This window comes from Thermothelomyces thermophilus, chromosome 3 (genome assembly GCF_000226095.1).
Source record: "Thermothelomyces thermophilus ATCC 42464 chromosome 3, complete sequence".
Classification (NCBI taxonomy): domain Eukaryota; kingdom Fungi; phylum Ascomycota; class Sordariomycetes; order Sordariales; family Chaetomiaceae; genus Thermothelomyces; species Thermothelomyces thermophilus.
This window is the reverse complement of record NC_016474.1, coordinates 332,931-434,971: the sequence shown is the minus strand read 5'-3', so window position 1 is coordinate 434,971 and position 102,041 is coordinate 332,931. Positions and strand designations below refer to the sequence as shown.

Below are 102,041 nucleotides of genomic sequence, written 5' to 3'. Positions count from 1 at the left end.
TTATATCTAGCTTATATAGTAAATCTTCAAGAACTTTAGTTATACTCCTTCCTTAAGCTTGATTTCGTAATCCTATAGGCCGTGTTCTAGTAATCCTTCTAGATACTTTGGTTCGAATGCTAGGTGTCCTTTGTATTCCTTCGGTACTTCCCTAGTCTTGTCTCGTCTCTTGGTTTTCTAATAGTATACGAACTTAGTTCCGTCTATAACGATACTAGCGATTTCTCCTGTCTTAACCTATTACTCTAATTGTAGTGCTCCGTATTTATCAACGGAAAGAATAGCTATTAGCAGTTTAGCTCGTTTCTCCTATCGTAACGTTAGTATCGTTATACCGCTTCTTCTAGAGTCTATAGTGGTCTACTTACTACTATCTATCTCTTATAGTAGATCTATGGGATATATCTTTCCCTAAGTATTATCTATTCGCGATCCTTATATACTCCCTATCTTACTAGTTAAATACGACTCCATTCGGGGTTATAGGTAGCTACTATTCTTCTAGCTAATATCTAGGTTGTAATCTTTATACTATAGTAACCCTAATATTATATCTTTATCATTGCCTATATCTATAATACTAAATATAACTACTATAGTCTTCCCTACTATAGTGATATCGATTAGTTTAGTCTCCCTATATACCTATTATATTAGAAATAGCCCTTTTAACTATACCATACTTCCGCTTTATTCTCTAAGGTATTTATAGCTAATTTATAAGCGTTAGCGAAATCAGGTTTATCTCTACTCTACTATCTACTAGTACAAGCATTTCGTGCTATTTCTATTGTACTATTATCCATAGTCGCTTGTCTTGCCGCCGTCGTCTAAAGATTATAGCGATTTCCTATGTTTCTGCTAGGAGGTCTCGATATAGTAGTCTCTTACGCTAGTTCCTCCTATACTATACTACTACTTGCTATTATATAGGCGTTAATGGTTTCTAGGCCCCTTAAAGGGCCCTGACCTGTTTCCTAGATTAGTACTAACCTCTTTAGTCATTTAGCTAATAGTAACTTTATCGATTATACTCATTTCTATAAGCTATTAAGTGCTTATAGCTTTTTACTATTAAATTCGTTCTAGTTTTCATCGTATATACTATAGCTTTATCTAAAGCTCCCGAATTTGTGATTTCTTTTTGTCCGCGTAATAGAGGTAGTCGTTACTCTAGCACAAGTTCTATATGTCTCGTCCTATTCCGTAATATCTAGGCTAGGCTCGTCTTAGAACTATTATAATGCCTTCTAGATCGCGGGCTTCGATCTTCCAAAGCAATTTGGCCACTCTATTTCCTATATCATAGACCTATTCCATAGGGCGTAAGCTTCTATCCTTATTCCCTTGTCAGGTCGGCCAGTGATTGTTTTTAAATTTGTTATAGAAGTAGTATTAGTATCTATATGCCATACACTAGAACTAGGGCACTTGTATATATGCCTCGTGTCAAAGGTACAATTACGTAGCGTTGCCTAGAAGGTATTAGAATTCTTTCTTAAATCCTTCCCATTGTATATAGACTGTAGGTACCCTAATGCTAAGGTAGGAATATTTCTTCTAATAGCTTTCCTATATATACTTATCTTTTCCGTAGTTCGCGTATATGAACTAGTATTCTAGGTTCTATATATTATTACTAAGTTACCAGTCATCAAGGTACTCGGTGTAGCTATTAGGCCTATTATATATTATAGGCTATTCTCCTTTGATAGTTTCTATAATATGTTAGAGTTCCTTCATTTTATCTCTTATCTTATTACTCTGCTAGGTAAGTCGAGTTAAGCGTCTATCCCGTTCGTATAGTTCCGTGTTAAGTCAGAAAACTTTATTACGGTACTATTCGATTTGTTCCTAGAGGAATAGAACATTAGGTCTAGGTCTTTCGATTCCTTAGGTATCGGTTATCTACGATCTATCCTACCTCTATATAACCGTGAAACCTTACTGCCTTAAGGCTAGGAGAATTGAAATTAGTGGTGTATATTCTCCTGCCATGTCCTATTCGGCAAGACCTATCTCTAGGTCTATAGTAACCAGTTTAGAGTATAGTGCTTATTTATCTTTATTATTGCTATCGTGTCTAAGACTATCTATATCATTGCCTTTGTCTTCATAGCCTATAGCCGCTACTTCGATAATATCTTTAGTAGTTTTGTTGATAGCCGTAATTTCCTTTCTAAGGACTGTCTTCTACTCTTTCTTTAGGCTTTGATATTCTCGCTTATAGTGCCCTTTCTTTCTATAGTTATAATAGGTAATATTAGACTTGTCTTTAGTCGTCTTCTTCCAGTCTTGCTTCTATGCTATATTTATATCTATAGCTCTAGGGTATATCCCATACGAGGTACTAACGTATGCTCGTTTTTTCTTATTATTGGCCTTAACTATAGTTCTATTTATTTAACCTTATTTTTACTACTCTTATATATAGAGTCGATTATTGATTTTGATAGCCTATATAATATATTTATCTAGGGTCTTAGGCCGATTATACTTATATAGCTTGTCTTTAACCTTTTCCTTTAAGCCGTTATAAAACAATTATATTAATACCTCATTATTAAGCTAAGACTTAAGTATATCTTATCTAAACTATATAGTATAGGAGGCTACTAACTTAGTCTATTAGAAATTAGTAAGTCTTTCTTATATATAAATCTTCTTATCTTTATCACCAAAAACCTTCTAAAGCTCTTCTTTGAAACGGTCGTAAGATTGAAAGACTACCTATATAAACGCGTCTTAGTTGTCTTTATCTTCCTTAGTAAGATAGTCATTCTATATAGGCTCGAACCATCTAAGTACCTTACCCTCTAATCTCGTAGCTATATAGAGGACTTTGGCTTTGTTATCTAGAAACTTATTATCATTAAGCTAGAAGTAGGATTAGAGGTTTGTTAGGAATCCTGTGAGGTCCTCTTTGGTTCCTCCGTATTTGCCAGGTAGTTCGACCTTAATACGGCTTGCTTTGGTACCCTCGAATGCCTTGATTTTGGTATAAGCCTCGTTAACTAGTTTCTACAAGTGCTTTTCGCTATTCTCGAGTTCCTTGATTCGAGCTTAAGTAGCCTTATCTCTCTAGTCTAACTCCTAGATTCGCTAATAGAGTTAACTAAGCTAGGTAAGTAGCTATTTAGCTATAACATTAGTAGCTATATCAATGTTAAGGTCAAAGTCACCTCTATTTTAAACTATAATAGAACAAAAGGAGTAATAATAATATATAACGAATCTAACTTAGACTTCTTCTAAAAGGGTTTAGATAAAGGTAGATTGAGTGGGACAAGTAGGCAGGTCGTCTAAGGGATTCGGTAAAGCTAAAGGGTTTATAACAATACTAGAGTCATCTTTTATAGTAATTAGCAATGCTTAGTATAAGTACTGTGATTATAATTGTTACTACTGGTAAACTCTTAGAGTCTACTTAACGAGTGACTGGCTAGCTATATATATATAATTGTCTGCCCCTCTTTAATAGTTATTACTAGTACTATTTCTTCTTTTACTCTATGATTCTGTGTTGTTGACGGTGATATGTTATTATTACTAGTGAAGACCTTAGTCTTGGTAGTAATAATCTTTTGATTGGTCTGTCAAGTGATTAGCTGTCGGAATGTCCCGTGTCCTGGCTGTAGCCTGCCAGGCCGTCTATGTGCTTATCTGTAACAACCTATTATATATAATAATGCTTAACAAAACTAGAAAAACAAAACTATACCCTATATCCCTCTAGTTATATTAAAAACTTCTAGCCCTAGTCTAATAGCCTTAATTTGAACCTTATTAAATATATATATTATTATTATTATTATTATTTGTCCTATACTATTATATAAATAAGTATACTGGAGCCTCTCTAATTATATATAAAGGAAACTATACCTAATAGGCTAAATAAAAACCTCTATCCTACCTTTAATGCCTAATCCTAAATACCAATATACTATAAAGAAAAGGAGAAGTAGCTAGAATAGCCCTATAGAGGCCTTACCTCCCAGTCTAGCCTCGTTATAAGGTGGTATTCTAGAAGCCTCCCTAGGTCTATTAGCCACTATAGAACCCTCCTTACCAAACGATGATTACAAGCCCCTATACCCTGTAAAATAAGGTCTAGGTCCCTTTATAACCGTATTTCCTAGGGTTCCTATATTCGACTTCTTAGTAGGTTTAGGCACTATATAACCAGGTACTCTATAGTCTCTCTCCCCTAGCTATAGGCATAGTAAGGGGTATTAACCCCCGGGACTTAAATCCTAAATAGGAAGTTATAGAGGCTAATAGCCCCTATATAGACCTATACTAGTAGGGAGCTCTAGGCCTTTGTTAGGCCCTGGTACCTCTATAGGCCTTCCCTTATAAAAACTAGGTATAGGGGGTCCTTGTCTGACACATGCTATATCCTCTTGCCAGCTTAGTCGGCCCTCTAGCGGTTGCTCTAGCTAGCTACTATAGCCAGTTCTATAGCCTATAGCCTCCTTTCTAAGGTCTGTAAGGGGGGGTTAACCCCCTTTATAGCCCTCCTAAACCTACTACTAGACTGTCGACCTTGCTACCTCTAGGGCTATAGGCCTTAGCTCCTGGCCCCTTGCCCTTGCCCTTCTCTTCTAGAACCTCTAGCTTAGCCTATTATAGGCCTGCTGGATAAGGGCCCTTATAGGGACCTAAGGGGCCCCTAGGCCTGCCCTAGTCTATAGGAGTAGCTAGTCGAGTTTAGTTTCGAAGTTGGCTAGCCTCTTGTTAAGATAGAGGTCGAGGGGCAGTACCTAGGCTTCCGTTTCGAGGCACCGGATAGGGGTAGCCTTATAGGCCCTGGTAACTACTTAAAGGGCCCTGTGTTAGGCCTTTAATAGTTCCTTAGCAGGGCCTTCCGGCTTACCCCCTGGCCTGGTAGGCTTGTAGAAGTTCGAGGCCCTATAAGCTAGGGCGCTATAGATATACTTGGTATAGACCTTGTAGGCCTGTAGGAGGCCAGGGCCCTAGGTCTTTATAGTAAGCCTAGTTAGGGTAAACTCCTAGGTTTCTAGCTTCTTAGCTATCTTTATATAGTAGGGGCCTTACTATAGCCTCTAGTCTAGCTAGACCCTAAGGAATCTAGCCTATTAAATATATATAAGCCTTTCTTAAATAGAGGCTATATATAATATTTCTAGATCTATAGAATTTAAGGTAAAATAGGCTAGATATTAAAGAGTTTATTAAATACCTATAGGAGGCGTAGTAGGCTATTAATTAGGGGCTAATTGACAAGCTAATCTAGGGAATACTACGTCGGCTGGCTATAGTTAAAAGAGCTAAGGGGTAGTTTATAAAATTTTAAAGCTTAGAACTAGGGCTACTATCTAATGTAAATAGTTTTCCTATATAATTTGTGGCTATTAAGATATCCTATATTAAAGTCTAGTGGTAAAAATGTAGATGGCTAGGGACAGGTAGGGTGGCATGAGACTTTTGACACCCCACTGTATATATTGCCTTACTGCAGTCTAGTTTAAGTACGTTTCTAAGTGACACCAAGTTCGTACCTCTATGTAATTACGTCGCACTGACTCGGGAGTCTACGTTAGTCAATGCACTGTAAGCCGTAATGCGTCTGACTGCGCGCCGAACTGCGTCAGAACTGCTACCACTCTTTGCCGCAATGGGTTTGGTAATCTTTACGCGATTTCAGTTATATGATAGGTGTTCCCATGGGTGTCTTTACACTTCAGAATCATAGCTTGCATATCTTCGCGCCAGCATTCTGTACGAATTCTTTTACGCTCCGCTCCGCATAGTGTACTGTGTACGGATTTCAGTGATTGGCCTGCGGGTCAGATGGAGCCACTACCATGCCGAGCATACGCCGTATTGCCGGATTCCCGACAAACCTGCGAGATGCGCCCTCTGAGACTTAAGTGTTCCTTAGTTAGCCACGAAAAAGCCCGTAAACTGACCCTGGCGGGGTGAGCTCATCCCGTAAGCAAATACGAATACTGCCCGGAAGAAACAGGCTTTAGAATTCTCGTCCTATGGAGCTGCTTTGAAAACTTTATTTGGACGGCTTGTTGGCGTCGAAACTTTTTGATTTCGGAACGGATGAAAGGCTTGGAGCAGCCACTCCCCAAGTTCCAGTGGCGTTAGCGTCAGATCGGGACGGGAAGGTGGGCAGCTCTTAGGGCCCCAGATTAGTGTAGCCGTGCCGGTTAGTGTGTACTCGCATGTAATCCGCACATTACACTGGTGTGGTGTGTGCCCAGCAGCGCCGACCTTCTGTAACAATGGCAACTGGGGTCCTGATAAGGGCAAGCCACTGTTAGATAGCAGGTGCCGATGGGTGCCATGTGGGTCTACCCCAGGAATTAGATCGAGATCTTGGCATGCTTCTTTCCACGTTACACACTCCGCTAGACTGGAAGGGGCGTTGAAGACGTCTTTTAAGCTTCTTTATTCCCAGAAACCGGGACAGCAACCTCAAAAACCACCTGAGACAGGTCACCAGCAACTTCTCGGCTCAGCCGCCTCCGCGGAAATATACGATTTCAAGCGTAACGGATCGCGCGGCTCCATGGTGCCCGACTTTTCGCAGGCTCCGGGCGCTATACTGCTTTGGGAATTTCTCTTAGCAAATCTGACGTAAATCCCGACGCCCCCGTTGGCTCGCTCATTCGAACAACTCCTGTCGCGCGTTTGCGTTTTTCTCTGCGTCGATGGCTCGACCATGTCGTGCAACCGCGCCGCCGGATGGCGGCATCTACCGAGGTGCCTGGGGGTTTCAATGGTCCTGTTCGGATCCATAATGAGGGACCGCGAGGGTCCCGGGTTAAAAACGAGATGCCTGGCCAAAGCTCCGAATTTAAGGTTTGCCTGTCGGGGCCGCTTCCCTTCCTTGCGTTCAACGACCGTCATTGAGCAGCGAGGTGGACGGGTGGCCTGGGGCCGACTACTCATTAGAACTGGCTCGGGTTCGGCATGCCGAACAGCTTCCCGGTTTCCCTTGCACCCGGTCTCCACCATTCCGGCATCATCACTACAGTACCTAGATTTAATGTATTAGGCCCTCTCCTCAGAACCGGAAACCCAAGGTCCTGACATCACAAACCTACCCTCTTTTCGAGTTCGTTGCCTTCTGCCTTTTTCATGGCATTATCATCGATTCGACGCCAGACGAGAGAGCATTCAACACACACATACACATAGACGCACGAGATAGACTGCCGCCACCATGATACCGCCATCCCGTCTCCGCCGGGGGCCAACCCGTTGGCACTTCGACATGGACAAGTATCTCAACCCCTTGCTCCCGCCCTCCTGCCTGCCCTACCTGCCCGCCCCGGTCGCCCACTTCCTCGGGTACCGCACCCGCCCGCCACGGCCGTTGGGCAACCTAGCCATGATCTTCTGGGCCGTCGTCGGCGTCTTTGCCAGCCTGGCCATCATCGGCGCCGTGGACCAGGCGATACCGGCTTTTCAGGCCCGGGGTGCGCCCATCATCATCGGCAGTTATGTACGTCCTCCGTCCGCACAAGATTTGTAGTCGATGGTGTCGAGACGACAATGCTGACCTTTGCTTCTTTTCACGCACGTCTCCAGGGCGCCGCAGCAGTCCTCGATTTCTACGCCATCGAGTCCCCGCTGGCCCAACCCCGCAACGCCGTCCTAGGCCAGATGGTCTCGGCTCTCACCGGCGTGGCCGTCTGCAAGCTGTTCGCCCTGTCGCCGCACTTTGAGGCCGTCCGCTGGTTGGGGGGTTCGCTGGCCTGCGCCTGCGCCACTGCCCTCATGGCCCTGACCGGCACCGTACACCCTCCAGCTGGCGCCACCGCCCTGATGGCGGTCCTGGACCCGAACGTAGCCGGCTTGGGCTGGTTCTTGTTCGTGCCCTTGATGCTCGGCTGCGCGCTGATGCTCGTGGTCGCCCTGCTTGTGAACAATATTCAGCGGCGGTTTCCGTACTACTGGTGGACTCCCGGGGAGACGGGCACGTTCTGGCACCGGCGGGAAGAACCGGGGGCGGAGAAGGAGAAGGAGGCCGAAGAGGAGAGGGAGGCGAGTCCGGAGCGGCAGAGGCAGCGTGGCGAGGAGTCGAGCGGGAGCAGCAGCTCCGGGGACCTGACCCAAACCGTGTCCCGGATCGTGACGGTCCTGAGCGGGAAGGAGGGAGAGATCGTCATTAAACGGGGGCGCGTGATGATCCCAGACGGGCTAGATCTTAGACAAGAGGAGATTTTGTCGTTAGAGACGCTAAGCGAGCGGCTGTGATAATTAGACAGGGCTCGGGACATGGATAGGCATCGATAGAGGCTAAAATAATGATTAATTATGATATTATGGCTTCTGAGAATACCAAGTGTGCTCGCAGCTTCCTTCCGATAAGTACGGCCACCACAGCTCCGTCCAGCCTTGGATTCTGCACACTGCGGCCTTGGCCGTCGTCAGCCCAATTCCACATCTTATTTAATGCTGACTGACTGGAGCTCTTATGGAGAGTCAAGTTGCTCCTGGGGCAGGGCGTTTCTCGTCCATCCCTTTGTCTTTTTCGGGTTTATGACTGTCCGATCCAACATCCAAACCACAAGATAACGAGGTATGACCGAGGAAAAAAATAAAAACGTAGTAATTAAATCATCAGGTAATTACAGCAGCCCACCCCAGCGGCCCTTTTACATTCTAATTTAAGGGTCTTTGTTGCCACACGATCCGGCCGGGCAACGTAATTAATTAGTCCCGGCCCGCCGGGCTCTGCTGCCTCTCGACACCCACACTCAGCTCACGCACGACATACACCTCGAACGGGTTGCCCTTGGGCCCCGTCGGCGCCAGCTCCACCTCATTGGTGGTTGACCTGGGCTATGCAAAGTGCCGCGGCCGTCTATCCGAGGAGTGAGCCTTGAGTCCCGAGACAGTAATTAATTAAATTTTCGGGCAAGGGGCTCCTAGCGATCTGAGGGTGACAAGCTCTCACAGCATTCATGTTTGACAATCTGTAATGTCCTGATAAGAGTAATATGGTGTTGAAGAAAGCCTATTAAACGTCAAACAGAAACAGGCCCGGGCGAACGGCCGAGAGGTCGAAACAGTTTCGTCGAGGAATGGTGCATTTCTGGAAGGCGTCGACCGGGAACAGCCACATGCCGACGGCCGTGCAGGGGACCTTCTCCATCATGTCGAACGTCTCCGGGTCCATCATGAAGCCGTGACTGAGCTGCTCGGGCCGAATGCCGTTGTCGAAGTGTAGGAAGTACCCGAGCTCTCTGAGCCACATGTCGGCCTCGTATTGCAGGTACTTTGCCAGTTCCTCCCGCCACCCCTCCCCCTCCTCCTCCTCCCCCTCCTCCTCTTCTTCTTCTTCTTCTTCTCCTTCCTCCTCCTCCTCTTCCTCCTCCTCCTCCTCCTCCTCCTCTTCCTCCCATGTAGGAAACTCATGCATCATGCTCGTCGTGAGTCGAGACCAGTCCAAGGTGGGGCAGATGTAGAAGCGCAACCCGGCGTTGTCGTCGTCGCCTCCGGTTTCTGGGGCTGCGCGCTGCTGCGCTCTCGTAATGCCGAAGGCGCGTTCCAGCTCCTCCCAGCTCCGCAACAGGTGGTGGGTGTCAACGAAAAGATCGAGAGGGACCTGACGGAGGTCGATCTCCACTCCCGGCCGCGGGTCGGCCCTGAGCCAGTGGAAAGCGCCCGTGGGATGGCCTCGTCTATAGAGGGGGAACGTCTGGGCGAAATGGAAGTGCCAGTCTTTGACCGGGAACTCGCCCAAGCCCCTCGTGGGATGCCGAAAGCCGACGACGCACAGCACGGAACGGAGACGGGTGCGGAGGATGTCGGCGAACGACTTTGCCGCGACTGGATGGAGAATCCCGGGGGTCACGGGTACGTGCTGCTGAAGCAAGAGGTCTACCCAATACTCTACGCTCAACGTGAGGTGGGCAACCCTATTGCCGGATGGTTATTAGATCACGGTGCCTTCCTAGGTAAGTGCCTTGCCTTGTAGTCAAGCAGATACTTCTTTACAGGCAAACACCTGTAATAACAAAAGAGATCATCAAGATTTGGGATCTGAGACGCAACGCACCCTTGATCCTTGCTGTCATGGGCCTTGATGTCGTGTAACACGTCGGCAAGGATGGTTGCGAGCCTCGGGAAGCCACCGCGGACGAAACGGACGCGCTCGGGCTGTTGAGGCCGTACATAGAGGACGTCGTAGTCTGAGTTCAGGTACAGTATCCGCTCCCCGTGCAGGCATTGTAAAGGGAGGCGGATGTGGTAGAAGCTGAGGGCGGCGCGGCGCGCTTCCTGACTGACCCAGAGGAGCGGGCTGAGAGATGCAGCGTAGGAGCCGCGGCCCTTGATGCTCAGCGTGTAGCCCCGGCCGCTGACAATTCTGTCCAGATGGTTGCGGCCCTTGTAATAGCGAGAATGCGGCGCCTCGCCCGGGTAGCTTGTCTCATCTTCGTCGGCGGGAAGGCCAATCTCCACCTCAATCATGCGGTGTTGCTGGAGGTAGGACAGCCAGATCTGGAGGCGCAGTTCTGTGGGGAGTCGGGGAAACGGAGCCCATGTGGCATGGAAGGGGGTTGGGCAGCCCCATCGACTCGAATACACATCGTTGAAGAGCCTAGGTGTTGGGTTCTCATCGGCCGTGCCGTCATTCCGCGTTGTAGTACCAGCTCGGTCCATGATAACAATAACAACAACAACAATAATAATAATAAGTCTGGAGGATGGCACTCAGATGGTCGACTACAACCTGTAATTAGCCCGTCCTCTGAATGGTGATTTGCGGTGATATACTGTCCACACCAACAGAAGAGGAATATAATTACTGGTACCTCGAGTAAGGCACCTTAAGTTACGGATACCTGACGGCTTTCGGCCCCCATTCCCCCGCCCCAACCCGCGAATCAGTTGCAGAATCACAATGAGCCACACTCCTTGGCGTCCTGCCAGAATTTGGTTGTGTCTTGAGCAGACTTTGAGCATATCCACAACTTAATTAATATGCGAAAAGTGAGGTCCAACTTGTCACAGAATAATTAAAAATGACCTAGATTCTGTACCCCCTACTGTCCCGTTCTTGCTTGAAATATCCTGAGTGCTTGTGCACTTCTATGCATCTGCCTGTAGAGTTGGCTGAGATCCTTTGGCATGCGATCCAGACGCCTCAGCAGATAGTTGACTTTGCTGCTGTGGCGGATGTCCGTGAGCAGAGAGCGGATGGCGAAGCGGGCCCATAGAAAGACCTTGTCCGAATCCTCGACCACGACCTGTCTTGATTTGCAGCGTTGACTGTTTTCAGAGCATCATCTCGGAGCCCAGTCAGTTTCTTCACCATATCACCATATCAGAAGCTTGCTGCTGTGACTGCGATCGCGCATCATTGAGCTGAAGCTGGATGGCAGCTTATCCTTGCTGCTTACCAGGTATTAATTTATAAGACCAGGCTTGATCAGCACTTCTGGCCAGAAACTGGATTATGAACTTGGGCTTACTGAAGCGGGAGGCAAGAGGACCTGTGAACGAAATTTTTCGAGCCTCTTCTCCAGGCGCGTGATAATATCTCCCCTTTTCCTCAAGGCGCGGAGAGCCACCTTGATGCTTTCCTATCTGGAACTCCCGACTTCGACCTTCAACTTGGTTAGAAGGCCACAGAGCTCATCTGAGATGGCTTAGCACTCCGATATGACATCGCCGAGGGTGATTCCGTGTTTTGAGCAGTTATTACATGACTTTGTCAAAACCCGTGCTGCACCAACGGGGCCCAGTCCATCGTGGGCCATACCTGCTGGCACTCCACGTCCACGAGCCCTATCCCCCCATCCCCCAGCAGCACGTCCATGTACGCTCCCGTGAACCCGTACCCCGCGGCGCTGTCGCCAGTGGTATTCACTATCCCCGTGTCCGTGTTGTTACACGAACCACCGGCAGCATTGCCACCATCACCGCCAATACTATTATTATTACCATTACTACCACCACCGCTGGGCAACCCGGACCCCCCTCCGCGTTCTTCGATACCCGCTCCCTCCTTCCCCAGCCTCTCCCTGAGACTGACCACGATCCGAGGGACAGCCTCCTCCACATCCCGGCTGTGGCCCGCCGCCGCGAAGGCGGCGGCCACGGCGTCCCAGGCGCCCAGCACGACCCTCGCGAACAGCACAAACAACGGGTGGCTGTCCTCGCCGGAGCCGGGGGTTGCCCCGTCCCTCCCACCCTCGTTCCTCTCTCTCTCTCTCTTGTTTTGGTCCTTCTCCTCGCTGGGGAAGGAGAAGAAGTCGGCGGCGCGGCGGGCATCGTAGTTGTCGCTCATGGCCGCCCAGGCTGCAGACACCACATCCGCGGCATTGTCGTTGTTGTTGTTGTTGTTGTTGTTGTTGTTGTTTCTCTCCTTGACGCCTGATTCGCCTGCCTCGGCGGCGGCGGTGGTGGCAGCCAGGGAGGGCAGGTACTGCGCCAGGTAGACGTAGGCGAGGAAGGGGAAGTGGGCATGCACGTACCAGAGGAAGCCCCTCGTCAGCGGCGACGCCAGCAACGCCGTATCGCACCGGAGCATAGTCACCGCGTAGCCGATGGCCGGGTCCGGCTCGTCTGGGTCTGGCTTGTCTGGAAGATCAGAGCCCAGTTGCTGCTGCTGCTGCTGTTGTTGTTGTTGGTGTTGCCGTCGCCGCCGCCTGAAGCAGTGCTCAAGCAGCATGTTTTTGGCCAGTATCCCTCGTGCGGTCCACATGGTCATATAGTGAAGCGGGTGGGCCGGATCGCAAAGGGACAAGGTTTTCTCGACGGTTTCCTGCAATTCACGGAGGTCATAGTGGCTGGTACCGCCGCCGGCGAGCGTGGCCAGGAAGGGATCGGTAGGCTCGAGGTGGAAGGGACAGTGGCGGATGAAGTCGCTGATCTGGCTGCGTACACACACAAACAGCGCCTCTGTAGGCTTGTCGTGGACAGGCGGGGCTGTTCTGGAGCCGGAAAGGAGCTCGAAGTCGTTGAAGTTCGAAGGTGTCCGGCAGTCCCACGTCGGGGCCATGGTTGCAGCCCTGTAGTTGAAGGTCTCGCAGACTCGGCTGTTGAGGATGACAAGGGACCACCACAGCCGCCGGCGCATCTCGGCCTCGAGGATGGGGTACTTCTCGTTGCTGGACTCCTTGTCGTAATTCATCCGCTGGGCTATGTGAATGGCAACGGCAAGCATCGACGACACAGACCGGGGATCTGTATCGGACTTGATGGACACCTACGCGACTGTTAGAACGCACGGCTCAAGAGACTGAAAAGAACATAATCAAGTTGACGACAATGTCCCCCTCCAGAAGACAACAACAAAAAGATGTCTGCTCGGGGATGCTAATTACCAGATACAGGAACAGCGCCACCAGACAGTCGTGGTCGCACGACTGTAGGAGGTTGGCGCTCGATAGTGCTTGTCGACAAGCAAATTGATAGCCCGTCAACAGGTTCCTCCTTGCCGACCCAAACAAGGTGCGGCACTGATCCTCGGAGAGGCTCATGATGGAGGTGCAGTAGATAGCGAAGAGTAACGCTTCCAGGGGCGCACTGATGTTTGCCAGATCGCCCATGGCGTCGATGATACGGGGCTGGAGACTCGGCGTGTGCGTGACTTTGAGTAAGGGGTTCACGTTGTCAAGATAGACCTGCCAGAGACGGAAGATGGTGGCCTGGTCTGGGTGCAAACTCGTCAGGGGGGTTGTGCTGGCTGGCGAGCCGAGCAGGAGCGGGCTGCTGCTTTCCATGCCGCTCCTGTACGCGCGATCGAATGCAGCCTTGATGACCTTCTCCATGTCCTCATTGTCGTATATGAAACCACCGCCAGGCTCATCAGCCTCAGAACCAGTATCACTGTCATCCTCGGTGTCTGCGTCCTGAATACTACATCAGCCGCACATTGAACTCCTGGATGAACTAATTAAAGAATGCAGTGATTGATTAGCAACACCAATCCAGCTCGGGCCACATACCGTTCGACGTAGCGCATGCCAGAGATTCCTGATTCAAAGGCAAATTAGTCGCGAGATGTGCAAACAACGGAGGCGGTGGTGTAATTACGTCGTTCTTGGTTTGACCCTCTTCCCCTGGCCGGATGGGGCCGAATCATCGATCCTCGGAGGTTCGGGCGTGCGGCCGTCGCGGGAAGATGGAGGACGCTCGGAGGGCACATCAACAGGGGTGTGCGGAGGATGCAAGGGGCGAAATGGAACGTGATGTTGGCGGAGCAATGTCTCGTACTGGCGGATACGCTCGAGCAGTTCCCGCTCGGGAAACCTGCGGCGGCGTTGACGCGGGACGAGAGCGGCAGGGACGCACTGAGCCCCCATGCGGGAGCATTGGGAGCAGGGGAACTTGCGATCGCACTTCACTTTGCGCTGTTGGCAGAGCTGGCAAGCCAACACCCGCTGGGGTTTAACCGCCCCGCTGCTCGGATCTGATTCTCTTGGGTTGCCCATCCGAAAGTGTCGCGATTTGATGTTTTCTGCTTCGGGTTCCGGATCGACGAAAGAGGTAACAACTGTTGGTGAATGATGGGGGTGGGGATTCGTAATACCCGATGACTTGGCGACAGCCCAACTCGGGCCCGAGAGATGATGAGAGGAGAAATTGCACTGTAGGCAGCGGAACTTCCTGGTATGAAGAAGCAAAAGAAAGCTAAGGGGAAAAAAAAGATAAGATTAAAGAAGAGAGACGGAATTCAAGTGACAGGATCTGACGACATCAACGATTAGCGATTGTGGCGGAACTACCTACCGTGGGTTATCGGTTTGGTGCTTCCCTTTCAAGCTCGGGGCTTAGCTTTTCCCGAGAGGTCCACCACTAGCCTCGGCCGTTAATTAGAAATCCCCGACAACTCAGACCGCAAGCATCAGAGTGCGTGCAACGGGAATATCAACCATGCAACAGTTCAACATGAGATTACGAGTGTTTTTTTCTAGATTATTTAAAGGCGGCATGGCCACTGCCAGGATCACTCCGGCCAATTCACGGCCAGCGCTCGCTCATCGTGACCCCTTACTTTAATAATATCATCATCGCCGTCAACCGTTTTGACCGACCATATTTTCATTTGTTTCTCAAGCAACTTCCACGCCCTTGATTGCTGCTCAAGGGCTGGAGGACGGACTCTATCGCATTCGAAATGGCCCTCAACCACCCAAGGTCCACCCCGGACAGCAGCGCCATGAAATCGGAAGAGTCGTCGCAGACAGGACCTGTCGACGAGCCAACCAACGCGCCCATGAATGGATCTACCAGCAAAGGAGGAGACAGCCCAGAGAACATGAACATGGCAACCAAAGCTCTCCTGATATTGTCGGTGTTTCTGAGCATGTTCCTGGTTGCTCTGGACCGGACCATCATATCAACAGTACGTACAAACCACCTCATCATTTTCGCTGCCCTTCACTTCCTTACCCTCCCGTTACCTTTTAACAGAGCTTCCGGGCGATGCTGACCCGTCCTGTTCCCGTACCAGGCCATCCCCGCAATAACCGATGACTTCAACTCGCTCAACGATGTCGGCTGGTACGGAAGCGCCTACTTGCTTTCCTCGTGCGCCTTCCAGCTCCTCTTCGGCAAGATCTACACCCTCTTCTCCGTCAAGCCCGTCTTCGTCGTCAGCACCCTGCTCTTCGAGATCGGCTCCGTCCTCTGCGGCGCGGCTCCCAGCTCCATCGTCTTCATTGTCGGGCGAGCCGTCTGTGGTGTCGGTGCTGCTGGGCTCTTTGCCGGAACCGTACGTCCAACACTCTCCCCCGCCTCCCCCTCCACCCTCTCCTCTCTCTCCACTCCCATCCTTCTTCTCGCCGTTGAGGGTCACTCTTGTCGACATGGCTGACCAGATAATCAACCAAAATGGCTCCGTTTTCTCAGGTCGTTTGCATCATCTACATCGTGCCGCTCCATCAGCGGCCCAAGGTTCAGGGCATGTTCGGCGCCATCTTCGGCATCGCCTCCATTGTCGGGCCCCTGCTCGGGGGCGCCTTCACGTCCAACGTGACCTGGCGTTGGTGCTTCTACATCAACCTGCCCATCGGGGGGGTATCCATGGCCGTCGTCGCCCTGTTCTTCCGGGTCCCCCAGCGGGAGTCGGACCAGCTGTCCCTGGCCGAGAAGATCCTGCGGCTCGACATCGCCGGGACCGCCGTGCTCGTCCCGGGCGTTGTGTGTCTGCTTCTCGCGCTTCAGTGGGGTGGACCCACCTATCCTGTGAGTTCAGACTGCCTTGGCCCCCTTTCTTTTCCTTTCCTTTCTCCTTTTCCCTCCCTCTCTCCGGTTCCTTCTCAGGTGCCCTTGTTTGTCTCATACGGACAGTATCCTGAAGTACCTATGCTAAACAAAGAGTCCTTTCCCCTTCGCAGTGGAACGACGGCCGCATCATTGCCCTCCTCGTCCTTGCCGGGATCCTGTCAGCGGCCTACGTAGCGGTGCAGGCAATCTTCACCGCGACCTCGACGATCCCCGGGCGCATCATCCGGCAGCGCAGCATCGCGTCGGGGCTGTGGGCGACCGTGTGCATCAACTCGGCCAGCTTCATCTTTGTCTACTTCCTGCCCGTCTGGTTCCAGGCCGTCCGCGGCGTCTCCCCCGTCGACTCGGGCATCCGCCTGCTGCCCATCATGCTCGCCACTGTCGTCGGCTCCATCCTCGGCGGCTTCCTCAACGCCCGCGTCGGGTACTACGCGCCCCTCGCCATCGTCGGCACCTGCGTCATGGCCGTCGGCGCCGGCCTGCTCACCACCCTGCAAGTCGACACGGGTCCCGGCGGCTGGATCGGCTACCAGGTTCTGTTCGGCCTCGGCATGGGCGGCTGCTTCCAGGCCCCGAACCTCGCCGTGCAGGCGGCCCTGCCGCAGGCAGACGTCCCCGTGGGCCTGGCCCTCATGACATTTGGCTCCTCCGTCGCCTCCGCCATCTTCGTCTCGGTCGGCCAGAACGTGCTGACCAACCAACTCGTCCGCCGTCTCTCCGGCCTTCCCGGTTTCGACGTCGGCCTGGTCACCTCCGGAGGCGCTACCGCCCTGCTCGATGCTCTGCCTGCCCGCTCCCGCGGGCCGGCCCTCGTGGCTTACAACGAGGCACTGAGGGAGGTGTTCCGCGTCGGGTTGATCCTTGCCTGTTTGACCATTTTTGGAACGGCCACGATGGAGTGGCTGAGCGTCAAGAAACCGCAGCCGGAGAAACCGGTCGCCGGGCTTGGTGGTAGTAAAACTGGGCAAGAGAAAGAAGAGATGAAAACCGGAAATATGAAGAAGTAGAAGCGAGTTGCCTAAGGATTCCCCAACCTGACACGAATACTCAGGAGGAGCACGCGAGGTACCTATGCAAGAGAGATTCAGGTTTGGAAAAGCTTGTTGAAACCATACCGGCTCAGATGCCGACTGTAGAATAATTTAAACATCTAATTCTTCAATCAGCATTGTAGAGTTTGGTAGGATAGTTAGAATAGAATTGATACCATGAAAATCATGGCATGAACATATTCAATAGCAGGACATATATTTGGATGTCACGTACCTGACCTTTGAAGATCGTTTGACTGGAGCTGAACGTCTCGGAGTTTATATGGCCATCCCCTGAATAACCTCCCTGACTACCTTATCTTTGTCATCTATCCTGCTGTTTTCTTGCCCCGTGCATTATCTTCTTGGGTGATGAAATACAACATTTACTGAATAGCACTGAATGGTTTGAAGGATAGTGGACACGCTTATTCCACTAGCATCAATCAAGGTTTCAGGTAATTAGTTGACTCGATCGGTAATATGCTAGGGATATCGAGAAATCCTGCCCTGATCACTCTTCGCTAATGAACTAATTAATACCAAACATTGTTCAACAGATAAGAACATAGAGTGATTCTAGTTGATTTTCACGTTCTACGTTGAATTCTATCCGCTTGTACCTATGAATTTCATCTACTTGATACTCGCAGGAAGGCACATGTCGAAGTCACTTCTAATTATATTTCTCGGTTGAACCAGGGTACTACATGTGAACACCGGCTACTTCCTCGTTGTCGATAATCCTGACGAGAGTTCATATGATAACGAAGATGACCAACGAATATCAAACAACTGTGTCTGAACATGACTCCTTGTTGTGAGAGCAAGCATACTATGTATGGTCGAAGAGAAGTATAGGGAGGGCGGGGTTCCTGCAACCAGGTGGCTACCAAGTCAAGTAATACCTCATGTACCTCACACATTTACTCCGTACACTACGCCAAGTGAAAAGCTCACTTGTTACCTCAGGCGAGGTGACCTCCTGACTGCTTCCAAGCTTCAACCGACTCCGCATACGACGTAAGGGAGCGGAGCATCGCTGCAGACCAAACTACCTACCTACCTAACCTTACCTAAGGTAGGAGGTGGTGTAATCCGAATTTTAGGAAGACATTCAGCTACAGATGAGACAGTTCCGAGCCCGTCTTCGGCCTTGAGAAGGGGTTGGTCTCAGGGATGGTCTCGAACGGAGCTCAGGTACCCGATTAAACAATAAATTTAAGAATCTGACCACCTCTACGAATTAAACTGGTCGCCATTGGTTCTCGGCCCGACTTAACGAAAAACCCGACAATAACCCGCATGAGCGCCGAGAGACAAACTTGCGGGCCACACGCATCTCAAACGTTCCAGCCACTGCCCCCGTCTAGTGTGGACGCATACGACATTCATGTAATCCGTATGTAACATAGTACTTTCAGAGCCACACGAAACGTTGAACTCCCGTGGCAGGCCAATCGTACCGCCCGGTAAACGTTGCATCCCAACGGTCCTGCGCAGACCGTGCTACCATCCGTTCCTGGCCGTTCCCGTCCGCGGTGTGGCACAGCAGATGCGTCCTGCACCCTGAGTCTTGCGGACACTGATCCGGAATTACAGGGTTGCGACGGGCGGGGCCCGCTTCTGCACGCGTGGTGAAAGTGCATGTACAGTACAATACCGTTTGTTATTTATACACGAGTTTTTTGGCAATTAATAACTAATAGTGTGAAAGGATTTAGTCCGGTCTAAGACATAATGTCCGAGGAGCAGACAGCAAAATTATCGTTCTTGCTTCGGTAGAACAGGCTATCGACTTACGGTAGGAAGGTTACATGTTCTATTATTATGCAATCCAGTCAATAATGTTGTCTCATAGTGCATGTTGGCATGACGCTCAACCTTGGTACGGAAGAGCCAACCTGATCAGCGAACGAGTGAGGACTCGCCGCTTAGGTTCTGCTGTATGGTTCTGACAGATCGTTTCAGGTCGTCACAAGTTCCACGGCTCTACTTGCTTTTTTTCCTCTCTCTCACAATAACGGTCCAATCCCTGCACCTATCCTTGTCAAAAAAAAAAAAAAAAAAGCCATAACATGCCATGATATGAACATCACGTGGTTGGTATTCTATCATATGACGGTCAACGTGCAGCCTTAATTAGAACCGGTTGATGACAGCTGGGAAAACCATGTGAAAGAGAGAACAGAACGCCAGCGCTTTTCCAGAACCCCAAATCTCTCCAGAATTAAACAGATTTTGCTACCACGTAGAAGCAGGCCCCCTAATACACGTAGCGGAACTTCTTGTTCTCCCTGTCCGTCATGTTGATCCAATGCTCCGGCGACAAGTAGGCTTCCTCCGTCTCGCCTTCAGACGTGCGCCTCTTGTTCTGCCAGACATAATACAAGAAAAGCAGAAAGGTGGTGAAGGCGCAGGCAGCCTGGGTAGCCATGACAGCAATCTTGGCCGGCCGGTACTCGGGCGCATCCCTCTGCTGGAAGGTCTGGGGTCCGATAATGTTGCCCAGCGAGAAGGAACCGCTAATGACGGCGGCAGCGAAGGCACGCTTCGTAGCGCCTCCGACGTTGGCCATGATCCACTGCAACCAAACAGGTTAACTTTAACAGCCGCATGCCATCACGAGCCGAGATGGACTCACGTTGTAGAAGATAGCGAGAGGAGCAACGACGGCGTTGACGAGATAGATACCAGCGAGGCAACCAGACCGGTTGGAGACGGGAAGGAAGGACATCAAGCCGCCGCCGAGAATCCTGGAGCCCCCAAGTCCGTCAGTTCAAGGAGCCCGCAAGGCAACGGTTCGCGGGTGAGTTGTGCTTAATACGTACGCAGGGATAACGCAGGCGATGATGAATGCCCAGCGGTGGGACTGCAGACGGATGCCGAATCCGACGAATAGGGTGAAGAAGATGCTCACAGCGCCGGACGGAGTGTTCATCAGAGCGGCTCGCTTCGGATCATACCCGAGATTCTTGATGAGGGTAGCAGAATAGCTCGTAACGACGCCGCTAGAGACGGACAGCTGGAAAGGCGCGTCAGCATGCGGCAGTGGCAAGCGGCATCGACTAAAAAAACCGTCATGACCAGCTATTACTTACCAGGACGACCGAGAGGAGCAACAGCCAGATCTGCGGGTCCAGCAGAGCCTCAACAATCTCCTTGGCGCGAAACTTGCGGTTCTGCACGCCCGTCTGGTTGACACTGACGTGCTTGAGCAGAGCCACCTTCTCCTTGTCCGAGAGCCAGCGCGCCTTCATGGGCGTGTCCGGGAGGAAGAGGATCACGGACAAGCCAACGAGCACGGTGACTACTCCAAGCACAACGAACATGGTCCGCCATCCCGTCAGCTGGGCACCCGGGCCCATGTGTTGGAAGCCAAAGGAGACCAGGCCACCAACGATCTGTCCAATGCCCAGGCCGGTGTACCAAAAGCAGAAGCGAGGAGCCTGCTCCGACTTGGTGTACCACTGGCTGCTAATGAGCATCAGCGAGGGGGCAATGGTGGCCTCGAAAATCCCGAGGAAGACCCGAGACACGAGAAGCGTCTGGTAGTTGTGGGCGGCAGCACCGGAAGCCGTGGCGACGCCCCAGAGGACGACGTTGGCGCCAAGCCATTTGGCGGCGGGGACCACCTGGAGAAAGTAGGCTGTGGCGTGCGTTCAAGGGTCAGCGACGGGGAGGGAGTGACACACCCACAGATGCACCTCCTACGCGATCGACGGGGTAGTGCGGCTTACTGTTGGGGACCTCGAAGCACAAAAGACCAACAAAGAGAAATGTCGCAATGTTCGAGAAGTCATTCCCTTCCAGCTTCAGGTCCGCATGCAGACCCATCACAGCAGCATACTGCGCGCAGGTGATGCATGTAGTATTAGCCGCCTGGTCATGCAATCTTCAGGGGGTGGGTGATGGGGGATGAACTCGGGATCGGCCTCTTACATTGAGGATAACTTTATCAAGGAACTGCAGCGTATAACACAAGAACATCAAGGGCACGATCCGCCAATCAATCTTGCGACGCAACGCCTTCAGATCAATCGACGCGCTGGCGTCGAGAGCATCCTGATCCCGATGAGCGTCAAGGTACTTCCAGGCGGAATCCAGCCCGCCCGAAGCGCCATTCGGCGTCGTCTCGTTGACGTCGACGCGCTCCTTCGCGCTGTTCTTCTCCGAAGTTGTCGACATGCTGACCGGCTGGAACGGTGAGGTCCGGGAGAGCGCAATGACCTCGCGGAAGGACACCAGCAATTAATTATGAACGAGCCGGCCGAGGGTTGAAGGCGGAGGGAGGAGATGAGAATGCGCGGGATGAGGAAAAAGCAGGAACGGGAACAACGGTAAAATGTGATCTCGCGAAAAGGACGGGGGAGGACGGTGCAAGTTGAGTGGGAGGAGATCGGCAGAGTTTGGGTCAGTGCCACGGGGCAACACCGCCGGGGAACACGGCGGGAGAAACGGGAGAAATTGAAAATCAGACTGGCAAGAAGAGATCTCAACCGCCAACATACATAAAGCAATGAAACGTGGCCCGACGTAGCACGGAAAACGGGCGAAACGAGGGGGAGGATTTTTTTGAAAGGGAGGCGGACGGGAAGCGAGACGAGGTTGCCGAGGCGGCATTGCATACTATAGTATGTTGTTGGTTCTCGCCATGATAGATTTTGGCCAGGGTTCAGGGACATCAGGCGCTAGTTTTGTCGGGGCACTTCCCAAAGAGACGGTTTTGGCAAGCCTGTACTCCGTACCCTTGCCTGCAACGCGGCCGATTCGATCAGACGCGACTGATTTGGAAACGACTGCAACCAAAGAACTTTGAACATACCACAGTACTATAGATCGAGCCCCGGCATTGCCAGGGGTCTGGAGCACGATCAGAAGCAGATGAGTTTGGCCCAAGGGGAGATGTCCGCCGGGATGTTGCGGGTCGCGGGCCACCCGACGGCGGTCCTTAAGGGGACAGGGTTGGCCGACCAGGGTGTGCGCAGCTGTATGGAGCGTAATTAGTGTACATAATCCGTATATAATCCGTACTGTATGTATGTATGTACTGTACACACCTCGGTAGCTTAATAAGTCCAGCCATCCACACAGTACCCTTTAACTAACTTACACTATTGCGTAGCATCGTTGGTATGCCAAGTAGTATCCCAAATGGGTAACAACGGCATGGATGCAACCCCACCTTCCCTTCATTGACCTTGTTCTGTGAGCACCTTCCTGGCCCGGCCTCGATCGTGTTCCCCCCCCCCACCACCCGCAGGAAGTACGCGGGACTGGCTTGTCAGTCCCGTTTTCTCCCATGTCCCCGCCTGCAAGTTCTGCGCGCCCAGATGGCGCGCGCAGCCCCAGATATTATTGCAAAGCAGGTCCCGATAATGGCCGCGAACCACTCTTGTACAGTACATACATACCTACCAATCCAGGCTACCGAGATTTTCGTTCTCGAGCATGAGCCGCCAGCGGGTCATCAGTTCCCGCCCCTCGGCCGTTTCTGGCTCTTCCTCTCACGGAACGCACAGTAATTACGAAGTAAGTGCGTAGAACGCAGTACTGCTTACAGTAAGGCGCCAATACGGGCAAGTCAAAGGGCGGGATATGTAGTGGTTAGATGGGGCGGCCAAAGGCGTCACTGAAGACACTTCGCGGCCTTTTTCAACAAAAGGCCACTTGTGGACTCGGGCGCAGCGATTTGCAAGAGGGAGGTGGCCCCAGTCGACATTGACGTTCTGCTATTGGTTTCCCTTGGCTCGGCACGCAAGACAATCGATGCAGCGAAAGCAGGGAACGGCTTCGATGGATCGATGCTGAGCAGGCATCCATTTTTTTTTTCCCGCGTGCTCATGCCTGCCAGGGTGTCGCATGCCGCCCTGATGTCTCATCACACACCTCGCCTGGAGCTTCGTTCAAACCCACACCCTCCCCCCTTGCCGGTTAGATCACTCATTGACCCTCAAATCGCTGGTCTCTGGGTGTGTGAATGGGAGTCCCCGTCCGCTTAACAACAATGAAAAGAGACACAGATACCCGAACAGCCCCGAGTCCAGACCGAATGATGTTGAAGCTGTGCCCCCAGGTTGGCGTGCATCGTTGATCTCCCGCCGAGTCCCATTCGCACCGTTTCCCACCACTCTTTGAAGCACGGAAGTGTACTTGCCGATCGGTTCCCCGACTTTCCTTCTTCAACGGGCTTGTCCCCCCCTTCCTCGCCCCAAACAGTCTTTCAAGTCCGAGTCCTTTACATACATACATACAAATCCGCACCAACGACGCCGACCAAAATCCGCCGTACCGGTGCACACCGGCGGCAGCGCACGATACCCGGTTTATTTACCATCAGTCTTTCAACATGGGCTGGGTCGAGAACGCAACGCCGGAGATCAACGCCAAATCTGAATGGCCAAAAATCATCGCGATATGCGTCGTCCTTTCGGTCTTTTCCATAGCCACTGTGTGTGCCCGGGTTTGGATTAGGTTCAAGAATCATGGGTTGGCGGCCGACGACTACATGGCGATGCTGTCGATGGTGTTCGCATTAGCATATGCGATTCTGTGCATCGTCCGTACGTGGGATTTCCAGCGCCGCCGAGACCTCGCCCTCCTGTCCGTGACTGACATGTTTGCTGCTCTCGTTGCGCAGAAACCAAGTACGGCCTCGGTCTTCCGCTCGCCTTGCGCCCTAAGGAGAGCCTCATTCCGTACACCCGCACCAACTACGCCGGCCGACCCATCTACCAGATGGGCATCAGCTTCTTCAAGGTTGCGCTGCTGATCAGCTACCTGCGGCTCTTCAAGGGGACAAACCATGTCATTTACCGCAGGGTCGTCTGGATCACCATGGCCGCCATCTTGGCCGGACACTTCGGTTGTTCGCTAACCCTCATCTTTGCGTGCCGTCCGGTAAGTCGGAGAGCCTGAGACACCACGCTCCGGCTGTGACACCGCGGTCTCCATCAGCTGCCTGCTTACACATTTTTTTTTGGGAACTTCTTCGTGTGTAGGTACACAAGTCCTGGGACCCGTTTGTGGAAGGCAAATGCCTGGCACCTGGCCCCTCGTTTACCGCTTATGCCATCGTGACCATTGTGTCCGACGTCGTGGTCGCCATCATCCCGATTCCCGTGCTGCTCAAGCTCAAGGTCCACACCGCCAAGAAGATCGGCCTTATTATCATCTTCCTCCTGGGTCTCTTCACGACTCTGTGCTCCATCTTCCGGTACCAACAGATTAACCGCATTCAAAGTGGTGATGGCAACTCGACAATGCTCGTTGTGTGGGGTGTTGTTGAGTTCAATGTCGGAGTAAGTATTTTTTTTTTTTTTTTTTGGGGGGGGGGGGGGGGGGGAAGACCTTTCTGTCTCAGAACCCCCGCTTTCAGAGTCCAGCAATGCCACCCCAGCACAGATGCCTACACTAACATTCTTGGCGCTTTGCAGAACATGGTATCGTCGCTGCCATTCCTCGCGCCGATCTTTTTGCGCAAAGCCCGGGAGTACACGACCAAGTACTCGGGAAGCGGAAACAACTACGGCAGCGGGGCGCACCGTATCGGCAAGGTCAGCGACGTCTACAAGCTCAGCAGCGTGTCGAGCCAGCGAAAGGGCACCTTCGCCACCGCCCAAGGGCAGAACGCCGGCAGTGAAGAAAACATTCTCGAGGCGAGCACCGAAGGCGCCCCCGAGAACACCATCATGAAGTCGGTTACGTATAGCGTGCGTGTCGAATGAGACATGCTTGTTGGCATGCATGCGCTAGCTCCGCCCCCTTTTTTTATTGTTGTTTCCCTCTTTTCATCTTGCATTTCCCGGTTTGCGAAAAAGAATCTAAACTAGATATCTTTTCTTTTTGCCCCGCGCGGCAGAGGGGTAACGGCGTCGGGAACCAGCTGGGCTACGGGTATATGGAGGGTAGGTTTTTGTGTGTGTGTGTGTGTTTTTCAGGAACTGGACACCCCAAGGAGAGAAAAACCCATGTACCTTGTTTTCACGTGCGATGCGCTTTGATGACTCGTACGATACAGGGCCAGGTACTGTGTAATGAATCAGACAGCTGCTTGTTTAGGACCAAGAACCCCTCATCGTGAAAACAAGCTCTGGACTAGGGTGGACATGATCGTCGTTGGATTTCCCCCGATTCCATTTCAAGCAAGGTGGCCTGGTTAAAATACCCAACCCTGTTCTCAGACCGACTCCACAGCGTTCCGATACTCCGCACAATGCCGATCGTTGCTCCTTTCTCTGCGCTCAACCAAAAGCAAGCCATGATACTCCGTACCAATCGGCTGGAACAAAGGAATCCTTCCCTGGCTACCCTACTCTACAGGAACGCTGCCAGGGGTGCTGATCTTGTGGACGCCCAGATCCAGGTCAGCGTCGTCAAATACCAAGTTCATTGCGCGTCGGCTCAGCAGCGGGCTCTTCTCATTGATCCTGCTCCATTGGTGGGCGTCGATGCAAGCCTGTCGCGACGCCAAGACAGCCGGGCGCGTTCTGCTTACCACCCTGTCTTCGTAGCGGTCCAAGGCGGCCCGAAGGTCCACTGCCCGTTGTGCCGGTGTGGAATGCTCATCTCGTTCATCAGCGACGAAATGCGGCATGACAAGCTCCACCAGGTCGTGAACGTCGACGATGGCGTGGTTGGCGCCCTCGCCCCGGTCTATTTTTTTCCCGTGCACAGCTGAGGTTAGAAGAGATTCTGCGTAAATAAGGGAGGCGGGCAAATTCGAGAACTTACACATCACCATCGGATGCAGCGCATCCCCTACAAGCGCCACGTTGCCGGTGGTGCGCAAGCCTTTGGGCGGGGGCCAGTCGTAGAGCTCGAGCGACTTAACCTCGGTGTCGCTCGGAATGCTGAGCGCCAGGGACCGGAACGGGTCGGCCCAGGTCTTGGCGAACTTCTTGATCAGCTCGACGCGGCCCTCGTTGGTCTCGGGAAACTCGATGGGCGCCGGCTGATTGAAGAAGCCGTCGCGGACCGGCCAAGAGAAGACCATTTGGTACGTGTACTTGCCGCCATTGCCTTCTGGCGCGTTTCCGGGCGCGTCAAGAACTGTGCAACTCTTCAGTCTCAGCTTGAGATGGTACATACCACACGGTCATGCCCGGGGGGGGGGGGGGGGATTCAGGACTTACCGCTGCAGTACACAAAAGAGTCGTTTTCGGATGCAGCTCCCTGGAGAAAATAAGGGTCCAGCTTCCGCAGCGGCTCTATCTCCTCCGGAGTGCAGTCGATCTTGACGCCGAGAAGTCTCACGGGGATGCGGTACTTTGGGTGTTCTGGGAACAAAAGCCCACGGATGCGGGAGCTGCCGCCGTCACAGGCCACAACGAGGCTGCCCTCGCACGATGTGCCATCGTCAAACGTGACCGTGACAGTGCCGTCTTCGGTCGTCCTGACGCCGTTGGCTGCCTTGTTCCACTGTGCAGAGCCCCCCAAACGACCCAGTCAGTAATTCGTACAGGATAGATAGTAGGTGCCGTTAGGAGGAAGGGGGAACGGGGTTACATGCCTGGATATCAAGTCCCGTGGACAACAAACGGCGCAACCGGTCGCGAGTTACCCGAATGCGCTGCGACTCGTCGGCGGTAGGTGTCTTGGCCTTGAGCTCGCCGGTGCTAAGGTTGAAGAAAGGGAAGGTGGAGGGACGGCCCTCGGCGACGGCGGCGCGGTCCACGTAGGCTTCGGGCAACCGGCGAACAATGTCTTCCGGCAGCAGAGACCGCAGAGCCGGAAGTGACCAGTGCAAGGTCAGCCCCCAGCCGATCCCGCGCGTCGTCAGATCGGCATCCCGTTCGAAGATGCGAAAAGGAACCCGGGTGCCGGATTTGCGTAGGTACTGAGCCAAGAGCAGGCCGCTGATGCCGGCGCCGATGATGATGATGGGCTTCTGGTCGGGGGATGCCATGTTCTTTGCTTCTTCCGTATTGGCCGCCGGACCGGGCGGGGTGTCGTCAACGCTTGGGCGCAATGAAGCCTGCCCTGTTGCTGGCCGTAGCACGCCCTGGCAGGTTTTCTTTGGTTCTTGTTAAGGCCCTGCTTGTGTTTGCCGAGGATTTGGTGTGCGTGCGTCTGTTTGAGAGGGATGCCGCTCTGTGGCCGGCGCCAGCCAAGCCACGGAGGCCCGGGCAGCTCCGTTACTGAGCCGGTCTGATCGGTCCAATGTCACCAACTGGAAGAGCTCGTCCAGGGAGAAGCCCCTTGCAGATGCGACAATACGTTGCTACTTTACATCGCTGTTTGGTGGATGGCTTCTCCACTAGCCGCCAATCCCTGGGGTGCACCGCAACGAATAACATTCGCAAAGCAACCAACTCGTTCTGATAGTGTTTTTCCAACCCCATCGAAACCAGAAACACAAGGTGAGGCGGCCATTGCTCTCTGCCCACTTTAAATTCGAGTTGCATATGTCCCACGCAGTACTGAAGGTAGCGCAGAGGAATGAGCTACGGGAAATCGCCACAAACACCTCACCCGCCGACTGCAATTCCTAATTGTATTGGTTGAATGACTTGCCAGGCAGGTGCGATCTAATTAATTCAGCCTTCAAACAAGCAATTTCTGGTTTGCGTCAATGCCAAGTCACCCGCGCACAAAATCCAAGAGAACCTGGAAGTCGCGACACGGTTAACTTTAGGCAAGGTTGCTAGGGTTCAGCTCCCGTCCCGCTGGCGTATACACTACTGCTCACCGCGACGGCCGCCGACCACCCGCCTCCCCTTTTGGCGGAGTGCGCACTAATTACAGTACATACATACATACAACCGGCCCGCCTATTGCTAGATTTCCCGCCGGGCCGCTAGCGTTGAGCACCGATATAGCGTACTAACGTCTGTAGGTACGCGCTAGCTTTACCGCATTGAGTTTTGCTCGGCCTTCTAGAAAGAAGGCAAATCTGGCGATTCCAGGCAAGCTCCGCCATCCGTGCGATGTTTGGTGTTCCTTCCCGTCGGCTTCCGACCCCGGAAATTCCGAGATGCTTATCGAAAAGTCCGACATTGGACCACTGATGACCATTAGTGTATCAGTCCAACGCATCCCCTCTAATAAAGGACGTCGCTCATGTATGCGCGATCATAAAGTACATCCACGTTACGAGGTACGTCATATATGGTCTAAGAGTTGCCAGGTTATTAGCATATGAATCAGGTGCGAAATGCTCGTATACGTAGTACTTTAAACCTTAGCCAGGAGCCTGGTCCGATATCTGGTGCGTGGGGGACATGGGCAGGCAGGAATCCACACGCTCTCGAAAGGTTCCATGGAAGTCCCTGGGGCGGCTGGAGGTGCGGCATTTTTGACGATCACTCGATACCCGAGCTCACAGGGGTCAGGGAAAGGCAGCCCCCTGTGGTTTGGAGGGTTGAGAATTTATCAATACACTACAGGTAAACCCTGACCCAGCCCTAGCCCTGGCCCTGGTCAGTGAGTGTCGACTTCAATGTAACCATCCTACGTCTACGACACAGTAATCCGTACTGTGGATAATCAGTATAAAGGTATGTACGGATGTACATACATACATACTTCGTACGGTATGGTACATACGCCCAGGGTAGCTTGTCGGAGTATTTGCATGCATCTACTCCGTACAGAACATGCCTTACTGACTCGCTAACGCAACACTGTGCAGGATGCAAGGCAAGCTAAACTCGCCAAATTCTCCCCCCTCCGATCCAATCCCATGCTGGCGTGGCAAGACTCGCTTATCAGAGCAGCTGGGAACGTTATGAGATCCTTGTCCTGAACATGTCCTTGTAGTGTGGTGTTCGCTGTACCGAGTACGGAGTAGAGCGAGAGATTCCAAGCCAATGCGAAATGAGAGGTGCGTCTTCGGAACAACAATTTTTGGTCCTCTTGGCCTCCATTCCTAACTCGGACCCAAGAGCCAATACATATTACAAGGAGACACCTTTCTCTGCTTCTTCTCCCTAGCTTCAAGAGACCCTTGAATGACCACATCACTTAGCCAGAACCTAACCCTGCCAGTAAGGGCCATGTCCAAAAAAGTGGCAGAGAATATTGAAGAAGTCCCCCCACCAATGGAAGCAGAAGTGGCTTCCGTTGACGATTTGGGAATACCGACTGAGCTGGACAGAGCTGGACCTGGGTTCCGCTGAACCGACGAGCGAACGAAAATGCGGGCAACCCAATATCCCATCATTCCTATCACAAACCCATCTCCATGCCGTAATGATCTGCGGTTATCAAATATCGGAGGGCTCTATTCTGCCCACGTTGTGCAACGTGCCTGTTGCTGGTTTCGTACCTGCATATTACTGTTGTGTTCCTGACCCAGCAGCCTGGAAAGAGGGCCAAGAGATCAAGGGCCAAAGAGCGATTCCAACCTGTTTGGTTGTCACGGTCACCTGATTATTTGCTGGTTTGACTTGTCGAGCACCGTGTGCGCAACTGTGGGGAATTGCCACCTCGCCCACCTCGTTGGCCCCTTATGGAAGGTGTGATGGATGGATTAATGGATCATCTCTTGAAAAGCAGATTGGCGCGCGACACCTATGCAGATCAAGCTCCATCGGCCCCTTTTAGGTCTGAAAGGCCCCGAACTTCAGCGCTGTTCAGCAGCAGCCTAACAATTTCCTGAACGGTGCCTTTCGCCACTGCCGAGGCCCGTCAAGGAATTAATTAAAGGTTCCAGTATCACTATAGAATGAGTAATAAGTAGTTGGAAGGATTGAAAAGCTTCGCAGTCAGCGCCATCAGATCGCTGGCCCACCGCATCACATGCTTACAAGTTACCTAAAACAATAAGGCTAGCTGCCAACTGTGGAAGGTCTTCGAGTACCCACATTTATAGAATGCCATTCTAAAGGTACATACCTTAGGTGGCCTTGAGTCATGTCCATTACACTGTGTACATACATGCCTAAGGTATGTACTGTACATCCAACTGTCGTTAGGGCTGCCCCGACAAGAGATGTTCAGACCCTGTGGGCCATGTTGAAAGGTTTGCACAGCCAGCCTCAAACATACTCTGGACTTCAGTACGGAAAAAGGAGCCCTCGATGCCAAAAGCTCGACCTGGCTTTTTCTAGTTATGGTTTTTGTGAGATCTTATAGGATAGCAGTGCTTGCTCGTCGGGGGGTGGCAGTATTAGTACCAGTGATCAAGAGTAAGCCTAAAGGATAGATGTCAGAAGCGCTTGAGCTTCTAAAGCACTAGCCACGCGCTAGCTATAGCGTGTAACACGCTTACAAACGCTTTAGCCATTTCCTTTATCTATAAATATCACTCGTTTTTCTCTATATATAGTTTAACAAGGTACCTTTTAGACCTTCAAGCTACTGGCTATAAAGCTCTCTCGAATGGCTACTACGTTCGATAATGGACCTTTGCCAGTAGACAATCCCTAAGGGAGGAAGAAGCTAAGAGCGTGTTCCAATTGTGCAACTTTTGCACTAAAGTATACACTTGCAAAGAAATTAGTGAAGAATCAACTGTTACATTAGGCTGGGTTAGAAGTCAAAGTTTAGATAAACTTGGGACCTTGTTCGCCCATCGCCAGCAGGAGGCAAATGTGGACTTCTTTGATTCGGTCACACGAAGTCATTACTTACGAGTACTCAATCAAGGATATCTGATCTGGCCCATCATGAGATGAGCTATGGGTTTGTTTACATACAGAAAATAAGCTTAATGTTTGTCAACGGAATATACTCGACTCGACGGAAACTCGGGGGTTCCCGACTCTGGAAAACATAATTAGAACCATTTCCAAGGGCGAAGAATGCACACTATTAAATGGGGCGATCATTGGCTAAGAGACGGGAAGTTTGCCTATAACCTAAGTAGAACTAGTGCTTCTCCAGATGCTGATGAATGGTACCAGTCTGGGAGCAGAACAAAAAGACCAGAGAAACGTGACGGGAGACACCTCGCACAGGGGGAGCATCATGATCATGGTGGCAGGAGAATTCTTATAGTCGGTTACCAGCATATCAGACATCAGACAGTATTGTTCAGTACCTGAAGTTATCATACTTGCGCGCTGTTTCACATCTAGGCTCCAAACTTAGATGCATGATAATAATATTGAAAATTGTTCATAGGTATCATGCATTGTCCTTTTCTCTCGCTTTCAAAACATGTCTGCCATTCTCAGTGCAAGGTCTATTACCGATGTTTGCCCCCTAGGTTTGAAATGTCCTCGCGTCTCCCTGTCTTCGCCTTCTTTCTACTCAATTCCGTGGCACCCTCCGCATTAGTCAACGGGAATAGAATGCATTGAATATAATGTGGTTGAGCTTTCTCCTTCTCTTCTCATTAGTACCTTACTCTTCCTCTCTACAGGAAAATTGTTAATAGGGTGAGGTTAAGCTGCCTCATCCCATGGCTGAAGTTTGGTTCTTTGGCCTCGATTGACAAGGTCCTGGCATCCCCTTAGCTTAAGCAGCACTTGAGAAGGTCTTCAAGATATGGTACCAACATCTCGGCGTTTGAAACACCATCTACGAGGTCTTCTTTGCTTCACACCCATTGCCGCCATCTCTAACGAGCTCCGGCAGGCAATCTCCAACATGGAAACCATCATCCGGCAGAAGCCTGAGCCCCGCCGCTGACTCTGGCAAAAACAAAACGGGGTGGCGAGTGTACCAACTGCCCCCGGACGGCGACAAGGGCGACAGCTACGAGACGATTCTGTCTGCATACCTGCTACGCATGGAAGACACCGCAGCTCGCTCACGAGGATGCGGCAAAGTATGCCCCGGACTAATTAGGCCGATCTTTGGTGTCAATTAATCATCATTCACAACAAGCATCGGCGAGCACACTGACCTAGCTTGCCAAAGAAATCGCACAAGGTACCTAGCTAATATTTTTCTTAGATGGAACTATCCATCTTGTATCTGTCAATAATATTGCCCAAATTGGGCTGTAGGCGAGTACCTAGGAAAGGGCTATTTGGATTACCAGGACGGTGGCCGTCGGGAAGGAAGCATGTGACCTCGCGTTCTCAATGGAGTCAAGGGCGCTGCACTGCAGTGCATTCCCCCACCGTGTGCATCATCACCTGTGCCCCACCAACGCGTATCAACTCACAGCACTTCGACGCGGGCTGATTGCAAATCGACGGGGCTCGACAACACTGCACTCCGCAAACCTGAATACCACCAGCAGCAGCAGCAACCACAACAACCGCAGCAATGTCGCCATGGCGCCCCGGCACCAGCACACCTTCACCCTGGTGCCCAACCCGCTCGGCATGCAAGGGCTCATGTCCCGACCGACCAATGGACCACAGAGCAAGCCGCCGATGACCTCGAAGCAGGCCCAGAAGCTCTACCGCGAAGCCACACGGGGGCCCCGTCTCTCCAAAGCCGAGCAGCGCCGCATCGAGCGAGAGGAGCAGGAGCGCATCCGCCGCGAGCTCGAGCGCGAGAAACAATTGAACCGAGCCCGCGTCCTGCGCGAGAGGAAGAAGGCCAAAGAGCAGCAGGCGCTCGAGGAGAAGAGACGGAAGGGACTGCCGCTTGTCGACGTGCGTCCTAGTCAGGATACCATCGCTCGCTTTGTCCGGGGCAACGGCGCGGGCAAGAAGCGGAATGCTGCAGGGGAGAGTGTGGACATATCTGCTGTGCAGGCCGAGGCTACCGGAGCTGGGTCGGTTGTCGGGTACCGTTCCAACGAAGAAGAACCGTTCAGGGAAGCCACAGATACAAGTGAGAGCAAGAGGAGGCGTCTGGAACAAGATCCAAAAGGGGAGGAAGGGGAAGATCACGGCCCGCAGAGAGCTCCCGACGCGAAAGGAGTGGAAAGCCCTTCCGCGGTCACGGCTATCGAGAGGGCCGAGAAGAGTAGTTTCACGGCGGAATCAAAGGTGTCGGTTCCAGGTTATCCCGTAATTAATTTAGCGGAGGCGGTTAAGGTCCCAGCGCCTGTTGCGAAAGCCTGTACCGGCGAGGGTGAAAGTCGTTCGGCATCTGCGCAGGCGGAACTGCGAACCGAGTCTCAGTTGGAACAGCGAAGAGCCGGGAATCCAACATCAGCCGCAACATCCTCGGAGAATGCAAGCCCGACGGTGGTTTGCAGACCCATATCAGCCGGGAATGCGGTTCTGACCAAACCCTCGGAGGTTGTCGTGGATGAAGGGCTGGACAAGGGGGTGATGACCAAGCGCCCCGTTGTCCCATCCGTCCGGCAGCAGACGCCCTCTCGGAACCGGAATATCACGATGCATGAGCGGGCAATGGCAACGACGCCCAAACCTCAGCCAAAGCAACTGGCCATGTCGCCAATGCCGGAGAAACCGCCGATCAACAAGCGACCGCAAACTCCGAATCCATTACCTCGCGCAAGCCCTCCGCAGCAGCAGCAACAACAACAACAACAACAACAGCGCCCCTCGTCGAGGCCCCCGCAAGCCCAACCTGTACCGACCCGAAAAGCCTTGCAAGAGATAACCAATTCCTCAAATCGGATGCGGCCAGTTTCCGTGACTGATGGCGCGTCAAAGTTTGCTTCGCCCTACAAGCATACCATAGCTACTCCTCAACGCCAAAGCCCAAACAACGGTCCCGCGTTCAGGCAAACCAAACCCAGCAATTCCTCGGCGGGAACAGTGCAAAAGCCTCAGTTCCTTCCCGCGCGTCTTCGAAATGCCGCCACTCATAACCAGCCGGTTAGCCAGACTTCCGCCGCCAAGGCTCAGTCGAGGAGCCCTCAGGGCAACTTCCTATCAGAACCGCCTACAAGCACCCAGCTCTTTATCACGTCACATTTGGACGAGCTGCTCCCTAGTCCGACCCAGGAAGCAAGAGAGATACAGGGAGACTCGCCACCTGCAGTCTCGAAACCGGCACGGCCTGATACCGAGCGTCCGCCTATCGCCGCGTTCGTGACGGACCGCTCAAGACGCCTTGCACGGCGAGTTACTCACGTCCAAGAGCCAATGGCGCCACCACCGCGTCCCACAACGGTAGTACAACAGGCGCAAATGAAGGCGGTCGCCGGGAAACCAGCCCTGGTACCAGAGCCGAGCGATGCCTTCGAGCTATCCTTTCTTTCTACTCAAGACTTATCCTTTTCGTCTCAGGACTTGCGGGAACTCGATGAGCCCACAAGCAGTACCGGGACGGTCAACCCAAGAAGCAACAATGGGCCGCCTCCATTCAAACAACGAACAACGGTCCCTCAGCAACCTTCGCTCTTGTCCCACTCTCCGTCAGGTATTACGGCCCAACGATCAACGCCCCAGCATCGGCCGAAGCCTCCAGATTCCACGGCTAGACGTCACCCAAGTCCCATTTGCGCAACCAGGCAATTACCTGGCAGTGCCGTGGGCAATGGTTGTTGTTCAACGCCGACTTGTGTTGTCGAGAGGAAGCCTGCACTCGAGTGCAACAAGTATGTACCACCATCGGATAAAACCCGACAACCTCCAGAGGGTCAACCGCGGGGCCCCTCGCCGGAAAAGCCACGTTTCTTTGGTTCTAGCGGGGAAGGGATAGTCGCATTAGCCTTGGACCGAAGCATCAAGACGTACCAGGAAGAGGAAGAAAGGCGCCGCCGCGAGCGTGAAGCGCAGCAGGACGCGGCAAAGGCCGGTTCGGTTGGCATTGGGCGTGGCCTGGACAAGCAGAAGGGGAGCCCGCCACCAAATATGGAGAACCAAATGAGAGAGGATGCGACCAGGCGGGAATACGAACATGCCACCCTTCCACAGCAGAAACCCCCAACCACCAGTAACAACAGCGCACCCTCAAATGTACACAAGGAGGACGCAGCAAGCCTGCCAACCATCATGCACACAGCCTCCCAGGAGACGGAATACGGCGACGTCGAGCTTGACTCGATGGACCTTGAACTCCTATTTGCGACGACAGGATAAGAAAGTACGCGACAGATGATAATGAAGATATGACGGTTTGGAAGACGTCACGACCGACTATGAGCAGGACTGGGCGGTCGTGTACGAGAAAGGGGCAGTTGGTTTGGATCATGTATACGCAGTACCCCAGCCCTAACCCTGATTCGCCAGGATATCATGCGGCCCCTGAATACCCAAACATTGTGTACCCGAACATTCTGGAGACTTGTTGGAGAAACATGCGGTTAAACATGGATGGGATGAGTTCAGAATATGCGAATATCCCTTTTTTTCAGCCCCCCTAGCCCCTCAGTCTTGTGGTCACGGTGTCACCCCGTGTTTCCCGAGGCTGCCCCTCCACACGACGGCGCTGCGCGTTATTCTTGGTTGCCAAGCAGCCGCGATTGGGCAGAAATGAAGACCGGAAGCAGGACACGCATGGCTGCAATGCAGACGGCCGTGGCTTGGGACTCGTGTGGTCCGACAAAACCCCTGCCGGTCTGACATTAGCATGCAGCCTGCAAAACCTCAGGCGGGAAATCCAGGGCGGCGAATGCTGTCACGCCTGTTTGTGGGTCAGCGTCAGCCCCGGATTTCACGTCGGAGGCCTAACGGTTTCTTCATTCCTCAGCATACAGAATACCGTCATATCCAACCTGCGCGCCTGCGACTTTCGCATGCGAGACGTTTCTTAATAGCGTAATTAGGTTGTGATATTCATCTATCTCTTTTTAGGGTAGGGCAGTCTCGCCCTGCAGATTGTTGCAGTTGTCCGCCCTAATACTCCCCACATCCACACACCTCAGCCTGCCTCTTTTCTACCCCTGTTAATCGCAACACGCGCGCTGAGGCACAACACATCTTGAAGCTTTTCTTTTGACTGTCATTCCACGGACACAAACCTCACTCGGCGAAGCAGCTGAATCTTGGGCTGAAATGACCCGCTTCGACCGCCATCACCACGCCTACGACTACGACTACACTGGGGGCAGCGGCGGTCACCACCACAGCGCTGCTTGGGACACGCTCACCTTTGTCGGCGACGGCGACGGCTATGACGAAGATGAGACGGATTATTACTCGGGCGCGGCATTTGGCGGGCGGCCGGCAGCCAGCGTGATCGGCTACGGCGGCGATCTCCCGTTCCGGCCCCGCTCCCGACGACCAAGCATCACAGCCGCTGGCGCTGCTGCCGCCGCCGCCCCCCACGGCCGCAGGACAACCCTGCGGCCCTCCCTCTCGGCCGGCTTGGAGAAGGAATCCCTCAAGCAGCGCCTCCGCCTCGACAAGTCCACTGCCGCCGCCCCCACCCCCTTCTTCGGCGGCAGCGACGAGCATCTCCCGGTCTATCCTCGGCGCGCGCACCATCACCACCACCACCACCACCACCCACGCGCTCGGTCCCTCTCGCTCTCGCGCCTGTCCGGTGGACTGTCGGACTCGTCGCCCGAGGTCGACGACGAGGGGAGTGAAGACGGCGATGTGGATGACGATGACGCTGGCAACCGCTGGGATCGTCCTTTGAGGCGGACCCCCCGACGAGTGCCATCCTTTGGCGCCTCTCGGGTTCGACGTCAGCCGCGGATCCCGGCGCTGGGTGAGTGGCACGGGGAGAGGTTTAGGACGCGACCGCGGTCGGAGGACAGAGTTTTGGACATGGAACTGGAGATGGATGGACTGCGGGACGGTTACGAGAGGGGCTTTCACCTATTCTCGGACGACGGAAGGCACTCACTCCATGAAGACGATCTGAGGCTGAGGTTGGGTGGCGGAGAGAGGCTGCCGAACCCGAGGGTGCCCCGGAGGAGGCGCGAGAGCTTCGAGATGTTGGGGGAAGGGGCTCGCAGGAAGGAGGTCAGTCCCGGGACGAGAAATAGGGCGAACTCGTGAGTCCAAGCGTTCCTGTTATGTCAATAACTGGCGTATCCCTAGGGGAGGATCTAACGCGCCGACGTCGACAAACCAACAGCAGATATCGCGGGCCCAAGCCGCAGTACAACAGGGTGCATGCCCTGATCCTTACTTGGTCGTTTCACGATCTCCGGCTGGAGGACTACACGGCGCAGCCGGAGACCGAGTACGTCTCTCTCGAGCAAGAGACCGCCCGGCTGCGCGCCACCCTCGAGGGGTACGGTTATGCGGTGCACGAGTACCTCATCCCGATGCACCGATCCGTCGAGAGCCTCAAGACCAAGATCAAGCAGTTCTGCGCTCGCTACGCGGCTGACGATACGCTGCTGATCATCTATTACCACGGCCACGGGGCGATGGACGACGACAATGAGTTGGTGTTTAGCAGGTTAGCTCCCACTTCCCCCGCCCCCCCTCCTTTCTTCTATTCTTGTCCCCCTTTTGATCGCCCGGAAATGTTCCCCTTACTCACTGACACTCTTCCCTCACTCCCAGCCACGATCACCCGGAGAACGCCGAGTGGCTCAAAGCCGCCGCGGCCGATCTGTACGCCGCCCTCCTGACCGGCGGCGCCTACGCGACTAAGGGCCGACTCGACAGCCGCCAAAACCTCCTCAAGAAATAGTACGTCCGTCCTTGCTAGCCCGCTATCTACCACCTCTCCATTTTTGTTTTCGCCTCACTCCCCCCTTTTTTTAATGAAAAATAACGAACGTACTGACACAGCTGACTGAACCCAGCGAGCGCCTCCGTCCGATCGCCTCGGTCCCCTGGTCGGCGATCCGCGACCCGATCCTGTCGGCGGCGTGCGACGTGCTCCTGGTGCTCGACTGCTGCGCCGCCGGCGGCGCCAGCCTGCGCCACCTCCACTGGCAGCCCCCGCCGGGCGCCGAGGCCTACACCAAGCACCTCTTCGCCGCCTGCGGCTTCGAGTCGAGCACGAGCGACGACATGACGGCCGCCATGTGCGAGGTTCTCGAGGAGTGGGTGCCCCCTCCGCAGTCGTCTTCGTCCTCGAGGATCCAGTCGAGGGCTGCGTCGGTGGATAGCCGTGTGGATGACGACGAAGATGATGATGTAGGGGTAGGAGGAGGGGGAGGAGGTGGAGCAGGAGGTGGTGGTGGAGCAGGGGGAGGAGCGGGAGGAAAAAATAGTGGCAATGGTGGACGAGGGAGAGGAGGAGGAGGAGGAGGAGAAGGAGTGGTAGGTGGAGGGGCCGGCCGGCCGGTGGGAGCGGGCCAGTTCTTGACGACGAAGCGGCTGCATCAGTTGATGGAGGACAAGCTGCAGAAGCGGTCGGTCGGGTCGCAGCCCATCTTCAAGCAGCTGCTACCCCAGGATCCGGAGCAATACATCACGCTGCCGAAGCTGCGGAGGAGAGAAGCAAGCACGGAGGACGTTAAGCTTGCGGAGCGCAGGTCGAGGGGCAGGAGGGGATATATCATCCCGTAATGTGGAAACGGGCTTAGGCTGTGTAGCTATGAGCTGAATCAAGAAGCCATAGATGGCCCTGCACTAGGCGAGCTTCACCGAACCTTCAGGTCTGGAGAATCGGGCGGCATGGAATATCCGTGCTAGGAAGGTGTTCATCCTGTGTTGATGCAGCTTTAAATGGAGCAGCCCACCTCCCATCAATCGAACAAGTGAGATTGTGGCGGCCTGCGTTTGCTCTACTCGGGCAATGGGGCACATTGTCTACTGGTGCTGGTCATCTCAACTCTCAACGACCTTGCCCATCATTAATGGCTTGATCACTTATCCAGTATCAGGTAACAACGGATTTGCCGACGATAAAGCGAGACGGAAAAGATGGCCGGGCAACTGCAGAAATGTCAGCGACGGAGACGCCGGATTCGAATGCGACGAGACGGAAAAAAAAATGAGTCAACGGAGAGAGCAACCAGCCTTCGAACGAGGGTAGGCGAGCGACCCCACAACGCTCGAGGGAAGGTGAATATTCAGATGATGTAACATGTAATGTTTGGAGACGACCACAAAGGTCCCTGTTCAACCGAAGATACCAACCACCACATGCTTGTTTGTGCAGAGAAAGCCCTTTAGAATGCGCTGTCCGGGTCTTTAATTGATCTGCCGTCACTTCTCTTGAGCCAAGGCAGCCCACACCGCACTACCATACGAGGTCTCGTATATGTCGGGCCTCTAAGTAAGCCCTGGTTACCTCGAGTGGTGGGAGAGAAGAACAGGTGGGAGAAATGAGATGAGAAAGGCCGACTCCGACCTTGTAATTGAAAGGGATCGAGCCAGCCGTACAAAGCGTTGAATAATGAAACACATATCCTTAAAAACGCCTCTATGCTCCCCTCCATCCACGCTTAGGCATTCCACCGTTGCCATTATGTGACCCAGTGACCCCAAGCCAAGTGACCCAACGCCCGATCATGCCATGATAGATATCCTCCCATAACGCATGTTCGACGCGACCTATATGCGCGTCTCAAGAGTCGAAGATCAGACGATGACCACCGAACGAGCAAGAAGTGCCAAATCCAGATGTTGAAAGAGTTCACCACGACTGCCATATCTGGACTCTCGGGACGATACCGAAAGAAACGCCCCCGCTAAAAGACTACCCACAGCCCGTGTGCTTCCCGGTGGAAACTAAGCCGAGAGCAGAGAAAAGCTCGTTTAAACGAACAGGCCGACCCAGTTCGACTTGTTGTTGGCCTCGGAGGTGCAGCCCTCAACGGCGCAGAGGTTTTTCCGGGTATTCTCGGGATCCCGCCGGAAACGTACCGATGAGTTCTTGGATCCCACCCGCCGGTTCTCATAGCAGTCCTTGCAGTAGACCTTTGCAAAAGGAGCAAGTTAGTCCAAGGGTACAATGAAGAGAGGCGACCAGGCGCATTGCAACAGTGAGCTTACATGACCGCAATCCTTGAGCGCCCAGAAGTGGTGTTCTTCTTGATCCTTCCTGGTCCGAGGTTTCTTGGCGGGCCGCACGCCACTCTCATTCCCGGCATCCGGGTCGTACTTTAGTTCTTGCTCGCAACTGGGGCAAATAACCACATCATCGGGGTTGCCCGTGTCACGAGTGAAGCCTTCGCGCGCGGGGGGAGGCGGCACATGGTCGGGTTTGGGAGTGCTACCCGGATGACTCCCGTTGACGCGGTAGTCGAGGTTGGGGATATTGGCCCCCAGCGGATTGTCCATGTTGAGGCCTCGGCCGCCGATGAACTGCACCTCGACCTCGGGCTGACGACCGAAGCCAAAACGGTGAATGATGTCGAGGTTCCTGATAATCCCGGCAAACCTAGCGCCGAACCCTCCGGGGTTATCCAGATCGCTGGCCTGGGCGCGGGCCGAATGACGGTGCCGATGTTGATGGTTGTGGTGGTGACGATGGTGAGGAGAATTGTCGGGATTATTGCGGCGAGGAAGCTGTTGCGGCAGCGGGGGTGGGGCGGGGGAGTCGTCTAAGGTGAGGTCGATTACATTTGTCTGGTTTCCGAGAATGCTGCTGTCGGTGCGCGCGAGAGAAGGGGTGCGCTGGTTGAGGGACGCGTGCCGGCGCGGGTTCCTTCCAGCGGCGGGCGCGTTTGACGCACGCGCTCCTCTCGGTGGAACAACAGCTCTGGGCAGTTCAGGTGAATCCGGCTCCCCAGTTAAATCGATGACTTCGGGCTGCCGCCGGGGAGGGCTCCGACTGCGACGTAGAGACGCTCGTGATGGCTGCACCTCCACCTCAACCAGTTCATCGCGCAAGCCGCTGTGTCGGTTGTCGTTCATCCTAGCCCGCTCTCGACTTGGGCCCTGCGGCGTTCGGTGAGAACTTTGGCGATGATTCTGGCGATGGCTCTCCCGTGAAGGCCCCGCTGTTGCTCCTCCCAACGAGCCGCGAGAGGTCCTTTCCTGACCACCAAAGAGATGAGAGTGCAGCTCGGAGGCCAAACCGAGGGCGCGTGCGTGGTTACGTCTGACGTTCGAAATGAGCTCCTCCAGTGGCGGAAGGATATTGGGGCCTCGGTCGACAAAAAGCGAATCGCCCTCGGCGTCTCGGCGAGCATGAATTTCTGCAAGTAGTCCTGCGAACCGGTGGCCTGCGCTAGGGCTTGCAGAAGGTCGCTCGTTGGAGGTCTCTCGCTCCGAGTCTCCGCCAAAACCCCAATCGTGCGCACTTTCGGCCCAAAGCTCGTCTAGTACCGCCTCGCCGTCTAGTACTAAATCATACGGATCATCGTTCTCGAGATCAAACGATGAGTGTTCGTCGTCGGTGTCGTCCTCGTCCTCGTCCTCGTCCTGAACCTCAAAATCATCGTCTTCCTGGCTGTCGTGATCCGCCTCGTCTCCTACTCCTCCGATCTCATCCAGCTCCGGGTCAGAGTATTCCACCTCGTCATCGTCACTGTCCACCGGGGATGACTCGGCAGGCGAACTCGAACGGTCGCTCGCGGTCTGCGGTTGATCATCGTCGAAATCTTCGGTGTCAAACGCATCTGAAGGCAAGCCTTCGAGGTCGATGGGGTCGTGCCGATCCATTTGGGCCCTCCTTCGTGCTGCGAGGTTCGCTCAATTCTGTGCACTTTGAAGGCGCATTCCACAGCCCGCGTCAAAGGATATTTTGGGAAAAAGACGTTGCGGTGCCGTCCCGACGGTCGAGAGTGACGAACAGGAGGCAACAGACAGCCCTTGGGCCTGAGTGGTTGACGACGATGTTTTGGGAAAGGAATCGGTCGTCTTCGGGGATCCCTGTGCGGGTTCGAGGAGAAAGAGGTGCGGCTGTCCGAAAGAGCGCGGGGCAAGAGTTATTATGACGACCGAAGCACCCGGAGAAAAGGAATGAAGAGTGGCTAAAAAGGTAGCAAATGCAGGGGTTTCGGGTGCCTTATGCCGCGTCGAAAGAGCAGCCTTTCCGACTCCGCGGCGAGTGAGATGAAGTTGGGGCCGTGGCCTCGGGCGTTTGGTGGTGTGCGGTATTCGCCGCTTTCGCCCTGGCGAGACGCCGTGCACGGCACAATAAACGTTAGCAAAGACCACTCATGTGCCTTGATCAGGACCCACTTTTCACGGAAAGCATGCGTCGGCGGCTTGTCAGAATATTGCGGATCCCTCCAAGAGTAACAGTGGAAGGTTCGCCACCTGCACACGGCTGTCGCTGCCTGCTACGCGTTGCTCAAAACAAACCAAGCGAGCCAGGCCAGTACTGGTCTCTGCCTACTGCGTAAGAACAGCATAACAATAATGTTCCCCTGAACAGACTACACATAGCAACGGAAAGCGGCAGATCCGCACAACACCCTGAATTGGAATAATCGTCTTCTTCCAGCGCAGGTATCGAACACGTTTTCAGGCGCCCAGCACAACAGAACTCTTACAAAACAAAATACAAAGCCATCCGGATCCATCCCAACAACCATTGTGGCGTCCAATCGCCCACAATTATTCCTTGGCTCCTAGGACCGACACGACTCCCTCCTTGCTCACCGTGACGAGAGTCTTGGCTTCTGCACCCCAACGCAGGGCAGTCGCAGGGGTACTGGTCCGGAGCGGTTCGGACCACGACTTGGAGCTCTTGATGTACATCTGCACCGTGACACCAGTCGACCCAGCCGTGGCCAGGTACTGGCCCGTGTAATCCCATGCCAGCGCCTGGGCATCGCCCGTTTGTAGCTCCTTGACCTGAGCCGCGGCACCCGACTTGCGCAGGTCGAAAATGGTGGTCGTTGACTGGCCCTTGCCAGCCGCGGCGAACCAGAAGCCGTTCTCGGAGAAGACGAGCGTCTGCACCGGCGTCCCCAAGGGGAAGGTTTCTGCCTGCTCCCCGGTATCCGTCCTGAACACCTTGACGTCCCCTGTCTGTGTGCCGGCGCCAAAGAGGTTGCCGTCCGGGTGGAACGCGCAGGTGGTGAGGCCTGGAAGAACAAGTCAGCCGCAGATCAGGACAAGAAGGGCCGAGAGGTAGGGGAGGGAAGGGGTCGATATGAGTGGAAAAAGGAAACATACTGGCATCGGTGTAGCCCCGTGCGACCTTCTGCAGCGTATCCAAATCGTAAAAGATGAAGCTCTTATCCACGCCGACGGATGCGAGGAGGCGTCCGCCCGGATGTACTGAGAGACCTGTCACGGCACCCGCATGCGCTTGGAAGGAGGCAGTCTCGCTGCCGTTGTCGAACACCTTCACGGACCCCTTGGACGTCGCCACTATGACCTTGCTGCCGGTCCAAACTGTGGCCGTGACCGGCTCGCCGATATCGATCGTCCTCTCTACCTTGTTGGCCTGAATCGAATAGATGTCGAGCTTGCCGTCCAGACCGCCAATCGCCGCGTAGTCGGACTCGATGCCGAGGCACGAGGCTTGGGAAACGGCCAGGTCGGCGTACGCTACCTGCTGGAGAGCAGCAACTTCATCGGAGCTAGCCCAGCCCTGGGGAATGGGGCGCTTCTTGCGGCCCTTCATTAATCTGCGGAGAGTCAGCGTGGGTCCGCACGGCTTGCGGGAAATTTCAAAGCCACGTACTGTTGTTGCAACTCTTGGACGTGCTCCACCAGGTTCTGGGGGAGGCTCTCGCTGTCGACTGCCATGGCATCGCCGTTCGCCGCGCCAGCCGATGCCGGCGTAACGGTGAGCTTGGCGAGGGCCTCGCGTGCCTCATCTCGCTCCTTGGTCAAGCGGGCAATGACACGCACGGCAGCGTCGTGCTGGTAGAGCGCTGTTGCCAATTCCTCCCTCGTCCGCGCCAGCTGTTCCCTTGTATTGTATGTCTCGAGCACCAGCGCGTCCCACTCGTCCTGGAAAGCCTTGAGGAGCGACGGCAGGGAGGTGAAGTTTGGAGGCCGCGGCCGAACCACCCGGCTCGTCTTGACATCAAGCAGATCTTCGGGGTCGAGTTCTTCGTTGGTGCCGGGTTCCTTCCCGTTCTCTTCGATGTACTTGAGGATCAGGCGCTTCTCGAACACGGTGCCTGAGAATATTTGTTAGACAGGGCAATACCGCCTTGTCGGGAGCGACAGCGAGGCAACACGAACCTGTCTTCCTCGACACCACGGGCTCCTCGGGAACCTCGCCTGAAACTGCACCAATTGTCAGCTTTCCCACTCTGGAAACGCCATCCGAGATGTCAACGTACGTGCGCACAGCATCTTGATGTTTTGCGCGTGTTCCTCGAAGCTGATCGGGTCTGCTTGTCCTGGGCCTGGATGCGACTTGCAAGTTACCCAACTTTTTGGCAACTGGCGACTACCTAGCCTGTCGCGCTGCAGCACGGGCACGAGCCAAGCAGTAATTACCAGCAAGGCTCCACTTGGAAAGTGCAGTGGCCAACCAAGCCTCCCTGCTTCCGCGTTCCCATTGTTTCTTCACCTGCAACTGGCCGAGCTTCGTGGTTCCTGCGTGTAACATTCAGTCAGGTAATTTACTCAGCAAGGAGAACTCATCGCGGTTCTCAATGGCCACGAAGGACGAGGATCGCGGAAGCGCAGCGTATTAAAAAGAATCCACGAGGTATCGAATCTTTCCAACCAGCTGATCTAATTTTCGACAATATCAAGTTCTATGAGCGCTTGCGACGGTGTGCTTTTGCATTCTATCCACGACAACACCTTTCAAATCGGTGTTTGACTCCACCGATGAGTCTCTTGCTCAGACCGCAATGCTTCCGCTCATCACCACGACTGCCGTCCCTCCCAGGAACAGCTCCTTGATCTTGACCTCCCCCGACTCCTTGTCCTTGAGCGCGACCGTATCCACAACAATGTCGCTGCGCCTCCCCATCTCGACGCCCTGCGTGATCTCAAAGCGCGCCCCTCTCACGGCCTCGTTCCTGACCGCCAGATAGCTCGCCAGCGCGCACGCCGCGCTGCCGGTAGCAGGGTCCTCGAAGCCCAGCTCCACCATCCTGGTCTGGATCTTCCACGAGCGGCTGCCGTCGTCCGCGAGGGCTCCCTCGTCTGCCTCCTGTCCGCGCGGGACGTAGTAGTACCGCGACACGAAACTGTCGTGCCACTCGCCTTGGTCCAGCAGCTCGGGCACCTTGCCAAAGTCGATCCGGCGGGCCGGCGTGACGCGGGCCAGGTGCTCGAGGCTCGGCAGCCGGACGAGCACAAAGGTCATGCCGCGGACGATGCTCACGACCGGGGCGGCCAGCTCGGCGGCGCGGATGTCGGCGTCCGCCGACAGGCCTTGCCGGATGGCGTCGGCCGCGGCGCTGGCGAGGGGCCCGGACGGCGACTCGAGGATCCCGCCGAGCGTCTGCTGGTGGATGTGCACCGCGTGCGGGATCGCCGCCCTCACTCTGCCCTGGCCCCGGCCCTGGTCCTGGTCCTGGAGTGACTCAATGCGGATGGGTCCGGCCTTGGTCTGCAGCGTGTCGACGTGGCTCCAGCCGAGGTGCTTCAGGACCAGGTAGGCCGAACCGATGGTCGGGTGGCCGGCGAACGGCAGCTCATCCTCGGTGGTGAAGATGTCGATCTCGCGGGTCGTGACGCTCCTGTTGGGTTCGTTGTCGAGCGTGTGCAGGAAGACCGTCTCGGAGAGGTTGAACTCGCGCGCGATGCGCTGCTTGGTCGACTGATCGATGCGGTCGCGGAGAGCGGCCGGGACGAAAACCACGGCGAGCGGGTTGCCCACGAAGCGGGTGTCCGTGAAGACGTCGACGGTGACGAAGTCGAGCTTCGGAGCGTCGTGGCCGGCCATGATTGCGCCGAGTGTTGCGGCTTAAGGGGGTGCAGTTTTTGGGACTACCTGCTGTGATTCGCCCGGTGGACAGGGGAATCCGGCGATGACAGGCAGATTTTGCGTGGATGGATGACGGTGCTTGATCAATTTGAACTTGACATCACATCTTCTGAGTCACAGAACACCCCGCTCGGGGAAGTGGGGTTGCCCTCGTCAACGAAAGGGCGTTGCCAACCATGCAGAGTCATCGCGAACTGGCAATTCTTCTCCCGATCTGTGAAGTTGGGCCGTCGCAAGATGCATGTACTGTACATCCAGACATATCCACGAACGTCCAGTTCTCTACATAAGGTACCATCTCCTGAGTCTCAAAAACCCCCTTTTTCGGTTCTGGTATCCTCTGCTCCACTCACCCCGTTCTTTCTTTCATCCGTTCTATCATTCTTTTTGTTTCGTTTTGCTCTTTCTCTTTGCTTTTCCCTCTCTTCTCTGTATCCCTTCCCCCTCTTCATCCTCTTCCCTCACTCCACCTACACCAGCTCACACGTGCCGGCCACACACTCCAACTCAACCAACTTTTGCTTGACAAAAACAGGGGCGTTCTCGCTCTTCAGTACCCAATTGCACACGCCACTCGCGCCGCACGCGCCGGCCATGTTGTCGCCCACCTTGAACGCGGCCTCGCTCTCAAACTTGACGTTCACCACCCCTCCGGTCTGGAGCACGACAGCCTCCTCCAGGGTCACGCGCAGGCCAAAGTCGGTCGTGATCCCGCTCTGGTCGCCGTCGATCCCGTCCAACACCACAGATGTCCAGTTGCCCTGTCGGGTGTCCATCTCGTGTTCACCCAGCCGCCGCCGAGAAGCCACGAAGGCTAGTGTATTCGAAAAAAGAGAGCCCATTGTTCTGTGATTGGGGATGAGCTTGTGTAGGTTGTCCATGACAAGAAGCAGCGGCATTTTCGGTTGTTCTCGTACATACAATAATTAAAGACAAAGAGTTCACATCAACATTGCTTTGCTAATAAGACCTTAGTCAACCACAACAAAACTCAACCCGTGGTCAGGGTAGTTCCCTTCAATGAGGCATAGTATAAAAACATGAGATCAAGGCTCCTTTTTTGCTGCCGTGGTCATGTCGACCGGCACAACTCTGTTGTTTGCCTCTAATTAGGTACGGCAACAGGTTTAATTATAGAGTAATTACCTAACCTATCTTCTTCCCTTAGAAACCCTCAACCATGGTCCTTCAGTCCCCAGAGGCGGCGTTCATAATTCTATCTGCGCTCTCGCCCTCCCTTGGAGACCACCTTGCGCTGGCGGGCAAGCTCCGGGCGCGGATCGCATCCAGCAGAGGCGCGAAATGGGCTCTGGGCATCATCGTCTTCGCCCTGCTGTTCGTCGTGATGGACCCCTGGATGGTCCTCACCGGCCGAGACACCGCAGGAACCCCATATAGCCTGCTCGGGGTCACGCCTGTCTGGTTTGACGACGAGATCACTCACGCATACCACGCCGTCATCGCCCGCATAGCGCTGCTGGGCCCGCAGGTCGGCGGGATCCCCGGTCTCGTCGTCGACCCGCTCCGGGCGTACCATGATGCCTACCTCACCCTGATCGATCCGCTCCGGCGGTGCGTCTACCACCGGGACACTGGCATCCCGGACTGGTACGGCGTTCCGGCCACGTGCTGGGGCAGTCTCGCCGTCAACAGGCTGCGGGCCGCCCAGCGGCTCGTCCGCGCGCGGCTGGGCGGCGATGATCCGCTTCCGCACGCGACCGCGGCGTTGCGGCTGCTCAAGGCGAGGTTTCGGTTTGCCGCCGGCGGCGCCGCGGCGGCAGTCGAAGCGGCCCCGAAACACCCGGCGACGACGGCAGGACAGACTCTCTTGGCTTGGCAGCAGGCCGTCCTCTCGAGCGCTTGGGGGGAATGTCTGCGGTGGCTCGGGATTACCAAGCGGGCCGCGGCTCTAACTCTGTCCCTGTTTCGGTTGTCCTGGAAGTACCGGAACTGGCTCCGCCCATTCCTTCCAGTACTCCTCAAGGCCAGCCAACTCGAAGAGTGGGCTGCTTCGCACCCGGCACGGGTTATTATGACCTCCGCTGTCGTCGCTCTCGCCCTTGTCTCGGGAACTGTCATCTGCTACGTCTCGCCTGACAGATTCGAGAGATACAGGATAAGAAAACAGAGAGCAGGCGGTGGCAAACGCCAGCGTAAGAGAGTTAGATTTGCTATATATTAATTAGAGAACGTTGAGCACGAAAGTCCTCAATCTCTGAGGTATGGTTAAGGTAGGGAGGTTTGTTTGTTTGATTCTGGGTATGACTTCTTCCTAGAGCAGTATTATCACGAGTAATTGTGATTCTCGACGGCCGGAATTATTAAGAAGTAAATAAACGAGTAGCATGCTACTTTGTCAGCAATTCGATCTTACCTAATTAATCCATACTTGAGGAGTGCACGACAAGTCTCATCAACGGTGAACCGGGCAGTCCTTCGTCGCAACCAACCATCAAGCCCACCTCAACAATTCTTCCTCTCGTCGAGTCGACCCGCAAGCCGGCTTTTTTTTTTTTTTTTTTCACACGTAGATGTAGCACAGCTCGCCGCCCAGACCGCCCAGCTGCTCGTTCAGGTCGACCAACTTGACCGGGGGCGCCGTCCAGCCCAGGTCCACAACCAGGTCGCTGACGTTGACCGCCCGCTTGTGCGTCGTCGTCGCGGCCGCCTCGCTCTCCAAGTTGGCGGCCATCAAGGGCGGCATCGGCATCGTGTTGGTCCCCGGGACGGCTTGGACGCGGTTCTCCGGGTCCTGCATCTGCCAGATCCACCAGACCCGGTCGAGCATGCCGTGGTGGAAGTAGAAGAGCGGGTCGCCGGGAGAGCAGTAGAAGTCCTGAACCCAAGGGGGGAGGGGAGGTGAGAACCATGGTTAGCAGAATTGGTTGGCAATCTGGGAGTGCTGCGTGAGGGACAGATAATAATTAATTTGAACAGTTGACTAGGTAATTAATGGACACTTCAAAACAATCACAGGACAAAAAAAAAGGGGGGGGGGAATAAATAACAAAAATCAAGAACAAAAAAAAAATCAAGAAAAGGCTACTTACGCCGCCCGGGTCGCCACCGATGAGGTAGTGGCCGGAGCTATGGAGACCCCACGGGTAAGGGTCCCCCTTGAGCTGCGGCATGCCCATGTAGCGGTTGTAGAAGCTGTCGATATCCGGGTTGTCCATGATGGCGCTGTAGGTGTAGTTGGCGCGGGCGCCTCGGGCCGAATACTTGTTGACGTCGCGGCGGAGGCACCGCGGGTTGGAGCCTAGTCCGTCCGCCCGCGGGTTGCGCGGTATGTCGTGGAAGAGGCCGCCCTTGGGGCCCAGCGAGACTACCATGCTGTTGTTGTGCGCATCCTCTCTGTCAGTTTTATGTAACGATGTAACGATGTAACCGAGGAAACAAACCCGGGCGGAAGAGGCCAGGGGGATAATTAAGAGAGAAGAAGGGGGGAGGGGGGGAAGAAAAGGGAGGGGAGAAAAGGGAGGGGAGAAAAGGGAGGGGAGAAAAGGGAGGGGAGAAAAGGGAGGAGCAAGAGGAGGAGGAGATTGTCAGCTTGAACTCACTCTCTGAAGGGGCCCTCGGTGACACAACCGCCACCACCAGCCGGAGGAATCAAGTTATACGGCTTTGGGAAGGGCTGGGGGATGCCGGAGTAGTTGTACGGACCGCCGTTACCACTCATGCTGCTGTCACTGCCGTCAAACAAGGGTGTGTTGAGGGGGTCGTCAGCATAGCGGTCGTAGTTCATGTACTTTAAAAGGAAACGAGAGAAAGAGGGTCAGCCAGTGGGACAAAACAGAACATAACAACCTTTTAAAACTTTTTGTTTCTTATTTTCCAAGGTAGGGGAAACAAAGGGTCATGTCACTCTTACCGGCTGATACCCCTTGTAGCCGCACTCCTCACGCAGTGCCTTCTCGTAGGCGTGGATGAAGTACCGGTGGGCGGCAAATAGGTTGGTTGGGCTGTGCAGCTGGCCTGCCATGGTCATGTGCGTCGCCACAAAGTCGTCGAAGCGGCTCAGGGCCCCAGGGACCTCGCCCTCGGGAATCTTGGAAGGCTTGGACTGGAGGCAGAGGACGGCGCTGATGTACTCCTTGCGCTCGTCCACCGAGAGGTCGCTCCTGTTGGGCGTTTATTAGTCAGTCAGGCCAGTCAGTCAGGCAGTCAGTCAGTCAGTCAGTCAGCCGGTATGGCATGGCCTCTGATCGTACCATTCCCTCCGGATGCCCGCATTCTCGAGAGTGCAGTTGCTGTATTTGGCCGGGCGCTTGGACATCCATGCCTCAACATTGGGCATGATGGACTCCTCGAGCTTGTCGACTTCGTCAAGGGGGAAGTCCGGGTTCCGGGGCCTGGCGGCATGTCAGTTGGGAACAGAGACGAGACGGTCTTTGGGCGTGACAATATTGCCTACGCGTTGGGCTTCCATCTCTTGTGCATCGGGTTCGCCCAAGCTCCGGCGAGCAAGGACAGGCTCACGAGACTCTGAATCCCTCGCATGTCGAAGGAGGCCGCGGATGGGCTACGGTCCGAGAAAGAGAAGAAAGAATAGATCCAGAGGAGAGCACCAAGGGTAGAAAAGAAGAGGGAAGTACCAGTTGCGTTGGTGAGCCCTGGACCTGGTTAAGCAGAGAGCTGTTCTAATTACTTCATAGATGGCCTTGTTGATATCCATATATATAAATATATATACACGTAAATAGGCACGCTCACCCACACAGGCGCATACACATATACACCCACGCGCGCGAGCACATAGGCACACATCCCCGTCCAACATACACTCTATTGCTTGGAAACTTTCTTCATCGTTCGAAAGCTCGCGTTTCCTCCCGGTCTATCTACCGTAGGCGCTGTAACGTCAGCTTATTGATATTGTGGAGTGCCAGCAGACAGCCAATAACAGGACTCTGTCATTTGGAAGCACTAATTATAATATAAGATGTTTCGGTGAGGGGGTACCCGACGAGAAAATCGCAGCTCTCTCCGGGAGCTGCATCGGCCTAGTTGGCCAATGGCTAAAGGCAAAATTCATTCGAGGAGAAATGTGTCTTGGTAGATCACGCTTGGCGAGAGAGGGCGATCGAGGAGTCCAAGACGGATAAAAAAGGCCAGTCGAGGGCGCCGTCCAATCGTCGTCGACGGCGCACACTCGGCCATTTGAATCGGGACTCCTGCCCACTGGACCGAGCCGCGGAGCCTGCGATAGCACGGCATTAAACCCCGGGGCCGGCATTTGCGAGCAGTAGCCTCTGAGCACCCGGGCGGGTCACGGGTCGGCTCTTTGGCCCGTTGCAACGGGGCGTGACTGCTGTTCGCACTCGCGAGGGCTTTTTTTTTTTTTTTTTTTTCTCCTATTGACTTCTGCGAAGGAGTGGACCGCTGGAATCTCGCCTTCCCCATCATTTAAAGATGGTTAAAAGGAAGAGAGACAAGAAAGACAATGAGTAGAATGAGGAGAGAATACAGTACCGCGGCTCCTTGTACGATGGACGCCCAGAGGATTGGATTGTAGTCCGTACACGCTTACAAACAAAAGGAGAGTCTTCCAAAACTCAAGAAAAAACAGTAATACCAAAAGATTTTCGCTCTAAACTCGACGTGGGCCTGATTCGAACAGGCGCTCCCGAAGGAACAAGATTTCTAGTCTTGCGCATTAGACCACTCTGCCACCACGCCTTGTTATTGAGGCCCTATTATTGGGTGTCATCAAGGGTGCTGGTAACTCTACTCCGTATATCAAAAATATCTCTTCCGCAACGGTCGGCATGGCGAAAGAAAGCTTTTTTTTTTGACTTGCCTCCGGGTTTTCTTGCTAGTGTCAGTTACGAGAAGGGGAATGGTATTCCTATACAAGAGTATCACATGTTTTCCCAATGCAGGAATTTTGGTGGATTACGAGGTGACGTACTGTACAAAGTACGAAGTTTGAGAGTACGATGTAGTATTCTTCGTTCCCTCCAATCGAAAAAGCAGCACGCAAAAGAAGCCCAAATTGGGAACTCAAGGCAGCAACAAGTCGCCAACTGATCGCCAGCCGTTGGTCAGCATAGCTTGATTGAGTCCCACTTGCCAATCATACCAGGACAGGGGCACCAGACGGTCCAGCCCAGTGGAGGCCAAGGGCCAACCCCCGGCGCCAAGGGTACGTACCCCTTTTAGGTGGCATTCTCTCTTGCCGCCAATCTTTCTCCTGAGAAGAGCAAACCAGCAAAACCGAGACCAAGCGGCGAAAGAGCATTGGCTCGACCCGGGAACTTTAGATTCGGAACCTCTCAACACCAAACCTCCTCATGTCGCCCGGCCCGAGTCGCATTCGCTTGATACACTCGTGAGATCACTCGAATCATCCCGATTCCGCTGCCGACGAGGCTTGTCGCTGGCTGGCTCTCCGTCCGGCACCCGTCGCGATGGATCTCCTCCGCCGCGCTGGGAGATTCATTCCGGCGAGGCGCAGTCCTCTGCCTTTATCAGACGAGAAGGGCAAGCTACGGCCGCGGAGGACTCTCGCGTCGCGCTTTGCCTACCTCAGACGGCCGCTAAGGTTGAAAGGAAACTCGACCATCTCGGTGCCGCTGGGCGTCGTCATCCTCTTCCCCTGCATATTCGTTATCCTCATCCTGGTGCTGTTCGTCCGGCACCCGAGCTCAGCAGGACGGGCGCTCATGCCCACCGGCGCCCCGCCGGCAATAAGGTGAGCTTCTAGAAGCCCGCCCATGCACCCGCGCTGCGGTCCCCTTATGCAGGGTGCAGGACCCCGCTGACGATGACGCTGCAGGAAAATCAGCGAAAAGCATGACAAGGTTTTCGTCACGGGCTGCCTGCAGCCCGACACCAGCAAGCCCCGTGCGAACGCCGCCTTCGTCGTCCTCGCGCGGAACAAGGAACTCGACGGCGTGATCCAGTCCATAAAGTCGATCGAGCGCCACTTCAACCGCTGGTACAATTACCCTTACGTCTTCCTCAACGACGGAGACTTTGACCAGAACTTCATGGACACGGTCAGAAATTACACCTCGTCCTCGGTCGAGTTCGGCAAGGTCGGCCCGGATATGTGGGGGTATCCCGACTGGATCGATCCCAAGGTGGCCAAGGAGGGCATCAACAAGCAGGGTGACGATGCCATCATGTACGGCGGCATGGAAAGCTACCATTTCATGTGCCGCTTCTACTCGGGGTACGTGCCGTAGCCGGTGGTTGTTTCTCAAAAAAACGGTGCGATACTGACAGTCGCACAGTTTCTTCTACAAGCATCCCCTCCTGGCAAAGTACGAGTGGTATTGGCGCCTGGAGCCCGAGATCAAGTACTTCTGCGACATCACCTAGTGAGTTGTCGGCACCTTGTCTCCAATGCAACTTCTAGAGACGCTGACAGGCCTCCAGCGACCCCTTCCTCGAGATGATCGCCAACAACAAGACTTACGGCTTCACCATCGCGGTCAAGGAACTGCGCGAAACCGTCCCGAACATTTTCCGCTACGCGTCCGCCTACAAGCGCCTCAAGGGCTACAAGTCGCAGGGCCTCTGGGAGATGTTTGTCGAGCCGCAGCCGGAAAAGAAGGAAAAGGAGAAGCTGCCGGAGGAGGTGCAGCGCACCGAGCCAGCTCGCCTGCCTGACTTTGACCCGGAGGCCATGGAGGGCGAGAAGTACAACATGTGCCACTTCTGGTCCAATTTCGAGATTGCCCGCCTCGACTTTTTCCGGAGCAAGGAGTACGAGGAGTTCTTCCAGATGATGGACCGCAGCGGCGGTTTCTGGATGGAGCGGGTACGTTTCTTTATGATATATCCCCCGTTCTCTCCATCTGTCTTCCCATTTTTCCCGCCCTCAGGACTGACAGACTCGTGCTTAACACAGTGGGGCGACGCACCCATCCACTCCCTCGCCGCCGGCATCCTCCTCTCGCCCCGCGATATCCACTACTTCCGCGACTTTGGCTACCGCCACACCACCATCCAGCACTGCCCGGCCAACGCCCCCGGCCGCCAGCTTCCGCGCGAGCCATGGCTCGAGAAGACGACGCTCAACGAGAAGGAGCGCATCGAGGAGGACCAGTACTGGGAGCACTGGGACGAGCCCCAGGAGAACGGCGTCGGCTGCCGCTGCCGCTGCGACACGGACATTGTCGAAGTCGAGGGCAAAGAAGGCAGCTGTCTCCCCGAGTGGGTCGATGTCGCGGGCGGGTGGGCGAGTCCCTAAGCCAGTCGTCTCCTATGTCCGATCGCGCCGTCACCGATGGGTGAGCAGAGGGCAAAGAAAGGGAGACGAGTAATAAAAGTGCCAAACAAAACAGAGGCCGAAAGAAAGAAAATTAAAACAAGTTAAAGAAGATGATGGATAGCGTCTTGCGCGTTACATGCGTGCGGTCTAGACGGTAATAAGCCTTGTTTTGTTTGGTAGTCGAAGGCGAAATTCGACGACGTGCCTCTTGTTATGTGCGCGCATGCGCGCGTGTGGTGTATCTTCGGGGTTGTCATGGGCATGATAATCGGGACGGGGAAAAGGGGTGCGAGGGCGGGAATCATAGATCAATATCGTTATGGATACTAATTGACGGCTCTCCGTTACGCTGATCAGCCTCCCCTGTATTTTGTATTTTTAGTATTGCCTCGCGTATCTATCTGTCCAAAGATGGCGCCGCCCCTTCTTTGTATGAGTTCCAGGACCAACACACAGATAATTAACAGCGGTGATTGTGTGATGGGTTGAGATCCATGCTGTGACCTCTTTTTCAATAAAACCCCGTCTACCCGTCCGTCTACCGTCATCTATGCAATGCATACTTGTATAGCGGTCTCATACTTTGATGCACCGTGTGGTAGGTAGCCAGGACAACCTTTACCCAGTCTTTGGAGATGATGAATCCCTTGCCCATCCACCCCGGCCCCCCAACCCCCTTTTCCCCCCCAACCAACCTGCCATCCCCACAAGACCACAACAAAGAAACAAGGAAGAAAGGAGAAAAAAAAGAAATGACCAATTGTTTGTTCTTTGGCCTTTTTCTTCTCTCTTTTTACCATGCTGACTCGCCCACGTCCGTCACGGCCCCGTGGCTGGCATCGCCGACCAGCCGGGCGTACTTGGCCAGCACGCCGCGCATGGGCTTCATCTTGGGGGGCTTCCACTCCTTCCTCCGGCGGTCAAACTCGGCGGCGACGGCCTCCGGGCCCTTTCCGACGCCGGGGATCTCGACGACGTCGATGCGGTTGGCGACGGCGTCGATGGTGACGACGTCGCCGTCGCGGACGAGGGCGACAGGCCCGCCGACGGCGGCCTCGGGGACGACGTGGCCGACGATGAAGCCGTGGCTGGCGCCGCTGTAGCGGCCGTCGGTGACGAGGGCGACGTTGCGCAGGCCGGCGCCCATGATGGCCGCGCTGGCCTTGAGCTGCTCGGGCATGCCGGGCCCGCCCTTGGGGCCCTCGTACCGGACGATCAGGACCAGGTTGCCGGCGTCGGGCCGGATGGCCCCGCGGGCGAGCGCGTCGCTGAGCTCGTGCTCCTTGTCGAACGTGCGCACCGCGCCCGTGAACGACAGGCCCTCCTTGCCCGTGATCTTGGCCACCGCGCCGCCGGGCGAGAGGTTGCCCCGGAGCACCCGGATGTGGCCTGTCTTCTTGATCGGGTCCGACAGGGGCCGGAGGATCTTCTGGCCCTCGGGCAGCGACGGCCAGTCGCGCACGTTCTCGGCCAGCGTCTTGCCCGTCACGGTGGGGACGGACCCGTCGATGAGCCCGTGGGCGATGAGCGTCTTGAGCACGGCGGGGGTGCCGCCGACGGCGTACAGGTCTTCCATGTAGTGCCGCCCCGACGGCGCGAGGTCGGCGAGGAGAGGGGTCCGGTTGGAGGTGCGGTCGATGTCGTCGAGGGTGAGCGGGACGTCGGCCGTGTTGGCCATGGCCAGGAAGTGCAGGACCGCGTTGGTGCTGCCGCCGAGGACGATGCTGACGACGAGCGCGTTCTCGAACGCGGCCCGGCTCATGAGGTCGCGCGGCCGTATGTCCTTCTCCATGCACGTGCGGATGGCCTCGGCCGCGCGCTCGCATTCGCGGCGCTTCTCCGGGGACGTTGCCGGGAAGGACGACGATCCGGGCAGGGTCAGCCCCATGGCCTCGATGGCCGTCGCCATCGTGTTGGCCGTGTACATGCCGCCGCAGGCGCCCGCGCCGGGGCACGCGTGCCTCTCGATGTCTTCCATGACGTCGCTCGGGGTGGCGTCGGCGCCCGAGGGCATCTTGCACTTGGCCTCCAGGCGGTTGTACATGTAGGCGCCCGAGGCCTCGTAACACGTCGAGATGTTGATCTCCTTGTCGAGGAGCGAGGAGTGGCCCTTGCGGATGGTGCCGCCGTAGATCATGAGGAAGGGCCGGTTGTGGCGGGCAGCTGCCATGACGACGCCGGGCATGTTCTTGTCGCAGCCCGGGATGCTGATGTTGGCGTCGTGGCGCTGCGCACAGGTCACCGTTTCGATACTGTCGGCGATGATCTCTCGCGTCTGTAGCGAAAACTTCATCCCTGGGCCGCGAGTGAGCAACATATATCCCTAGCTAAGCCAAGCCCCTCCCTCCCCGTTCGGGGGGGCGGGCGAGAGGGGTTGTCCTCCCTAACTCACCGTCTCCGCCCATTGTAATGCCATCCGAGACGCCGATGGTGTTGTACTGCCACGCGAGCATCTTCTGCTGCTCGACCGACTTCTTGACGATGTTGCCAAGTTCGAGCACTTGTCCCCCCTTGTATTAGAAGAGGAGGGTACCTTCATAGGGGTCAGCAGAAAGGGGGGGGGGAGGGGGGGTCACTCACGATGCGTGCTATAGGCTCCCAAGTCAGTCATCCGATGCTCGGTGTGACCAAGCCAAGCGCGGGAGAGGAAGGAACAAGACTTACTTGCACGGATTCCCTTCCCACCACACCGTCGCGATGCCCACCTGGGGCGCATTCTTCATCATGTCCCTGTTGGGAACGCCGGCGGCATAGAGCATGGCCTAGAAAAGACGGCATGTCCATCAGCCCATCAATATCTCGGCCTCCTGCCGGTCATCTGGAAATCGAAGACCGGTGCTCTACTCGATCCCTTGAGCGCAACTCCGCATCTCGCCGCCTTATCGCGCTCACGGCGGGGAGCATCTGGGGATGTCGACGCTGACAGCCGGGGCCAACCAAGAGGGGGGCGTCTCTTCATGACCTCGCCGGACCTGGGGAAGTGGCTTACCTGGGCACCGGGGAAATCATGTCCTCTCGTCAAGACTTGGGACCAACGGTTGAGGGGACCGCCCGGGGGAAGGCAGTCGAACTGGAGGTAATCGCCAGGCTTGGGCAGGTTCCGATCGGGATGGTCATTCTGGCCCACCGGGGCCTCGTTTGCATGAGGAGCCATGCTGATGGAAGAGGTAGGGAGTCAGTATTGTTGATTGGGTTGTTTTTTTCTGTAAGAAAGCGATCACCGCTTTAGAGGGCGAGCGTCGACGAAGCGCGATATCAGCCCGACGACCTAAATAAAGCCGTTTGGGGGAAGCAAGGAGCAGTAGGGGTGCGGATGATATTAACAAGCTTGAGATGGTAGCCACTCTGTGACGTCTATTTTTTTTTTTTTTTTTGGGGGGGGGGGGGGGGGACGAGCAATGCGGCAAGCAGCGGATAGGCAGATATTCACAAAGTAGCCGGAGATGCCGCGACAAATTCCTTCGGGAGCGAGCTGGCGTCTCAGCTTTCCGGATGCTTTCACGTCTTCCCCGGACAGCAACCGGAGGGGCGACAGTTTGATCAGGGACCTCTAACCGTTCGGTTGCTTGTACATATGTACCCTACCCAGCAGCAAGCAGCCGGGGAAGGGGTGTGTGTGTGTGTGTGTGTGCGTTCCGGATGACGAGCTCCATCCAAGCTTCTCGGGTCCATCTTTCGGTGAGCAAACCCTGACGACAGAGATGAACCTTGACCGCTGTCCGTCACCAGAGCGTTTGGCCGGGATTGGCTGTCCGGGTCAGTGGAGGCCGCTACTAGTAGAATCCGACTGGAAAGTCGCCAGATCCCTGTGGGAAAAAAAGAGAGTCCCACTCGGAAGCCAGCACAGCAGCACCAGTCCACCAGTTGATGTGCGCCGGCAACGGTCCGATCAGAGACAGGTCGGCTGCTTACTCTGTACTTTGTCAAGAACGGGCTTCGGAAATCGCGTCTCGTTGGGGCCCTTGATGCGACATGCGTCGAGAGAGTTGCAGGGCGACGTCGGTGATGTGGTGATGTCGTGAATAGACAGAGAGGTGCCTGCTGCAGGGCGAGATTCGACCAAGCGGAAAGGCGCCGAGTCGCCGCCGGCTTCGGCTGCTGCGCGCGCCGCAGCTGCATCGCCGCCCAGCACCAAGTCGAGCCAGCGGCGTCATTTTAGCGCGAAAAGAACGACTTGCCGCAGGCTTACGATGTACGCCCTGCTGCGGCGTTCCGTACACGTGGTTGGCATGGGATAAAGCCCCAGGCCGACGGATAGCCGGGGCAGGCAATGTAGGTATGTATGTATGTATGTATTACGGAGTAGTGTTGGTGCTGCGAATTGCGTTTCGGTAAAGTTATGTATGCCGACGTATCCAAGTTGTAAAAATTCCATGGTACGGATCACACACTGAAAAATACGTAGTAGCTTATCGGTGGTTGCACCCTTGCAAGGTGCCACAACAGCACAGCAACGGACCACCTCAGGCAGCGCACATCTGGGTCCAATCCAAAGTGACACTTCAGCATACATGTATGTATGTACTTACACTACTACGTGGGTGTTGGATTAGAAGTACAGCACCTCAACTGAAGGTGTCAAAGCGTGCCAGATTTGGGATTCAAAGCGTGCCCTAAAGTGAGTATAAGTGTACTACTACAGAGGACCCTCAGGGCGGAAACTTCCACCGGTAATCGTCAACCGAGCGCTGCGGGGTTTGGGTGATTCCTGTGACTGCCCCAAACCCCATTATGACGGATTGGAGATGCGCTGATCAACAAAGCGATTGTCCACAAGACACAACAGGCCGATTAGGAGACGGGAGAATAAGCGATGGGTCCGGTTTCTCCTTTCTTTTCCTCCGTTTCCTCCTTTTCTTTTCCGTTTTTGTTTCCTGATTTTTCTCTTCTTTTTTTTTCTCTCCGAGCGGGCCCGAGAGAAAGGAGCCGACATGACGCAAACACACACTCTTGGTATTCCAGGATTCCAAGGTTGCATCGAATGTAACAACAAATAGAGCCGCTGCTTCTGTCATGTCAAGTATCCGCCAGAAGCGAGACTGCGACTATCCAAGTTTGTACATACACTACGGGGTAGCTTACTCTGTAAAGTAGTGTCACTCCGTGGAACGGCGTCTGGACCACTTGACGGCATACGATTCGCACCTGGCAAACTCTGAAAGTAGTGGTCATTCATGCTTGCAGGTCCCATCGTCCCGGCCGCTTTTCCCTAGATCATACTTACGGCGTACATTACACGGCTATAGCAGGAACCTTGATGGGTTGGCATCGGACGCTTGAAGAGTATACGGAGTAATGAGTACACTATACAGTACCGTTGTAAGCCGCACCGGGGTTTCGCTTTCGAGGAAGCCGGGCTCAGGTGAGTGATTGATAATCACAGGCCCCAACCTGGCGCCAAGCTCAGACGTACCCCTGGTAGTGGTAATATGCCAGTGCGCTAGTACGAGTTACGTGTACATACATACATACGGATCGTACACTACTGCGTACCCTTGTGTGCTTTATACTTCCCGAGTGGTCAGTTGAAGCTACTATCTGCAACTCCCGTCGGTGTGAACCGGGTTTAGACCTGCCACCTCGCCTCAGTCCCGGGCCGAAGGATGTGGTTGACAGGGGCACAGAATAGGTGCAGAGCATGGCGCATCCAAGCTGCATGCATTCAAACATGCAGTAGGTCTCACTATACTAGTACTAGTCTGAGTACTAGCAGCGTAGCAGTGTAGAGACATGCCTAGGTATGTATGTACAGTACCTACATACCACTAGGTACTAGACTGATAAGGTCTTGACCTTGGCACCTTTACGCAATACAGTACATACATACAGACAGACAGACAGATAGACAGACAGACATACATACACCAGCCAACTAAGCCGCCAGTTGACATTGCAATGTGCACCTTGGCAACTGATAAGAATTGCTACTGCACGTAATAACAATTCCGGTCTTACACTAGTGTAAAGTTCGAAGCAGCCGGCCCACAACCCCCCCTTGCCCTGTACGGCCGCCCTGAGCTAGCTCTTCCGATCCATTCAATCCATTCAATCCATTCAATCCGTTCAGCATGCTGACCCAATCCTCCACACCGCATCCCCTCCGAGCTACTGATAAATCCAGGACGTTTGAATTGGGTCAAGCAGAGATAAGCAGGATAAAGGTGGAAACCATAGATCGTGAAGCATTTGCGTCCTGGTCGTCCTCATGATGCCGTTCGTTTCCAACCAAAACCTGTCGTCGTCGTGACTTCATCCATCGTTCGACCCCACCCAACCCTTTGTCAACCACAGGGGAGAAAGCAAGGGGTAGCAGGACCCCAACCACCAACCGAGGGTAAACTGTGCCTCCGGCGAAGCGGAAGGCACGCAGAAAGCCTAGAGCATCATCGAAGACCATGCCAAAAGAACAAAGGTAAAAGGGTCAAAAGAAAAAAGGGAAAAAAAAGGAACCAAGACATTGCCAAGTCAAAGGACCAACCCAACCCGCTTCCCGCTTGCCCCCTCGTCATCTGAACATCGTGAACCCACCTCCCCCCCCCCCCCCCCCCAACCCAAAAACCACCTCTTCTTTCGCTCGTCTCCTAGCAAAAACGCACGGATCTTCCCAAACGAATCGTCAAGAAGAGAACAACATCCACACAACGCACGGTATAGGCAAAAAAACGCTCAGGCCATCCCCAGCCCGACTGCCCCTCTCTCCTCTTCCATCCGCCTGACCATCTCCCTCTCGCTCGGACTGCTCGGGTTCGCATCGATCCCGAGGATGGCGCTGATCCGCGTCCTATCCGGCTTGCCGTGGTGACCGCCGCCGCCGCCGCCGCTGTTTCCCGGATGGTGGACGACGCTGCCGCCACTGCTACCGCCGCAAGCCGAGTATGCCTGGTCCTCCGGGCTACCGACCGGGGTGATGGGCGTCTGCGCTGCGATTCCCAGGTTCGCGATGCTGCCCGCGCCACCGCCCCCGGCACATGGGCTGTTGCCGCTGCCGCTGCCGCTGCCGTTGGGCTGGGTGCCGTTGCCCGCCGAGGTCCCGCGCCACGCCTGCTCGAGCACGAGCGGGTTGGCGCTGGGGCCGTAGTCGGCCGCGACGGCGGCCCAGAAGGACGCGCGGTGGGCGTTGTAGGCGGCCGTCAGGCGCGCCATGTCTACCGGGTGGCTTGCCACGAGGCCCGGCGGGGCGGGCAGGCCGTTGGCAGACGGAGGGGGTGGCAGGGCGGAGCAGTCCAGCCGGAGGTTTCCGCGGCCGGGGCCGTGGTGGGGCGCGCCCCCACGGGAGCCGCGCGCGGAGGGGTTGGCGCCATCGCGGTAGCCGGCCGAGTTCACGGGCGCTCCCGTATGCGGGTGGGTGTCGTGTAGGGGAGTGGGGTACCCGCGGGATGCCTGCGGGGACGCGGTGCCGGCCGAGCCTGACGAGTTCGTTGATGACGCCTGGGCTGGGCTCATGGATGCGGGCTTCGGAAGGATGGTGGGGAGGCGGGGCGAGTGGTTGTTGGGGGCAGTTGCCGACATGATGCTGGGAAGCTGGATGCCGCCCGGACTGTTGGAGCGATAAATCGAATCAAGAGGAGAGACAGACCTGCTGGTCGCCCCACCGTGCTCGCGGATAGGGGAAGGCATCGAAGTCTGGAGGACCGGCGAGTGACTGCTGTTCGAGGATCCCGACGACGTGGAGGTCGTGCGCTTGCGGCGATTGCTGCCGTGACTAAGCTGGTGGTAATGAAGGCGGCATGCAAGCTCCGTTTTTTTTAGGTGGGCGGCGATATGCTTATACGGCATCTTTTGCATACGCGTACGGAGAAGATACGCTTCCTACGCGCGGTGGCTGTTAATTGCTTGACCCTCGTCCAGATTATTCCCCCTTCGTTCAAGACCGGGGCTTCGCTGCATACCTCGTCTTCGCTCCAAGCTCGCCCACCGCCAGTCGAAGCCGCTTTCCTGTTCTTGTTGATGCCATAGTCGTGGCGATCTATGGCATCTGACCTGGGCATGTACGGAACATGATGCCCTGTCATGTGCATGGTCGGAGACATTGTGACCCAGATTTTCAGGTGTCTTTCTTGTCCCAAATCCTATTCTCTGAAGGCGCTTTCGAGTTCCACTGTCGTCCCAGACGATACGTATCAGGAACCCGTAGTTAATGATGGTGGAGAAAATAAAGGTAGTGGTCGTAAAAAAAGAACAAGCAGGACTAGCTGCTGCAAGAACTGAAGTCGACTTGTTTCTGTATAGGCCGCGTGGGGGTGAATGGAATACTCCGCAGTGAGAGCGTTTGACGATGCCCAAGGGCGACCAGGTCGTAGGCACTCGTTATGGGAGAGTGAGTAAACCAGTCATCGAAGAATGGACCCAGGGACGAGAAACCAGTCGAGATGCTCCAAGAGCGTAAGAGAAACAAAAAGTTCGACCAGGCGAAGAGATTCAGTATAATAGACCAGATTATACCGTTCAAGAATCGAAATATTTCTCCCCTAAAAGAATGTGGGCAGCCAAGCTAGTTGGTAACAACGAAAGAGCGACAACGTTAGCTGCGAGAAGAGAAACAGGAAAAAGAAAGGGGCACGCGCAACAGCGTACTGATGGGTGAAGAATATCCACAGATGGACTCGGTGGGTATGGAAGTTAAAGGAGAAGGAGCGAGAAAAAAAAAACAAAGCCTTTGCGGGGGAGGGAAGAGAGACGATGGGTAATAATGCATGGTGTTGCTGCATGACGTCCGGCTGAGGCTCATCCTGTCACGCAAGGCGGACCAGGGGGGGAGGGCACACACCCAGGCCTGCGGCCTGTTACAGACCTATGTGGAGACCCTTTCCGAGAGGAGAGGGGCCGGGATGGTGGTTACACTGGGCTGGACGGGGTATGTTTGTAAAGTTGTGCAGGGGAGAGAGACGAGGTGACCGACCCGCAGGCGGCCCTGTCAGGCCCAACCAGCGCCGCGATCACGACGCGCTGGGTATAACAGAGAGATAGATTCCGGTTGCAGATTCAAAATCCTGTTGGGGACTGCGGCGCGCGAGAAGGCCGCCGTTGCCCGGCGTGCTGAATCACAGAGCGAGATACGCCCGGATCATCCCAACAACGGATGACAACCCTGGACTCGAAACGGACGTGCGCGTTAACGCGCTCGGCCCCTGCTACCGCATCAGCCAAGGCGAAGGTGCCCGGTAGAGGACGGTTCCGGGTGTCAGGGGTCTGGCGCAAAGTCATGCTCTTGCCCAGACAGGATAGAACAAAACTCCTTTCGACACCCCGCGGCGATACGAGGGCATCGCTTGTTGTCCTGAACAACTCTTGTTAAGATGTGTCCCGATCTCCCCCCTTCCCACCCTGGAAAGAACAGTCGGACAAGTCGAAAAGCTGACTCAGTAATAAACGGCGGTGCATCACCACCGACGGCAGTTGTGTTGAACCTGAGCGTCGAAGGGAAAGAGATGAGCGGAGTCAAGAGGGGGGATGCATGTTGCAACCCTCTCTCACCATTGTCCGTCGTCGAAGCTTCGTACGGTCCGATTCTGACCGATTCAGAAAGCTCTCTTGCCACGGGTAATCGTGTAAGCCAAAAAGTGCGTTAGCGCCGTGCATGTGGGCTTGCAGTCTTGCGACTTGGCGGCGATGGTTGACAGGTCGGAGCGCGAGGCAGCAACCTGCGCGAAGGTTCAGACTCGGTCCAAAAATCGAGGAGTAGCGAGGAACAAGCAAGCGACTTCTGGGTACGCATCGTTTCAGCCCTGTCTCGATCTCATCCAGTATAGCACGCACATAGAGGCCGCTTCGATCGGGCAATCTCCCGGGTCACCCCTGGGTATCTTCGAGATGCCGGCGTCTGGGGGACAGCTTTTTTGTTGTGTTTTGGTTGCGGGAAGGAGGTCTGTGTCTGACTGGTGTTTGACACGCGTGGCCGTTGCCAGCCGTTTCCACCAAGTGTCACAGAACTACCCTGGTGCCTGCCCGTCATGCTTAATTGGACGGTCTTCTTTGCTCGCCCCGCTCTTGGCCGATGCCTCCTCGATCAAGGGGTTGCTGCTATGGACAAACACTCACAATACTGTGATCAACAAAACAATTAGTCGTCGTGATTTTGATTGAAGCATCGCTGCCAGCGCATTGATCGTTCGGAATCAAGGCCCGCTGAGGCGTTTTCTTCGTGGTGACAGGCCCTACACCTCCCGCAAAATGCCATGTGCCATCGCCAGACATCCGCTTGGTCAGCCTGTGGATGTGTCGCTGCGGATGCGTTTGCTACCTAAAAAAAAAAAAAAAAAAAAAAAAAAAAAAAAAAAAATCTCGATATGCCTCGAATTCTCATAGCCAAGGTCAGACGGAGGCATTTCCAGGATCTTGGCCGATGAGAGAAGGCGTGGAGCCGCCGACCACACGCGCCGACCGCTGGCTTCTGCGCCTTGCAGGAACAATGTCATTCATGCCTTGAAGCAGGTCGGGCTCTCGGGTCGTATCCAATGCTGTCCAGGATTCTCTCGCCTTGTCAATTCTCGGCTTTCGGCCCCCGGCGATTGGGTTAGAAACAATGTCATGTTTCAACGGGATGAGACGTCAAACCAAACGAACGGAGCGGATGCAGTCGCCGAGCCGAAGCCCACTCAAAAGAGAACGGAATGAACATGGGCTGCGACGGGTTGCGCTGGCTCAAGCGCGGGGCAGCGGGAGTGAGCGGGTCCCTGCAAAAGCCTCAGGTCCCAGATCCGGCTTAGGGTGGGAGGAGCCCCTCAAACTCGCTAACCGCTTGCCATCCTCAGCCGTGTCTCAGGCCTTGCCATATCGGGCCTCCCCACACAAGCCCTGACCACCCCTCGGCCACCCCACCCGCAACCTCAACTCTCTAGCGCGGCGACGACACTGGACGACGATGAAGCGCCTCGCGGGCCACACTGCCCGCCCTCGGTACGCCGACCCAAAAACTAGGCCCGGTCATATCTATACGAGTTCGACCAGGAACCGGCCGAAACGATCTCAACCGAAAGATTGCCCGATGACGGGAGGCTGATGCAGCCCTCAACCTTATTCCAGCTCATCGGACGACAAGAGAGAACACGAAGCACAGACGCCATTGGCCTCCAGCGAGCGAGGAAGCGGGCTTGGAGTCTGAGGCCCATCGATCCCGTCGCCTGCCGCTCGTGTTTAGTTTACCGGTGTGCCTTGTTCGCCCGACTTCCCCGGGAACAGCACGGGAACAGCTCAGCTTCCTTCTCACTTCCCGTGGAAGCGGGACAGGAGGCGAGTTCGGGGCCGCTCCCGTACATATCATCCCAACTGCGGCAGAAACGTATCGTCAGCACGCTACACCACATAAAGCCAGCCCTTAGTACGCCTTGCCACCACGTCACCTTATGTGACCATGCACATGTCCTCTCTGCCCATTTACGAACTAGGTGTGCCGGAATGGAAGTAATCTGGTGGAAACACAAGCTTCGGCGCGTGAGGAGGCTCTTCTCGTTCGCGCGGGTAAAGAGCTCCCTCATCAGCGATCCACCACGCACAAGATGACCGGGGCAACGAGCAGCCTACACAGTACTTCGCCTCTGAAGTGCGGCGGTAGCAGTGTGGCATCGGCACGTGCTAAACGACAGCCCACAACACCTACCATCCAGCCCAGCGGAGTTTAGCTTTTCTCTCTCTCTCTCTCTCTCTCTCTCTAAATAAATAAATAAATAAAAAAAAGAAAGGTAGGGGGGGGGAGGGGGGGAGAAGTGCTCTCAACAGCCCCATGAGATCTTCGGTCGTGAACAGCATCAGTCAGACTCGGGCCATGGGCTCTGGCTGAGCTTTGTCGCTTTGCGGGATAGAGCGGTGTCATATGAGAAAACATCGGACTAGCATTGACATGATTTGCCCGATCGCCGCTCAGGAAGCTCAAGATGAGACTTGCCGGTTCTCTCCCGCTTTGCTCTGGCTCGATCAAGATTTCCACCCGATCTCCTGGCATCAGAGCATTGCGGAGAGTTTTGCAGCTTCAAGATGAACCTGTTTTTTCCGCGGCAATATGTCGGGGCCCAGCAACACGAAGCGGCATCTCAATGACTTGAGAACAACCTCAAGAGTTTTGCTTGGTGGGCTTCCCAAAACTGGCCGTCATCTCTTGTCTGTCCACAAGGCGAGTTCTTCGGACGAACGTGTTATCGATGCTTGCCTAAAACCGCCCCTTGTCCTGTAGATACGGAACGATGATCGCCATCCGAATGGTCCTGTCTTTTCCAGAAAGACTTCCAACAGTGACATTAACAATGGGCGGATGATTGAATCGGAGATCTCGAACAAGCCGCGGCCGGTTCCCGCTGCAATAGACTACTACGCTCACGCCCGTGCGATCTCCTGATCGCCACGTACCTTTTCCAGAAGAGTTAGCGTGTACTGCGCACAGGTTGTTGTATGTAAATGCGATACGGAGCAGGAACCGTTACCAATCCAGATATGGTCCACGCCTGTGGCAAAGCCACAAACTCCAAGGAATGCCCAAATACAGGTACTCGTATGTACGTAGACATACATATGTAGTTTACGGGGGTTCGAACCCCGATGAGCTCAGCAGACGAGCCAGCCACGGCCGAACCCGAGCTAACTTGTAGCTGCAAGACACAAGACACAAGCACGAACTGCAAGGGCGCGGTTCATCTCTCAAACCCAATGCTGACATGCTGGAACCGGTGCCGTTTCAGGTAACACCCGCGCCCAATAGTTAACTCGGCGTGAGGTACTTTGAAGTGGTGCCGAGTCCGTGACTTAAAAATGGTGACTTGGCAAAAGAGAGAGAGGGAGGGAGGGAGAGAGGGGGGGGGAAGAGAGAGAGAAGAGCCACCAAAAAGCAGACCAATCTCTCCCCTACCGATCGTGGACGAGAAAGTGACCTACCTTAACATTCATCTTGGGCCGGGCCGGGCCGATCACTTGCAGCTCGAGAAGTGTCCGAATCACTTCCGCGTGCAAACAAACCCCTCCACCACGTTCTCCTGGAGACGGATCGTATCTGTTCCCCGGCGCTTATTCCGACCCGCAGAAGGCCCTTTCTGTGAGACCAAGGCTTGGGGATGCAGGTGGCAGCGCTATGCATGCAGCCTGAGGGCCGTGTACGACTGCTGGCCGTTTAGAAGGGAAGTGCACCTTGTGCACGTGCGGGATAACTACCTCCATACAAGACTGGGCACCGCTCAGAAGAATGTGGGTTTGAGTGTCGCATTGCCATTTCATCAGAGAATTGGGAATGCAGCGTTGGGAGTTGACTCGGACGAAGCAACCCGTACTCTTCCCTGCAACCGCCAAATACTAGTAGATACGTAGGTATCCAGAATATCCGGAGGCTACTCCGGAGAGAGGGAAGGATCCGTGTGTCGATCTCGGCTTTCACAACCACACCTGGCAAGTCTCTCGACTCCATGAAGACGGACTCCGCCCTATTTGGCGTGCTTGCCTCTCGCCAAAAGCTTCCCAATCCAAGCTGCCCCGACATGAACAGGACAGACAGCGCCTGAGTGAGCCGTCCTCGTCGATAAAGCCTTTGACCCGAGGCAACGTGTGACACCAGCCGGCCAGTCAAAACTCTCATTGTCCTGCCTTTCGCGGCCGAGAGCCACGGCAAGGGGATGCGGCAAGGCGCAGTACATCACTAGGCCGACGAATCAGGTATTAATGTATTTCGTACAGACATACCTCGACCTGGACGTGTTTGCCACCGACCGGTTTCACCAGCCAATAGCTTCAGCCATCACCCAGGGGTTTGTTGACCCTCCTGTCTGACCTTCCCGCTGCCGATCTCGTTCGAGCCGGGGTCCCGATTTGCACCAGCACCAAACCTCGGACAGCCGAGCCTTTCTCAATGCGCAGTACGGATTACATAGTACAGGCATACACTACACTGCTTCGTGCATGTGTAGTGTATGTAAACCGTAATCCTGGTCGCGGCCCATTCAGGCAATCTGTCAACAAACAGAATCAACGTCCGAACCAGCTCCAACCAGAAACCTGACTTTCTCTTCACTGCTGAACCTCGTCTCGTGTCTCGGCTCTTGTGCTCCTTAGAGACCAGCGAGGTGAGCATTCCGTATACAACAAGTACGCGTCCCTCCTTCCACTTACGTATACTACAAGTACCTAGGTAAGGTAGGTAAACGCTCTGCATTTTGAGTACGGAAGATATTACTGTGTAGTGTGGTAGCGATAACGACTGGCTGAGTTGCTGGGACTCGAACCTACATGCTTTGCAAACAGTGCAACCGTACGTGCTATTACAGTACTGTGTTACTGTTTCACAGCGCTTTGCCGTCAAGATGCGGAGCGCCCCCCAGAATATTTCGGACTCGGCCATTCGGGAGATGAGCAGCGCGGAAATGGCCAGTGGGTAAATGGAGAGCGAAGTGAAGTGATTGATATGATGCGCGTGATGGAAAAAAATTGATGAGATATATGAAGACCAAAAATCAGTCATCCGTGATGAAGGACGATACAGCAGCAGCTACTTCGTAATCTGTAGAGGTACGGAGTTGATACCTGATGGACTGCATGGTATCACTCGTAGGTACTGTATGTACTGTACCTAGCCGCACCAAATACACTATGGGGCACGGACTAGTGTCTCCGTACGAATCTGTACAGTACGTATCGTGAAATACATCAGCCCGCGTAACCTAAAGAACAATCGACACCCAGCCCCACCAAGATAATGTACTGTATACAAATCACTTCGTACTGTCACAGTACCTAGACCTCCTACGTACGTAAACAAATACACTACTAAACCTTAGCTTTATCAATGGAAGGACTGCATCTTGCTGGGAAACACCTACCTAGCCAGCCAAGACTCCAAGGTTAAGTGTGACTTGTATGACGAGTAGATCCGGGTCGTATGAAGAAGACCGAGAGCCCTGCGATTGATCAAAAGCCACTGCCACGTTTTCGCCCACCAATCCCTCCGGACTTGTCCGTGTACTCCGTACAGAGTACGTCAAGTTCGTCGGCAGGAGCCACCCACGGTCGAAGACAAATTTGAACCCAGCTAAGACTTTCACCATTTCAGGGTTCCCGCGCCCGCATGACGCCTCCCCGCCGTCAGTGCCACGGCCGTCATCCAATCCTCGCAACGACAATCATGAAAGGACGACGCCACACTGAAAGCTGACACAGCGCGCCAAGGCCAGTGCGAGCTTGCGACCGTCTGCTGTGTCGACCTGTGCAGCTCGAGCCATCGGAAGAAGCAAAAGCTCGACAAGCATTGGCGCTCCAGCCGTCGCAATCGCCAAGTGGTCGGCGATACAGGCCGGATTCGAGAAACATCGAGGAAGCGGGCGACGGTCCGCCAGAGAGAGCTGCCGGCCCGAAAGCGAAATTTCGGATCCCGTATGTGGCTTGCAACCCTGGTCCAGTGACAAAAGCTTTTCTGTCTTGGAAGTCACGATCCCCGCTCTGGACTTCGCACAAAACCCGATCCACCCCAAGGTCGCGCGCTTTTGAGGTCACGGAATCCTTCCTGGTTCTCTCCACCCAACCCCCAGCCCCCCATTCCCGACACCTTTTTTATCGGTCGAGGTACTTCCGCCCGCATGTCTTGACGCTGCTGCCCTGCTTCCCCAAGTTGTCGCCCGCGGGTCACTCACGAGTACTCTTCCGCCTCTAAACCACAGCCTTCTCACTGCTACTCGGGGCTTTGTGTGCAGTCTTGATTTTCTGCCACCAGCCAGCTCGTAAGTACCTACTTTCTCGTCCATCGCGCCCACTTCCCTGTCACTGCGATTCAACTTCTTTGAATACATCTTTGTCCCGCTGCGCGGAGGACTCGACGCGTGCTGCATATGGCACGCAACGCTGCCTGGGCACTGCACCGCGAAATTTCACTGCGCCTCTGGGGGTATAACGGCCTGTCGCGCAGCTGAAGGACGACGGTACCTACCACATGGTGTACCCGTGTACCCAACGCAAGCACACGACCCATCCATCGTCACTACGCGGTGCAGCGCACAGCTCCCGCGGGGTCTCGATGAGCATGCAATTTCTCCCGTCTTTCATTTTGATTTTTTCCCATCGCCGCTTCGTGTACCCGACTTTAGAGATCCCGTCCCTTCTGCACAGTGGCTAACTGCTTTGGCACGCGTTCCCAGACCATGCATCAGTGGACGATTTCGCCTATGCCGGAGTACCTCTACTCCAACTCCACCAACCACCCCAATGAACTTCAGTGAGTACTTCATCCTCTTGTACCTTTTCGTATCTGGACACCGAAACCTCCCCCCCCCTTCCCCCTTTTCCCTTCAAGCAGAGACCCAACCCATCCCAACCCCTCTTTACGTACCCAAATGTACTTCCTCCGAGCATCGCTCTGCGCACTCGGGGCTGGAGTGGATTTTCTATTTGGGGGTTACTCCAACATTGCAAACGTGTCCCGGCTGGAGACATCGCTTCTCTTTTCTTTTCTTCCGCCTTGCATCCCTTCCGCCGTTTCAATCCGACCAAGGCTTCACCGGCTCTCGTGGCTCCTCCCTGGTGCTCTTTTGCCCAGGGAGTTCCCGAGAGGACCCTGTGATGAAGAAGCAGCAGCGGGCACATGACAACATTCAACCATGGCATCCGCTCCAAGCGGCATCGATGCCCTCCCTGCAACCCCAGCAGTCGTTGCAGCAGCAGCAGCAGCATCACCGCCAGCAGCAACAACAGCAGCAGCAGCCAGTGCGAAGGTCATTCGCTAACCAGGCCACTTGGTACAGTCAGTCGCCTTATCAGCAGCCGCAACCGCAACCGCCGCAACCACAGCAGCAGCAGCCGCCGCCGCCGCCGCCGCAGCAACAACAGCAACAACAGCAGCCTGATGTAACGAGGCGCGACCAACCTACCGATTATCGTGCGTACCCCGCACAGCCACCCCCGACTTCTCAGCCACAGCACCCGCATCAGCAGCAGCAGCAGCAGCAGCAGCATGGGCAACAACACCATGCCGTCCCGCCTGTGCAGCCTCATGCTCAGCAGTCCCAGGCTCCACCGCCCCAACAGCAGCAGGCCCCTGCTTCTGCGCCCACACAGTCGGGAAGACGGAAACGCCCGGCGCCGGGTGCCCACCCTCCTGCCCATGCTCAGCCGCACCCGCAGCAACAACACGTCCCGCATCAACCACAACACGCTCCTCCTCCCCACGCTCCACAGCATGTTCCTCAGCATGGTTCCCAGCATGCCTCGCAACATGGCGCTCAGCATGCGCAACAGCACCCATCTCAACATCCCCAGCACCCGTCTCAGCATGCTCCCCAGCACATGACGGCTCCTCCGGCTGGTCAGCCACAACAACAGCAGCAGCAACAAGCGGCACCGACTGCTCCTATGGCCTCGCCTCAACTCGCGCAGCCTCCCTCCCAGCAGCAGCAGCAACAACAACCACAGCAACAGCAGCCACAACGCCAGCAGTCAGCGCATCTCCCGCAGCATTCACCGCATCAGCCACATCAACAGCACGCGCAACAGCCGCATCAGCAACATGTATCAGGCTCGGCTCCTGCTCAGACTCAAACCCAACCGACCACGGGCGCCGCACAGCCCACCTCTACGGATGATACACCAGCTCCTCCTCCTGCGAAGAAGAGTCGCACGAATACTCCCTGGACGCCTGCCGAGGAGCTTCGGCTGAAGCAAATGCGTGATGCGGGCAATAGCTGGGCTGAGATTGCCAAGGTAAGCAGCGCGTGCTCCCCCCTCCCCCTCCTTCCCCCCCTTCCTCTCTCCCGCTTTTCTTTCTGGCGCAATCTACGGATAGAGACTGATTGGATCTCCAGACATTCCCGCAGCGCACAGAGGGTAGTGTGAAGAAACACTGGTACAAGGATATGCATTATGCAGAGTTTGCGGAGGATGAGGTACGTGTAGCTTGTCTCTTCCACCAAATACTGCATCGGGAATTGACTGGACTCTCAGAAAGCGGCATTGTTTTCTGCCATTAAGGATTACGAGAACAATAAGTGGAAGTTTATCGGGCAAAAGGTTGGCAAGCCAGCCAAGGCCTGTGAGCAATTTGCGAAGGAGCATTTTCCTGGTGAGTGCGTGTGAAGATTGCAGCAGAACAGCGAGTCAAATACTGACACTCCAACTAGAACTGTTCCCCCCGCAGCAAAAGGGGCGATGAAAACGTCCAGTTGTCACTTTGGACTCTGGCTTGTGGCGCTCTCTCAACGGTGGCTCTTGTGGTTCCCTTGTCAGGTTTCGAAACAGACCGCGGATTGTGAGCTGCTGCGAGGGTACCACTTCCGCTGGTAGTCTCGTCGGTGTCCAATGTCCAACGGTTATAAGGTTGCTGGGCCCGCTGTTTCTTGGGTCTCGGTTAGCTGAGCAGCTGCGCCTCGCACCAGATCCGCCTGGAGCTGGGAACCCAAAACTGATGGTCGTGTATTTTTTTTTCAAGTGAGGTTTCGTGTCGGAAGATGCCGGCCAGGGCTCCTGCATCCTGCTAGGGGCTTCTCGCAGGTTCGTCCTTTTTTTCTTCCTGGATTGGTTTTCCTGATGGGTCGCTCTGGTGTCTGGTTCTGGATAAGGCCTGCCAGGAAAGAGGAACAGACTGCTCTAAACACCATGGCGGTGTTCGTTCCCGGCGGGCCTACGCCGACCTGAATGCCAGATCCCCGCCTTGTCACTGGCTGGGCTTGTACCTCGGATATGCTCACGGTGTGTATGGAGGGTTTCATCTTGATTGTGGTTGATACTGTCGGGTTAGTTTGTAAGCTGTTCGCGTTTTGACATATTCTCGTCGCAAGACGAGATTTTTCCCCCCTGCTATCCGTGCAAGCAGCAGCAGTTGTAGGCTGGTAGAAAATATCGCAGTAGTTATATCCCGCCTGCGGGTCTTCACTAGACCCAGGGTCGTGTTGTTCTGCGCAGGCGATCCATTTATGATTGCGCTGTAACTAACACTTTAGAGCGGAAAGTGAATGCTCGAGATCCCTTGCCGTACAAGTGTCGCGCTTAACGTACTTTATTCCCGGAACTTTTTTCTTTATTCCCGGGAACTTTTAAAGAAGCTCTTGCGTATTATTCTCGGGCTTCAAAGAGGTCGTCCTCTCATGGCTTCGAGCGTCTCTTTGCGCACATCTTCAGGGCCTCAGTTTGGGAAGGGTGATTCACGGATGTACCCTCTAGCAAATTTAGGCTCTACGAATGGTATAATGTGAGTGTTGGAGATAGAACAACCAGAGATTTTTACATAGTAAGTCTCTCTTGTGTCCTCCTACACTACACACCTGCTTCCTCATTGCGAATGTGGACACTACGTTGTACTTACCATTAGGGCTACGCCGTCGAAATACGAGAGAATCGCGTGAGGGATGGAAGGCATGAAGAGACTCGACGACCAATCACCGAAAGGCATGGGCGGCTGTGTCCAGGTGGGGCCCGTACTTTTAGTGGGGCCGAGCCAAGCGTAGCATGATCGTTGAACGTCTGGCTTGGCAATTGACTACTGCCTCTCGGGGGGTCCCACATAGTTATCCGGAAACTGACTGGAACACGATGGAACCCTTGATGGCAACTTATTAACGTCCATGCACTCGAGACACGGTTGCACGCGCGAACAACGGCATTTGCTGCAATGCAAGAGTCCCTTGTTGCGGCCGTCTTGCGGCCATCCGCCTGCCGTCAAACGGTCCATGCATTTCTTTTTTATTCTTGTCGGAACCGGGGGCGCGACGATCTTCGAATGCCAACAAATTGTTGCTACAAGGTGAGAAGTATTATGTGGCGTCAGAAATGTCAAGTTGCCAAAACACGAGAGCTCAGGGAGGACTGCAAGCTCCACCCTTTGACGCTGGTGGGGAGGGAGCTTTTCCTGATTTTAGCCAAGCTCGACGGCCCAAGTGTCCCGCACCTGATGGGGAGTGCCATTCTGGGACGACGACCCCGGACCCGAGCTCCATCTGCTAAGATTGATGGACCTCGCAAATCGCGCCGCTTCCTCCATCCCTGTTTTCCCCCTTTCCTCCAACCAAACCGTTCGCTGTGCGGGACCTGGTTAGGAACCCACTACTCCGTATCTCTCTCCAAGATCAACCCTCTTTTTTTCACCTTCTTCGTTCTTTGTAATCCAACGACGTATCAGCCGTCTGAGATCCTTCGTTTGCTCAGAGCTGTACCGCAAAGGCTGCCTGCCCGTCATTCGTTTCAACCTTGGGGAGAAGCGCGCCGCTGCTGCAGCTGCTGCAGGAGTAGTTCCTTCCTCCCTTCGAGCCTCGGGCGTGCCATTCGATCGTTTCGGTATCCCGGCTACTCAGACCAAGCATTCCGCCCGCTCCTGCAGCTTTTCTTCTTCCCGCACACCCGCATAGCTTCTAATCTACTACGACCACGAAGTATAATAACCTTCCGACTCTCCGCATAGCCCACGGGGCCAGCGGCTGCAACCGGAAAGGGGACCTCCCTCTCGAGTGCGCAAACCCCGGACCCTTGACGCCTTCGGCCGAGTAACGAAAAGTCTTCCCAACCTTCGACCCATTATGGTTCGCGGTCTCCTGCCGCTGGGCGCTGCCCTCCTCGGCGCAACCGCCGTCCTGGCCGATGGGCCGCCGAAGTGCACTTTGGACAAGAAGTGCCCGAAGGAAGCTCCATGCTGCTCTCGTAAGTGTAGCCTCGAGCTGCGGGGTGTTGCTTGACCGCTGCAGCTCTGGGTTGTCCACCAAACGGGATCACACCGCTGACCTTTTTCCTTTGCGACAACCGACAGAGTACGGCGAGTGCGGTGTGGGCGCCTACTGTCTCGGCGGTTGCGACCCGCGGATGTCCTACTCGCTCGATTCGTGCGTGCCCGCTCCCGTGTGCAAGGACAAGGTTTACAAGATGGACAATCTCGATCGTTACAAGGACATCAGCGAGTACCTGGGCGACTCGAGCAAGACGGACTGGGTCGGTCAGGGTGAGCCACTCCTTTATAACGGCAACGTCCTGCTCACCATGCCGCCCAAGTCGGTCGGCACCGTCCTTTCCACGACTACGTATATGTGGTACGGCAAGGTCAAGGCACGGCTCAAGACGTCCCGGGGCGCCGGCGTGGTGACGGCGTTCATCCTGTTCAGCGATGTCAAGGACGAGATCGACTACGAATTCGTCGGAGTCGATCTGCAGACTGCCCAGACCAACTACTACTTCCAGGGCATTCCCGACTGTGCGTTCCCCCCACGAAAGATAGTTACATTCCCTTCCCCTCCAATCCTCCATCTTCGGATATCGAATATTTCGTTTTTCTCTTCTGCTGACGCTTTACTCTTAGACAATAACTCGGGCAACATCACCGTCTCCGGCAACACGTACGACGAGTTCCACGACTACGAGATCCATTGGACACCCGACGAAATCACGTGGCTCGTCGACGGCAAGGTCGGCCGCACCAAGAAGCGGTCCGAGACCTGGAACGAGACGCTGAACCAGTGGGACTACCCGCAGACCCCGTCGCGCGTCCAGCTTTCCATCTGGCCCGGCGGCGCCGAGACCAATGCCAAGGGCACCATCGACTGGGCGGGCGGCCCGATCGACTGGGACAGCGACGAGATCAAGAACTTTGGCTACTACTTTGCCACCTTCAGCGAGGTCTCGGTCGAGTGCTACAAGACGGACACCCCGCCCGGCACCAGCAAGGGCAAGTCGTACTACTACGACGACGTCCGCGGCACCAACGACACGGTCGTCGACAGCAACAAGCGCACCACCCTCAAGAGCCTGCTCGGCACGGGCACCGACATGGACAAGGGCGACACAACCTCCTCGGGCAAGCCCTCCTCGACCTCCTCCGTTAACGCCATCCCGGGAGGCGGTTCCACCCCGCCCAACCAGGTCCCCGGCGGTAGCAACCCGTCTTCCAGCGACGGCTCGAGCTCGGGCTCCGGCAGCAGCGGTTCCTCGACATGTAGCTCCGAGGGCTTCCAGCAGCACTGCGGCGAAGACGGCTCCAGCAGCACCGACAACAAGAACGACGGCGCCCGCGGCGTCGACCGGACGCTGGGCGCCAGCGCCTTCGCTGTCATTGTTGGCTTCGCCGGCCTGCTGTTGCTCTGAGCCGGGCCAAAATAATCTGGATGAGGGGAGACACGGGCCGAAACAAACAAACAAAAAAGGTTTGCATTCAAAGTGTCGTAACTCTTTGTGGCGTGGGCTTCCCGGCGTCGATGCATACTGTTGAATCCTCCGATCTCAAATACTGCCAATTCCAGATCTGTCGTCAACAGCTGGGTTGATTTTTTTCTGGTTGATTGGTTAGTAGGCTGATCGATTATTTGGGGGTGTTTGTATGGGGAAGGGAAATGACCCTTTTGATGTCCGTATCCCATGCAATAATGCCTTTTTCCTTTTCTTGAGACTCGGGATATAGCACAAGCACGTAATGTCTTATTTTAGTTCTTTCATCTATTTACTTGATACCACACACCTATAGTCGCTGGTTCATTGTTCGCGGTTTTTTGGGCCGGATTTTGTCCTCTCTCCGGTCTATATCGCTCTCAGGACTGGGGGTTGCATCGTTCAAGTTGGTTGTCGTTACTAGACTATTGCGTCGACCCGTTTCTGTTGCTGTCGCTCAAGCCCCAGCGTGATCCGGGGGTGTGCTGGGCTGTTGTGGTCTGGTACAAGGATGTCACTCAGAAACATTAATGGCTTTGGCCGTCCACTCCTTTGGAGGTCTGAAAGGTTTTCTACGGTCGGGAAGCGATAGTGAACTGTTCCAAGTCCTTTTCCTTTACTATATGCCACTGTGTTCATGGGGGGGTCAGGAAACGGGGTGTGTATATACGGGGCTTCGGAGTAATTTGATGTCATTAGACGAAGAGTCTGTATGCTTCATCGTCTTTGGGCCTGTTTTTTGTTGCCCAGCTGTGCCTGCAGGGTCTACCTTATTTCTCTGAAGCATAATTACTACTCCAGCAAGGCCAGACCTTAAGACCACCTCACACGCCGTTATGTTCTGCTCATTTTTTTTTTTTGACCAACAGCGGCTCGTCACAGAAGCAACAGTTCTCAACGTAGCGGCTCGGGATTCTACTAATTAGTTACGATCGCAGGTCTCCCCACCCCAATCCGTTTTAAGGGGTTCGAGCTTCTCTGATACCACAAAACCCTATCACTCCGGATCCGCCATGCGAATTAGCAAAAGTTTTTTATTACCCCATCTGGAGCATGGGGTAGCCCGAGGGCGGCGAGACGATACGGCAGTGCTGGGTAAGTGTTTCGAAACCAGCTCCGGAATACGATCCCTTTGACAGGCGAGGCAGCAGCGAGGTTTGCCATATGGACCCGTATACCGTGCTGAACATGAGATACAAGTGAAGTAGTAGGACGTCAGCTCCAGATACTACCGACTTGCGCAGCTACTGTGAGCTTATCATAGGTTTCGTTGAAGGATGATAATGGTTGTCGAGACCACTTCATGTGCGGGTTGTTCACTGTAATTATACTTTCCGGCACGCACGGCGGCGCAGGCGCAAGCCACACCATACCGGCCAAGTACCGGCCAGATGTACGAGAGGAACAGATTGATTAATCGGACTGAAAGTATATCGCTCCTCAATGCGTATTGGCTAAGTGGCATAACCCGGCGTCCCCGGCCACTCTCGGAGAATGTCGTCAACAACTTTTTCGCTGTCTGGCTCTGAAGTCGGTGTACTTCCTCAAGAACCTCAAAATAACCTCCCCAAAGAGTGGCCGTGTTGGGATTTGTCGTTGTTATTGCTGTTTGCATGTACCTGTCAAGTCTCAGCGCTCATTCTTGTTGTGCGTCCTCGCAAGAAATGGTTTACCTAGCTACGGTTTGTGAATGTCTCCATGCTGTTTTTGAAGAAAACCGAGATCTGCAAGTTAGAGTGAGATCCAGCGGACCTGGGTGCATTTACGCAATCACTGATGGGCTGCAAGACCCTCGTCACCACACCCCGACTGCGGTTCGTGACGTCCAGTAAGGACGGGATGATTGGTTAAGCGACGCGATGATCGAGATGACCGTGATCAAGAACCATTGCCATGAGACGTTTCGATATCGAGCCGTCTCGTCGCGCGCAGGAACAGTTCGAGCAGATGAAGTTTGCTTTTACGGTAGGCTAGGTTCAGCAGTCCATCCAGCATGCCCATTTCCTGGCAAAGTCGCACTATCTCCTCGGCAAGGAAAGCCGCAGAGGAAACGAAATGACTATCCTCCCAGGTCTCTTGTTCGTGTTGTGCCGGGACGTCGCTCGTTGGGATGTTCTTGCTAGCCAGCTTCAGAACGTGGGATGGCTTGCGCTCAGACGAAACGGCCTCGTCTGTTAGCAGCAGCAGACGAACTAGATCTCGGTGATTGCTCATCGCCGCATACTTGAGGGCCGTATGGTCCGAGTGGTCTCGCTGGTCCGGTTGCGCCCCTCGTTCGAGCAGCAGGGTCGCTGTTTTTCCGAAACCTCCCCGGGCAGCGACCATCAGCGGAGTCACGCCGTCTTTATCAGACTTATTAAGACTACGCAGCAGGCATCTCCACCGAGTTGGAGAGTTGTAGAGCGCATTGATGATACGCACCGTGTCATCGTCCGTGGGAGGGTTGCTCGCCGTCATCGTGGAGTCACCGTATATGAGTAAGTCACTGCTATCTAGTTGGCCGTGGCTCCGAACCGCAAAGAACAGGACGGACCGCTTCTTGTCCGTAGTGGCGTCAAGACTCGCTCCGTAGTCGAGCAGAAGCTTGACCATTTCGACGTTCCGTTGGTAGGCCGCGTAGTGCAACGGGGTGGTGCCGTTGCGCGATGCGGCATTCGGGCTGGCACCGGCATGTAGCATGGTCTTAGCTTTCTGGAGGTCATTTCCGATGACGGCATAATGAAGCGGCGTATGCCCTTGAGTGCACAACATCATATCCTGGGCTTCTGTGGCGCCGTAGATCGGGTTTGTACCGCCAAGAGGGATGGCTTCGACGACTCCATGATCCAGGAGTGAGGTGTGACTTCCCGAAAAGCCCGGCATCGCAGACCCGAGCCCACACTCCACAAAGTTCTCGACTCGTTGCGGCATTTGTTGATCGACGAGGGAGGACGGTGCTTCAATCATCGGGGCGTGGTAGCCGTGAGATGGAGGCTCGGATGGCAGCTCATGTGGAGCAGCATGCAGAGCTTCAGCGTTGTCGATCCATGCCGAGTGTGAAAATGTAGGGCTCGTGGCGTCTCGAGAGAACATCTGCTGCGTCGACTGCGTGTGATAATCGGGAAAGGCGGCCGAAACGAACCGATCTGTTACGGCGTAATGGGACCGAAACTCTGGGCATGGGTCATCTTCGGGCCAGGGAAGCGGCAGAGAGGGTGCCACCTGTGCGATATCAGAGCTCCGGGGACTTCCGTGGCTGTCCATTTCATACGATGCCGGCGACTCCGCTGTGGTTGTCGGTTCCTTTACGGGGAAAGGGTGCTGCGGCGCTGAGGTTGACTTGTCGGACGTGGCAGGCTCTGGTGTCCTGTACCTGATGTTCGGAGGAGTTACGGCTGTCAAACCCTAATGTCAGCTCATCTACATGGAAATCTGGATTGCAGACCACGTCTACCCCTCGTGGTTGATGTCAAGTCAGCATGGTCGTGAGTGAATTTGTGCCGCTTCATGAAGCGGCGGAGCTTCTCAGGGTCGACGAGCTTGCCACGACAGTAGAAGATGGTATCTTTGTTTTCCATGCGCCGACGCCATGCGGAAATCTTGACCATAGCGATCGACTCCTCTCTCTTAAGGTTCTTCTTCAGGCCCCAGGCCTTGAGGAATTTTTTGTAACTTTTTGTGCTTTGTAGAAAGTCAGCGCATTGCTCTCCGCGTATGGCCGGCATGTGATAAAGGGAAGTATACTTGGCAGTGAAGCCATGGACCTCTGCCATGGTCTTCATAACCTCCGGAAGTTCCTTGGCATGATTCCAGTATAAATCTTCGATCGTCTCCCGGTAGGCTGCCCACTTACGCCGGGTCTCCGCTGCCGTTGACATGGTACTCGATATGAGGAAAGGCGCTTTGGGCGGAGCGATAGATGATCCTTAGGCGTCAAGGGGGAGGCAAACACGACACCTGAAAGAAGTGGATCTTCGGCGAGAAGAGTAGAAGAGTAGGCATACCGGGGAGAAAGGTCTACGGTGTGCTCTGAGGCTGAGAGTAGCAAATGGCAAGGACGTGAGCAAACGGACCCCGTATTGCCTATTTATACAGTCTCGGCATCAGCGAGCTGCGAGGTGCGGACGAGGTCCCGTCGCGAGGTCTCGTCGCGGGGTCTCGTCGCGGGTGTTCGTCGCGCGGACTCGTGGACTGGAGGGTGACGCCATCCCGGTGCCCCTCCGCCGACCATTCGGCTCGACGGACACGGGAGGGACCTCAGAGATTGGGGGAACATGCCGAGATAGGGATAGGGCTCCCCGAGACAAGCCAAGGCAACGATATGCAATCGAGAGCGATGCAAAGAAGAATTGCCTCTGGCGGACGGCCAACCGGTCAAGTGCCAACTCAGCCCATGAAACTTGTGTAACATGAAGAGCCCTGCAAGCGGAGCCCAAGTTTGAGAGAATGAACCGGATGAAGGCGCCGCTCCAGCAGTTGAACCACCATGGACTCACCGCCGGAATTGGACTTGGGAGAGCCGGGCCAAGTGGAGGTGGCACAGCGTCTAAGGGACTGGCCGGGAAGAGTTCCGCGGGCGCGAAGGGGGGTTGCAACTGGCCAGCACTGGGCATGCTGGCGACTTCAGCGCAGACTTTCGGTGGGTGGCTTGAGCGGGTGGGCGGCGGAAAAGGACAGTGCTGCCCACATCTTCACGAATGCGGTACTCAATCCACCGATCGTAACCCCGCGGATTCTACATATTGCCCGGTATCGAAAACGTATCGGCCATTGCTGCGAGCCTTTTGCCCCTTGGCAAGCACCGGGGGGGGGTTCCGGTTGAGCCGATCGATGTGCGATCCGGCGGGCTGGGACGCGCAGCCTGCTCGAGCAGGGAAGAGGAGAGCGCAGCTGCAGGTTGCCGGCGCGGGCAATGCGACATTGGCATTGCAGCTTGCACACTAATAAGAGACCGGGGAACGTTGCCGGTTCAAACCCGGTTGGCTCTCGCATTTTGAGTTGTCACCGTGGACGGGTTACACTTTCCGGGGGGCGATCCTCGTTCAAGCGCGGCGTTGTTCGGCGTTGATGCTAATCGCGGCGGAACGGCAAAAGGCCGCACCGGCGGCGTGGGATGCGTCTGAAGCCCCTGCACCTTGACTGGCCAGGGAGTACGGACAGAAAGGAGCTGGGCGCCATCGGGTTGGTTCCGCGCTTAAGGCTGGCTAGACACGGGCCACTATCAGATGAGGTGGTCAGAGATGCTTCCAAAAGAGAAGACCCATGAGGCTTCCCTTCAGAGGCTCCAGGATTAAGGCAAGGATCTTATGGCGCAGAGCGCGGCACAGGTGGAATTTGAGCAGGCGCGAGCGTGGACACCGCAATTTCATTGCCCGGCTGCAGCCTGGAAACTCAAGCATAAACCGTCATTTATGGAAGGCGCATCAGTCGAATCGGGCTGAATCAAATGGAAGGACGACACTCTCTCAACAGAGATACCGATGTAACTAAGGTACCTTAGGTAGCTGCCTGTGGCACCCATAGTCACCGTCTTTGCCAAGTAATCCGTACTTGGTAAGAACCCTTGTTGGAGGTGCACAGGTCAGTATTACGGGAACAATACACAAACACTGAATTACCGTGACATGTCTGCGGCTGTAACTTACCTTGTTGCACGCCTGATTATCCGCTCTTCCTTCCGGAAACCCCAGTGTCCACCAACTTTCCCATGTACGCGAGCATTCCTGAGGCACGACCGTTACGGCAGAACTGAGTTGCCGATTCAACGCATTCCAAGTTCCAGAAACGGCAGCACTCGCGTGCCACGTCAAATGCACAGCCCACGGCGTGCCCTGCCTCCATAGCATCCTAACGTCAATATCGCATCGTCGGCCTCCTTCCGCACTCCCCCCCCCCCCCACAAAAAAAAAAAAAAAGGTTCAATCTCACGTCCGAGCACAACATGTCGCAGAAGATCACGGCCAAAAACCTGCAGTACAACGCGAACCTTCCGCCCTTCCTAGCCCGTTTGCGCGGCCAACACGCATCCGAGACAGACCGCGACGGACCGGACCCGATCCTCGCCGCCAGGCGCCGGCCCGCCAAACCGCGTTCCAAGAGCGCCGAGGCCGAGGACGCGCCGCTCGTGGTGGACGAGCACGGCAATTCCATTGACGACGTGGCGGTCGGCGCCGACGGGAGCGTGCGGGAGAAGCGTTCCGAGACGGCGGACGACCAACAACAACAACAACAACAACAAAAACAACAAGAAGAGCAGCAACGGGACCAAGCGGCTGACGCAGACACCGCGGCGTCGGGGGAGAAACTAGCGAGCGTCGGAGACCAGCGCAAGAAGCGCAAATTTGGCAGAGTAATTGGCGCCGGCGCCAGCGAGGAAGACGAGGGAGAAGAGAAGGGCGGTGAATGGCGGAGCGAGATGGACCCAAGGATAGGGAAGACGGGGCGGGATAGCGGCGCCAGCGGAACAGAACCGGACGCCAAACAGAAGGACGGGTCGGCCGCTACGGTAAAAGCCAAGGCCAAGAAGAAGGCAAAGAAGATCAAGCTCAGCTTTGGCGACGACGAGGGCTGAGCAGAGCTAATCGGAGGCTGGTATTCGAATTGCTTAATCTCATACGAACGCCGTCCCTGCCTTGCCTACCTATCGATTACGGGCTGGTTCGAGGGCATCAATAGGCGCGGCACTGCCTGGCACTGTAAAACGCCAGAGCGCCTTGTCTCTGGCGGCACGGGTCTTGGTGTGACGATGTCTCTCGCTTTGGCGGCGAAACTGTTGTCGACGGTATGCGAAAGCTAGGAACAGTGACTCCTACTAACCCCGGCGATAACCTTTCTGCCGTCACTCGAAGCAGTGCCGTCATTACGCGGATCTAGCAGCGGGAAAGAGTTCGGCTAGCTGCTGTCGTGAAACGCTGCTGGAATGCGATCCCATTAGGACCAGAAAGCTCCGTGCCGCAGAGTACGCGGCATTGCTGCCGTTCTTTTTGCAGTCGGAAAACTTTCACCCAGGCTAGGCGGCGGCCTGGCAGGATGATGATGGGAGGAAATCTTCTAGTAATATCAGTGCCGTTACGATCTGATACGGGCAGCAAGCTGGGATCAAATCCTAGCGGCAATTGCTCCAGTGAACAATAGGAACCGTGATCAAGCAAGGTCGGAATGCTGCATCACAGGTTGCGGATACATAGCAAAGTCCTCTATACAACCTCATCTGCTCGCGGCGATAGTTTTACAAGCCCAGCCCGACTCACATCCTCCTTCGTACGTCCGCACCTCCCAACCTCCTTCTCCGGCTCAATGTTTACCAGTACTCGGGCTTGATGTAGTCGGAAATGGTCTTGGGCTCCTTGAGGCCGTAGGGGTTGTGGTAGTGGTGGTCCACGTGCTCGGGGCCGACGTACTCCATCTTGTAGACGTTGCCGCACTCGGTGCACCGGGTGACGGGGCGCTCGCGGGTCATCTGATATTGCGCCTTCAATCAGCAAAGCTCTCCTTGAACTGGGGAAGGGGCCACTCGTGGCCGATTCGGACTGCACTGACCGTGAGCCACAAGACGTTGTGAGAGTCGGCCGGGAAACCGGTGCAACCGGCGTACTGCTCCTCGCCGGCGGAGCGGACCAAAATGGGGTTCTCGAGCGTGCCTGCGCCTCCACAATCAGCTGACTACGCATACCCTCACCTGTGTCGGGGAGTGTGTGCTTACCGCGGCGCGAAGCATCCAGGGGCCGCATGTCGAAGACATCGACGCCCTCCATCTTGCCGAGGATCTCGAGACGCTCAAGACCGGTAGCCTGCTCGAGGTCGGTGGGGACGGTGCCCGGAGCGGCACCGGGGCCGATGAGGTCCTCCTCCGTCTTGACCTCTGTAACCTGTCAGTCAGCCAAGCCGCTAGGCGACTTTCAACGAAGACAAGAACTTCCGCCTCCGTCCCTCCTTCCAGAAACACTCTTCCTATGCTCCATCGTGTCGAGTACGAACGCCAATTGCTTGACGTCAGAAGCTCCCTCGGCCGATGACGCAAGTCACACAAACCAAAACAGTCGGAACAAGAAAGGTGAATCCGTACCCTTGAAGGTCTTGATCTTGGGCTGATCGGGAACCGCATTGTCTGGTTATGCAGAGGCGTCAGTATTCGTTGATGCCGGGGGGCAATTGGGTCGGCATCGCTGGTGCCGCAGCAGCAGCAGCAGCGGCAAACACCTGCGAGATTTCGGAGCTCGGTTTTTTCGGGTTCGCTCCGGGGAAAACTTACGGCGCACAGCGGTGGTAGCGATGCTGCGACGAAGCATCGGGGAGGCCACGGCGGCGCGGCGCGCGACGGCCACGGCGGAGCGCTGCAGGAACATGGTCTCGTCGGTGGTGGTGGCGGATCAATTGGTCGAGGTTGTTGGGCGAAACGGGGTGAAGCCGGGTTCTCTCGACTCTTGGATTTGAGAAATGGTCTGATTTGGCCCGAGCCCAAACCTCGTCAGCCGAGCTGCCAAGTTGCTTGCTGTTTCGAGTTAGCGTGCATGTGACCTCGCACGTGTACCCCGATCGCGAGCTCATCAAACTGAAGGACAGAACTGAATGGGTCCAGGGAGTACAGACCTCCAAAAAAAGGTCTTTTATTATTTCTTACTTTCTATCGTGACATTCGTTTTTTTTTTTTTTTTTTGGCATGGCCACGACGGCAATGACACGGTGTGTGGGCGCAGAATGAAAGGCGTTCCCCCGAAAGAACCACATGCTGATTGTTCGCTCGAGCCACATTCCGTCATTACGCTCCTCTGGGACTGAGCAGAGAACATCAGCTCCAACCGACTTTTCCCTCTCAAACTCCCCCTCCATCCCCCATGCGGAATACAGCTATAACAAGCAGGCCTGACCTGAGGCTGAAGGCTTCATTGGACTACAATCGAAGGGCATCTCAAAGTGTGAATGCATACCCGACAATTACATTCCTGGATTAAGGTAGCTTCATAATGTATCATCATCTAACTCTTCTATCCCAAAGTCGACGGGGTTACGCGCCCGCGATGGTCTTTATAATATCTCGTGCTCTATCCGGCGCTTTGCCAGTGCAAGACCAAAAAAAAAAAAAAAAAAAAAAAAAAAAAAAAAAAAGGGCAGACAGGCCGATGCGCACTAACCCACAAAGAGGGAGGGGGGACTACAGCTTGCCGAGCCCCCTCCCCTGCACCAATCCGTCCTGGTACTCGGTCGCGACGTGGACGCCGGCGGGGCTCCAGATCTTGCTCTCGACGATGCCGCGGCCGGCGGCGGTGCGCGGGAAGAACATCTCCTGCACCCACCAGCCGTCCTCCTCCCGCATGACGGCCAGCTCGGCGTTGACGTGCACCACGAACGTGTAGCTCAGCGTCGCGGCCCGCGCGAGCGCGTGCCCGAACCCGACGTGGTTGCCCGCCAGCAGCAGCCCGTTCCGGTCGGCGACGTACGCGTGCGCAATGACGTGCGCGTTGGCGTCCCATACCTGCCCCTGCCCCTTCCCCTCCCCCTCCTCGGCCCCAGTGCCGCCGCCGCCGCCGCCGCCTCCGCCGTCACCGTCACCGCCGGTCGTCGGCAGCGGGGCGAGCAGCTTGTAGAGCATCAGCTCGCGGCGCTCGTGCACGGGCCGGCCGGCGTTGTACGCCGTCATGTCGACCTTGCGCATGGTTGCGACGGGGAACTTGCCGGGCTCGTCGGCGCCCACGATCTCGACGAAGGCGGTGATGTCGAGGGGCGGCACGGGCGGCCAGTCCTCGGGCGCGCGGGAGGAGAGGATGGAGGCGAAGCGCTCCTGCGGGGGCGCCTCCTGGGTCGAGACGCCCTGGCTGTCGGGCTCGGGGAGCTTGAAGGAGCACATGCCGGTGAAGGAGGGCGGCGAGAGCGGGAGGGCGGCGTCGGACAGGGGGAAGTGGTCGCCTTGCGGGTTGGTGCTGGGCTCGGAGGGCTGGTAGGCCGTGACGGAGAGGGTGCTGAAGGTGCGCGAGGAGGTGAGGGGCGTGACGGTGTAGAGGAAGGGCCGGCTGGGGATGCCGGCTCGGGTGAAGTAGCCGTGGATGGTCTGGGTTACAGTCAGCCCTTCCAACGCCGAAAATAAAAAAAAAGGGTGGATATGCAGAGGGCACGTACATGCAGGCTCAGCCTCTCGGATGGTTTGCGCCCCGTCTCGTCCTCCAGTTCCCTCTGGGTTCGTGCAACGGCCAATGCGGCTTGACCATACACATGGCCACCAAAAGCAGCCTTATGCGTGCTCAGCATGCCCTTGTCCGGCGAAAGATCGGCCCCGGGCAGGTACGCTGCCCTCGTCCCCATGTACCGCCGGGAGTCGCCTTCTGCGGCCAATTTGACCAAGTTCAGCGCCTCCTGCAGAGGGAGGAGGGTCTTATCGTCGGAAGGCATGACGGCGATACTGATTGTGGGAGTGAGAGGTGGGCTAAGGCTTATGTCGTGTCGCTCTCAACAATCACACGGCTCAAGATGGATTAGGTAGGCCTATCAGTGAGACTGACCTCGAGACAGATTGAGTCTCGAACGAAGTGTCACTGTGAACCCCTGGCGCCGACCGACAGTGAGAATCTGAAGCGGTGTGGATGGAAGGGAACCCGGGGACGGTGTCAGGAGGCACGCCTAAGTCGCTGAATGTACCGGCCCGGGTCACTTCATCGGCCCGAGGATCAACGGCGTCCCAACGGCGTCCCAACCGCTTCGAGGCTGTTGAGCTGTGGCGGCTGAGGCTGTTGAGATCGCCCGAGGTTATTGTCAGGCTGCCGGGGACTCACTTCGGCTCTCCGGCTACCCCTGCAATTGTGCACCGGGGCTTCGGTGTGCCGAGGCAAACACACGTGATGAGGTGCCCCCTGTGAGTGGGTTACTACGCGACATGGCAGCGAATGCTGCTTTCACCATCGACAATTCACTAAGCAGTCGGACACCCGAGGGCAACCTGGAACTTGTTCGTCGTCTTCTTCTTTTGAGACCAGCAACAGCTGTCGTATAGGCGACGCGCAACATTGCTTCAATTGCCTGCTGGGCTTCCGCGCTGGAGGCAGTAGTACGCAGTACGTACTCCGTAGCATCGGAAAAACGTTGAATAAGAGTATGGAACTCTTTGTAGGCGTCTCATCGCAGCCGCGTGCGGACAGACGCATTTAATTATCAAAACCCAAGTTCAACCGTGGAAGATTGATGAAGGCTAATGAAGGAGCTTGATGAAAACTTGATTCCGACGTTTTTGTTGGGCCAAGCATCAAGCCATCTTCAACTAGCGAACGAATACGGATTTATTTTTTTTTAACGAACATCGCACCACAGGACTTTGTTCGGAATGCGGGGTGGCATTCCCCACTCGCAGGCTGAATCTCCATGGTGGGGGTCAGCTTCCTTCCCCAGACAGGGATACAAGGTGAGTGGACACTGCTGGTGTTTTAAAAGCTGTGTAACCACCGATTTTCATATCGTATGTGTAAGCAAAAACACTACGGAGTTATGTACAACATACATCCCTCCCTTACTTCTAGTAGAGTAAGGAGGGTGCTGCGTGAGGCCCAAGCAGATGACCACGACTTCAAGTTCTTTGTTGGCCTTACCCCGTGCTATTTGCACTTGCGTCCCGACATGTCCGTCTGCCCAACACAACACTAACTTTATTAGGCTCTCAGACACCATCATCACGGTGGCCAGGATGTAAAGTAACTTAGGTAGGACGGAGTAAATTATGCCGATTCCCGATTCCAGCTCCTGCACACACTACAATTCCACTACAATGCGACATTAGGATACGTTACGTGAACCTACGCTACTATACACAGTATGTCTGTCCACTTGTGTATACCGAGATGAAGGCCACCATGGGACTTCCCGGACCAGTCAAGGGGGGTACATTGCGGTTCGCTTACCCCCACCGAGGCTTGTATGTAGAGTCCTGATGGAACCTAAAGGTCCGAAAAAGGAAGTCAGATATTTTGTGAAGCGGAGTGCACGAGTGTGCGGAAGTAGGGGAGGCCAATCCGCCGCGCAGCTTGCCGATCGCGGCACACCCGGCGAGAGAGCTGAATGGTGGGAATTGTCGAGACCAATCCAAACTTAATAAAACAACGGCTCTTGTTACAGGGCCGCGGGTCGCAAACTCAGTCAAAACTCCCTTGGACTCTGGAGCCGCTGGTTGCCGATTGCAGCGACAAGCGTTAGTGCCGTCTGCAGTCAGCGCTCCACCTGAACCGTTTCCCTGGGTTTCTGGGAACCGGTTGTTTGTTCTCCGAGGGGGGGAAAAAGCGAACAACTGTCACTCCATGTGCTATTCTGGGCTCAGCAAGGGGTCTTAACCCCCCTGAAACAGACTATCGGATAGTAGGCTGGCAGGGCTTGCCAAAAGGGCTGGCCGACGAGGTTCGGTGCCATGAACATGGAATTCCTGCAGAGATGGCTGGCTATTAGACATCCTCTCATTCTGCAATGGTGCAGTTTGAAAGTTGCTTGGTCGTTAGTGACGAGTCTGGGCCCTCCAGATCTCTCTTGCTGCTCTGCTCGCAGTCACGCGGCGCAGAATTGCCAGATGAGGCGGCGCTTGAGTGGCTCAACTGTGTGTGTGCAAGTACTGTACGGATTACACTACAGTAGCGAATGCGGGACCCCCGACCGGCATTGGATCGGCAACCTTCTCCCGACACGGTTGGAATTGAGCTGCAACGAGATCTTCTTTTCAAAACTTGGGCTTCAACGGTCTCGGCCAAACACCATTTGTTTCAGAATAGCGAATCCAGGAGCGAGCATCGTAATCGAGCTCGGGCACCTTGGCCAGCAGAAAGGCAGTGAAAGCCCACAGGGGCCGGAAGGGCAGGCAGGTGATCAACCATTGTTCCGGACTATTGTTCTGCCCGATTCTCTCCGCGCCTTATTATGGGGCACTTGCTTAAGTACTAGTAATTTTTAGTACTGTGCCAAATACCGTCGAGTGTAGCGGAGTGGAAGTGGTGTAGGAAATCCGGTATGTGTTGCCGGTGCACTCATTCACTATACCCAGTAGTGCACTGGACCGTCCGGGTTTCCCCGCAGATCACGCCGCTGCGGACTCTTTGGCAGCTCACAAATTGAAGATCTGGCCTGCCCAAGGCATGCCCTGTTCCGTGTACGGCAACAGTTACTGTACGGATTACATAAATTGCCCTGCACGGAACCCTGCACCACTGATACATTGCTACTACACGAATCCGTGCTTAAAGGCGCCATCCACGTGTCTCTGAAGGGTTCACTTGCTACAAACACAGTTAAAATGGAGTGTGAGACATGGCCTGACACGTGGGTCGCAGGCGCTCAGGACATCAAGGGCCACTACGAGATTCGGTCTTCAAAAGCGAAAGGTGGAAGCGCCTCAGAGACAGCCAGTGAGTGGCTTTGAACAAAGTGGAGTCCCCCAGAATAGAGCAGTAAATTTTGTTGAGTCCCAACTACGAATAGGAGTCTGTACATAGAGTACACTACATACAACTACGGAGTCTATTCCGTTCTCCTCTTCCTCCATCGTAGGGTATGGTCCGGAAATGTAATGATTCGGCTACCATGCATGGCTTACACTAGTTCCAAGTTTAGTGTAGTAGGGCAGGCAGCATGTGGGGCCGAGCAAGGGCCAGCAGCACCTGAAGCGCACCACTGCACACTACTAAGTACTGTGCAGGCTTTTCTTGCGCAGAAGCAGCAATAACCGTCGAGAATTGGTCCGCCGATTACGCCAAGGATGTTAATACCTCCTGGCTCGCCTCGCCTCCAGTCGGGTGATCATGGAAGCCGCTCCTCGAGTCCCTCCTTTCGCCGCTTTCTCAGCTGACGGGCCTCGCCCTCCCCATTTTCCACCATGATGGCAATCCTGCCGTTGATCGCACTCCAAGGGTTCAAGGGCTGGGAAACTGAGGCTCTTGTGATGAAACCTGCCGTGCAACCAGTCCCAGACTCCTTGGCGCGCTGCTTCCGCGCTCCGCACCTCGGCGTCCCCATCTCGCAGCCTGCGTCATCCGATACTCGCCGAGTCCCGAGACCTGGCACTGGTTGTCGCCCCCCACTGGCCGACTCGAACGGGGCTTTGGGAATTCAGTTTCCGTTTGTTTGAAGGGGAATCAGGTGCACGTGTCCAACCAGGGCCGCCACGCGGTCAAGCCAGTCAGGTGAGCACCCTTGCGTACCTGCCTACAATACGCTGCCTGAGGCACTATGAGTAGTATATACATGCACACAATCAGACGAGAAGCTATCCATAGACAGGCGCCTTCCTTCCGAGGTAGGGACGAATGCATCGCTGTGCTCCTTCCATCACTGCACTCCGTTTACTGGAGGCGCGTGTTCGTGTGCGCAAGATCAGCTGAGAGCAAGACGGGAAGCCTGGGGCTCTCCACAGGGTACGGATTACACCAGGGTGACATACACTACACTCTGCACAAACATACCCCACAGCCCCAGAAGTTCCCGCCTCCATTCCCCAGACTTTCCTCCATTCCCCCCCTGCTGCTGTGCAACCCTGCCTCTGACTGGGTGCTCCGGCAAGCAACTCACGCTAGCGTCCTGCTAGCTCTGCCGCGAGGAGCATTTTTGGCCCAGGTTTCGCACCCTCTTTGTACCAGATCGCCCTCTTCTCCACCTGACACCGACCGGCTGGGACCTTGTTCCCAATAAATACATGCTGCGCTCAGAGCACGCCTCCTTGTCTCCCATCCCGCTCCGCCTGCTTTTTCCCTCCACACGCCCGTTCCCGACCGTCTGGAAACCCCTCCCACTCCCCCCGCATCCACCGCAGACCCAGTCGCGGGTTGGCATTACAGACCCGAGGGAGCGGACAGTTCTCTTTGCCAAAAGCCGAATAACGACGAATTACCTTCACTCTATTGACACTCTGACCGGAGCCGTTGGCCGGCCAGATTCGGCATGCTTCGTTTATTCCTGGCCTCCACTGTCCTGAGGAACCTCTCCGCTCTGGACTTCTCTCCTCCCTTCCCGGCTTGTGACCTCGAGGAGCGGTTGAACATGCGTTAGGCCAGCAGTGCGGGTTCGATTTCCCTCCCTCCCTCCCCCCCCCCCCCCCCCCCCGGGGTCAATCAACGGAAGGAACCCGGGCTGCCGGATTGCTGCTTGGATAGCGAGCAGCGAAGATGACCGACATGAGGGTCCAGTTCGAACCCATCGGTCGGAGCTTAAAGCAGTACGGGCCATGGCACTTTGCGGATGCCCGCTTCGAGGAAGACCACCATACCGGCCTGGGGCCGGCCCTTTTGCAGACGGCCGACATTCCCGGCTTGAGCGACAGGCTGTTGGGCATTTCGAAGGGAGGCAGACCGGATCCCGGCTCGCCTCGTTCCGAAGTGACGCTCTCGGTCTCCAAGGTGAGGCACACGCCTGGAAGTTCTCCGGATCCGGCCTTGCCTAAGGGGTCTAGCCCGGCCCACCCAACCGAGATATCTCAGCCCCTCCTTCCAGCCATATTCCACCCATCGCTGGCGTTTACCGATCCCGCGCCCTCCGGCAAAGCGGTTGTAACATTCCCACTGCCGGAGCCTGCCCGGGTTCCCAAGCCATGCCTCAAGCGTCGCCGGCCCGTCACCGACGTCGACGGCCCAGGGACTAACGCGACCAGCCGCAAGAAGCGCCGCCTCCTACGCCAACTCATCACCTCGCGCCTCTCGCAGCCGTTCTCGCTCCCGGCCACCCACATCCTCAACCGCGAGTCTGTCGCGGCCGGCGGCAAGCGCTTTGCCAAGCTGACAGCCATCATGTCGGCGCGGCGCCTCAACAGCGCCGTGGTCAGCCCGGTCTCCCCACAGCAGCCAAGTCCGTCGACCTGGCTCCGTCGCGCCGCGGTGCTTAACAGCCTGCGGAACCGGGTCCACGCCACGGCGGCGGAACGCGCCAACATTCCCGTTCCGGACCTGGCGGCCAAAGCAACCGCCTTACAGCAGAGCCACGGCTTTGCGACGACTTTTGTAGGCGGACGCTACCTCATTGCCACGCCAATCCACCAAGCAAACAAGGCCATGCTGCCAGGGCCTCACGGGTCAACAGCAGGACCAGCAGCAGCAACATTATCATTATCATCGTCAGCAGCAGCAGCAACAGCAGCAACCACACAACGATCACCGCCAGGGGCCGCCGCAGCTCATCATCATCATCATCATCAAACTCTTCACTCCAACTCGCACCACCCCCCGCCATCAACCACCCGACTGCGCATCCCCTCGCCCAAGCTCCGCCCCCTCCGGTCCCCAGAGCTGCGCGTCACCAGGCCGCTGGTACCGCTCGAGGACATTGAGCCCCTCCTGGTCGACGATCCTTCCTCATTCAGCGGAGACACGGACTGCGTGGCCTTCCCGACGGCAGACCTCGAGAGCCGGTATATCTACGGCGACGACGACGATGAGGAAGGGGGCGGAGAAGGCGTGTATGCGGATTTCAGCGTCATCTTTGGGAGCGGCGGAAAGAAAAGTGGTGATGGCGAAGGGGGCGGAGACGGAGCGACTGGTGGGAGCGGTGACGGTCGCGATGGGGACGGGGATTGCTTTGAGGACTACATGGATGACTTGGACGGGATTCCCTGGGGAGATACGTGGTAAAAAAAAAAGCAAGCACCATCACCTTGCAGTCGTGTTTTACGTTTTTGTCACTGCGCACGGAGGCGTCCATTCCCTGTATGGAGTTTAGGGGCGCTTGGGCAGCAAAGGGAGAAGGGGTTATCTTGAGTTTCTGTGTGGGACCAAGGTTTATCATGGCTGCAAACAGGACTGGGGGGTGGCAATCTGATTTTACGCGCGTTGGTGGGTCATTTGACTTTAGCATTCGGGAGGCATTCGCTTTTTGTTGTTCTGTGGTGACAATAAAAAGCAAAAAAAGAAAAAAAGAAAAAAAATTAATCGGGTCGGCATGCTAGAGAAACAGTAAATATGACAGCGAGGAGCTTTGCTGTTGTTCCCTGGGCTTGTGGCTTACGAGTGGACTCTTGAAACTGAGAGCAAGCCAAAAGACGGAAATCCTTCTGTTTGTTTTGTTCAACTTCCAGTTCAGAAGCACCTCGGAATGTTGAGCCCGCCCGGAGCCGGCCGACGAAGGTTGAAACCTTACTGTACGGATTACGGAGGTTGGCTTCAAAAGATATTACAGTGCCCAGACTGCCAAGACCTCCATATATAGTACGGATCCGTATAGTCAGCCAAGACGGTTCTCCACCCTCCACAGCCCTCCCACTTACCAACTTACCAGCAGGTAAAACTGGCTCAAAACCAGGCTATTTTGAGCATTCCAAACAGCATTTAATTCGCTATTTACAAGATAGTCAAAGTGGCTCTATTTTACTAGTAGTTACGTCGCTTTCCCCTAGACTAACTACTTGTAAGTCTGTTACTAACTTCCACGATTTCTATGTAGTAGATACAGAAGTTCTCCCAACCGAAGTCGATCCTTACCGTTAGCTTCTTCCAACTCAGCTTCCTATTTAGCCTTCGATTTCTGATACTATTCGCGCTATACGCGATACCCTGGCTCCTCTTGTCCAGGCGACAGAAGGTCAGGAGTAGTACCTTCCTTATATTCGTTCACCCTAGCCAGCCGAATTACCTATTTGATATTGCCTTAAATCCTCTTAATATATCGTTACATCTACTCTATTAGAAACTCTTGCTACTGCCTAGCCTAATCTTTTTCTAGCTAGATATAAGAATTTAGGATCTTTTGCCTCCTATAAGACTATTTGATCCTTGCCTATATAGGCTTAATAGTATTAAGGTTAGGTAAGTTTAGTAGCCACTTTAGGACCTTAAACCTTTGTGACAAACTCAACTCAGACTTCTTCTAAAAGGGTCCAGACGGAGGTAGGTAAAGCAGGACAAGCGTACAGGTCGTCTAAGGGATTCGGTGAAGCCAAAGGGTTCACAACAACACTTAGAGTTGTCTCTTACAGTAATCAGCAATGCTTGTTATAAGTACTGTAATTATGATTGTTACCACTGGCGAACTCCTAGAGTCTACTATAACGAGTGACTATCTATATATATATATAATCCTAGTGATCATTCCTGATCACTGTGATTATGAGTGATCGTATGGCGGTAATCACCCTGATCACTAGTGAGCGTAGTGATTATTATGCTTCCTATGCTATAATTAGTCCTTTCGTTCCTTTGACTTAATTAGCCTATTTGTACTAGTAGCTTAGGCGGCATCTATATATATATTTCTGTGATACGATGCCTTCCTTCTAAGGCTTTTGACCTAAAAGCCCTCTTTAGGCTGTCTTAAATAGCGCTAATATCCCTTGTATTCCTTATATGTATTTTTCTCCTTTAGCCTCTTATTGCCCTTTATACTATTAGTTATACTATCTAACGCGTATAGATCCCTAGTATCTATTTGTCATAAGCGTTTAGCTTAGTTTATTTTTAATTATAGGTTTATAGTAATAGTATATTCTTATTACACGGAGTACAACCAAGTATATAAGATGATTGAAAAATCTTATCGCTACAAGGCTTACGTACGTTAGGGTCATGCTTACGATAGTTCTAGCGTTCTAGTTTCTTCTTATAAGTTCCCGTTTCCTTATAAGAGTATATCTCTAATTGTAATGTAGTAGATCGTATTATATGCAAGTAATGTCATTTAAAGGCTAAAGAGAAAGAGGCCGAAGCCTTGTTACGAGAATATTAACGTAAAGCTTCTAAGGCGTTAGCCTGTCTGACTCGGGTCTATGAATAACGAGAATTCCTAGTAGAGAAGGGGGTAGATATGGTTATACGAGGTTTATCAAATCTAGACGAATTAGAGGTAGTAAAATAGTAGGAATCGGGGGCTATTATATAGCTTAATGGTAGCGTTAATGTTATTAACTAGGGCGCTATTTTCGGTTCTATCCTAGATTTGCCTTTAGCCGATCCGGGTTCTACCAATAGAACTGTTCTAGTTTCTTAGGGTAGTTCAAATTCTTGACTAGTTCTTATAAGTTATCTTCTAGTCCGAAATCGAGCTACTTAACTAGGTACTACAGTTCCCTATCGATAATATATAAATCTAGAATTTCTTTGACATCCTATTCTTCTTCCTTGTCTTTTGCTTCGATATACGTAGTAACTTTAGCGTTTTTCGGTACTAGTTTAAGAAGTAAAATATAAAAAATATCTATCCATAGTCGTATAGATGACGGTAACGATAGTTAGTAGTTAGATGTCGAAATTCGTTCTTTGATAATGAAGGGTCCGACCTTCTTAAAGTCTAGCTTTGTACTTAGTCGTTTGGTTTGCAAGTTTCGTACGATTAGGTAGACTTTGTCTCCCCTCTCTAGGCAAGGTCCCTCGAGCCTATATTTGTCGTAGTAGTTCTTCATTCTAGTCTTGATAAACTTGAGTTCCTTTTTGAGCTTTTCATATAGTGCGTGCATTTGTTCTGCTTTGACTACTGCTCTCGGCACTATAACCTCTAGTCCTTGCCTAAGGTCTGCTTTATATTTGTAGTTCGCGAAGAACGGTGTAACTTTGGTCGTTTCCGTTGGCATTATGTTATAAGCGAGTTGTGCTATTAGTAATAGTATAACCTAGTCGTTTTGCTAATAATTGATATAAGAGCGGAGGTATTACTTAATAATTTGGTTTAGTTGCTTTGTTTGTCTATTAGTCTATAGGTAATATGCCGTTAATAGCTTATTATTAATGCCTAATCGTTATATTAACGCTTGCCAAAACTTCGATACAAACTTGGTATCTCTATTGGTAATCTATTCTTATAGCCAAGCATATACTAATATAACTTGCTAATAGATTATATCTACTAGTTATTTGGCTATCTAGGACTCTTTATAGGGAAAGAAGTATGCCTATTTAGTTAGGCAGTCTATTATAGTAAGAATACCATTATAGATTACTCCTATAGCTATATCCTTAGATTTTAGTAGCTTTATAATAAAGTCTATCATAACTAAACTCTATAGTTTGTTAGCTATTAGCAGTGGCTAAAGTAGCTTATACGGCTTATATTATACCATTTTGCTTTAATTATAGATATCGTAGCTCTATACGACTTCCTTAACTTATACTATTAACTATAGAAAGTCATAGTGTTTCTTAACTTATACAATAGTCTTTATAACTCCTTTATATCCTCTGAGTTTCGACTTGTAGAGTTCTCGAATCATCTATAGCTATTGATCTTTGTCGTAGATATATGCTTTACCTTAGTACTAAAGTTTCCTATCTTTTTCTTCTACTCCGTTAGATACTAGTGATCTAGGTACTGCTTGATACTATGCCTTATTAATCCTTTCTTCTCGAAAGATTACATAGCATTCTAGGAACAAGTCAAGTAAATCATCTTCTATAGGTATCTACGTTTCGTGATGTAGCGTTCCGTCTGTCCGTTCCTTAAATAACGGTAGTATCGTTCCTGTTCGTCCTTCTATATGATCTGTTCGTCGACTTAAGATGTCTGCTCGTATGTTCTCTTTACCCTTCTTATAGCGGATCTTAAAGTTAAATTCTATAAGGAATTCTGCCTATTGTATTTGTCGTCTATTAAGCTCCTTTATCATTATAAAGTATTATAAATTCTTGTAATCTATATATACTTATATTAATTTAATTGTACTACTAAGGTATAGTTACTATTCCTTAAAAGCTTTGATAATTATAAGTAGTTCCTTGTTATAGATTAGGTAATTAAGACATAGTCTATCGAGCTTCTTTGAAAAGAAGGCTATAGGATATAGCTTTCCTTGTCTGTCTTATTATCCTAATTATCCTCCGATGGCATAGTCTAAAGCGTCCGTTTCCACCTTAAATAGCTTCTTAGGGTCTGGTAGTACTAGTACTAGATCTTTAGTAATGGCGTTACAAATCTATATAAATGCTTGCTTATATTGCTCTTCCTATTAGAATTTAGTATTCTTCTTAGTAAGCTCGTATAAAGGTCGTACGATCGCTCTAAAGTTCCTAATGAACATCCGGTAGAAGTTTGTAAATCCGATAAAGCTTTATACTTCCGTGACTAACGTCGGTTATAGCTAATTCTTAATAGCTTTAACTTTTAAAGGTTCTATCCGGATTTGTCCTAGGGATATCTTATATCCTAAAAAGACTATCTTCCTAATATAGAATTCGCTCTTTTCCTTATTAATTGATAGCTTGTACACGTATAGCATGTCTAGTACTACTTTTACTTACTTCTAGTATTTATCTATCGTCTTAGAGAAGATAAGTATATTGTTAAGATAATATACTATAAATTTATCAAGAAAGGGTTAGATAGCTTGATTAATTAGGGCTTAGAACGTTACTAGCGCGTTTATAAGTCCGAATAACATAACAAGGTACTTATAATGGCTATAGGGTGTCCTAAAGGCCGTTTTCTACTTGTCGCTTTCTTTGATCCGTATATAGTTATAGGCCAATAGCAAGTCAAGATACGTAAAATATTAGGCTCTTACTAACTAATCTTAGAGCCGTAAGATTAGTAGTAACAGGTATTAGTTTTTTACAGTCTGTTTATTAAGTTACTAATAGTCAATATATAACCGTAGCTTTCCGTCTTTCTTAGGTATAAACAGGATTAGGTAGCCTGCTAACGATGTCGATAGGCAGATATATCCTCTTCAAAGGTTCTCCTCTAAATATTACTTAAGTTCTTTATTCTATATCTAGCTTATATAGTAAATCTTAAAGAACTTTAGTCATGCTCCTTCCTTAAGCTTGATCTCGTGATCCTATAGGCCGTGTTCTAGTAGTCCTTCTAGATGTTTCGGTTCGAATGCTAGGTGTCCTTTGTACTCCTTCGGTACTTCCCTAGTCTTATCTCGTCTCTCGTTTTTCTAGTAGTATACAAACTTAGTTCCGTCTATAGCGATACTAGCGATTTCTCCTATCTTAACCTACTACTCCTATTATAGTGCTCTGCATTCGTCAATAGAGAGAACAGCTATCAGCGATTTAGCTCGTTCCTCCTATTGCGATATTGATGTCGTTGTGCTGCCTCTTCTAGAGTCTATAGTAGTCTGCCTACTACTGTCTATCTCTTACGGTAGATCTGTAGGACATGCCTTTCCTTAAGCATCGTCTACTCGCGATCCTTATATACTCCCTATCTTGCTAGTCAAATACGACTCTATTTAGGGTTATAGGTAGCTACTATTCTTCTAGCTAATATCTAGGTTATAGTCTTTATACTATAGTAACCTTAATATTATATCTTTATTATTACCTATATTTATAATACTAAATATAACTGCTATAATCTTCCCTACTATAGTAATATTAATCGGTTTAGTCTCCTTATATACCCATTATGTCGGAAATAGCCCTTTGACTATGCTATACTTCTGCTTCATTCTCTAGGGTATCTATAGCTAATTTATAAGTATTAGCAAAATCAGATTTATCTCTGCTCTACTATCTACTAGTACAAGCATTTCGTGCTATTTCCACTATATTATTATCTATAATTGCTTGTCTTGCTACCGTCATCTAAAGATTATAGCGATTTCCTATATTTCTACCAGGAGGTCTCGATATAGTAGTCTCTTATACTAGTCCCTCCTATACTACGCTACCACTTGCCGCTATACGGGCGTTAATAGTTTCTAGGCCCCTTAAAGGGCCCTAACCTGTTTCCTAGGTTAGTACTAACCTCTTCGGTTGTTTAGCTAATAGCGGCTTCGTCGATTATACTTATTTCTATAAGCCATTAAGTGCTTACAGCTTCCTACTATTAGGTCTATTCTACTTTCCGTTATATATACTATAGCTTCGTCTAAAGCTCCCAAATTCGCGATTTCTTTTCGTCCGCGTAATAGAGGTAATCGTTACTCTAGCACAAGTCCTACGTGTCTCGTCCGGTTCCATAGTACCTAGGCCAGGCTCGTCTTAGAACTATTATAATACCTTCTAGATTATAGGCTTCGATCTTCTAGAGCAATTCGGCCGCTCTGTTTCCTACATTGTAGACCTATTCTATAGGGCGTAAGCTTCCGTCCTCATTTCCTTGTCGGGTCGGCTAGTGATTATTTTCGAATTTGTCGCGGAAGTGGTATCGGCATTCGTATACTATATACTAGAACCAGGGCACTTGTATATATGCCTTGTATCGAGGGTATAGTCATATAGCGTTACCTAGGAGGTATTGGAATTCTTTCCTAAATCCTTCCTATTATACGTAGACTATAGGTACTCTAATACTAAGATAGGAGTATTTCTTCTAGTAGCCTTCCTATATATACTTGTCTTTTCTACGGTTCGCGTGTATAAACTAGTATTCCGGGTTCCGTATGTTGTTACTAAGTTACTAGCCGTTAAGATACTCGACGTAGCTATTAGGCCTATTATATATTATAGGCTGTTCTCCTTTAATAGTTTTTATAATATGTCGGAGTTCCCTCATTTCGTCCCTCATTCTATTGCTTTACTAGGTAAGTCAAATCAAGCGTTTATCCTATTTGCGTAGTTCTATATTAAGCCGAAAAACTTTATTATAGTACCATTCGATTTGTTCCTAGAGAAATAGAACATTAGGTCTAGGTCTTTCGATTCCTTAGGTATTAGTTATTTACAATCTATCCTACCTCTATATAACTATAAAACCCTACTGCCTTAAGGCTAAAAGAATCGAAACTAGCGGTACATATTCTCCTGCTATATCCTATTCGGTGAGACCTATCTCTAGGTCTATAGTGACTAGTTTAGGGTACGGTGCTTATTTGTCTTTACTATTGTCATTATATCTAAGACTATCTATATTACTACCCTTGTCTTTATAGCTTATAGCCGCTACTTTGATGACGTCCTTAGTGGTTTTGTCGATAGTTGTAATTTCCTTTCTAGGGACTATCTTCTACTCTTTCTTCGGGCTTTAATATTCTTGCTTATAGTGCCCTTTCTTTCTATAGTTATAGTAGGTAATATTAGACTTGTCTTTGGTTGTCTTCTTCTAGTCCTGCTTCTACGCTATGTCTATATCTATAGCTCTAGGATACGTCCCGTACAAGGTACTAACATATGCTTGCTTTTTCTTATTATTGGCCTTAACTATGGTTCCGTTCATTTGACCTCGTTTCTGCTACTCTTATATGTAGAGTCGATTATCGATTTTAATAGCCTATATAATGTATTCGTCTAGGGTCTTAGGCCGGTCATACTTGTATAGCTTGTCTTTGACCTTTTCCTTTAGGCCGTTATAGAATAGTTATATTAATGCCTTGTCGTTAAGCTAAGACTTAAATATATCCTGTCTAAACTATATAGTATAAGAGGTTACTAACTTAGTCTATCGGAGATTGGTAAGTCTTTCTTATATATAAATCTTCTCGTCCTTATTGCTAAAAACCTTCTAAAGCTCTTCTTCGAAACGGTTATAAGATTAGAAGACTACCTATATAAATATGCCTTAGTCGTCTTTATCTTCTTTAGTAAGGTAGTCATTCTATATAAGCTTAAACTATCTAAGTGCCTTACCCTCTAGTCTCGTGGCTATATAGAGGACTTTAGCTTTATTGTCTAGAAACTTATCGTCATTAAGCTAAAAGTAAGATCAGAGGTTTGTTAGGAATCCTACGAGATCCTCCTTAGTTCCTCTATATTTGCTAGGTAGTTTAATCTTGATATACTTCGCTTTAGCGGTCTCAAGCGTCTCGATTTTGGTATAGGCCTCGTTAACTAACTTCTATAAGTACTTTTCACGGTTCTCGAGTTCCTTGATTTGAGCTTGAGCAGCCTTATCTCTCTAGTCTAACTCCTAGATCCATTACTAGAGTTAACTAAGCTAAGTAAGCAGCTATTCGGCCATAAAGTTAGTAGCTATATCGATATTAAGGTCAAAGTTACCTCCGTTCTAAACTATAATAGAACAAAGGGAGTAGTAATAACGTATAACAAACCTAACTTAGACTTCTTCTAAAAGGGTCCAGACGGAGGTAGGTAAAGCGGGACAAGCGTACAGGTTATCTAAGGGATTTAGTAAAGCTAAAGGGTTTATAATAACACTTAGAGTTGTCTCTTACAGTAATTAGCAATACTTGTTATAAGTACTGTGATTATGATTATTACCACTGGCGAACTCCTAGAGTCTATTATAACGAGTGACTATCTATATGTATATATAATCCTAGTGATCATTCCTGATCACTATGATCGTGAGTGATCGTATGGTGGTGATTACCCTGATTACTGGTGAGTGTAGTGATTACTATGCTTCCTATGCTGTAATTGGTCCTTTCGTTCCTTTGACTTGATTGGCCTATTCGTGCTAGTGGCTTAGGCGGCATCTGCATGTATATTTCCGTGACAACCTTGCTTCCTCCTAGAGCTAATAATTCTATTAAGAGGTATAGGTACTAGCGTTATCTTTCTATATAATATAGATAAGGCTGTACTTCTTCCTAAGTTCTTCTATAAAAGGAAGAAACAAAGGAAGTAAGACTTCCTATTAGTAACATATCTAGTTAATCCCTCCTTTCCCTTGATATACCTACTTACTAGTCTTTATAATATACCTCTATAATAGTTCATAACCTCCTTTTCCTACTAGGGATAGTCTCTTTATCTTTGTCTCTAACTCTTATACCTATCGAGCTTCCTCCTTATAAGCCTTATTATATATATCTATTAATTCCTAGTACTATGTTATTATCTTTACTAACTTCTTTGGCTAATAGTAATAGGGACTAATCTTAGACTATATATAATAACCCTAGAATATAAAAGTCATCTAGCCCTTCTAATGCCTCTTGATATAATAGGGGCTATTTGCTTCCCGAGTTCGACGCTGGATACGACATTTTCTATAGACTATGCCTAAAATAATAGAGGTTTTATTACTCTAGACTACTTTCTTCTAATCTTCCAAGGTCTAGTCTTTAACCTATATTATAAATTTAAGATAAGCTATCTTCTAGGCTTTATTTAATCCTAGCTTAGTTATTAACTTAATATTCTTAAACCTAGCCTATTTTAACTATTACTAGATTATTAAAGGACTTAGCCTTTTTCTACCTGGATACTAAGTAACTATCTTAATAATCTATTAGTAAGAGTATTATCTTATAGTATTATTCTTAGTTACTACCTATTTAATAACCTAGGTAATAGATTTAGTTATTA

General features: G+C 53.5%; 24 protein-coding genes and 1 non-coding gene across 25 annotated transcripts; 10 read left to right on the top strand and 15 right to left on the bottom strand.

Annotated features, from left to right (window-relative positions):
• The first annotated feature begins 6,779 nt into the window (after window positions 1–6,779).
• On the top strand, window positions 6,780–8,314 carry MYCTH_2303248 (uncharacterized protein). The gene is made up of 2 exons (XM_003662479.1): window positions 6,780–7,486; window positions 7,573–8,314. The coding sequence occupies exons 1-2, from the start codon at window positions 7,256–7,258 to the stop codon at window positions 8,239–8,241; spliced, it is 900 nt and encodes a 299-aa protein (XP_003662527.1). The 5' UTR covers window positions 6,780–7,255; the 3' UTR covers window positions 8,242–8,314.
• Window positions 8,315–8,621: 307 nt separating this feature from the next.
• On the bottom strand, window positions 8,622–10,794 carry MYCTH_2303246 (uncharacterized protein). The gene is made up of 2 exons (XM_003662478.1): window positions 10,049–10,794; window positions 8,622–9,908 (listed from the first exon to the last, which is right to left on the bottom strand). Exons 1-2 carry the CDS (start codon window positions 10,651–10,653, stop codon window positions 9,008–9,010), a joined length of 1,506 nt encoding a protein of 501 aa, XP_003662526.1. The 5' UTR covers window positions 10,654–10,794; the 3' UTR covers window positions 8,622–9,007.
• Window positions 10,795–11,508: 714 nt separating this feature from the next.
• MYCTH_2303243 (uncharacterized protein) lies at window positions 11,509–14,580 on the bottom strand. The gene is made up of 4 exons (XM_003662477.1): window positions 14,035–14,580; window positions 13,947–13,974; window positions 13,323–13,850; window positions 11,509–13,204 (listed from the first exon to the last, which is right to left on the bottom strand). Exons 1-4 carry the CDS (start codon window positions 14,301–14,303, stop codon window positions 11,708–11,710), a joined length of 2,322 nt encoding a protein of 773 aa, XP_003662525.1. The 5' UTR covers window positions 14,304–14,580; the 3' UTR covers window positions 11,509–11,707.
• Window positions 14,581–14,788: 208 nt separating this feature from the next.
• Window positions 14,789–17,519, top strand: MYCTH_2303238 (uncharacterized protein). Its single transcript, XM_003662476.1, has 4 exons — window positions 14,789–15,346; window positions 15,455–15,715; window positions 15,853–16,188; window positions 16,341–17,519. The coding sequence occupies exons 1-4, from the start codon at window positions 15,119–15,121 to the stop codon at window positions 17,235–17,237; spliced, it is 1,722 nt and encodes a 573-aa protein (XP_003662524.1). The 5' UTR covers window positions 14,789–15,118; the 3' UTR covers window positions 17,238–17,519.
• A 1,547-nt stretch (window positions 17,520–19,066) lies between these two features.
• Window positions 19,067–21,673, bottom strand: MYCTH_2303233 (uncharacterized protein). Its single transcript, XM_003662475.1, has 6 exons — window positions 21,204–21,673; window positions 21,002–21,110; window positions 20,363–20,910; window positions 20,093–20,286; window positions 19,906–20,017; window positions 19,067–19,845 (listed from the first exon to the last, which is right to left on the bottom strand). The coding sequence occupies exons 1-6, from the start codon at window positions 21,447–21,449 to the stop codon at window positions 19,528–19,530; spliced, it is 1,527 nt and encodes a 508-aa protein (XP_003662523.1). The 5' UTR covers window positions 21,450–21,673; the 3' UTR covers window positions 19,067–19,527.
• A 1,666-nt stretch (window positions 21,674–23,339) lies between these two features.
• MYCTH_2314986 (uncharacterized protein) lies at window positions 23,340–27,289 on the bottom strand. Its single transcript, XM_003662474.1, has 7 exons — window positions 26,776–27,289; window positions 26,396–26,684; window positions 25,995–26,312; window positions 24,698–25,916; window positions 24,263–24,562; window positions 23,902–24,161; window positions 23,340–23,824 (listed from the first exon to the last, which is right to left on the bottom strand). Exons 1-4 carry the CDS (start codon window positions 27,166–27,168, stop codon window positions 25,573–25,575), a joined length of 1,344 nt encoding a protein of 447 aa, XP_003662522.1. The 5' UTR covers window positions 27,169–27,289; the 3' UTR covers window positions 23,340–23,824; window positions 23,902–24,161; window positions 24,263–24,562; window positions 24,698–25,572.
• Window positions 27,290–32,431: 5,142 nt separating this feature from the next.
• Window positions 32,432–35,107, top strand: MYCTH_94453 (uncharacterized protein; the record flags this gene model as incomplete). The annotated part of the gene is made up of 1 exon (XM_003662473.1): window positions 32,432–35,107. One exon carries the CDS (start codon window positions 32,432–32,434, stop codon window positions 35,105–35,107), a length of 2,676 nt encoding a protein of 891 aa, XP_003662521.1.
• Window positions 35,108–36,724: 1,617 nt separating this feature from the next.
• Window positions 36,725–38,564, top strand: MYCTH_2303215 (uncharacterized protein). Its single transcript, XM_003662472.1, has 3 exons — window positions 36,725–37,385; window positions 37,493–37,621; window positions 37,738–38,564. The coding sequence occupies exons 1-3, from the start codon at window positions 36,994–36,996 to the stop codon at window positions 38,447–38,449; spliced, it is 1,233 nt and encodes a 410-aa protein (XP_003662520.1). The 5' UTR covers window positions 36,725–36,993; the 3' UTR covers window positions 38,450–38,564.
• A 919-nt stretch (window positions 38,565–39,483) lies between these two features.
• On the bottom strand, window positions 39,484–41,649 carry MYCTH_2303213 (uncharacterized protein). The gene is made up of 2 exons (XM_003662471.1): window positions 39,881–41,649; window positions 39,484–39,805 (listed from the first exon to the last, which is right to left on the bottom strand). Exons 1-2 carry the CDS (start codon window positions 41,492–41,494, stop codon window positions 39,644–39,646), a joined length of 1,776 nt encoding a protein of 591 aa, XP_003662519.1. The 5' UTR covers window positions 41,495–41,649; the 3' UTR covers window positions 39,484–39,643.
• Window positions 41,650–42,126: 477 nt separating this feature from the next.
• Window positions 42,127–45,718, bottom strand: MYCTH_107891 (uncharacterized protein). Its single transcript, XM_003662470.1, has 6 exons — window positions 44,601–45,718; window positions 44,083–44,209; window positions 43,982–44,026; window positions 43,473–43,917; window positions 42,959–43,416; window positions 42,127–42,867 (listed from the first exon to the last, which is right to left on the bottom strand). The coding sequence occupies exons 1-6, from the start codon at window positions 45,645–45,647 to the stop codon at window positions 42,395–42,397; spliced, it is 2,595 nt and encodes an 864-aa protein (XP_003662518.1). The 5' UTR covers window positions 45,648–45,718; the 3' UTR covers window positions 42,127–42,394.
• A 185-nt stretch (window positions 45,719–45,903) lies between these two features.
• On the bottom strand, window positions 45,904–46,805 carry MYCTH_2303206 (uncharacterized protein). Its single transcript, XM_003662469.1, has 2 exons — window positions 46,665–46,805; window positions 45,904–46,557 (listed from the first exon to the last, which is right to left on the bottom strand). Exon 2 carries the CDS (start codon window positions 46,463–46,465, stop codon window positions 46,160–46,162), a length of 306 nt encoding a protein of 101 aa, XP_003662517.1. The 5' UTR covers window positions 46,466–46,557; window positions 46,665–46,805; the 3' UTR covers window positions 45,904–46,159.
• Window positions 46,806–46,869: 64 nt separating this feature from the next.
• On the top strand, window positions 46,870–48,014 carry MYCTH_2109705 (uncharacterized protein; the record flags this gene model as incomplete). Its single annotated transcript, XM_003662468.1, has 3 exons — window positions 46,870–47,842; window positions 47,876–47,909; window positions 47,966–48,014. 3 exons carry the CDS (start codon window positions 46,870–46,872, stop codon window positions 48,012–48,014), a joined length of 1,056 nt encoding a protein of 351 aa, XP_003662516.1.
• Window positions 48,015–48,210: 196 nt separating this feature from the next.
• MYCTH_2117807 (uncharacterized protein) lies at window positions 48,211–50,189 on the bottom strand (the record flags this gene model as incomplete). The annotated part of the gene is made up of 6 exons (XM_003662467.1): window positions 48,211–48,525; window positions 48,740–49,022; window positions 49,250–49,437; window positions 49,561–49,810; window positions 49,901–50,041; window positions 50,104–50,189. 6 exons carry the CDS (start codon window positions 50,187–50,189, stop codon window positions 48,211–48,213), a joined length of 1,263 nt encoding a protein of 420 aa, XP_003662515.1.
• Window positions 50,190–51,286: 1,097 nt separating this feature from the next.
• MYCTH_t79 lies at window positions 51,287–51,368 on the bottom strand. Its single transcript has one exon. It is a non-coding gene; the product is annotated as a tRNA-Ser (tRNA).
• A 517-nt stretch (window positions 51,369–51,885) lies between these two features.
• On the top strand, window positions 51,886–53,950 carry MYCTH_2303205 (glycosyltransferase family 15 protein). Its single transcript, XM_003662466.1, has 5 exons — window positions 51,886–52,383; window positions 52,468–52,866; window positions 52,928–53,014; window positions 53,073–53,457; window positions 53,548–53,950. Exons 1-5 carry the CDS (start codon window positions 52,100–52,102, stop codon window positions 53,887–53,889), a joined length of 1,497 nt encoding a protein of 498 aa, XP_003662514.1. The 5' UTR covers window positions 51,886–52,099; the 3' UTR covers window positions 53,890–53,950.
• A 435-nt stretch (window positions 53,951–54,385) lies between these two features.
• MYCTH_68509 (dihydroxy-acid and 6-phosphogluconate dehydratase-like protein) lies at window positions 54,386–57,188 on the bottom strand (the record flags this gene model as incomplete). Its single annotated transcript, XM_003662465.1, has 5 exons — window positions 56,900–57,188; window positions 56,575–56,672; window positions 56,491–56,498; window positions 56,303–56,410; window positions 54,386–56,205 (listed from the first exon to the last, which is right to left on the bottom strand). The coding sequence occupies exons 1-5, from the start codon at window positions 57,062–57,064 to the stop codon at window positions 54,704–54,706; spliced, it is 1,881 nt and encodes a 626-aa protein (XP_003662513.1). The 5' UTR covers window positions 57,065–57,188.
• Window positions 57,189–58,926: 1,738 nt separating this feature from the next.
• MYCTH_94462 (uncharacterized protein) lies at window positions 58,927–59,980 on the bottom strand (the record flags this gene model as incomplete). Its single annotated transcript, XM_003662464.1, has 8 exons — window positions 58,927–58,955; window positions 58,993–59,119; window positions 59,324–59,350; window positions 59,404–59,562; window positions 59,595–59,644; window positions 59,674–59,711; window positions 59,770–59,834; window positions 59,897–59,980. 8 exons carry the CDS (start codon window positions 59,978–59,980, stop codon window positions 58,927–58,929), a joined length of 579 nt encoding a protein of 192 aa, XP_003662512.1.
• A 596-nt stretch (window positions 59,981–60,576) lies between these two features.
• Window positions 60,577–61,940, bottom strand: MYCTH_2061546 (uncharacterized protein; the record flags this gene model as incomplete). The annotated part of the gene is made up of 2 exons (XM_003662463.1): window positions 60,577–61,719; window positions 61,800–61,940. 2 exons carry the CDS (start codon window positions 61,938–61,940, stop codon window positions 60,577–60,579), a joined length of 1,284 nt encoding a protein of 427 aa, XP_003662511.1.
• A 7,368-nt stretch (window positions 61,941–69,308) lies between these two features.
• On the top strand, window positions 69,309–72,149 carry MYCTH_2303193 (uncharacterized protein). The gene is made up of 6 exons (XM_003662462.1): window positions 69,309–69,593; window positions 70,008–70,084; window positions 70,611–71,565; window positions 71,667–71,747; window positions 71,806–71,923; window positions 71,982–72,149. Exons 2-6 carry the CDS (start codon window positions 70,011–70,013, stop codon window positions 72,011–72,013), a joined length of 1,260 nt encoding a protein of 419 aa, XP_003662510.1. The 5' UTR covers window positions 69,309–69,593; window positions 70,008–70,010; the 3' UTR covers window positions 72,014–72,149.
• Window positions 72,150–73,937: 1,788 nt separating this feature from the next.
• On the top strand, window positions 73,938–76,306 carry MYCTH_2079097 (glycoside hydrolase family 16 protein). The gene is made up of 3 exons (XM_003662461.1): window positions 73,938–74,490; window positions 74,597–75,034; window positions 75,140–76,306. The coding sequence occupies exons 1-3, from the start codon at window positions 74,370–74,372 to the stop codon at window positions 75,919–75,921; spliced, it is 1,341 nt and encodes a 446-aa protein (XP_003662509.1). The 5' UTR covers window positions 73,938–74,369; the 3' UTR covers window positions 75,922–76,306.
• A 1,530-nt stretch (window positions 76,307–77,836) lies between these two features.
• Window positions 77,837–80,032, bottom strand: MYCTH_2303184 (uncharacterized protein). Its single transcript, XM_003662460.1, has 2 exons — window positions 79,965–80,032; window positions 77,837–79,355 (listed from the first exon to the last, which is right to left on the bottom strand). Exon 2 carries the CDS (start codon window positions 79,222–79,224, stop codon window positions 77,860–77,862), a length of 1,365 nt encoding a protein of 454 aa, XP_003662508.1. The 5' UTR covers window positions 79,225–79,355; window positions 79,965–80,032; the 3' UTR covers window positions 77,837–77,859.
• A 1,834-nt stretch (window positions 80,033–81,866) lies between these two features.
• MYCTH_2303183 (uncharacterized protein) lies at window positions 81,867–82,579 on the top strand. Its single transcript, XM_003662459.1, has one exon. The coding sequence runs from the start codon at window positions 81,902–81,904 to the stop codon at window positions 82,529–82,531; it is 630 nt and encodes a 209-aa protein (XP_003662507.1). The 5' UTR covers window positions 81,867–81,901; the 3' UTR covers window positions 82,532–82,579.
• A 461-nt stretch (window positions 82,580–83,040) lies between these two features.
• Window positions 83,041–84,407, bottom strand: MYCTH_2303180 (uncharacterized protein). Its single transcript, XM_003662458.1, has 5 exons — window positions 84,212–84,407; window positions 84,026–84,067; window positions 83,663–83,821; window positions 83,500–83,600; window positions 83,041–83,419 (listed from the first exon to the last, which is right to left on the bottom strand). The coding sequence occupies exons 1-5, from the start codon at window positions 84,303–84,305 to the stop codon at window positions 83,261–83,263; spliced, it is 555 nt and encodes a 184-aa protein (XP_003662506.1). The 5' UTR covers window positions 84,306–84,407; the 3' UTR covers window positions 83,041–83,260.
• Window positions 84,408–85,034: 627 nt separating this feature from the next.
• Window positions 85,035–86,438, bottom strand: MYCTH_2303176 (uncharacterized protein). The gene is made up of 2 exons (XM_003662457.1): window positions 86,074–86,438; window positions 85,035–86,005 (listed from the first exon to the last, which is right to left on the bottom strand). The coding sequence occupies exons 1-2, from the start codon at window positions 86,341–86,343 to the stop codon at window positions 85,112–85,114; spliced, it is 1,164 nt and encodes a 387-aa protein (XP_003662505.1). The 5' UTR covers window positions 86,344–86,438; the 3' UTR covers window positions 85,035–85,111.
• Window positions 86,439–91,012: 4,574 nt separating this feature from the next.
• Window positions 91,013–93,209, top strand: MYCTH_2303174 (uncharacterized protein). Its single transcript, XM_003662456.1, has one exon. The coding sequence runs from the start codon at window positions 91,077–91,079 to the stop codon at window positions 92,529–92,531; it is 1,455 nt and encodes a 484-aa protein (XP_003662504.1). The 5' UTR covers window positions 91,013–91,076; the 3' UTR covers window positions 92,532–93,209.
• Window positions 93,210–102,041: the final 8,832 nt, after the last annotated feature.

Bases quoted from the DNA above. Each gene is read 5' to 3' on its own strand.
- MYCTH_2303184 (XM_003662460.1), bottom strand. From the start codon at position 79,224: ATGGACAGCCACGGAAGTCCCCGGAGCTCTGATATCGCACAGGTGGCA.
- MYCTH_2314986 (XM_003662474.1), bottom strand. From the start codon at position 27,168: ATGGCATCCCCCGACCAGAAGCCCATCATCATCATCGGCGCCGGCATC. The intron at 26,685-26,775 runs CAGGCATGTAAC...GGGGGCTCTGCA, and splicing joins TGTCCACGGGACTTGATATC to CAGTGGAACAAGGCAGCCAA. The intron at 25,917-25,994 runs GTAAGTTCTCGA...GGAAAAAAATAG, and splicing joins GCTGCATCCGATGGTGATGT to ACCGGGGCGAGGGCGCCAAC.
- MYCTH_2079097 (XM_003662461.1), top strand. From the start codon at position 74,370: ATGGTTCGCGGTCTCCTGCCGCTGGGCGCTGCCCTCCTCGGCGCAACC. The intron at 74,491-74,596 runs GTAAGTGTAGCC...GACAACCGACAG, and splicing joins GGAAGCTCCATGCTGCTCTC to AGTACGGCGAGTGCGGTGTG. The intron at 75,035-75,139 runs GTGCGTTCCCCC...CTTTACTCTTAG, and splicing joins CTTCCAGGGCATTCCCGACT to ACAATAACTCGGGCAACATC.
- MYCTH_2303246 (XM_003662478.1), bottom strand. From the start codon at position 10,653: ATGGACCGAGCTGGTACTACAACGCGGAATGACGGCACGGCCGATGAG. The intron at 9,909-10,048 runs GTGCGTTGCGTC...ATCCGGCAATAG, and splicing joins CATGACAGCAAGGATCAAGG to GGTTGCCCACCTCACGTTGA.
- MYCTH_2303213 (XM_003662471.1), bottom strand. From the start codon at position 41,494: ATGGATCGGCACGACCCCATCGACCTCGAAGGCTTGCCTTCAGATGCG. The intron at 39,806-39,880 runs GTAAGCTCACTG...CCTTTTGCAAAG, and splicing joins CGCTCAAGGATTGCGGTCAT to GTCTACTGCAAGGACTGCTA.
- MYCTH_2303183 (XM_003662459.1), top strand. From the start codon at position 81,902: ATGTCGCAGAAGATCACGGCCAAAAACCTGCAGTACAACGCGAACCTT.
- MYCTH_2303238 (XM_003662476.1), top strand. From the start codon at position 15,119: ATGGCCCTCAACCACCCAAGGTCCACCCCGGACAGCAGCGCCATGAAA. The intron at 15,347-15,454 runs GTACGTACAAAC...TTCCCGTACCAG, and splicing joins ACCGGACCATCATATCAACA to GCCATCCCCGCAATAACCGA. The intron at 16,189-16,340 runs GTGAGTTCAGAC...TCCCCTTCGCAG, and splicing joins GGGGTGGACCCACCTATCCT to TGGAACGACGGCCGCATCAT.
- MYCTH_2303206 (XM_003662469.1), bottom strand. From the start codon at position 46,465: ATGGACACCCGACAGGGCAACTGGACATCTGTGGTGTTGGACGGGATC.
- MYCTH_2303193 (XM_003662462.1), top strand. From the start codon at position 70,011: ATGCATCAGTGGACGATTTCGCCTATGCCGGAGTACCTCTACTCCAAC. The intron at 71,566-71,666 runs GTAAGCAGCGCG...TTGGATCTCCAG, and splicing joins GCTGGGCTGAGATTGCCAAG to ACATTCCCGCAGCGCACAGA. The intron at 71,748-71,805 runs GTACGTGTAGCT...CTGGACTCTCAG, and splicing joins CAGAGTTTGCGGAGGATGAG to AAAGCGGCATTGTTTTCTGC.
- MYCTH_2303243 (XM_003662477.1), bottom strand. From the start codon at position 14,303: ATGGGGGCTCAGTGCGTCCCTGCCGCTCTCGTCCCGCGTCAACGCCGC. The intron at 13,851-13,946 runs GTATGTGGCCCG...TGTAGTATTCAG, and splicing joins GGCATGCGCTACGTCGAACG to GACGCAGACACCGAGGATGA. The intron at 13,205-13,322 runs GTAATTAGCATC...ACAGTCGCGTAG, and splicing joins TGGCGCTGTTCCTGTATCTG to GTGTCCATCAAGTCCGATAC.
- MYCTH_2303215 (XM_003662472.1), top strand. From the start codon at position 36,994: ATGTCAATAACTGGCGTATCCCTAGGGGAGGATCTAACGCGCCGACGT. The intron at 37,386-37,492 runs GTTAGCTCCCAC...CCTCACTCCCAG, and splicing joins AATGAGTTGGTGTTTAGCAG to CCACGATCACCCGGAGAACG. The intron at 37,622-37,737 runs GTACGTCCGTCC...GACTGAACCCAG, and splicing joins CAAAACCTCCTCAAGAAATA to CGAGCGCCTCCGTCCGATCG.
- MYCTH_2303180 (XM_003662458.1), bottom strand. From the start codon at position 84,305: ATGTTCCTGCAGCGCTCCGCCGTGGCCGTCGCGCGCCGCGCCGCCGTG. The intron at 83,822-84,025 runs GTACGGATTCAC...GACAGGTTACAG, and splicing joins CAAGATCAAGACCTTCAAGG to AGGTCAAGACGGAGGAGGAC. The intron at 83,420-83,499 runs GTCAGTGCAGTC...GCGCAATATCAG, and splicing joins ACAACGTCTTGTGGCTCACG to ATGACCCGCGAGCGCCCCGT.
- MYCTH_2303205 (XM_003662466.1), top strand. From the start codon at position 52,100: ATGGATCTCCTCCGCCGCGCTGGGAGATTCATTCCGGCGAGGCGCAGT. The intron at 52,867-52,927 runs GTACGTGCCGTA...ACAGTCGCACAG, and splicing joins ATGTGCCGCTTCTACTCGGG to TTTCTTCTACAAGCATCCCC. The intron at 53,458-53,547 runs GTACGTTTCTTT...TGCTTAACACAG, and splicing joins GCGGTTTCTGGATGGAGCGG to TGGGGCGACGCACCCATCCA.
- MYCTH_2303233 (XM_003662475.1), bottom strand. From the start codon at position 21,449: ATGTCGACAACTTCGGAGAAGAACAGCGCGAAGGAGCGCGTCGACGTC. The intron at 21,111-21,203 runs GTAAGAGGCCGA...ACCTGCGCGCAG, and splicing joins TTGATAAAGTTATCCTCAAT to TATGCTGCTGTGATGGGTCT. The intron at 19,846-19,905 runs GTGAGTCCATCT...GTTTGGTTGCAG, and splicing joins CTCTCGCTATCTTCTACAAC to TGGATCATGGCCAACGTCGG.
- MYCTH_107891 (XM_003662470.1), bottom strand. From the start codon at position 45,647: ATGGCCGGCCACGACGCTCCGAAGCTCGACTTCGTCACCGTCGACGTC. The intron at 43,417-43,472 runs GTACGTGGCTTT...GACTCTCCGCAG, and splicing joins GTCCAAGAGTTGCAACAACA to ATTAATGAAGGGCCGCAAGA. The intron at 42,868-42,958 runs GTATGTTTCCTT...TTGTTCTTCCAG, and splicing joins ACGGGGCTACACCGATGCCA to GCCTCACCACCTGCGCGTTC.
- MYCTH_2303176 (XM_003662457.1), bottom strand. From the start codon at position 86,343: ATGCCTTCCGACGATAAGACCCTCCTCCCTCTGCAGGAGGCGCTGAAC. The intron at 86,006-86,073 runs GTACGTGCCCTC...ACTGTAACCCAG, and splicing joins CCGAGAGGCTGAGCCTGCAT to ACCATCCACGGCTACTTCAC.
- MYCTH_2303248 (XM_003662479.1), top strand. From the start codon at position 7,256: ATGGACAAGTATCTCAACCCCTTGCTCCCGCCCTCCTGCCTGCCCTAC. The intron at 7,487-7,572 runs GTACGTCCTCCG...GCACGTCTCCAG, and splicing joins CCATCATCATCGGCAGTTAT to GGCGCCGCAGCAGTCCTCGA.
- MYCTH_2303174 (XM_003662456.1), top strand. From the start codon at position 91,077: ATGACCGACATGAGGGTCCAGTTCGAACCCATCGGTCGGAGCTTAAAG.